The sequence below is a fragment of the Scophthalmus maximus genome, chromosome 12 (assembly GCF_022379125.1).
Source record: "Scophthalmus maximus strain ysfricsl-2021 chromosome 12, ASM2237912v1, whole genome shotgun sequence".
Taxonomy (NCBI): Eukaryota; Metazoa; Chordata; class Actinopteri; order Pleuronectiformes; family Scophthalmidae; genus Scophthalmus; species Scophthalmus maximus.
Window position 1 is genome coordinate 15,958,202 of NC_061526.1, and position 141,799 is coordinate 16,100,000.

Consider the following 141,799-nt stretch of genomic DNA (forward strand, 5'->3'; position numbering starts at 1 on the left):
TCAGGACCTGTAAGTAACGCCTCAGACCTGGTGTAGTGGGGCCAGTAAACACGGATGATTTGCTCCGAGAACACCTTGAAACCACCCCACCTCCTCCACGCGGCTGCAGAGGACAGCGCGTATGTGTGTGAGTGCGAGAGAGCAAGAGACAAACTGAGAAGCAAAGAAGAGGTGAGCAGAGGAGGGCAAGAAGCGCTGTTGGTGACTTCACTGAGAAATTTTAAGATAAGTACACATGAGTATGTTTTTAGATGGAGTCAAAAAGAGAAGACAAGGATGAGTGTGTGTGTGTGTGTGTGTGTGTGTGTGTTGTAAAAGGGCAGGAGAAAAAATAATACTGATTGCTCACCTGGTGTATGTTTCGAATGTGTGTGTGTGTGTGTGTGTGTGTGTGTGTGTGTGTGTGTGTGTGTGTGTGTGTGTGTCTGTCTGTCTGTCGTGTATGGTTTGATCACTCAGCCAGTGTAGTGGTGCTTAATCAAATAGTGAAGAGAGAAAAAACACCTGATCCCCTGCAATTGCATTAACTCCTGACTGGGCAAGGCAACCCGTACACACACACACACACACACACACACACACACACACACACACACACACACACACACGCTCGCACACACACACACACACGTTTGGGGTCTCCCACCCCGAAATGAAAACATGACATTTTTTGGCGTGACTCTTGACTGATCACAGCGATGGGAGAGCGTGAGCTCAGACTACATGCATCAGTGGTTACCGAGCGTTCCATGTCGGATGTGCCCCCGCAGCCCTGTCATGAAGATGATGAACCACAGTTTCCATTTACACCTCAGAGGGACGGTTTCGCAGAAATCAGACTTTTTCGACAATGTGCCCACGACTGCTGAACAACGTACACACACTAAGCAAACTATTTTCAACAATTTCTCAGCTCAGATTTAGCAATGTCCACATTTCAGCCATTAATTAGCTTGCTTATATTTTTTGGGTCATGTATTTCAGCTGTTTACCCTTTACTTATTAACTGTCTTCTCTGCTTGCATGCTCACTCGATACTTCTCACACACTCTCGAGTACCTATTGGGGTACAAGTGCCCACTGGTCAGGAGTCACTGACCTCCAGGGAAGGAGTACTTTAAAAGGTTTTAAAAAGCCGAACAGTGGCAAAAAAACACAGCAGACAATAAAGCAAGTCTGTATGAGCCAACAATAATAATAATAATAATAATAATAGTATAATCAGATGAGGAGAAAATAGGACAGTGGCCTTATAAACACACTGACCCAACTACAGTTGAATTACAGCCGTCGCTGTTAAGCTGGCCCTTGGGTCTCTCTTTTGTGTGTGTGTGTGTGTGTGTGTTTGTGTGTGTGTGTGTGTGTGTGTGTGTGTGTGTGTACACACTTCTGTCTCTGGAATTAGGACTTTTTAGGAAAGTGATAAGATTTTAACTTACTTTCTCACTTACCTTCAAATGGCTGTTAAAGGGTTAAGACTTGGTTTTAGAGTTCAGGTTAAGTCAATGAGTGTCCTCACTGAGACCAAAGTACAAGTGTGTGTGTGTGTGTGTGCGTGTGTGTGCACATGCGTGTCTGCTACAAAAGGAGCAGCCTGCCAATATTGCCATCAATATCTGTTCATCTAATAAATGCACAAACTTGCTAAATAAAATTGAGTCTCATTCACAGTGGCCAGCAAAGCCATATTGAAACCTATTGATCGCCTGCAGCGGTGGCAGCCAAGGACTCACTGGTTGTGGGATGAGATGTGATCAGTGCAGCTGCCAAATGAGTGCAGCGACAGCCGCGGCACCCGGCGCAACTCAGCAGAGTTTTTTCGGCAGCACACACGCGCTGGCACTTAACCTTGAGGCTGTGTTCAACTTAGCAATGAATAATGCCCTTGGGAGGGGGAGGGAGGGAGGGAGGCGGGCAGGACGGGAGGAGGTGTGGCGGAAAGAGAGGCAAGGTGAGCGAGAGAGAAATACGTCGAGAGACACCGGCAGGGTGTGCTTCCAGAGAGCTGCAGAGACTATGGGAAGGTTGTATAGGAGGAGTGTGTGTGGGGGGGGAGTAGAGGATGGAGAGGGGAGGAGGAGTGGGAGGAGTGGAGTGGGAGAGAGGATGCCAGAAAGGTCACTAGGCAAAAATGATGAAGTCATCTGTATTAGATTTTCTGTGGCTGCAGCCTGGATGAGAGCTGGCTGCCGGCCAGAGAGGTGAGCTGCCTGTGGCATCACTTTTTCTGGTTTCACACAGAATTTTAATCAATATCTAGGGTTCACTGAATTCATACTGCTTGGGCGACATACTTGCTGAGATAACATTAAATCCAGCGTGGCATTGTGATATACAAGTATTTTTATTACCTATGAAGACCTGATAAAGAACCGGGAAGTGATCGCATTATACATTTACAGCAAAAGCCACATCAGCTTGTTTGCAGTTAGTAATGATTTCTCTATATAGTCACTTTTATTAGTCGTGGCCTGGTCTCCCATTCCCGCACTGGAATCAGGTTGCCTCTACCTTCCGTATAAGCGCAAGGGATTGACAGGAAAACGAGGCTTTTATTTCATTGGTTACAACCACACTATTAACTGCTGTCATGTTTTACACTGGGTGTGAAAGCTGCATTCGGTTACTGGCGATGCAAATGGAACATCCCACTGCTTCACACTAAAAGCATGCAGCGGGTGGCTTTTAACGTGAGGCCGCCACAGGAAATGCACCAACTGCGACAAATGCATCAAGGTAATAGGACAGTCGTTGTCGTAGATGATTGTGTTTGTCTGCTCCACAAATGGGCCAGCGTCAATTCAACCAAGATTTAAATAATAAGGATTAAATTATTTGAATAATTTATTTGAATTGATCCCTTTCCTCAGAACTGCACGTGGTATCCGTCTGGACGGCCCTCTCGTCTCGTCTGGCCACGGAGCCACTTAAAGCCACGAAAATCCAATAATAATTGTTCCCAAAAAGTTTGGAGACGGTGGCTTCCCCTAAGGCCCCGCATCCGCTCACCCGGACCCCGCCTCTGCGACTGCTAAACTACTGATGCAACAAATGGGCAATCCCTCTCCCTGTGGCCTGGGACTGCTCAGACTCTGCAGCCTCCGCAGTGAAAAGGCCTTTACCCCGGCTCACAGAAACCTCCTCTGTCATAAAAAAAATGACAAGGTCAGAGATCCAACGTTCAACAGCAGACGGATATCAAAGTCGTTGAACTATTTCTGTTCTGTTCTGCAGATGGATCCAGACAACTGAAACACCCTTGTTCACCAAATCTAGAATCAACAGCCTTCCTCAGGAAAAAGAAAAAGAAAATCAATCTCGTAGCATTAACACTACTATCACTATGCACTGCAATGAATTCAAGGGCCTCGTTTGTTTAGTCGCATAGTTTTCTTTTATGCTCTGGCCAAATGTAGACAACATGACCTCTAGTCAGAACAATTACCCTGCAGCCGGGAGGAAAAAGTGGAAATATCCTCAGACAGCTGAAATGTCAACTTCACGCGTTTGGCCTTGGAGCCGAACAATTGAAATCGCAGTTTCGCAGACAAACTATTTGGTCTCTGACCCCTTAACAACCACACTGAGGGGGCAATTCATTGTTAACAAGAAAGAAAATGACAAAATGTCCCACATGGCAGAAAGAAACCTCAATAAACACAGTAATATGATATAGAAAGACGACATAATGTTTGCGGCGAGTGGCCCTCTGTGGCCGGGGGGAATATATAGAGTGTTGTCTGAGGCTGATGAGTAACATTGAGCAGATGGCAGCAGGTGACGACGCGTCAGGAGAAACACTGACAAACTGTTGCTACCAGACCCTCAATCATTTACTCCCCCCCCCCTTTATTTAATACAGTCATATATGGCCAGAATCAGCGGTGCGCCACCATAAAGTGTCCCCTGTCGGTCGCTCGGTCGGTTGCGGTTTGCAACTTTACCACGAGATCCCGCCAGAAAATTTAAAAAAATGACACACTGGGGCTTTAACCAAAACCCTTTGGTTGCTTAATTTCAGCCTCACATCAACTGATTTCATGGCGAGGACGGTGAGTGAAGTGCAGCGTAAGGGCCGTTTTGTCCCAATGATAAAATAGATGTTGATGAAAACGCTGTTATAGGAGCTGACACAGCAGATAGCTTCTCTCTACATATTTCAAAAAAGGAGAGGACAATCAGCTTCTGCTTAATCACCCATTTAACCACTCACCCTTAACTGAGGGGGGAACAAAAAAAGGCACTTGGACGGTGTGAGTGAGAACTGCAAGTGCATTGCTTTTCCGTCAGTGAGATCTTTTTTGGGAAAATCAGTTCAGTCAAGCCTCAAGTGTAGACTCCGAGGAAGACTATTACAACGTTTAAAAAGAAAAAGAGAAAAGGGATTCAACTGATGCAGAGCTGCCTCCCCTACAGTTACAGCTCTTCACATTTCCGAGAGCTCTTTGCATAATTCGCCGTGATTGGTCGTGATTTCTCAAGCGGAACCCGGAGCGACTGACAAGCCGGTGCGACACCGTTGAAAATGTCAAGGCGGGTCAATCAGCAGGCTGTCGAATGAAAGGTACCAATTACCTGGCAACCAATCACGAGGCATGCAGGTTTGCATGCAGATTATTCGGTGGATTTATATTTATTTATCTTTAATACCAAAAGTTTTCATCGCTTGCTGTCATTCGAGGGGGGCAAGAGGTTAATTTGTCTCGCTGACGCATCTAGACACAACTGTTTGGCTACTCAGATAGAAAAGGAGAGATAAATATTTTGCTATGTCATGTTGCTGCTCAAAATCAAAGCCCCATGTGGGAAGAAAAAAAAAAGAACCATGACAAGAGTGCATTATTCATCACATCAGAGCACTAATGAATTCAATCCTTTGTGTTTCTCAAAAGGAGAGAGTAAGAGAACAAGAAAGGTTAAATGTGAAAGAGGGGGAAATGGCGTTTCACACAGAGGCCACTCGATCATGCTGTCGTAAAAAACCCCACATATAAATCACTTGGCTAACATGACTGTAGCATGGTGGCTGACCACGGGCCCAAGCAACTAACTGCCATGAAAAAAAAAAGAAGAAACAGAAGATCACTTACATAGAAACAACCCACCCAACCCCCATACGTCCCCGTCCCACAGTCCAGTTGTACTGACCCAAAAGGCAGAAAGCAATTTCAGTCGAGGGTACAAGTATTATTACAGGTCCTGATGGAAATGAATTGTGGGGTGGAGAGCTCGACAGGGTAATGCCTCACATTCCATGTACTGCTTTCTGGGTCAGGCGTTTTCCCGTTCCCTACTGCTTGTGGCACGGATGGACACACACACACACACACACACACACACACACACACGCACACAATTTTTGGAGTTTGTATTCAGCGAGTGAGGCCATTCGGTTGGCATCATATGGGTCGTCTAAATTCATTATTGACTGATAATAAGGCTGCTGGCAAGGACGACTCGTTGGCAACATCTTTCCTTCTCATCATATCATACAGGAATATGATACAGCCTCTGAATTAATTAACCACCGCTGTGAGACAGCGGGGAATGTGTTTTACAGGCCTTTAAAGAATGCCACATGGAGATGCTTGTGAGAGATATTTTATATTTGCCGACTTTTGAACGCTGAAATCTGTTCAGTCATTTAGCAAAATCAGTCTCGCTGACAAAAGGACAATAAACACGGAGCCTGTGGTAGTATTGACTGGGAGTGAAATACATTTTTATTTTGTGCCGCTCAACATTAATTAATCACTTTTAAGAATAGTACCTTGGCTAAAACTGCGCGGGGTTGTTTTGACATTGGCCGTCCTCGGAACATCCTTGTGTCCAAAAAGCGTCCATTCAGAATTTAATTACAGTCTCGCCCTGGCTGCACCATCACTGAGTGCAAGCTGTTTTAATTAGCACAGTGAGCACTTAAGTTATTCAGTCAGTTAATTTTCTGTAATGCAGCACAAGCCAATAAATGTGAACACAGTTCACCGGAGTGAAGTGTATATACAGAGAAGTGCATATGCATACTGTACGTGCAAGCACATACACTGCATAAATGCGTGCACCTAGACAAGTGCACACACCTTCGATTTACTATATCCGCACAGTGTGCACAGCTGGAAGGGACAAGGCCAGACGCACAGAGGAGGGCGATGACAAAAACAAAAAGGAGGAAGAAAATGTTGATCATTAAAGCCATTTCCTGCTCTGTTAACGCCCCAGCTTTAAGAGGTTGAGGCAGTCCACAGAGATCGCTTGCACAGCCGTGTCTTTCCTGTGTCCGTGCATGTTCCCCAATCCCCCTTACCCTTGCTCGGAGACAATCAATAGAAAGATTTTTTTCGCAGTGGACGGCCAGGAATACAAAGGACCCCTGGGTAATAAAAGTCAGTGCCCGATGTTAAGGCTTCAATCTCTTAGCCTCTGGTAAACATCATAGATGAGTGAATAAAGAAAACATGCAGGGGCCCCTGGCAGCCACTTCTCTCTGCAGGTCAACTTTCATTCATCTTCTCCTGATTATAAAAAAACAAGAAAAAAAAGATGTCAGTATTCTGCTCAGCAGACATTAAATGCATGACATAGGTAACAAATGTGCACCTTATCGCTACAAGCGGAGGAAAGAGTGGAACAATTGCAACAATATTAGAAACATAAACTCTGGGTTTGTGTCATGTGAGGTAGATTATATTGTCAATTTTTCCCCCGGCAAGCTTCTCGCCCTTCACATTAAAAAGAAATACAGACTGCTGTACATTAAGAAAGGACTTCATTCCCCTCACGATGTGTACGTCTTTTTTTTTCACTTGTTCAGAGGACAGCGAGACATTTCTGGTCATCTCAGCTGGTGGTCTACATCATTTTGTCATATTCGTTCTCAGACTTTGCTTAATGATTAGCATTTCTATGGGATATATGACAATCAAACGCTCCTTCTGAAAACAAATATGCATGAAAAAAGCCTCCTTGGGACTCTATTTTACACATGATATTACATATCCCATTTAAATATGTGTATGGTGCAGATTTGAAGTATCTAGCGTCTTTACCTCTATCTCTAATACCATTCAGTTAAAAATATAGTATACTGTATGAAGTAGTCCTTAGCATACATAAAGATTTCCTGCCACTATTACACAATATCAATAGGACATCAGAAGGTCATCAATGCACAGATGAGTATGAATCATTGGGTGGCCATTTCCAAGTTTCGGTTCAATTTATTGAATATGCATCAGGTCATGATTTCTAATGCAGCTCCAGTCCACACAGAGGTAATTAAAATAAATATGATCAACGGTAGGGTGTTAAAAACAGCTCAACCTGAAACAGCAGCTTACTAACTGGGGGTGAAGCAGCAGCGATGGGAAAGAGGAGAGCCGGGGCTGGCAGCAGATTAATGGCAGAGGAAGGTCATCAAAGAGGCCGGTGAAGAGAAATAATAAATAACAACCTGTTCATACAACAGTTTAGACCAGACAACGATGTCCTTGAAAGGATTGTTAGAGCGCTGCGAACTGTGCTGCTGTGGAGAAGTTTTAATCCTACCGTTTGCTCGCAGGAAGAAATTATTCAATTATTAAGACTTTTGTAGTTTTATAGCACATTTCAGGTGATGAGACAGGTTGACTGGTCTCACGCCTCATTCCTGATGATCAGTGGGGTCGCTAATACAGAACATGCTCTTGTTGATTCCCCATCCTAGATATGACATGACTATAACGTTATTTGAGAACTTATTTAGTGACAATTAAAGCGTGATTTATAGATGGTACTAATGTGGGAAAGAAAAGTAACTGTTTTAACAGAAAGGGGTTTGATCCAAATGTGTTACAGTTGCCAGCTTCCCGAGTACAGAGTCTGCGTGATGTCGGTTTGAGTCCTTGAGTGAATACTGTAGAGCAGGTCATTGTCTGGAGAATTCACAGCGAGAGAGTGGGCGTGAAGATGACATTTCTCGCTTGCGTCCTGCACGCACTGCGCACGCAGCCCCTCGCCGAAAAACTTTCTCTCTCTAAGCCTTTGCACTTAAAACAGATGAGTCTGAAATGTTCCCACACTGCAACACAGCGATGGATGACAGCAGTCCTCAATGGGATTGTGTGTGTGTTTGTTTCCCCCCTCTCTCTATGAGAGTATTTTCTCATCTCTTTCATTCTCACTTCAGCAATTTATTTTTCTCCTTTTGTGCTATCACCTATACACACAAAAAAACAACAACTCAAGGTCTCCCTGTCTCTATTTTTTCCCTCTGTTCAGGGACATGAAGTCATCTGCCTCTAAATTAGGCTATTCCATGCCGTTGCCCAATTGCCCAGCAGCATGAGGCTCTGACCGCAGCAGTTAGACTGAATGAGAGCTTCAGCTTGCCTTTAAATCCAACAATAAACCCAACAATACCATCTGTGTGGCCAAACGCTCAGCCTTTTTTTCTTGCAGCATGCACGTTTCCTGTTGCAAAGATATATGTATCTTTCCTTCCCCTTTCTCATTCCTCTTTGCCCCCACAACCCCAGAGCCTGGCTGACTCACATTGGGTGCCAGCTGTGATGCAGCAATCAAACGAGCTCCTGCTAGACCACCCCAGGGGTTCTGCTGACATCATACACACACGCACGCACGCACGCACGCACGCACGCACGCACGCACGCACGCACGCACGCACGCACGCACGCACGCACGCACGCACGCACACACACACACACACACACACACACACACACACACACACACACACACACACACACACACACACACACACACACACACACACAGAAAGAGAGGGAAAAGTGTGCACATGCTTGCTCTCACATGCATGTAAACAATCACAAAACCAGCAGGTGAGGGATAATAATAATAATAATGATAATGAAGCCTTGGCCAAAATTGTGCATAATTTAGGTCCTGATTTGCCTTTGGCCCTTTTTTTTTTTTACAAAAAAAGGTATTCTTATTATTCAAGGTAGATATTCCACTGGAATCTCCTTCAGGATTCTCTCTTCCTCTGGGTAAAGGTTGAGGTATGAATTCTGAATGTCTGTCAAATGGATGTGACTGTGCAAAAGGTAGCATGCAAACGCACGCACGTACGCGCGCACGCACATACACACACACACACACACACACACATCCAAGGGTACACCTGTACAAGACAAGGAAATGCCTGGGAGCACAGGAGTAAACACAACCCCTGATAAACATGCAGCAGAGCAAAAGACCTCTTGTAAATCTATCATCTCGCGAAGCAGCCGTCCCTTAATCCACCGTCAACCCAACCTATCTCGATTCCTGAGCAACAATTAAAGCCAGACCGACTTCTTATTGCAGGCAGTAAACAGGTATGTCTCCAGTCAGTGCGTGCGTGTGTGTGTGTGTGTGTGTGTGTGTTTGGTGTGTGTTTGTGTGTTGTTACAGTATGTCATGGTTGAGAAGAGACCCCTAGTGTGGCTCCATAACCCACTTACCGACAGTCAGACACGCCGCAGTTTGGGGGGGTGGGGTCAGGGTTAGGTGAGTCATGCATCGGCACCGCATTAGGTGGAGGTAGAATATCAAGGCAGGATGGGAATCTATACAGAGAGACAGCACAGGGAGGAGAGAGAAGTCTGACTTCTAATTTTCATGTCAGGTTTAAACAGTCAAGGCTGAGGCTGGGTATAAATCTCCTGATACAGTTGGTACCAACTTCATTTCCCACATTGTTATCAATTTTATAAGCTTGAACAATTCAAAAAGGAATAGTTTGCATTTGCTCTCTTGCCGACCGCACTGTAACTTTTTTTGCACCTGTCTTATTCTACTTCAACATGTTTTTATTTTCTCTTTCTAGTTGTCGTGTTTTAATGTGATTTCATCTGTTTCTTCCGTGTTTTTATTTTCTCTTTTTAATTACTACATTTTAATGTGATTGTGTCCGTTTCTTCCCAATGCTTTTAAATGCTTTTATGTATAGCACGTTGAATTGCCTTGTTGTTGAAGTGTGCTATACAAATAAACTTGCCTCGCCTGGAGTTTTTGGAAAAAAGCTTAGCTTAGCACAAGGGGTGGAAATGTAGGGAGGAGCAATGGCAGCTCCGCACGGTGCTAAATCCACCTGCTAGCAACTCAAGCTAATAATAGCAGATATATATATATATATATATATATATATATATATATATATATATATATATATATATATATATATATATATTTATACACACACACACACACACACACACACACACAGACCATTCCTAAAGGAATATGCTTAATTGCTTTGTTGCCAACATTCAGATGAATACCACTGTTTGTACAGTGAATATGAAGCTACAGCTAAGCAACAAGTTAGCTTAGCAACAAGTTAGCTTAGCATAGCAAGACTTGCAATAAGGGGTCACCGCAACCCCTGGCTGTCAGAGTTAACCAAATTTGCCTAAAGCTTGAAAAAAAACAACCAACAACCTCAAAAACCTTTTGAAAAAAAGCTAGGCTAGTTGTTCCCCCCCTTTCCCTCAAACATTGTGCTAAGCTAAGCTAACCGGCCGCCTCCTGGCTACATGCTATGTTTTCCGTGAGGGGCTAACAGAGCTAACAAACCGATGCGTCTGCAACTTTCTCCAGGGGACTGTGGGTCTCATCTTCAAGCGAGGTGCCGATGTTCAAATTACCATTTTCACTCTCACGCAACATCTTCCGCCGTCCAAATGGAGCTCCCTCGGTGATGTGAGCACCAGAATGGGGAAGCTCATCTGTTTGGCCAGCCCGGCTCTGCCACATCCTGGCGCCGTCTCGGCCCGACTGTGACAACAGAGCTCATTACCGATCCTCCCGTCCCGCAGCTGTGACAGTCTTGTTAGCCTCCGATTTACACCTTTAATTGAATCAAGTGTATCGGCATCAGCTGGCTCATGCTAACTACATTTGGCCGCCAGAGAGTTCGATCGGGGCTGAGCTCAAAATTGGCAGATCCATACTGATAAAGCCACACCTGGAAAAAAGGCAATTTGCGCCTCATTTTTTATAGAATCTGATATTATGCTCCTTCAATTGCTTTTGCATTAGCAAGCCATTGTGCGATGCATGCTGTTTCAACTATCCTGACCGCCACGGGACTCTTATGTTTAAACGGGGCCCAGGTCACAATGGGACAAATGCCCACCCGCGCAATACTCTACAAAATCCATTCGTCCTTTCTCCTTTCCATAATATGGACCTTCACTTAATAATTGGGCACGCGTGCAATAACTAAGGCTGCATGGTCTGTTTCACGTCACCCCGTCTACTGCAGCTCATAAATCCTTGTCCCATGAATGGTCTCTTCACTTCTCTGCGTTTACATCTGAAAATCCATCTATCCCATCTCATATTCCCATAGGTCACTGTCAAAGAGGATCAAAACTTTCGCTGCACAGTTAAGACAGTCCTCTGCTCGTGCTCCACACAGAATCCTGTTTGACGTTTTTGGTAAAACCCCAGCTTTCTTGCCGACAGTGAGATGAGGTCAATACCACTTTTATGCCTGCACATTAAATACTCCATGTGACTATATAGTCATATTTGCCATTCAGACATGAGACTGGCATTTATTTTCTCATTCATTTTTACCCCCCAAAATGTCATACTATTCCTTACACTAAGCACAAACACTGCCTTCTCGGCAGGAATCTGATTATGCACAAGGTCATGCCAAATACTGTTGTGTCTGATGCAGACCACGAAGAAAGTGCACCGTTTACGGAGCAGCTTGAGAGCAGGGAGATTTTGGCAGCCACATCCAAATTATTGTCTGCACAGTGGGGAGTGTCGCACGGTTAAACAGCCACTAAATGCATCCTCAGCCCTTGTAATTTGAGATAATGGCTTTGACATTTCAATGCCGGACCGACTGCAAGACACAGCAAGCAGGCCCCTTAAAAAACAGGGCAAAACCAAAACAAATGTTGGAACAGTGTGATGCTGCTGAATCTGTGATCTCCTATCGCTTTTCTTTTCCCAGAGAAGAAACGGGGACAATCAGAATTGATGTACTGTACATGTATTGTTCTAGTACATTTATCTTAAAATGGATGACTGATGGATTTCACTGAGCTGTACAAGTGATGGAGGAAGCCTGGGTAGCAAACTTAAAAATCAAAGAAAAGCAAATCATTACAGACCGCGTCTTCCCTGCAGACGTCTAATGCCTGTAAGATACTAATGACTATCAAATGTTTAAACCACAACAAACTTCTTCTTTTTTCATTGAGGAAACTAAAATCATATTCAAGAAAAAATTGCCAGCCCCACTGTGCCTTCAGAGGGACTGGAATAAATAATATAAAAAAAACAGTTGTTGCATTTGCTTCTCCAGTCCTCTTATCCTAAGGTGCAACTCCCATTATAAAAGCATCATCTATTTCCCAAAATAAATTGCAGGCAAGCGTCGAGCACATCGCTGCCTGTGTTAGAAGGTAATGCCCCATGACAGGCCGTAATTACCCACAGACGAGAGACTCAGATGAAGAGAAACAGGAGCAGAGAAAGGCTGTGGAGGACTGGTGTGTGCGGTTGTATCAACCCATGTATCCGTGTGCACGGCAGGCTCCTCTGACTCAGCACATCTTTCTTGGACCTCAGAGGCGGCTGGCTCTTTTATTACCTAATCCAGTTTAGGAGATGAATCCGGACCATAATCTAATATACTCATTAATGATTCCCCTCCGTATACAGTACACGAATCCCTGACCTTAGCTATAACCGCAGCTTGGAAGCCGAAAAGAACGGCGTGTCTCCTTTTCACTAATTGCTACTGTGAATGCACGACTTATTGCGCCGCATCTGCCTAATGGCTTGGTATTCACGCAACCTTCGCACAGTGAGTTCAAAGTGGTGAAAAGGTTGCTCTGGTTCAACTCCACTTCTCTCCACATTGCAGATTATGGATGAAGGCTGACGAAATGTTGCTTCACTGGCAGCTTTCATCTTTCCAAGGTCTCCCCCGTACCAAGCCGTGTGTCTAATAGTGCCCTTCAGGTATGAGCCGGGCTACAGCCCTGCTCTCAGAGACCTGTCAAATAGCCAGGAGCGCCTCGGACACCAGCCAGGCACTGGGGGCTGAGAGAAGTGAATGATCGGTGAGCAAATCCCTCAGAGTTACTGTGTCGTGTATTGTTTCATTTATTCCCTTCACGCTCTCCTTTTTTCTCCAGCTCACAATCCAAATATTTACCAGGCAACGCTGGAGTTTCAACAGAGCAGAGTCTGTATTTACTCGGTGTCTGTAAAAAGCCAGCCTTTTTAAATGAGCCTCGACGATTGTCTAACATCATGTCTCACACTTTCTCCTCTACTCCATTCCCATCTGTTGGTTTCCTCTATTACTTCCACTTAATCAAACTATTATGCGTTTGTAGTCTGATCACACGTTTCTCACACAGCTACACGAGATGGCAAAGTGAAACCAGCTTTTCTATCCCAGTTTAATTCTGAAAAATGAAGACACACCTCAGGTGAGGTACACGGGAACTTACATATGGAAACCACTTGACCTCTTTGAAAAACATCAGTGTTTTAAGGCAGCAATCCACTCCAGACTTTGAGGGAGAAAGATGAAACAAACAAGAAAAGGAAATAAAGGTTTGCATCAATTTGAGTTCTTGAGGTCAGTGCACCAATATAGAGCATTTAGAAACTCTTGATTTGTTGCTGTGCAAGACAAGTCGCTGTTTCACAGCATGGGAAAGTGTACAGTGTTTGAAAAGAGCAAATGACTTTTTCAAGATTAACGAATTTGGGTAAATAAACAAGATGATGCACAATAGAGGGCAATTGTCTTGGTCATGATATATTATCATGCACGCGTGTTTGCTCAATGTTTGCTGAAATACATGGGGGTCTTACAGCTGGAATGTGAAAAGGGGAAGAGTGGCAGGTCGGCCTCGTGCTCAGACTTTCCTGTATCCAGCGGTGTCGCCGAGTTCAGCCTCACGACAGGCATTTTGTCCATCATGGAGAAAGGCTCTAGGAAGACACGAGGAGCTCCTCCCGCCTCACAGAGTTCAAGTTAAGACTGTCGACTAAATCCTCTGAATTTACATAAGAGGCAAGGCAAGGATGTATATACAAAGATTCAGTATTAAAAAAATTAGGCAACTTTAAGGCCCTTAGAAGGCACAATATTATTGAAAATAAGGGCACCAAGTAACAAAAAGAATGAGATTTCCAAACAAATTATTAGCAAATAGTACTCAAAAAACTATAACACACTGTCCTTAAATATAATAAATCTATAATATATGACAAAACCATAATAATGGTGAACAGTATGATTTTGCCAACTATAACTGGTATTCTCTGAGCTCACCATATGCAGCATGCAAGAATTTATTCTATTTGGCTTCCCTCTTCCTCCTTTGGGGGTTTCAATATAATATCAAATTGGTGCATCACATCATGTAAATATGATGCAAAAAATACATTTGCAATCTCTTTGACATGACCACCAAAATTTTATACATGTCAACACTTTGGGTAATATCTCGTGAGTATACACACCGATTCTTTTTCCTTTATGTAAACACCATTGTACCCAACACACTCCCAACTGTTAAAACAAAACTGTCAGAGTCCAATTGAACATTGCCAACTTCCCATGTTACCTATGAATGCACCAGCTTAATGCCATGTCCAGTGTCGAGGACCGAGGGCGGGAACCAAGCTAGTTTACACCTCCTGAAGCAGCGCAGACACACGCTACATAACCAGAACAGGTTGAGGCCACAGCACCAGTTGGACAGGTGCACCATGGGATATGTGGCCTTGGGAAAGTGGGTCTTCCAATGCTTAGCGACGTCACTGCCAGTGGGCAGGTGAAGTGTGTAGTCGCTCCAGCGCTTGGACACGCCGTAGGCGGCAGTCACGGTCCTCCCCTTTTCGGACCACTGGGTGTCGCAGTCCGGGTTGCAGTTGAACTCCACCCACTCTGAGGTGAAGTCCCCGAGCAAGGGGGTGTCTCCGGCCTCTGGGTCGACCCTGACGGCCGACAGCTCGGCGCCCTGCACGGCGACGTACATCCCGTCAACCCTGCGCACCTCCTTGACCCAGGGGAGCGAGTTTTCGGTGTCCAGGACGAGGATGAGCCGGGAGTAGTGGCCGGCGTTCTTCTCCTTCCACAACTCCAGCAGCTGGGCCAGGTGGAGACTCTCACCTCCTGCAGCAGAGGGAACACGATGTTGACGACAGAGGGACAGAAAGAGGGATAGAGAAAGAGCAGTGAGGAAGTTTGCATTTGACACATGGCATGTGACAGTTTCATTTACATTTTTCTGTATTTGCAGAGCCAGTACCCAACTCGATTACAGAGTCAGTGGTGGTTATAGAGCCACTGTTGGTTCAGTGAGATGTTCAAGGACATTTCAACAGGACACATGCCTGCTGATGGACAAAGTGGCTTTGAAGGGATCAAACTTGTCAACTCTTACTCGCATGTCTGTCTGTCTGCCTGTCAAACGGCTGTCATCACGAGCACACCTATCCACACGAGCTGCACAAAGATGCCATTTTAGACATGGCAGTTCCAAAGTACAAAGATCAGAGCTGTGCCATCTCGCCAACAGATGTACTGAATTATTTATGTCGCCTCAATATCGTCATTTATTTTAAGAGCAGTTTCAGGGAGTTAATTAGGGTTGGAGAAATAAAATAATAACTTGTGCTTCCGGACACACAAAAGCTCTGCCAAGGACTGGTTTATATTTGGATGGGGGCTTAAAACTATACAAGTGAATTTGGAGACAAAGCCGCAGCATTACTACAGCAATATTCGGGCATGTTTCCACTGTGATCATATGTCACGCAGATCCCTGTAATATTTAGCACTGGACAACATTGCCGCACAAAGGCTTTATATAACTGTCGGAATCAGCGGAAAGACATATGACTGGAAAACAGGGCCTGATTTCAATTTGGATTTCTGCCCAAACAGCCCCCGTCGTTTAAAAAACATGTCCCTTCAAGATGATGACACGGGAAAGTGATTATCTTTTCAATGGGGGGATTTTCCCCCCGCCTCCTGTTTGCAGCAACACGAAGAGATAATGTGTCAAGTCATAGCTGAGCAGGAGAGCTGGAGCCGACATGGTGTTAACCTGCTCTGATTCTCATTTCTGTTGAGGGACGGCTTCGTGTCACAGCACAGCCGTCTGCGACTTTCACACAATTGTCTCCGCTGGGTCAGATCTTCTGTCGTCGAGTCCTCCACTGCCATTTTAACTCTTTCGGCTTCACTTTCACATGTTTGAATCAAATCAGCCTCCGGCTGACTGAGGCAGCGGAGAATGAAAAGAATGAAAAATCTGACTGTAATGCAAATTGCAAGGAGAATACAGCGTACCCGGAAGCCAAACAGCTCTGCAGTAAATGCTACATTTGTTGTATCCATCTCTAGCTCAAGTCTTTGGTAATAACCCACTGATTATATGTGATAGCTGTGAGTCAGTTTGAAGATAAAGCTGGTGGCAAATTAACATTGTTTTGATGTTTACAAAATTTTACACCTGGAGTGAGAGAAACCAGCCGTTTCAGTCGTCATCCAACTAGTTTTCTTGTGCTCTCAAAGGCAGCACGTAATGATCAGTAGACTCAATATGTGGACGTACTGTATATGATAATCCAAATTTCTACTTTTAGACGAGCCACAGTCTTTCCACGCGCCTGCCGGCAACTGCAGAAATGCCTCCTATAACCCATGTCTGGGAATAACTAAAATAATAGGTCAATTTCACTGGTGGTAGAAATATCGTTATAAAAGAAGTTAAGAACAACATGATAAGCACATGTTGATATTGGAGACAGATGACAAATATGAGTGTTGGCTGAAATAAGCATGATAATTACTGGATTGCCTCCCTGATACAGCCACAGAAAAAAGAAAAAAAAAGAACGACTGAGCGTGGAGGGCATTTAAATTTGAGGACTGATCACTTTCCAAGACATTTAGGGAAGAAGCAAAAACATTACAGATTTAAATAATAATAATAATAATAATAATAATAATAATAATAATATCTGTGGAAATTCTCATTCCTCCAGGTCAGTTATTCAAGGGCGTTGACTTAATTGTAGATTCTTAAAAATTTTTCACTTCTCATCCAAGAGGCTTCTTCAGTTCTGAATCAACAACCAAGTCCAGATGCTCCTGATTCAAGGCCCTTGGAAAATAATAATAATAATAATAATAATAATAATAATAATAATAATAAGGTGGATGTGTGACGATCACCTGCCAAAGCCCATGCTCCAGTGCCCTTGTATGTGTGCCCACTGTAGAAAACCAGATAGGTGTCATGACGGGGGCCGTCCACGGTACGACGCTCCAGAAAGTCGCGCAGCTTAGTGTGCAAGGCTTCCAGGGTGACGCCGCTGGTGGAGTAGTCGCAGCCGAACGTCTGGATCATGTGGTGGGAGAAGAGGCGCTGCACGCTATTCAGCATTCCCGTAGAGCGCTGGTTCAACTCCTGTACCTGCTCAGGTGGTAAGAGAGTGGGCTGGCCATCAGCGCTGGACAGTAGAGAGAGGAAAAATAGAGTCAAGAGAAGAAAAAAATCTCTTTTTAATCTACTCTGAGGGAGATTCAAGTCAGGTGGCTTGTTAGAAGTGGGGGCACACAGGAGAGATGAGAACAAAAAAAGAAATGACAGTGAGAAGTTGATAGTTTGACATGCCGGGGTGGAGTAGCAGCCTGCATTGCCGGTAAGAAGAGAGGAGACCGAGAGAGAGGAGATTGGGAAAGGGAGATGGAAGGAACAGGAGCGGTGGATCACTGCTGCAGGAAATAACATGTGACAGGCGTCAAGAATGAAAGGAAAGTAAGAAAATGACAACAACAAAAAAAAGCAGTGGGTATAGAGAGAAGAAGTGAGAAGGGAGACACGAACTGAGAGCCGGAACTAAGGTTGAAGATAGTTGAGGGCAAAATTATGTTTTTTTTAAACCCTTATGGAGACATGTGGCACAAAGAGCCTTGTTTGATAATAATAAGTGGATGACACACACACACACACACACACACACACACACACACACACACACACACACACACACACACACACACACACACACACACACACACACACACACACACACACACACACACACACACACACACACACACACACACACACACACACACACACGCTAAAGTCAAGGCTAACAGCTATTCATTGCACCTATACATTTTCCTTCCATCTCTGGACTTTATTTATATTCATGGCCAAGCTGATGACAAAGTCATGCTTCACTCTTGCCGACATCTGCATAACTCAAGCCATCGTAATATCTTCTGCCCTGAGCCCCCGTCATCACCTTCAACCTCACCTTGGCAAGGACAGCTGGAAGTGTATCTGGAGTGGACGAGAGAGAATTGGTTTTCTGGCCAGTGGGCAGATAAGTAGTTGTTGACAGCCAAAGCGGATGTATTCCTCAGGCGTGTGTGAGACGTGACACTGTTATTGACGTCGACACTACCTGCGTTGAGCAGGCCTTTCATTTTTTAATATTCTTTCCTGTCCTTTTGTAGAATTATATTAACAAATCTCTTCTTATTTTTATTGTGTTATTCAAAAACAACAATTTTAGGAAATACAAGACACTGGTGAGAAAGTGACATCCTGCAGCCTCAGCATGGCTTGGCGAGCTCACTGTTCACCTAAACCCATCTAATCTTTTCAGATCTCACGGCGCCCAGGGGAGTGGATGCTTGTAGTTTGAGATTCAGACCACATCTCACCCTGTAACACTCTCTCTTTCATCCTTAGGAAAAAAAAAATCCTGTCCTTTTCTCCACAGATTTCTCAGCGCTCCACCCCTCCCTCTCCCATCCCTTCTTTTTTTTTTTTTTTTTGCTCTGTCTGTCCCTTTTGGCGTTTAACACCACCCTCGCTGTAATTCTGTTTACAACCTCAGTGCTTTCCGTGTTTTCCTCCCCTCGTGTCACCCTCCCTGTTTTACCTTGTGTGCCCCCCCTCTCAATCCCCACCCCTATCTCTCTAATCTCCCTGTGGGGCTCTTGTCATTGTGAAAACATGATCTGCTGCCATCAAACAGCCGATTACACACTGCTGCATTCTCATCGTGCCCCTCACTTCTCCCTGTGGACCCCGCACATGCAGCCTGGCATACAGAGCGTCCGCTGCTCCGACAGGACATAGACCTCGCGCCCAAAAATCACCTGGAGAGTTAAACACTAGTGAGCCTGACATCCCGCACTGAATGCCGAAGTCAACCATCAGCTAAACGGTTCAATATACAGAGAGATATATACATATACACCAGCCAAAAATCTTCAGAGGCTACATGTTTTGACAGTTGAGGGGCTCTTGAAAATAAAACAAGCAGCAATGTATAACTGATGGCCTGCTGCTGCTGTTCAGAAGCAGGGGGAGACGTCGGCATCATTAAAACTTACTAAGCTTTTTCGCAAATGCTTGGCCAACAGAGAGGGCACTGGGAGAGGCATCAGCAGCAGCAGCTAATGGCTAAGTGCTGCAGCTGAACATCTTTGTATGCTATGGAGGCCTGGGATGATCCCTTAAGGGGCCCAAACTTTAGCGGCATGTTTATGCATAGTTATTGGCCTATTTGCCCAGTTGGTTTTGTGTTAAATGAGGAGGCGGTTGGAATGGGTGATCAAGACAAAAGCCAAACTTTTGACTCAGATCTGCTTCTCAAATGTCAATTTTTGGTGTTCATTTTTTTTTTTGACCTCTTTCTATTGTTTTATTGACCCAAAAATGAATGAATTAGTCCAAAAAATGACCAACAGGTTCATCAACAATCAAAATAGTCACAGTATGCAAGCACCTTAAACTGAGATACTTGCTCTACCCATTTTAGTTTGACAACTCTGGGGCTGCATTTTAAGTATGGACTGGCAAACCTGAGACGTATGGAAACAATGATGCGATCACCTGATTCGTTCTTATCAGTCACTACTCAACTACAAGCGGTGAATGTAAAACCTTGAAAATACTTACTTAGTTCCAACTTATCGTTGGTCCAAGAAGATAAATACCTCCTCTTTCTTTTCATCATTGTTGTTTCTCATTCAAAAGTATTTTTTGTAACCAAGCAAACAGCTAGACAGAGTAGACACTTTGCTCCCCGTTAACACCGATACGCATATGCTCAGTGTACGTGAACGGTCACGTGATCCAGGTGTTTTTTTAAGGTGTGTTAGTATGGACAGAGATCAACACTGATCCGGAGCTAAAGCGGTTGTGTGGACAGCGATCGTTTTAGTTTCAAATCACATTTTGAAAATGAAAAAATTTATTAGTATGGATGTAGCCTGTACGTCTCCAGTACCTGCAGTAAGCAGTTGGTATGACCAGGGCGTAGCCGAGACAGGTTCCCCCCAGGCAGCTGCCTAGGTCGTGAAACAAGCCGTGGGCCAGAGACTCCAAAGGCAACACCACTAGCAGAGTGCTGAGAAAGAGACCGTTGGAGGGCTGGGGGAAAAAAAAAAAAAGGCAAAAGAAATGAAAGTCACTTTCTTTCACCAATTACGGCCTGTACAGAAGCAATCAGAGCCAGTAAATTGGCGGTGACACTTTGCAAGACAGTAATACAATAGGGGACTGACACAGGGATATCGCAGAACAGAACACAAGGAGACCAAAGTAAGTGGAGAGACACTGTTTGAAAGAAAACTAAACGTACATCACAAGCAGACATTAAAAGTGTATAAATCCTGCAGTGGAAAAAAACAGTTCTGTTTCTATATTTTAAATTTAATTAAAATACAAAACACCATTCTTGTACATAGACGGATACATAGGCAGACACATAGCACAATGTAGTAGCACTAAGTCAATCTTGTGCTAGAAAGCACTGTTTTTGGATTTAGCGTGAAAATAAAAATTGGGAAATCTATTTGGGTGGTTCTTCCCCGTATAAACTCATTGGAAAGCAATGAATCCAATAAAACAACACAGACTATGGCAAAGAGCTGAATCAACATATCTCAAAATGTTCTTGGTTTCACAAAGTTGCATTTATTGCTGAGGCTGCATTAGATTGTACTCATGTTGCTGTGGTTTTGTGTGTGTCTGCATGAGAGTTATATGGATTATGTACACATGATTGTTGACCATATATCAATTTACTTGGCTTTAACGCATCCAAAAACCACACACGTCACCAGCCGAATAGCAACTTCCTCAAATTCTGAGCTCCTTCTTTCTCAGGCACATTTGCAACAGACATGTAGAGATCTTAAAATTAGGACTCAGCCCCCTGTGACTTTGACAAGGTAAAAGTCGAGGCTAAATAAGTTATTGCTGCTCCTTATGCAAGGAGATAGGGATATTATGGTGCTAATTAAATTGGTTCCGCGTGAGAGCAGAAATGCCTGGGCTTAGGGAGCATCTCCTCACCACACCGCTGCCACCAGCATTTCTCTGCAGAGTTTATATCATGGGTTGTGTTATGGGTTTACAGAGGCCTATACGAAGACTTACAGCAGGAGCTGTATCATTGTGTGTGAACTCTTCTAGAACAGTCTTGAGGTTCTGAGCGGCTGAACGCAGCTTTGTTTCTCAGCAAAAGGACTATATGACATGACTATAATGATGCTTCAAATGTGACTATGTTTATTGCAAAAGAAAGAAAATATTGTACATAGAAATAAATAATTTTTATCTTTCGCAAACTTCACTATATAATCTTTTCTGATGGTGTCACTTTTTCTAAGTTAGAGTTAGAATAATACTATTCCCTTTGCCTGCTCTTACCTGCCAGGACACAGCCCCCAGTATCACCGTCGACAGCAGACAAAAGAACACCAGTCGCTCTGAAATGAGGCAGAAGTGTCGGATGCCCCTGGAGGCCATGACTTGGTCCAGACTGCGGCTGCTTGACCGCTGGGCCTGCCACGCCTTCTGACACTCGCTCAGCTTGGTGTGAAACCCCCAAATTGTGATCAGCAGAATTATGTGGCAGATGGACCAGAAAACGCCGAAGAGGCAAAAGCCTGGGATCACCAGGTACCACAGCTCCAAGTGGCCAAGCTATGAAAAGAAAAGACAAGCAGAATTTAACAGAGACTCAAAAGATGCGAGCAATATAAAATCCTGCACCCTTGTTTTTTTACTCTTTTTTTTTTTAATTACTGAATTTGATGAGCTCTTCATCCTTCTGTGTCACACAAACGCCTAATGACTCACGTAGTGGAAATTTCCATTTCCTGACACGACAAATTAGTGCAAAAAATGCAGACTGTACCTTTAAGGCAGCCAGGACAAAGAAGGCCAGCTCAATCGCACTCAGAGGGAGCAGGGACAGCCTCCTCCAAACCTTCCCCAGAGAGAGCACTGGCATCCAGCGGTCGCTGGGCCCCTGCGTGCTGAAGTACACGTCCAGCACGGGCTCACACAGGAGCCTGCCCAGGTAGCAGCCTAGGGCGAACGGGTTGGCTGTGATGCCGATGGCCTGGAAAAACACAAGAGACGTAACCAGGGCAAAACAGACCAGGTTGGGCAAGGCCAGGAGGGACATCATCCTCAGGTCCACAATGAGAGCCCCCAGGGCCACCACCAAGCCTATTATGGCCGCCGATTTGTGCAGAAGCATGGTGGTGCTGGCGATGGCAAATCCCAGGAGCTCCAGCAGCTCAGCCGATGTCAACAAAGTGGCTTTGTGATGGACGGAGCTGCATATTCGCTCGGTTATGGCCCACACCGTTTTCATGATTACACTGGCAAGGAGGAGATAGTTGGCGACCATTTCCTTGACGTCCGAATCCAGGGCGGCGCTGTTGAGGAAGCACAGCAGGCCGAGCAGAAAGCCGAACCACAGGTGGAAAAGGCTGAGGCTGGCTTTCTCCATGGCAAAGTAGTAATGCAGAATGCTGGCGATGCCCAGCACAAAGAGACCCAGGATGAAGATGACCAGAATCATCGGTTCGCCCGTCACCTCCCAGCGCACGTACATGCCCACGCACACCGCCACCAGGAGGTTGATGCTGGACAGGTAACCCAGGCAACGCACCGACGTGAACACGTCCACCTCCTTGGGTCCAGTGACCGTCAGCTCCGCTTCGTCTTCCCCCCGAGCCATGGCCGGCTTGAAACACACTTTATCCAAACGCAGGTGAAGTCTCCTCGGGCGGTCACTCTCCTCCCGTCACCTTCTCCTGGCGTGCACGGGTCTGCAAATGGAGGACCACGCCTCTTGATGTCATGGTTCCAAATCAACCCCTGTGGACAAATCAAACAGAGTCACACAGGTGAATAAAGAGTCAGTGCTGTGCCCCACCTGTAATCCAAACTAACACGAGTTAGTGTCGCACATCCTGTCCAGAGAAATGTTCAAATGCAATTCTCACGTCTTCCAGTTGTGATTTGTTTAATAGTCGACGTTATTGTCACGTCACTGACCACATACATGTTTCTTACAGGAGGACACGAGGACTGCAAACATGCCTCACCAGGATTTGCCAGACATGGTCATTCAAATATGAACGAGTCACGATGAAGCGAATTCGGGGAGGAAAAACGTCAACATGTCGGTACACGTCAACGTACCGATGAAAGAAATCCATGAGTGCGGCCCAGCTTCCTGTTCCTGACGATGTGGCACTGCAGCCGTAAAGTTCGCCAACTTCCACAGCCTCCCCGCCGACTTCGCCCCTCACGATTCGCCAACTCGTCTGGATGTCGTCACTTCAACCGTCTAAAGATCGAGCAGCAGTCCTTGTCCGAATGTCCCGGTGACCCGCAGCGACGACAATAACTACGGTTCATGTCTTTACAGTCAAAAAACATTGCTTACATGTCGTTTGTTTGGGTGACAGACGGCCGACACGCTTCCGGATTCCCCGACTACGGCATCTTGCAAGTGTCAAAAAGCATAAGGCTCCGCTTTTTTTCTCCGGGCATTTTTGACTGCGTCACCTCGGTCCTGAGGTAATGTGGTGCCAGTCGGATGTTTGGGCTTCACTGTGCAATTTGATGTTTTTGTGCAATTGATGTTTGGTTTTTTTCCCATACTATTTTTTTCCCTTACTACTTCCCATAGTATTTATATTCTCTCTTTCTTTCTTTCTCGACACATTGTATGTCAATCTTCCTGTTGTTCTCTGTTTTTAATGTGATTTAATTTGTGGAAATGTTTCTTTTCCTGCATTCGCTTTTTGTGTTGAATTTATTGAAAATAATCCTATAAGCGACATGATCGAAGAAAGGTTGCATTTTAGACATTTTTTAAATTTGGTTTAGCCATTAAATAAAATAAAAACAATACATCCGCATTGATCAGCTCAGTACACTCTCAGTGTCTCTTGTCATTTTCAGGAAAAGCACTGAGGGTTATAATCAATGTTATTAATCATGCCTGTGCTTTCTCCGTTATGACATTACCAGTTAACGTTGACAGTTCATGTTTATAGCAGAGACGCCTCAAGCTTGGGAATGATTGTGTGAGGTCCTGTCTCTCCATCCCTCCATCCCTCCATCCATTACCCATTTATCTGTACCGTTTATCCATGGAGGGTTTAGAATCATCTGTAAAATGTCTGGGGACTGTGACTTGCACATTTCCAACTATTCTAATGAAAAACTTGTCTCACTACCAAAGATAAACCCACTGGCCTCTCATATAAGAAGCCTATTTACTGCATAACTGAGGAGAAGCCTGTTAAAAGGTTTATTAAGGATTTTCTACTGATGCAATAAATGTTACGATCAGGGGAACATCAAGAGGCAGGCTTACTCAATACCCCGAGGGTGTACTAAGCAACCCAACGCATGCATATGTGTGAGCATTTTTTATGTATGTGTTTTTTTGAGTGTGTGTGTGTGTGTGTGTGTGAGTGTGCTGCTTTGATCAGATGTAGACATAGGGCACAACTGGGAACAAACAGTGCTTTAGCCCCCAACTCAACTGCTTGTGCACCCAGTCCTCTTTTGTACCATGTCTATGAAGTTTTGGGGAGTAACAGAACACATTGAACGCAGTACTTAAAACTCAAACTACGTGTAACTGTATTTAGCTGCAGTTACAATAAGCAATATCAGGTCTACCAAACAAACCACAGAGTGCTGACGAGGCAATTTACAACAAGGATGATGTGAACTATATTGTTGGTCACTTATTTATATACTTCACTAAATGTCTGCAGACTTTTAAACAACCATCTCCTACAACCTTTTGATATGTGAGCAAACTTCCTCGCTCTGTGCAGCATTGCAGCATTGCAGCTTTACAATATTGTTCTTTTTCACCCATTTGATGCTGTGGGAAAACAGAGGTTAAAAACTGGCTTTTCTGGTGTTGCTGTTTTTTTGTTTAAGAGGATTAGTTGCAAGGCAGCAGAATGAAAACAAAATGTTCTTTGGATCTGTAAAATCCCTTTTTTTTTTACATTTGATTCTTGTCTTGTTCGCTGTTTTTTCCACTCCAACGCGATGCTGTGGAAAATAAAAGGTCAAGGGAAGCCGGGCATCCTTCATCCTTTTTGTCAGACTAAACATCATCATCAAAGTGACTCCTGTGTTCAGTCTACTTTAGGCTGCAGTGTTGCGTGCCACATTCATTCACAGTGTTAAATACAATAATAATAATGAAAGATGTTGAAGTAATCCAAAGTATTTAAAATAAGTTGTTCCATTGACTAATTGAACTGAATATTAAAAAAAAAAAATCTGTTATCTGTATTGACATACATTTTAAAAGTGAGCCACCCAACACTGGGTTTATGTCTGAGAGTAAGATGTAAACACTGAAATATGCTATGATCTATCCTGAGTAATAATCCTCTAATTAATTGACCAGAACATGAACTGAATTCCACTTGAACTGAGGAACCTCAGTAAATAAAGCCAACACTACTATATATATATTTTTTGGACCATCAGCAAATGGTTTTCCATCATATACTAAGAGATTATGTAAAGCAGATGAAGACCATGGGCTGTTGTGCACAAGCAGGGCAGCGATTCTATTGTGTTGCATTTTTTTTTGTCTGTTGAGAAATGGTTTTTGCACATTTGCATGATCAAATCCCATTCGAATACTCGCCTGCTTCTTTTGGATAAGTTGCATGAAAAAACAAAAACTATAACAAAAACAAAAACACCTCCCACTTCAAATTATTGTGAGCAGTGAATGTTTAAACCCTGTGCTGGATGAGTTTGCCCCTCCTGCATAACAACATCAGTTTCATCTTTGGAAAGGTTTTGCTGTTGTGGCTGTGGTCTGAATGCCCGATAAAACAAGAAGAGGAGCAGACTGATTCATCTTAATCCAATCCCTTTTTTTTTAGAACTCTGCAGTAGAATTGCAGTGCTGTGAATGTTGATAGCCTGGGAATATACTGTAGTTCTTTGGTCCCAAGACTGCAGAAAAAATATCTATTTGCCCAGTAAGGATATACTTGTCTTTATTCACAAAAGGAAAGTGTGTGTGTGTGTGTGTGTGTGTGTGTGCGCGCATGTGTGTGTGTGCATGTCCACAGAAAAATAAAGAATAAAGCTTTCCTCATGAAGATGAGGCACTTATACTTACTGCGTCTAGGAGAAGGGAGGTGAGGAACAAGAAGTCATTAGAGCTTCTGTTAATTCCTTTGAACATTCAGTTATTTCTGGATGACGAAGAAGACAAATAATACCACGAAGGAGCCATCACATTTATTTAATTAAAGCCTTAAAGTTGCTTTCATGCATAATTGAAGAATCCGGTGATCAAATAATTTCCGAAAACTGTGGTGTGTGTGTGTGTGTGTGTGTGTGTGTGTGTGTGTGTACGCAGGATGGGCATATTGAGCCATCCTCTAAGATGAAGGGCGCTACCACTGCACACAACCTGATCAGAGCTCATGAATGGTGCAGATATGTTATGATCCCTTGAAGGTTGAAGCAAAAGATCTTCAACAACACAGATACAGATTGCAGACAGACACACACACACAGAGGGAGAGACAGAGAGAGAGAGAGAGAGAGAGTCACATTTAAAACTGGGAGGGTTATGTGAGGATAGGAGTGAGAGTGAGAGTGAGACGGAGAGAGAGGAGGGATACAGGAGACTAAAGGAGACAGGTTCATCTGAATTATGCAGAGGCTACCTTCATTCTAATGTCAGACACACCTCCACACCACCTGCATGTGCCTGACTGCACAAGCCACTGGTGCACACACACACACACACACAAACACACACACATACACACACACACACACAGATAGAGAGCTGGCCTGAAGTAATATAAACATTGACTGACATTATTCTGATGTCAAGTCAGTATTCAGGAGATGTTTGCTCCCACTATGTGAATAACATTGATGGTTTCAAAAAAACAACATGTTTGGTCTGGGCTTCGACCTAAATTTCGGGCTTTGGGCGTGAAGGTCAAATGTAGTCCATCATCCCAACCGCGACACCCTCAGATTTAGCTTCTACGTTGAAGACACACTGCTTCCTGCATTGGCTCTGAACTTTGGCTGCAGAATCCTTTCCCAAGCACAAAGAGTACCGGATGAAAACCTATGGCAGTGATTCTAAAAGTCCAAAAAGAAAAAAAAAACCCTACTTCCACTCTTTGGCTCACTGGGGATTTAATCCATCAGAATCTGTGAGCATCACTGTGCAAATGTCTGAGATGTACTTTGGCCATTTAATTACAGACTTACATTTCTGTAGCCTTCATCTTGACAGTGCAGAGTTTGGTTCAGAGGAATTGAGAGACAGAACTAATTTGAACTTAAATGCAGGTCACTTACGCGTGTACTGGGTGATCGGCCTCATGTCTGTTGCCAGTCAGGTAACATGGGGTGCGTCGACTTCCTCCTTCCCACGTTGTCACAGTGAAAGACACACGTCGGGGGCGAGAGGGCTGTTCAATCAGTGATCATCTTCAGAGAAACCCATGTGATGGAGTGCTGCACCCCAAATTGGATGTTGGGAGAGGCAGACAGAATCAGAGGCCAAAATCAAAAGTCGTCTGTGCCTAGTGTATCCATCAATGTCAAAATGAATTTTGAAGGGGAAAAAAAGGCCTGCAACTTGACTTAGAGGGAAAGAAATGGTAGGAGAGGTTGATGAGGGAGAGGCGGAGAGAATAGTGAAGTGCCAGTCGATAAGGCCCGAAGACTTGTTGACTTTTGCTTCTCCTTCAAGGGGAGAAAATGTCCTTTCCCTTTAAGCTGATTCAAAGATAGCGCCTCACTGGATGGCATTGTCAAAGACATACTGGATTAAGAAGGGACACAAGGAGAGAATAAGAAAGAGCAGACAATGGATAAAGCCCCCCCCCCTCAAAAAAAAATAAAAATCAGGGAATATTACAGTAATATTCTGTCCTCATTTCCTACCTTCCCAGCAGCAAACTTCATAAGAGCCTACGACTTTTATTTCCCTGGGAAGACGGGAGGTTCACTCAGTATTGCAGAGAGAGAGAGAGAGAGAGAGAGAGACAGAGAGAGGGAGGATATAAAAATAAATCCCCCTTCGCTGATTAATCCTGAAAGGAAGCGAAATCCACCACTCACAGTCACCCCCACTGCTCAAAAGGCAAACTGTCTTCACGGGACAACACCGATGCCTCATCTGCCAAGGCGTTCAGTGTCACGTCCTCTTTGGCGAGGATCAATCCAAACAGCTGGTTACACTGCTTCGTTTTCTGTTGCAGACGAGACACTATACTGACACCAGTCAGCACTAAAACTGTGACTGTGTCAATGTGCAGTATCGTTGCAGAAAAAAAAGACGGGACTGAAACGCAGTTTATAAAATATAAACGTTACCAGAATCTCTGTGGTGTCCTTGACGAAAAGGAGGAGTAAAACATGCTGCTTTTTTTTTTTTTAAACGCAGCAATTCAATATTCATATCAAGACCACACCAGCCGGCAACAAACAATGAGCACAGCATGGAGCACAGCGGGGCGCAGAATAACAGAGCAGCATTTCCTCATATCGGTGTCCAACATACCAGGATCCTACTGACAGACAGCAGCATCTGTCTGAGGGAAGTTACTATGGTCCACTCGAGTGTGGTGTGCAGCGATTGGTTGATGCCCCGATCAGAAAAGTTGCCCCCGTCGAACATTACGTTGCCCATACGTTGTAACAGCATGCAGACTCACTAAGACTAACTACGAAAATAGCTGACGAAATAAACCCTAATGGCAGCGCTGATTATGAAACACAGTGAAGATGTCCTTTGCAACAGATCATGAAATAGTTTGAGAGACAAATGGTTCTTCATTAAGAAGTTTCATTAGAGGGAACGTTTGTTATTAAAGAAAAAGAAAAAAAAGCACAGAGCTATTGACATTTCCCAGCTTGATATTGACTTTCACCTGAAAGGCACAGAGACATTCCACCTCTCCATTCACACGAACTTTGATTATAACTACCAGTTCAGGGCAATCATACATTACCAATCTAATTTAGTCCTTTGCCTGAGATCACCGAGTGCAGCGGCGATGACTTTTTAATAACCCGACCTGTTCAGTCCCACTGGGCTGCGACAATGAAAAGTCTGATTCATTAATTGCGCCGATGGGTGGAAGATTACAACTCAAATAATGAATCCGTTTGTGTCATTGTGAGAAATGCTGTACACTCCCTTGAATTCGACCACGCTCCGCCGCCGAGTGGATTCCCATTCTGTGATCAACGGTGCTGATGATGATGACATTGTTCATTAAACACACTCGGGTTCACAGCTGAGGGATTCGACTTCTATCTCTATTGCCGGGCTTTAATGTGCTTGTCTTGTAACTGGCCTGGGTTAGTCAGCGGTTTGTCAAGTGTGAACGCAGTCCAGTTGCGCTCGCCTCTCCGCGGCAGATGGACCTGAAACAAAGATTTAGTCACTTGATTTCCCTCCGCTCTGTTCTGCGGTACATCCACACCAGCACAAAGTGGGCTTGGTAGGGGGAAACGTGCCCGGGAACGGGGCAGCGCTCAGCAGTCTCGCTGTGCTTCCTCAGGTTTAACAAATCGGCATCTGTTGGCCGGTCTGCCAGCCAAAAAAGCCCACGGACTCCAACCTAGATAACAGACAGAGAGAGGAAGAGAGGGGGCCGAGGGCGGGGAAGACTGGAATCATCATAGTGCAGCGACGTTGAGAGCTGAAATGCGTCTTTTGCCCCAAAGGAGCTCTGTACCTTTGACCTATAATGGTGTCTACCTGGCCTGTCTTGATTTAGACACTATGGTGTCTGTGGACTGCAAAACTATTGGATGGATGGCCAGAGGATGATGCCTAATGACTTTGGTGATCATCTAAACTTTTCGGCCACCATGAGGTTGAAATCTTTTGATGTGCCCTATACCGTGGTTTATGACAAACTGGTGTACGTTGTGTTAACTGGGACTCAGAAATCCATCATTCCCAAGGTGCCAACTTCAGTCTGCTTGTTTTCTCTGAAAAATAGCCCAGAACGCCAACATCTTCAGCTCACTGTCACATAAGATGAAGACAAGCAGCAAATCCTCCCGAATGAGAAGCTAAGAAATGGTCATGTTTGGCATTTTTTTGCTTAAAATGGATCCTGCAAAAAAAAGGTTGCAGGTCAATGTTTTATTGATTGTCTCTTTGATTAATCGACAAATCACTTGAGCTCTGGAGCTAACTAGTAAAAACTAACTGACTAAAATGGTTAACATGGTAAATGTCATACCTGCTGGACGTCAAAATGTCATCACCGTGAGCATTTAAGCATGTTGCTGTTTAGATCAGAGCACTGATCTGACATCTGACATGGCTGTGGGGTCGCTGTTCTGCTGGAATATATAGGTAACCCTCAGAGGGAGTGCAGGGGAGCAGGTTTAGGCTGTCAGTGTCAAAGATTCTGTCAAGAATTACAGAAAGAAAAAAGTGCCACGTGACATCAACAGTGGTAGAACGTCCACAAGTTTCTTGTTACGCAAACGTTCACATCATCTGAGGTGCGATAACTTGTAGCACGAGCGACGACTCATGTCCAGAGACCGAGAACTGACTGAGTGTGTCCATTTTGGAGTGTGTCCATTCTGGACCGAGACATTTGTCTCGGTCCAGAGAAAGGTGGTGTCATTTCCCTCGTTGAACTACGTCACTGTATGCGTCTGGCAAGAATCCACACAGCTGGGCGGTGACAAAGGACCGCTGCCTCGCATGTGAGCGCACATGGAATGTTGTGAAAATGTTGTCGCTCCCATAATGTGTCGCCCGTGGCTGGTGGCGGCATTAGGGTGAGGACACCTTGTGTGCGCGAGCTGATGACTCACTGCTCACGGTGCAGCTTCACACAAAGATACTTGCAGTACGTCCTCATCTCTCTATCCGGCACACTCTCCCTCCCTCGATGTGTCACTCACGCCATTTTTCTTTGTCCTTTCCTCCTCTCACTTGCATCTTACTCTTTAAATCATTTGCCATCACACCATTTTACTGCGCACACTCACACACACACACACACACACACACACGCGCGCCCAGTGTTAAGGTGAGTGAGTTTAACACTTTCATGCATCGTTAGAGCAGTGATAACGGCGCAGACATAAAGAGAGAGATGCACGATTGACCTGAAAATTACATTTACCTCAATACTGTAGATTACTTCTGAGGAAATGTCATAGTGGTGTGTCTGTGTGTGTGTGTGTAGGTGTGTACATTATAAGCTTATTTGAGGTATGAGAAATAGTGAATGGGTGTGAGCAGGCCTGTGGGCGATGTCATTTGCTGTCATAAATTCACAGAGGCTTGACGACTGCAACATTTGAACATTTGACTAACACAAAGCTAGATATAAGATGAAATGTCAATGACAACATCAAATCCAATCAAACAAGTACCCTGTTCTTAGTCTCTATGAATGAGTCGACGCATGTTACGGAGGTTCAGAAATGTTCAAAAACGAACCTAGCCTCACTCACTGGTTTGTGTTCCATCTGTGATTTGCGCTGTACATTTCCCGTGTCACTTTCTCGCACGTGTTTTCACGATAAAAGCACAGTTTGAAGACCAGACGACCTCGCTGCAGATCTTATACTTTGCGACCCCTGTCGCTGATAAAACCCCCCAGAGTTCAAGAGTCATGATCACAAGATGCTGTAAGTTGTGTAGTGTGAACAGTAGAGCGATCGGATGACTCCATGTTGCGTTGACTTGTGTAGATAAACCTTCCCACCTGAATGAAGCTGAGCAATTGCACATTGGTTCCATGGGTGCTATCCCCATGCCCTTTCTGTTGCCCTGCTATCCACATATGTATAGGGATTTAGGTTAAACCCCTGCCACGGCGATATTTATGTAATGTGTCATTTTATCATTTTAGCAGGCCAATAAATGATAAATGATATTGTGGAAGTCAGCAGATTGTTGTGTATTTTTGTGTGTTTAAGATTTCACCTTAAGTTAACCGTTCAATGACCTTAAGTTAACCGTTCAATGACCTTAAGTTAACCGTTCAATTCAATGACCTTAAGTTAACCGTTCAATGACCTTAAGTTAACCGTTCAATGACCTTAAGTTAACCGTTCAAGCCGTTTTATGGCTTAAATTACCCAAACTACAGATAACGTACTTTTGTCACAGTCCGGCGCACACACACACACACACACACACAAGCAAGTACAGAAATAGTCTTCTGTACTATAGTCATCGTACATCACTACCACTGATGTATATCATTCAATTACCCTCTTACATTTTTGGAACCAATGCGGGCAACTGTATCCTTTTTGGGGTTTAGAGTTACTCTAGCGTTTACCGTATGTGTCATATCGAAGGTGGAATCGGTCTAGACAAAAGTATTGCCTTCATACTTTCAAAACCTATGTCGGATTAATAAGCCACATCAGCTTTTCCATCAGCAATCCTCTGATGTGAAAGTGCCACAAGGGCTCTGAATTCCAGACGTGCGCTTTGCTTGAACCGCGCAGCTGACATGCCAGCGAGCAGTTACTTTTAAAAACAGGATTAATGTCGGCCGACTTCCCTTGATGTAAGTCGACCGAGTCTAAATACTCCAACACGTTTGTGTAGAGCATATTTTCCCCACTTTTTTGGGGGGTGGAAACTCCGTATAAACATCAACACACCAGTGGTTGCTGGGACATGAAGATTCAGAGGGAATACTAAAATAAAGGGCAACAGAAGTGTAAAGGGAGAAGGCAAATTACTGGATTTGCGTGGTCTGATGCACGATAAGGTTTATCGTTTGCGATAAACGAGAGAGCGTGAGGGAGACATGTTGAACTGTCGCCACGGCAACCTTCTATCATGGAAACCTTCCGGGAGCAGCTGTTGTGATCTTTTGTGATTGAGCATGTGTTTTAGTCGTCGCGCAGCTCTCAGCCCTGATAACAAGACGTGAAGCAAATTTTTAAAAAAAACTGGAGGAGGATGAGGAGGATGGAGGAGGAGGATGGAGGGTTAGAGAGAGAGAGAGAGAGAGAAAGAGAGAACGAGTTTGAGAGAGAGAGATGGAGGGGGGCGTCTGGAAGAAATTAAAAGCAAAGAAATGAAAGAAAAATATATGAAACCCCCGCAGCAATATGTGGATTTATTACAAAGTCCAACCCCAGTGAGCAAATAAGAGGCCGCAGTTAAAATAGAGGGCTCAGTGTATTACCTCATACACCGAAAGGTATACTTTGAATATTACATTCTACTGTATTGCTGAGTCGGGGCATTCAGGAAAAGGGCACGGAGCAAACATGTGTCTGCATTGAATTTGTCATGGGGGGGGGGGGGGGGGGGGGGGAATCGAGCCTCACCCTTATCCAGCAGCGCTCCTCTCGCCTTTTATTTCCCTCTCTGTGTCTGGCGCGGTTCACCTCTCAGTCATATAAAGCATCACGGTGCTTACCCAGACTCGGCTTTCTCACTTTTTGATGTGGAGCCGGCGTTCCCTATAAGGAAAAGAAGATTCACACACTTTTGTACACACTTTTGCCTCACCCTCAGTCCACCAAATCGAGGACATGAGTGTCATCTCTAGGCTGCGTGCATCATTGGCAAGCCCCTGACGGTGGTGTGAACAGATTTAGAATTTACCACTGACACTTTTTTTAATTGGACACAAACATGGCCGAGGTTGCTGCCACTGCATCATATTCAAAATTGATTTTTTTTTCTTCTTTAGGAACGGGCGGAAATCATTAAAAAGTGTCAAAAAATGGAGGCATGGTGTTCACTCGTGTTTTCTGGTTAACAGGACGATTTGTCTCTGTGAGGGAATTCAGAATCACTTTGTGTGGACGTGTACTTCTGTTTTTATTTGGATTTCAAAAATCATTGGGGGAGTTTTGAATTGCAACTATTTGTTATCTTATTTCTTTAGACGTTTAATTTTTTATTTCCTTTTTTTTTTTTTTAACTCTGTGCAGTTTCTCTCTGTGTCTCTTGCTTGTTTTACTCCCCGTCTTTGTCATTGTGATTGTCCGCCCCGTCCTCATGTGTTTCCCCTGTGCACAATCCCTGCCTCCCTTGTGTATTTAGTCTCTGTGCTCCCTGTTCGTGTTCCCGGGTGTTGAACCAATGTCTCCGTTGAGTTATTTGTCCATTTTCCCCCGAGTTTTTCGGTGGTTTTCTCGCTGCCTGGATTTGGATTTCCTGTGTATTTCTCCTCTGCCTGCCTGAACTTTGTCTTTTCGACTGATCTGACTGAAAGCCTGTAAATATTCATCACTACACCTCTGCGTTTAGGTCCTGTAAAGTAACCATACATTTTAATGATGATGTGTCTTTGGGCAGCGTAAAGGATTACTACGCTAAATCCAGAAGTTAAAGTTTTGTCTCTGTGATTTCACTGGTCTGTTATGAATTATTAGCTTGTTGCTGACTAAGAGCTATCTTATTCATATGCAATTTTGGCTGGCTTGCTAACATAAGTCAGTGTTTGACCCATGCAGATTCATTGTAAGAAGAGGACTGCAGTTTTGGAGGACTGTGTTTACTCACTGGGGAGAAGCTAATGTATTTATATGAGCTGCTGAGAAAACGTCTTTGTATTATGACTCATGTATTGCATTGGCAAAGATAGTCAAACAATACCCAGCCTCAGTTGTCAGCATTTTGACAGAGATACTAGAGCCCAACCGATATATTGGTTGGCCAATTTCACAGACATATCCCTATCTGCATTTGCCAATATGCGGCAATATGAAAAGAGTTTTACAGAATGAACAATGCAGAAAAGATTCGCTTTTTATTCTTGCATTTTACAAAAGAAATATGTCTACTCTCATAGTTTAAGTTCTATACATTTGTTTGTATTTGGGTTTTTCTTTTTATCCAAAGTTATCTATGATGATGTTAATGGTTAAACTGTGAAATATCAAGACTTAATCATATTTCTCTTTCATCAGGGTTTGATAACAACATCTAAGGATCTCATTGCCAATTACTTTTTTGGGGGGATTGAGTATTCCCCCCCTCAGAAAATCCATATTGATCTGTCTCTAATTGATACCACAACTCTGACCCTGATCTCTTCCTGATTCCTCTCCTGTGGCTTTTCATCTTTCCCTCTGCCTTCACTCTCTCCATCATCCTTCATGCTAGTTTCTTCTCTCCTTCCTTGGCACCCCTCCGTCCATCCCTCTCTTCGTCTTATTCTTCTTCTTTGTATCCAGAAGGCCAATGTTTGATAACGTCAGATCATTCTGTAATGTACTCTGGCCATGACTCACCCACAGATGGCCTGGAGAAATACGCTTTTTTCTTCTTCGCCCGCGCTGCCCCAGTTATCAATAAAGGACTGTACGAAGCTGTCAGAGTGTACTCTTTCTTGTGGTGTGATATTGAAATTAGGTAATTTGGATGCTGTGGAGCACGTCCCTTGGTTTGCTGGCAACTCTCACTCATAATTTGGAAGTTGGGGCCTCTGATAGGTCATGATTAAATGCAGTGCCTGGGAAAACTTGCAGAGACGTGGAGGAAGTTGGGTTACTTGCTGGTGTGCATTAAAACGGGCATACATCACTCTGGAAGGATGGCACTTTAACTTTATATCTCTGGGAGTATGGTGTACGGTATATACTGAATAATCAGCCCATCAAGGGATTCCAAATGCTCTTGAGTAAAATGGGGAAAAAGTCTGACTTTGGCAGTGACAATGGCAGCAGAGAACTGTGATGCAGAGGAGTGTGAGAGGTCATCGAAGGGGAAACAGAGCATCAAGAGCTGAGAAGATATGGCGAAAGAGGGACCAAAGGACAAGACGGTATAAAAAGAGGAGGAGGCTGATTGAGGAAAAGACAACGATTGATACCAGTTGGGCACATTTCACCACAGTGGTGCAGTTATTTTATGTAAAACTTGACATTTTTTGTAGTGGTTACATACAAAGTGTTGGCTTACTCGACAGCTGTTGTGTTCCCTCTTACACGTTTGAGACGCTATAGAGAACTGTAAGAAGACAGGGCGGCATTGTTGAGACATCCTTCGAATCTCCCCTGCATTGGAATTGCCAACTGCTAATGGGTCTCTGCTCTCTGTCACTTCTGATGTCGCTGCTGCACTCCCAGTCTTATAATCACCGCGATGTCGTTTGAGGAAATTATATGTGCACCTCACCCATGGGCGAGGGGATCAGATTATCAGCTTATTCCCTCAGCAGACTGTGGGAAGGCAGCGCTGTGGCGCGCCTGGTGAGTGTGTTCGAGGAACGCAGGCTGATAACGGTTTGAACCTTTTGCTTCCCTGTGCGATGATACATCTTCATTTAGGGGGAGGACAGGAGGTCTTGGGTTGCTCATTAGGATGCGCACAAAGACTGTGTTAATGACGACGTTGCAAAGTGAGCCGTACAGGAGACACATGTATGGGAATTGTCATTAGCGCGCCATATCAAGCTCATTCATCAAATTTCAAAGTGTGATCCAAGCCACACTCTGCGTCAGTGTTTCGTCTGCACGTGCGGCGAAATGTTGGCTGACTCCCTTTTGTTGGATTTACCGGACTCAATTTGCGGATGATGTATATTAAGTGGTCTTCCTTAATCTAAAGGCTGGTGATGTATCCGAATTGAGTCCGGATACATCATCCGGACTCAATTTGCGGATGATGTATATTAAGTGGTCTTTATTAATCTAAAAGCTGTGTGTGTGTGTGTGTGTTTGTGTGTTTGTGTGTTTGCGCACGACGGACTGTGAAAGGCAGAAGGGGAGTAAACGACAAGGCTAGAGAGGAGCTGCACGCCTCAGACTGCAGAGGGCTGCATTAAGTTGGCCTCGGAGAAAAGCACTTTGCAGTGATGTAGCTGGACCAGACTGGAGCAGGCCAACTCACAAACGGCTCCCTGAGTGTGCAAGCCAGACCTCTTGGCTCTGATAGCCTGAAATCCTCCCATCATGGCTGGGAAGCTCTTGTTTAGCTGCACGAATGATGTGGGCCGCATCGCTGGAAGCTTTCCCTTGGCCGTTGCGCGATCACGGCGATGTTTTGAGCCGGGGCACTCGCACTGGGCACAGCTCGAGTTCGGCAGCCATTTCTTGTCGCATTTCTTTTTTCTTTTAAAAAAAAACAACAAAAAAAAACACTGATATGTTTTCTATCAAACGGAAAGGTTCACAGAGGTTGCAGGCTGGCAGCGTTAATTGGTGGGTGCGCCGTTTCGTTTTGTTCTGGGAGCGACCGCGCTAATAGAAGTGCATACAAAAGGTGGTAAATGGAAAGGGAGAGAGTGGTAGGAGTGGGCGGACGTGGATTGGGACAAAAGCAGTCTTTTCTGTCTGTCGGCCGCGATAAGCGCGTTTAGGTGGAAGACCTCAAGAGCCGGATGAAGACAGGCTGGACATAAAGGATTCAGCAATTCCTCTCCCCGTGTTTCCTTCTGCATGATAATATTTTGCCAAGGCGTCTTTCTTGAGTTCGACAAAAAATGTACACGTGTCATGTAATGTGTGTATCCCTGTTGGAAACATGGCTTCTGTGTATTTTCTCTACGCGTGCATTTGCCCTTGTACCGTGTTCAAAATGGGTACCGCCACCTCGGCCACCTCGTTTTGGACTTTCAATTTGTTTTAGTGCCGGCCAGTGCTCCCGGCGTTGAGGGGGAGGAAGTAAGTCGGCGCGCGCTCCGGCTGAGTTCAGCAACAAAACATGCAGGGGGAAAGTGACACAGTGAAATTCTGTTGGCTCTGCAGCGTTCTACCATCACCAGACTACAAAACTTAGCAGCTTGAAGGTCAGGGCGCATTTTTAAAGGGGAGGGAGGACATTTTTTTTTTCCGTAAAAGCTTTGAGTCAATTTCAGTTCTTCTCCCAAGGCAAAGGAGTTCATAGATGGTTCATTTCCAGAAAATCGGAATGATGGTTTTGGACAGCATCTATTGAGATTGCGCTGGAGGCCACGAGTCCACCAAACTCAATTACCAACTGTTCAGAAAATGTTCTTTATCAGTGACAGTGATAGTTGGGGACAGGGTGGAAATGGTGACGAATCACTTTTCTGGCTTTCTTTTCAATTATTTTCCAACATGCAGGACTGGCACTGTGCTAATCAGTGCTGCCATAAAATGCATAATATCCTGCCAGAGACTGGCAGTGAAATCAATTTCTCATAACTCATTTTGACAAAAAGACTCAGTTTGCAATGGCAAAGCAAATTGTTTTTAAGATTCTACACTATACGTGTTTTAAACATTGATATCGCAGCCAAATCGTTTCTATGTAAACTAATTGTGGAGCAGAAAATGATATTTGACTTTGTTTCCGTGGTTGGTACAGGTGCGTGTTCACGTTAGAGCATGTGACTGCGGAACCCCCCACACGCCCCACCAACTTTGAGAAAATTCTAACCTGACATCTACAATGAAAAAAAATGTCAGTAAGTCTGGTAAACTATAATTTGTCTGATCATTTCTCTCCAGAGCCCAAATGCAAACATTTTAAATGTGTTCAACAGCAAAGTCTGGCGTAGAATCCATGGACAAGTGTTTCCAGTCAATCAATTAGGTGGCCTATTAGTAGGCAGCGTTACGAATGAGGAAGTCGTTGGATCCTTTATTCTACCATTTGGGGCTTGAAAATATTTATCTCCTCTGGTTCGGGAGATTGCCAGGGTGATGTATTGGCAGAAATGAAATGCATATTATGTATTCATTAGTGCGTAATCACCTGAAAAGAAGAAACATTGTGTTTCGCTTATCTCAGAATTAGCCCTTAATATCTTTAATGGAGTCTGCCGTGTTTCTGCCCAAAGTGGACAAACCAAACGCTCGAGAGGGCCTCTCACATTTTCACATTACCCGAAGGCCACTGTAGATTCTCCTACACTCTTGGAAGGGGAAGTTGAGGTGAGGGATATTGTACGTTTTTGCAACTGCGCCCCTCGATGTCACTAAATCCTACACACCAGGTATCATAAAGAATCTTTGAGTTGAACATCTGAAGTTGCTGCTCTGACCTACTTTGAGGCTTTTTCTTCCCTGGCTGTTGATGTGACTGTGTGCAGATGTTCACCTTGATCGTATAGAGAATCACAGCGTTTACAGTAATTGGGGCTGGCGTTATTCAGAAACAGAAATGGTTCTGAACATAATTACGTTGTTGCTCTGTGCCTCACGGACGCAAACCCACGCGGAACAATCACAAACACACGTACATACACGTGAGATTCGATACCTGAGGGAGATGTGGGGAGGCACAAAGAACGCTTTGTGACAACTCATCCATGAATCACGGCACAGTCCGGCTCCACCTGTCACAGCATCGGAACAGCGCGGCATTACCTCCCACTGGACTCTGGGGAGAAGGACTTACAGCAGATGGATGGGCTGATACAGGAGGGATCTGGTTCATAGGATGGGTTTCTATATGCGGGCTGAGAATATGGGTCAGTAACACGTTTACACTCTTTTATAGTGTTGAGCTTTTTACACAAAGCGCTCCAAATTATGACTCCCACTCTCTCCCATCGCGATCACTTTGTTGCCAAGGTGACGGATCGGAGAAGGGAAAGGGAAAAACAGTTCTGGGAAAACGAGAAAAGCAAAACATTTCCATCTCAAGGAAAAGCACAGTCGATTGCCTTTGTATCGGACTTTTTCAAGACACAAGCAAGTGCGGCAAAAGATAAATTATGCAGCTTAGTGACCATAGAACCAAGACAACAGCCTTGTTTGTTTGCTTCTTCCTCCTCTCTAATTGCCATAGGAAAGGATTTATTGTTTTCATTTTTAATCATAATTTTCTTTCTTGTCAACATCTCCAAATGGTGTCACAATGAGTCTCACCCCCTCCGCATGCGTGCTGCAGGAGGAGGTTGTTTTGCCGGATACTCACAGTGACACTGGGGCCTCGTTTGTGTGGCACTGTGTTGTGCTGTGCTCAGAGATAGGAGGATAACGGAGGGGAGGGAGGAAAAGAGATGGAGAGACAGTGACAGAGATGAGAAGGGGGAATTAGAGGGACAGAGAGGGAGAAGGGAGGCACGGAGGGACAGCTCGCGGGATGCAGACGGAGGGAGCCGTGCTGCAGTGTTCTGGCCGCTTTCCAAGTGCAGTGTTGCTTCCAGTGAACAAACAAAATACTGGTCTCAGCTAAATATAACATTTCCCCTCCGTCTGCAAGCCCTTTTCGGTGAGGCGGTGGAGGCAGCGGGAGAGGAGAGGATTGTGTTCTGTCGCTGTGCAATGCCCCCCTGACCTGCGCGAGGCCACCTGAAGCATGAGTAGGGCTTTAATAACACGGAGGCCGGGGTTCTGCTCCCGTGTTTGATCACCTCTTGGGTTGTCTCCCAGCATCACACCTTTCGCTTGTCTCTCCCCTTCTCGCTTCCTCTGTCGCCCCTTCTGCTATTATCTCTGTATTGTGCTGAAATGAGCAGAAGTCCCCCCCCCCCCCCCTCGCCCGCCTCCTCTCCTGTCCCCTGTTAGTTTGTCATGCATGACAAACAGCGCAGATAACTCCCCTTTCCCTTAATCTCAAACCTCTTTTATTCTCTCCATTTTGCATTTGCTTCCTCTCTCTCTCTCTCCCCCAATCTCTCCACCCTTAGACCTTATCGTCTCACGTTGTTTCTCTTTTCATTCGACACAAATACAGAGCTTTGGAAATGAACTACCGCTGTCGCCGATGGACATTAATAATTTACAGGACAGCCAATGCGGCAGGAAAATGGAAATTAAACATAGGTTTTTCTGCGCAAGAGAGGCAGGAGGCCAGCCAAGCATGGCCTGACTGGTGTGTGTGTGTGTGCCGTCTGGGATGGTGCAAAAATTAACACCTTACACACACACACACACACACACACACACACACACACACACAGACACACACACAGACACACACACCAAATCTAAAATGATTTTTCATCACAGCAAAAGAGATTGCAATTCAACTCCCCCCAGGTATTTGTTAGAGCGGCTGCTTTCTCAATTGGTGATTATCTTCACTGAGGTGGTTGCGGTCTATAGAAAAATGCACTTGGAACATTTTACTTTTAACTTCCCTTGGAAAGCAAACAACTAGCACTTTACTCAGCCCGTGTGTGTGTGTGTGTGTGTGTGTGTGTGTGTGCTTGTGTGTATGAGCAAGCGTGCAGTCTTGCCCACGCATGTTTATGTTTCCTCTGCTGTCTCTTCTGTGAAGCAAATGCTTCTTAGTCCTTCAAAGGACACAACAGCGCGAGATGCTGAGGTTGGTGGGTAGGAGGCTTGAAGGCTTGTGACAAGCAGCAACCAGAACTCAACATCCCACTGCGCTGCACATCTCCGAAACCAGTCCGAGTCGTCTGGTACGGGGAAAATGGCCGTAGCACAAGCTGATGGATTCTCAGCGCCACGCCGACAAACACAACTCAAATACAAATTCCTCAAGGAGAAAAAGATCCAGAAACAACAAACTTATAACGCATCGCTGCCGGTCCGGTTTCACTTTGCCGTCAGCTCAGCAGCAAATCACGTCGATATCTCCCCGCCCCCCACCTCTTACACGATTTGAAAAACTGCCAAGGCAAAAGAAACATGCTGGTTTTCGAGGTGTTATCAAGTACAACAGGGGTAATTTGTCAGAATCGAATCACCAGATGGCGTTCACTGTAAATGTGTTGATCAGAGTTAAATTGGAGCCCTGGAAATGTTTGCGGCAGGCTGCTGCCACAGGAAGAGCTAAATTAATCACAAGTTCACACCTTCTGAGCATGTCAGCCACTTCCTGTCTTGAGACAAAAACGCAGGGAGACAGACAGACGCTTCGCCACCCTGCGGCCGCGCATGACAACCTATGCAAATTGACATTTCCGCATTTATGTAACAGCCTTAATGATGAAATACTCAAGGTACATTGAGCCGCCGTCTCTCCTTTTGATGTGTTCTGAGCAGACAGTGCAGAACCTGTGACCTCCAGGTGTGAACCATGATATTTAGTCGGACAACGCTAACCCCCCGGAGAGTCTAACATTCTCCTCTCCCGGGGTGAAATGGAGTGATTGTTAAAGATAAATTCCACCGATACATTTCAGTCTGTAGTAGTTCGTGACCCCCAGACACCCAGTGTGTCATTTTCCATCAAACATTCAACTCAAGTTATGACAGTAAATTGGCCCCAAGGTTGCTTGACAAGAGTTGTCTCTCCTGATGCTGTAGCTGAAGTATGAAACCTTTTAGCCGGGATGACTGCGGAGACAAATCACTTCCTCGGGGATCCATGTGTGATTTGTCTGCTTGGAGTGCCTTTCTTCTCAATGACAACCTCTTTCTAGAGAATTACCACTTCCCAAAACAGAAAATGACCAGTCATAGCTCAGAAACTGTAATTAGACACAGAAGTTTCTTAAGCGTTTTGCATGCGGTGACACCATAGACATGCACATAAAGATGGACAATATGACAGCTCCGCAAAAGTGAAGCCAAAACCTCTCAAACGCCGCCTGGTGGCTGGCTGCCGTAAAGGTCATAAGGTCAAAGGTCATGCTATAACAACAGGGTGGAAAGTCATTGATGGCTGACCCCTGATTGGTCGAGCGCATGTATCGGTGGGACCTCGATTCCTCGCCTGCACCCGATACTGTGGAAACTCTAGCTCCAAATGACATCCCATGGTGGTCGTCGGATTTTCATTTGCATTTGCGTATAGGCCGCGACAGCCGAACTAAAATGAAACTGCCTGGTCTGCAGCGGATTTCCTTTTTCCCGTCCCCAGCGAGTTCCGCCTTTACCGCTGTCTCCCGGCAACAGAGCTGCAGTTGGGAAAGGTTTAAAAGTTCGTCACTCGCGCGCAATGAATCACGGCATAGGTTACGCTTTGTTTGTTTGCATGTTTACAGTACTTTTACTGTATTATTATTATCCAGTCTCTTAAAAGCAAATAGGGGGCATGACATAGTTGAGTTCCTCTTTTAATAATTCTCCTTTACATTAAATCATTTAGGCAAATTCCTGGAAAAAAAAACAACAACCGAGAGAGCATTACGTCAACGCAGCGGCAGAAACGTTTCGCAGATCCTCAGAAAAAAGGTCCCAGCCGAATATGTGGCTACCTGCCTTCTGCAGCACAGAAGGTTTGCCACTTTGTAGTTTACCAGAGTCGCAGCTCGGAGCCTTGACACAACAGCCGGGTGGCGCTTGTGACATCGACGAGCACAGGTTAGTGCACGGGTGCAGCCGACAGCTGCCCACACACTGCAGTAAAAGCCAAATGCTCTCTCACTCTCTCACATTTGCTATTTCATGTCAGGAGCTGTGGTTCAGTTTTACATAAGGAGCTGCTGCCTGACAAGGTGAGAGATCTGTGAAAATGAGGAAATGTATGGTTCAGACTAGAACAAGTTTATTCGGCAAATAGAAGGGTGTATGAAAAGATGCATGAAAGAAGAATGGAAGAGTCGTCAACCTAACCAGAGCCAATTTACAGTTGTTGTGATGTTGTTATTCCCACACGATTGCTTATTCACAGATTGTGTTGCGCAGGAAGTCTTTTGTGTGTGTTCATGCTGAAGGTGGCTGTTGCGGAGAGGTGGGGGTTAAAACAGCTCTCCGCGTGGCATATATGACCACATGTCATATATGACTCGTGATATATTAAAATGACGGCTCTCTCTTAACATAATGTTTACTTCATGAGTCGTCTGAACATACACTAGACTGCCTATGAACAATGAATATTTCATTCGATTTTAAATGGCTTTCTGCAGCGATTTTAATTGAGTTGCATCAGTCACAAAGCAAAGCACGCAATACCAAAGTCTATTAGAATTCCATTCCACATTATGAGAGAGTCAATTAAAGTTAACAAGGACCCATAACCTTCATGCTTTCTTCCACTGGATGTCTTATTGTCGAGCACTCTCGCTGATGCCAGCCTCATTCTGTCTCTCCTCGGGTCTTTGGCCTTGGCCTCTGTTGTCATTGGTGAGGGGGGAAAAAAAACATGCACTACTTCGTTTCATAATTCATTTTGGGAAAAACAGGTGCCTGGCCTCATGTTCACCCTCCACAATGGGGTGGCTGCCGCCTCCAGGCAGGGTCAGCCGCCCTTCCATCATCTCACACACATACTAACACACACACACCAGCAGATGCGCACTCGCACAACTTGGGATCGATGCCAGCGCGCGCGCTCTTATGCAAACATGTAAACACATGCACGGGTGCACACATCTAAACAAGTACTCTCAAACACATTTCTCTGTCTGGCACTTGGCCATAATTTTTCTGGCAACAAAGGTTATTCGAACAGATAAACACATTTTAATTACCGGGGCTCCCGTCGCATAGGAAATAAATGTACGCAATTATATTAGAGGGAAGAGATATATTAGACCGTAATCAAGTTTTTCATAAATATTCAAATGTTCCCCCAGAACATATCTTCTCAGTTGATGTATTTTATGGCTTCAGAATAATCAATAACTGTACACAGCATACAATACCATACATGCTATGTAGTAAATTCCCCCTAGCCATGATGGGAAGCATATTTCTATGAGACTGTAAATAACATCCCCTGTAGAGAGACAGGGCCGACTACACGCATTTCATCTCCATCCATAATTCATCACCAGATGTTGGTTTATATTGGTTTTCCAGGTATCTGCAAGGACTCCGTGGAGATTGCAGCATCCCCGTGGTGTGTCGGTGTCACTTGCTCCGCTCCTCGGTGACGGCGCACGAGTGCTCGGGGCCACGACATCAATCAGCGGCCAGAATCGCCACCGAGAACATACTTGTTTGGACAATTTATGATTCCCCGCATCAGTCTTGCGACACTGGCGGTGTTTCTGTGACCCTCTCGATCTGCGTCTCTGTCCTCTCAGTGAAAAACAAAGCATAGGCTTGTGTGCGAGTGAAAGTGCTCAGGAGAAAGATCCTGACAAAATCGAAATGTCCCTCAATCAGTCAGACAATAAGATGTTGGCACGCCGCTGTCTTATTTTCGAAAGAGTTTTTGTCTTTGACGGAAGGGATTGGGTGAGGGACGGAGCCGGTTTGGAGGGTGACAGTGAACACGGGAGGGATCTGTGAAGACAAAGCTTGCGGTGACACTGTGTTATTCTAGGCGAGCTTCTCTGAATCCATTTGAACGCCCACTCAAGACACCTACGGGCTTGGCTCATCCATAGCCAGATCAGGTCCTTTCGCTCAATCCATTACCTGCTGCTTGGAATGGATGGCGGCAGATTCCTGCGCCGAGGCCTCCATTATTGAAGAGAGGTGGAGGGAGAGAGGGACACGGAGAGATGGAGGGAAAAACAAAAGAGCGGCTAGGGTGAAAGAGGGCGACGGCGAGGGAGACCAAGGGATGGAGGGCAGAAAAAAGGGGGGATAGGAGGAGAGAAAGATGGATTAGTACATACTGGAACACAGTGAAAGGCGAGTGGCAAAAGAAATGGAGCGAGTTCTCCTTTTTTTTTTATTGAAAAGCTAGGATTTCGGGTTAATTATGAACAATAAATATAACAAATTCAGCTACGTACCACAGAGTCACTGTGTCCCGTGCGCCGCATGACAGGCGGGCTACACGCGGAAATAGTGGAGCGGAGTAGAAAATAATGCTGCATGCGCTTATCCTAACCTCAAGCTGCCGTGGCTTCATCATCAAACTCCGCTGTCTGAACACACTGAGCCACTTTCCCAGACGTGATGAACCAAACTCCCACGCAGCCACTTTGACAGAGAGAGAGGAGCTCCGGCATTAGCTGTGTTCCCTCGCCGTGCTCCACTTTAATCCGCGTCGGGCCCACTGCCTCTGTACAAGATCAGGTAGTGGCTCTCCGCCGAACAAAGTTGATCGAATAAAAGGGGAATAAATCAAATGAATTTCGAGGAGTACCAAAACATGGTTAGTCGCAACTCCCCTTGACTCGGCGGCATGGGGTCGCCTGCGCATCTTTTTCAAGGTTTTTTCTTTTTTGTTTTTTTGAGGGCAATATAATTGGAGCATTAGCTTGACTCCATCACAAGCGTCTTTCTGCAAGGCAGGAGCAGGCAAACTCTCCCTTTCTCCCTTTCCCCCTTCCTCTCACTCTCGGAGTGGCCATCCTCTGTCTTTTTCTCAGAGCAATCCAATCCCTTCCCCTTGACTGCCCACAATGTCACATGGGATCATGGCCGCACACACCACTGGATGTTTGTTTTTTGCGTCGCAGAAAGACACTCGCAGTCGCTGGAGAAAACTCTGCCCATGCTCAACAAACCCCCCCCCCCCCCCCCCCCCCCAGCCCTGGTTTTTAAGTTGGGTAAGCAGTTTCTGTTGTTCCCGTTTCAGAGCTGTGTGACGGGGCGCTCCTGGAGAAATTATGTTTGCATGATGGGAATTTTCCACTCTGTGATTATAGCGGTGAGAAATGGGCCACCTGATCCACGCGTTTTGGGGTTTTAAACAACTCTAGGATTGCTATAAAAGTGCAATGAAATAAATGCGTGGACTGCTTTGATTCACTAATTTGTGTCCGAGGGGAAACGAATGGACTGAGAGGATTAAATGGATAAATGCTTTTGAGACATGCAGGTAAGAGCATATGATATCGGACAAAGGAACTAATGGCCACTTTGAAAGTGTGACAACAGTGATGAAAAGCAATACGGAGAGCTGGTCTACTTCCAGACAGAGGCCGCAGGAATCAGGCTAACAATGACAATATGAGGCTGCAATGCTGCTTGCGTGCACGCTAACAATTGTTCTCTAACAGATGCTGTCAAAAAAAAATGTGCTCGTTTTCCATCTGAGCTCCCTTCAACCCTTGCTCGGTGCAACTACAAGTACACAGACCTCATGTACAAGGGGGGAAATCCTTTTAAAAGACTGTTTGTTTGCCCCAAGCTCGCTCGTGCTCTAATGAAGCTTCTCTGTGTAAAAAATGTAGAGGACTATATTTAAACTGGGCCAAAATCTGCTTATTGCAGGCCCTGGAAAAACAAATATGGGAGCACATGGAGCAAATCGTTTGCTGCAGATATACCATGACGTAGTGGTACAGGCCATACGTGTTTGAAACCACCCGTGGCAAACTCACTGTGTCTCACAAACAGGGGTTTCAAGCCTGTACTGGTCCTGTATTTCTGTAATTGTGTGAATGTAACGAATGACAAAGTTTTGGCCTTCCAGCAACAGACAGAGAAGTTGTGAAATAATGAGGCTGGGGGGGGGGGGGGGTGCAGACAGGAGGATATTTTTGACATTCTCCTTATTAGCTTGTGCTTTGAATGCTTTATATTAGTTTATAACTATGTGAACTGAGAGGCACCAAAAAATTTCCTTCCCCCACCGCCTCACTCCTTCCTTTCGTCAAAATCTTTTTTTTTCTGTATTGCTTTCGCTCTATATTGGATGGGATGGATAATTATAGCTTACGGCTTATCATTGCCACAATTACTTATTTGCCCTTAAAATAAAAAGGCAGCCATGTCCAAAGTAAGCCTGGCAGCGCAGAGAGCTGGAGGTCTGTCATTTATTTGTCATATCAAAACGGGTTTTGGGTTTGTGAATGCTAAGCTTCATGCAACATCACGATGAGGCTGTTACGGTTTGGTTGAAGCAGGACCCAACAAGTGCAGGTTAGAGGGGGAAATGGTATTTTAATAAAGAGCCACAGAAACAGACCTGGTCTTGTAAGGGGAAAAAAGAAACAAAATCCAAAACTCCGAGAACTTCACACGTTATACGCGAACGTGGACACAAAGTGCAAAGCTGAAGCATGGCATGGCTTAACAGAGATACTCATGGCTACACAGAGCTAAACAGACGATCCAACAAGAAAGGGGAAAAAGGGAGGCACACAAGAGGGCACAGGTAATGACGCAAACAGACGAGACACCTTAGGAACACGTGCCGACGATCACGGGGGAACGAGAAACGTAGCGACACAGAAAACCAGGAAATGCAAAACTCAAGATTCACAAAACACAGGGGATCGCAGAAAAAATGAACTTTACGCAAACCAAGACACACAAGGAAGGGCAATCACAGACATCGTACACAATGAAGTCCACAAAGAACTGCGTTCTCAAAGTTCACAAGTCTCAAACAAGGTCCACAAGAAACGACTGTCTTGGTCCTACAGTATAGCGGACCATGACAGAGGCATCCTCGCAGATTGGGCGAGGAGACAGTGTGCAGGACTCTGACAACAAGCTACGGAGCGCGTGGTTGTAAGTGAAAGGGTCTTAACCTCTACACTATATCTAGACACATAGAAATACTAAAACATTGGCTCTAGGGTAGGGTGGGGTATAAGGTTATCAAACCTGAATATGTGCTGTCAAAGGCAAAAACAAAGTGAAGGCCAAGCCCTGAGCTTGTACAGGCCAATTTAATTACTGCGGCCTGTTGTCTAATGGAGAATGAACTAACCAGGCAAGGGGGTTACTTTGGGATGGCTCTGCTGACGACTGCCTCCTGTCTACATGATCTAATTTACTAAGACGCAGTGCTATTGATTGGCCCGCGCATGCCAACGGAGGAAAACCGTTTTAGATGCACTTTCGCACTTTGCCATCTGGCAGTGGCTGAATAATAAGCGAAGAGGCTAGCAGGCATGAACATTGAAAGACACATACGAGCACACATACAATTTCCTTATCGCTGTAAGCCATGGCGGCCAAATCGGCCCGGGGCTTCAACTACATGCGTCAATAAGCATAATCAGTGGCGTCCGCTGTGAGAAAGGTGAGCGGAACGCAGATTTGCGCATTTCTATAACCACAACTTCTCTTTATCTGTGGTTGAGCGAGAGGGTCAAAGGGCGAGCACACCATCAACGCCGTGCGTTCACCACAGACCTGTATTGCTTGCGCTCTCTCTCTCTTCTGCACGCCACCCCCTTTCCTCCCCTTCCGCACCTACCAATTCCTTGCTCAAAGCTGTGGACACCACAATCTTATCTGGCGCTGCCTCGCTGTCAGTGAGAGCGGTCTATTTTGAGCTTTATCTCGAGCAGGGGCCAGGCCGGAGCTGTGGGCCTGAAGCCGAGCCGGTGCTCCGGGAGATAAGGCAGACAGGGACACTGTAACCTGCATGTCCGCGGTCAGGGTGGGAATGGATGGAGCCCGCTCCACAATCAAACAGCTTCCTCTTCAGGGTCAATGGTCGGGATCAGGATCTCCCAGCTGTGGAGGCAGGCGAGGCCGAGTGTGTTGGAAAAAAGGCCAAGGGAAGGTCTTTTGGCGTCTGCAGGTGTTGTCTACCAGAACGCTGTTACACTGTGGAGAAGGGTTTAATACTGTACCGTCACACATCTGGATTCTGGTTTAATGCCATTAAGATGCAGGACCTCGGCTGTGTTATATTAAAGGTTGCGCCCATATTTACCTAATGCACAGGTTTCAGGCTTGCACTCGAAAGAGTAAGTCTGATTTCTATTTGAACGTATGTATTTTTGAAATCAGAAAATACTGTCATTTCCACTGAACAGTACTTCCTGCAACACTCGCTGAAACCTTTCACCGAGACAGCACTTGTCCAGTAGCTTAGCAACCGTATGCCCTTCATGTCCGTCAAGCTTGTGATTTATCTAAATGCTGAAGCGATGGGGGATTTTATTCTTAGCATTTCTAAAATCCAACAAGTTTCAGGAGGGAATTAAAGTGTGTTCCTTTGCTCGAGCATAAGTTGGAAATGAGAGCATGCCGAGCAAACTGGCTCAACGGCTTGTTTGGTGGCGCCGGGTTAAATGTTCAAAAGTCTCATTCAAGAATGAAGTGTAGTATTCCCCAGTCGGTCGCAGATGATACTTCATCAGAGGAGGAACGTCAGCTGTTCTGTCCTGCTATTAACTGGATCAGGGACATTTACAACAATGCTGATCCTCACAGACCATCAGCTGGTGGCAGAGACACAGTTTATTGCCTTTTTGGCATGATATCACGAATGTAGGTGCCTGTCTGCCCCTTTTGTGGCTAGATCTGGAAGTTCCATCTGTCTCCGTTCAACTGTAAGCCCTGATGCTTACAGTTTGCCTATTTATGAAGTGATGTGCTATGTTGGTTTGGTTAGATAAATGAATACCTCTTCTGCAACCTTTGTTAGTGTGTGGACTCTCCTTTTGTTGCAACCTTTGAGCCAGCTTACATCGGCCTTCGTGCAGCGAAAGCAAACTCTTCTTTTGGCTTCGGGAAAGGAATCAATCACCATTTTGATTCCAAGACATCAATGCAGGCAAATTTTGTAAAACTAAGGGAGCTGGGGTTTTGGCAAAGAGTCAGTTTCGGAGTCAACTAACCAGACACCAAAGGCCAACTGATACAAGACTATAGCAACATAGAGTATATGAGACCATGATCATTGGAAGCTAAGTCTTGCATGTATCACACGGCATTTACAAACCTTGGAGGTCCATGAGTTGCTTTGTGCTAATGAAGTGCAGGCCACCTTCTGGGCCCCTGTGTGCCGCTGAAGCAGCAGCTTAGCAAGAAAAGAGAGGCCGAGTCAAAAGATAAAAGTCCACAGAGGCACTCGGGCAGCCTCAGCTTACGGCTTTGCAAAACAGGATGCAGTGAGACTGCAGATGAGAATATGTCTGTCTGATGACGGGTGGCAGGAAGAGAGACAGAGAGGCAGAGCAACCAGATGAGACCAGTCAGAAACACTCAAGCTCCCTCCCCGCTGATCGACACACCACCTCAGCCCGACAGTTTCATTTTCAATGCCTTTTGTGTGCCAGTGTGCCAATACGCATTATCAGCCACTGCACTTTTAACGAACTTACGGTCTATGCGTGGGCTTTAATTTCAGCGTTTGCTCAGCGGGTTTTGCATGAGGACAGACGTTGTGCGATCAGAGAGCGTAGAATGAACTGACAGCAATGACGCCTCATTGAACCCCTTCACTGTTCCCAGGGAGAAGCACCAAGCAGAAGCAAGCAAGTGTAAAGTGTAAGTGGGAATGTTATTCCGACGTTTGGCCCTTTGGCTCGTTATCCGTGAAGTCAGTCCACAGTATACAGTAAACCACAACGCTACACACTTTCCTTCCAGCGACGTTATGGAGACACGACTGTGACCTATAGCTTTACAATGCAGCCGAGCTAAAATGGCTCCAGTTTAAAGCCAAGGGTATTGCAGATAATGAAAACAAAATGAAATATTATACCCAAAACTGCCATTATAATGAACCCTGACAGCACTCTTATAATTAAACTAGAAGGACCTGTGCTATTGCCTTCTTTCTTCTCTTGTCGTCCTAGATAAAACTATGGTCCCAAGACCTGCGCCGTGAAGCAGCTGCAGAGGAAACTTTCCCCAAAAGCTTTAAGTTTGAGTGACAGCAATGGCGGGAGAAAGGCAATTTTTGCCGTGGAAAAAACTGTCACTGTCTCTTTTGCCGCCGAGCGTGACAGTCAGTAGGTAATTGGATGTTTTCCTGTGAACTTCAACTCCTTCAAGCAAACTGACATGTAGAGGATGCAGGCCACAGCTTCCCAGGTTCAGATATAGGTCATAGCATTTAGAGTCCATCACTTTTCCCCTATTTCTTAAAAAAAGAATTTCAATTTTTTTTTTCTTAAGTAAAAAAGCAATCTAGCCAGATAGATTAACAACAAGCACCATGAAATGACACTTTGTACCAATAAGTGTTGCCTCCAGTTTAGGCTGCTTTGCCAAGTACATGATTAATCTCAGCAACGCCATAGGGCATGCTATTGCATATTTATATCTGGAAGGTTCCCGATTGAGCTGCAGCCACCTTTTATTAGCCACTGTGCAACACCACGGGGACAATTAGGTTACACATAAATGAGGAATCTGTCTTTATCGCTCTGACCGCCTTCTTTCGTGTGCTCTTCCAACTGTGCGTTGAAGATAACAATATTTCAAGTTTCAGCAACAAAAAAAAAGAAGAAAAAAAAAAGAGAGATTGCATGCTTCAAACTGGTTTTCAATTGTTGCTTAGCAACAACCTGAGCCAAGACCCAGCACTTCCCCTGTTTGGAGCGATTAGCTTCAAAACAGGTCAATCTTGTAATGTTGTGAATATTTAAGTATCTTCACTCCAACTGGCCAGTCGTCATCTGTTTTAGATCCACTGGCCACCGGATTCAGATGTTTGTGATCATCATATATCCACTGCGTCCACCGACCGAAGCTTTATCTGCAGGACGCTGCGACATTATTATTCATGTACTATCCAGTCACCTCCATGTCAGGGAACAATGAGATCAGAGCTCTGGATGAGTAGGTAATCATATCAGCGATACACCACAGCCCTCAGCCGCAAGCTGCTGATGGAACTGATTATATTAACACTACATTCCCTCCAGTATTTTGTGCAATGTTTTTTCAACTGATCTCATACTTAAAAGTTTCATTATCTCTATTGTCTAATTTTTTGTGCAAATTTTCACTCAAATCATCACATATTGCCGTCTCCCTGTGTATGAATATTTGCCGTTGTGTATTTCTATGAAAATAAACAAAACGATATTAATAAAATAACGCCCTGCTAGCAACCCCTCAAAGGCTGCTATATTCAATATACCCACTTTGCGAATGAATTAAGGGGGAATGAACAAAATGCTCACAGTTTATTTTTTTCGGGCGTCACTTTGCATTGCGTCATTTTAGGTTTAGAGTTCAGCAATGTTCAGTCTTCTGCAGGAACTCTCTCAACTCTTGATGATCTAAGTGTTGGCTAGAGAGATGCACCCGACCCGCTAACGTTGCCATCATCCAGCTCTGCAACACAACAGCCTGTCTACATGTAATGCAGATAGACATTTCATGTGAAACCTACGAATAACAAGAAAGCATCTCTTGTTCTCTTGAGATCAATCTTTTGCTGCCCCTGTGCTCTCACCTTTAACGTCATCCAAAGGAAATGAATGGCACACTGCCGGCTGCGAACTCTTATGTGACCCAGTGCTCACGGAAATAATTGGAGTGAATATTCAGAATTCCTGATGTAATTTAGCCACGGAGAGCTCTTGACCCCCGGAGATGAACTGAAGCTGCGGCACTGATTTACGGCCATGGAGAGATGGCTTAGTTAACCGGCTTGAGGGGGCAGAGACAATAAAAGGGGACTCTGGGAAGAAATTAAAACTGCACTCGGTTTTTGAAATAGTCCAGTCGTGAGCACGGAAAGAATCTTTAACTGTCTCTGAACCGACACAAAGGCATTTGATTTAATTAAGTTTTAAACATAGGGACAGAAAAAGAAATTTCTTTCATTTTACCTGTAGTTAGGGAGGAGTGCACAGATGAAGATAAAGTAAACCAAGGACATATTTAATGGCTAGAAATATGTACTGTATTAATGGGCTTGAGCAATTTCCCCCGGACAATGAAGACATCATGGTTCCGCTTTGGTCCTACCGTGAGAAGACTCTGCTGCCTGTGATTGGCAAAAATTTCCTGTGATCCATGATGTAAAATTGATGGACTCCAGTTGTTAACACAACGTTTTAAAAAAAAAAGGAAGGCAAGATCAAAAGGGGTTGACATCTATTCATTGTACGGACTCGAACATCCCTGACTTCATGGCTCTATTCAGTTGGCAGTATGTTGCAGATGAAATTGAATTGAATGTGCTTGCGCTGGAAAAACGTCAGGTTGACGACCGGAAGGAAACCAGAATGTTTTCACCTTATGTCATGAGACTTCTAGTTATTTCAGTATAATAAAGTAGCGTTGTTTATTTCTGAATAACCAAACATTTTAAAAAAAAATTCAGCCCATTATTATCATAAATTTCTACTTATGTTAACATTCTTAATAATACTCTTTCTCGCAATAGGGGCCGATTGCTTGTGATTAGTATTTCAGTCTACAGGCTTACAGCTCATTCAGACTGAAGCAACATCCAGTCCAACCTTGAATGAAGAAAAAGACTTTGAGATGAACAGCGGCAAATAAAACAGTCATTGAGGGGAAACATGGCATCATTACAACAGAACAGGCTTTTGAAAAAAGGACATTTTAAGACACAAACAAAAAAAAGTCCTTATCATTTCATGATGTATTTAATTAGTTTCCTTTGTTTTAATTTAAAGACTTTGACTCTCCATACAGCAGCTGTTGAGTTGGAAGTAAAGTTTCAAGTAACGGCCTCGCTGAATAAACACGAAACCTAATTTCACTGTGATTAACGCACACGAGTTAAAACCGTGATACATGCTGGAGACGAACGTCCTCGCTGACTTTATATCTGAGATAATGAAATTTTTTCTTCTCTTAACGGCGGCAATGTTTCGTAGTAACAGCCATTAGTGGATCCCCCTGTGAGAGGAGCGGAGCAATAAAGGCCCCACATATTAAAAAGCCAACATAACCAAATGGAACACATGGTGTCAGACAATAAAGTCGCTGAGCAACAGCGGGACTTTGTCAACTCTTGCTGCAAGCGTGACCTGGACTGTCACAAATGGAGCCGTGTATTTAAGCATGAAAATATTCCAAGAAAACGTACTCGATGGTCAGGCACATACGCCCATTCAATTACCAGCCATACCTTCACTGCCTGCTGTGTCCAGCGCCGTCTCCCCCGGCACAACAATGCGCTTTTGTGATGCCAAACCCGGCCAAGCATGCATAATCCGTAACACGGGTTATGTAATGCATAATTACAGACCTGCAATCTGATCGTTGAAAGATGCATTCCCCCTATGCTAAGTGGCTGCTATGCTGACTCATGTGGCAACGACGAGAAGAGCTGTTCACACGGTGGGCAGAGGGGCAGAGGAAAAGTCTGGCAAGAAAACCCTTTCAGGAGTTTGGTGCTAGAACATGGCGCAAGGTTCATTAACGTGACCGCACGAGAGGAAGAGGAGGAGGAGGAGGAGGACGCGGCCGGCGAGGACGCGGCGAGGGTCGAGCATTTGCTGCTTTCAGCTCCTGAGCTCGGAGGCAAAATTGTAAAGCACCATCTTCTAAGAACTAATCTTGGTGTAAAAGGAGCAAACAACCCAGAACAATGGGGGAGAGCTGAAGAGGGGGCCATTTCTTCAGCGGGTCTCCTAAAATGTTCATAATTCACAACTGTGTGCCTTTGTGGGAATTGCATACTTAAATAACCCCAGACAAAAAAATATTCTGACCACTTTCCTGTGTTTCCAGGGACATGCTCATGGGAAACAAAGTAAATTCGAATGATGATGGATCCGGTATAAAAACAAAACACAAGGGAGATGGCTTACAGCTGTACACTGTAACCTAAACCTTAACTATCATGTTGATGAATGGACGTTCATCCCAGGGGCTGTTCAGGTCAGAAAAGATGAGGGCTCATATCCGCCTTCATGGTGCACTGTGATTTTCAGCTTTCTTATGCACATTTACAATACAATTATGAAAAATGAAGAAGCTGGCAATGTGCAAGTAGAATAACAGGTAGAACAATATGCACTTCATACAGAAAGTACACGGCTTTGTGCCGTGCTTTTTTTTAAAAATTCCTTGTTTGTCAGCCTCTGTATTGCAGGCAGAGTCTAAGGGTAATCAATATCCGCTGAATATCAATACCGCCCTGAATTCCCGTTCACGCGTATGTCATGTAAACTGCCACGGCGGAATCCGATACCGCAGTGATTCATTCGAGTTGCGGGCTCTTTCCGTTGCATTGTACGAAGCGTCTGAAAAGCCTTTTGCCCGCAGAGACCCTGGGACCGGGTGATTCAGAAGGTAACTCTCGCAGCACTGTGCTCCGAGGGGCCGCGTGCTGTTGTCGATGACTAATGATGATGGCTCTGTGCTGCTTTGCCCGGGGCCCTTTTTTTTTTCTGTTTTCAAGAGCGTTTCCTTGCTCTTCTATAACCAAAATGTTGCAAAAGGCATCTCTGCATGTTCACTCCACAATGAGCAGTTATATGACTCTTAACATAAACAATGTGTGGACTGCAGCAGCGGAGATAAATCGCTTGTATGGAGCCAAATGAGGCATATGGATGTGAGTGTATGATGCAAATATAACATAGAATGTAAATACACAATTGACAATGCAACAAAACCTCCACGTATACAGCTCTGTGTCTGAGCCGGAGTATGATAGGCCTGTACGTCTCTGCAAATACCAACAGAGTGATTGGTATCTGAATAGGAGGTTGTTATATCTCTGTACCAAGTAATTCTTCAGGAGGAAAATTGAATCCCTTGAACGCTGAAGGTAGAAAATTACTTTCTCACTGTTGTGGCCGTGTTTACTGTAGAAAGGGAAAATAAAATGCCCCAGCCCCCCCAAAAGATGAGTGTAGCTCGGCTTTTACGATTGCTGATAAACTCAGAGTTGATGGCTGCCGATATGCATCGGCAGGGAGTCCAAATAGAGTCTCAAGATGCGTTCCCTTGCTTGAAAAAATTAACAAACTGAAATGTAACAAGGAAATAACCAAACTATTCAAATAATGGTTTGACGTTCGGCTATCGCCTAGAGTAAATCCTTATCCAACGCAACAAAAGTCCATCCGTATGATTATTTTTCGTGCAGTACAGAAGAATTTTTTGGGGGGGATTTGTCACAGCACGTTGTGTCTGTAATCAACAGAAAACAGATTAAGCATTGCGGAGATAACAGACAAGCTGTCTGATGTGCTCTTCTGCAGATGAAAAACAAGAAGAAGAAGAAGAAAGTCCATCTCCATGAGCCATTTAATCCTGGATTCAGAGTCCAGCCTCAGCCGGTAGGATGATGTAAGTGTTTGTTCTATAATTTAGCTGTTTCTGATGCAGCGTCACTTGATTGAGCCGACTTTCCTCGAAGTGATCGGTCTTATCGGCAGGAAAACTCGTCAAAAAATGTGACACTGCATCGGAAACGCTGTAATTGCCTTGTTCCCTTTGGTGCCACTGCTGTTAAAATGGTGCGTGTGCATATATATATATATATATATATATACGTATATTATGTGTATGCACTTTCCCCAGTTGTCATTCACTTGGTTGGGAAAGTGGTCTCAGACTTTTGTACCAACACATGTTATAAATATATACGAAATTCAGATAAAACAACAAACGGACAAGAAAAGTGGCGGCCAAGTCAGGTATCATTAATCAACGCTGCTCGACAAATTAAGATGGATGCCAAAATTGTGGTTGCATCATCACATTGATTTTTTGTGGAGCACAGATATGGCGAGTTTTAAATTTGCAGTCTCGGGGTTAGAAATTGCTGCCTGTCACCGTCTCAGGGTCCCCTCCCCCAGCCAGTTATTACACCAGTGGTCACAAACACACCCATCCATTACCTGTCAACTCCATAACGACGGCGAATTAAAAATTCACATGGCATTAATTCTTCCCTCTCCATCTCTGTCTGAGGGAGAGATGGAGAGTGTTTTTTTCCCCCCCTCTCCTACTCGTTTCTCCTCCGTCCTAATATCGCACACAGCACAGACACGGGCAGATAGTAGGGGGAGTAGGAGGACGGAAGAGGAGGAGGAGGAGGAAGAGGCAGCGAGGGCTCACTCGACTGAGGCTTTGTGAGTGTGACGGGCCTGACTCACGAGAATGAGATGTTTCCAAAAATAAAGGAGGGAGGGAGATGGAGGGACTGGGAGAGAGGGAGAGAGAGAATGTGCTGAACAGGCTGGAACACAAGAAAACTAATGGATTAAACCCCCCCCCCCTTTCCAAAAGCCCTTGGATTCATTACAAAACACGTAGAATTAGTGGGAACAAATCGGCTGCATAAACACCACTAAACACCGTCCCCACTTGCAATGATGCAAAAAATCCCCCCAACAAGATAAATAGATAACTGATGATGCCATCCTCAGAGGAGCATTATTTAAGGCTGAAAGGAGTAAATGATCCAAGCTCTAAAAAGAGAAATGTATGAACGCATATATAAAAGTGAAGGATATGTTCAGCTTCAATCTCTTTAACATTCATTATTTTCCCCTCTCCTCTGGGGGGCAGAAGTGCCCCCACTGGGAGGCGGATGTAAGCAGTTGGCTCGATGATGTGAACAGGCCGCGTAATGTACACGTTTGTCTGTCCTCAATCGTGACAGCTTGCCCCTCCGCAAATGGAAACCCTGTGAGAGCATGGGAGTCTCCTCCTCCTCCTCCTTGTGAATCATAATGCACCGAAAACCCCCCATAAGCCAGACAGCAGCCTCTGAATATTTCAGTTTGTTGGGAAAAGCCTGCTAGTTTGGTTCCGCTCCATGCTCGAAGCTCCAATCTGATTTGGGCAACAATGAGAGTGGGATGAAAGGACTTGCCTCTCGGTTGGTGGAGGAGCGAGCAAAGTTATTTCATTTTTTTAAGTGACTCAAATGGTTTTTTTTTCCCCTTTCTGCTGACTGTACGAGCGTGTGTGCGCGCGTGTGTGTGCGTGAGTGAGACACACAGTGTGAGACCAATTGGCTTGTGACTGGGCCTCCTCCTCACATCTGGAGCACTGCAGGATTCCCCGGCACAAAAGCCAGCCAAAATCACATTCATTATCAAGCAGACAGCGATAACAAACAATGACAGGGGCAACGGCGGCCGATAACTTGTCGTCAACAGCATTGATTCCCGATCGGGGCTGGGGGGGGGGGGGGGGGGGGGGGGGGGGGCAGGGTATCCTGGGACCCTTTTTAATCTAGCATTGAAAAAACAGGGGTAATCCTTGTCAGAGGATTACTTTCTCAACCAGCAACCCTCTCTTCGCATATACTCCAACTTTGGCATACATGTGATTAAGTGCTAACCCACCGGTCGCAATCTATCCGGGGCTCCGTCACTCATCCCGAGCCTTAGCGGCGGAAGGGGACATGTTTACTCTCGACTCCCGCTGCAGCCAAGGGGATTTAACAGTGAGGAAACGGAGCCTGTGTGAGCTTTACATCCTGACCTGTTGTCCGAGCAGACTGGAGCAGCCGTTTCCTTTTGCTTAAAAAACCATCCATTATGCGAAGACATCTGCAGCCCAGTCACAACACAATATGCATAATGCGCCCGCAGATAACGAAGCATGAAGCATTATGGGTTCTTTTTCTCCTCTTCTTCTCCCTGCAAACATAATAACAACCCCTTGCAGGATTAGCCACAAACACGTGCAGCATTTTCTAACACTGGTAAAGCAGTGTTAATCACACAGTGTCAAGCTATTCCTGTCAAGCAAAAAAACGTGTTATTTTTTTCCGTGTTATGTCAACAGCGACGCAGACAAACAATGTGAACTGATGAGCAACCTCCCTGCTGGGAATTCTACGGCATGGTGCTCTCCATCTAGCAGTTCTGCAAAACGTGGCATCGCTTTAATGGACGCATGAGCCGTTGCGTGTAATGTACAGAAATATGTGAAGAAAAAAACTCAGCATAGCCCAGATACACCTTCAAGCGCACGCCACTTTGGCGCCAAAGATAGAACTGAGACTAAGATAGAACTCCTTCGAAAAAAAAAAAAAAACACAAAAAATTGCTCCGAGCAAATTTCTAGAGAAGTTATCCATCCACCTAATCTCACATTACAGGAGAGACTGTTTAAATATGTAGGACGGAACCTTTGAAGCTCCATCCGCAATTAAATCAGTTAATATTTAAAGCAGGGATATTCTTTATATAAGGCATTCACAGGACGGGCTGCAGGAGTGGGGGGGGGGGGGGACTTACAGTAAAGACATCCACTTGCAATGGTTCATTGGTATAATAGCTTGTCTGACAATAAATGCCACACCAACCCCTCCCCTTTTGCTCGCCCCCACCTCCCCAAGGAACAGAAATCATCATTATGGTGTGTTTTATTTGGAACCTTCTCTCCCACTGCATCGTCACTTATTGTCATCTTATCATTCATCATCTCAGGAACTTGTCAGACAACAAAAGGCTACTGCTTTTCTTTTTTTAAAACACATATTTGATTTACACGAGCTGGAAAGGAGCTTAAGTGTACGTTGTTTCACATTCATTTCATTCAGTACACATGCCGTTTGTCCAAATTAAAGATCCCGTTCGGGGAGCCGCTTTGTTTGTAAAAACCATTTGCTGACACTGTCCCAGATGTCCTGTCTGACAGGCATTTATTCACAACAGAAACAATGGGCCGTGAATGGACAGAGAGCAGAACAGAAACGAAAACGCCGCGTTCCATTATACCTCAGAGCTCGGGGCTCTGAAGTCGGTATTACAGACCTCCGAGACCGAATTTCGACTCGGAGGGTAGGAGGAGCTTCACCAGACCCGACTTCTGCGCCCGGAGCTCGGAGCTCCCGAGGTGTAGTGTAACAGATATAATATAGTGTAATAGACATCGAACATCAGCAAAATGAAAAAGACTTTTGGCAACACCTACACGTGTGGACACACAGTGATTATCATCCATTTGACCATTACCAATTTGCTGTGGCACATTAGCCATAAGGCTGCAGAGCCATTAGAGGAAACTGCTGCAGCTCTGCGCTGTGATGACTGTTAGCCATGTACTCTCCTGCTGAACAGAGGCCTGCTTGGCACCACAGTCCAACGCATGAAAACCTGCGGTCACCACCTCCACACACTGTCATGCTGTCACTGAACCACACACACACACACACACACACACACACACACACACACACACACACACACACACACACACACACACACACAGAAATTGCGAGAAAAAAAAAACACTCCATGAAACACATACAACAAAATGAATGCCCGGGAGAACCCGCGCAGAGCACATTATATTTCCGGCTCCATTCTCAAGTGGACGCACAATCAAACAAATATGCAGAGCGGGGAGATGCCAAGACAGAAAGCAATTCTTTCCTCTTCCTGAGTATAGCTTGTCAGAAGATTGAGTCGGCCACTCCATTCCGTTCAAGGCCGCTTTCCATATTTGAGTGCTTCTCGGCACAGACTCTTACTGCACTTTAATTAAGGTTTGGCGTGCATTATACAAATAGAAAATGCTAAAGAGTGCAGCAAAGCTCACATTATAGGAGCCATACTTTTTTGTTTTGTTTTGCCAATGTTTCTCCGTCAGCAGATGGTATTTACTCAAATTATAGACAGTAAATGAGGGCTAGGGTGAGATGCTTTTTTTCCCGAGCCCATTGGCAGTTCATTAAAAAAAACTGAAATTGTAGGCGCAAATCCGCTGAGATACGGGGACTGACGCCGAATTATTGATGCTTGTGTTATTCATTGGCAGCCAAAAATCCAATAGATGTCTTCTAAATAGCTGAATGAAAAGTTTCTCTGGCGGAGCTTCTCGGAAAATGACCCGTTTGCTCTTTATTCCTTGATCTGAACGCAAGTACCTAAGATCCAATCTTAGTCAGATTGTTCAGTACACTACAGCATTCGTAATTGCTTTGATTATGAACAATATGTTTCTCGACGTTCCTCGGGAGGGATGGTGCCTCGGCGGTGGGGAAGGAAAAAGGAAAAAAGAAAGAGTTCAGCGTGAGAGCTCGTCTGCCAGGATGAACCGCTTTGAAGCCGACCACCTCTGCATGTCATCTCCTCTCAGACGTGGCGAGAGACAGAAGTACTGGGGCACGCAGGAATGAATATGTGAGGAAATGGGCCAGTGCTCAAATGTGACACGGTTTGTGATTTGCATGTGCTGAGTGAAGCTAAAATATACATAAGTGAGATGTTAATTCCTGCCCCGGTCTCCAGTAGCACAGTTTCAGCCCCAGTTTTTAAATTTCATCATCTGCAATAGCCTCATTTTGTCTTCTTCTCAATCTAAAAAAAAAAAAAAGCATTATACAGGATTCAAGAAAATAAAAATAAAAAAAAAGTCATAACAACAAAATGGACAGAAAGCAAGAAAAGTGCACAGTGTATAACGACACCAGAGCATTTTTCTCATATTTAGCCATTTGCCAGCCTCGTAATGAAAATTGATTCCTAATAGACATTTATCATCAGCAGTACCTGCAGCCCAGCGTGTAATTACCTCGAGTGTTTACAAGCCATTGCAGCATCATATTCTGTGTTTTCAGGCACAGGCGCCATTACTTAATGGAATTATTTTTTTAGGGAGGAGCTGGGACGGAGCGACACATTATTTGCTCAAAAGCAAAAAAGTGGACGAATTCTGAATCATAAAAATAAAAAAGGCATTTATGAACCTTGCACTATTCATTTTCAACCCCATCAACATACCGCAATAACAGTCGTTTACAGAGAAATACCACTCAAACTCAGAATAGAAATGTCCAGGTCTTGTTGAGCAACAAACGTCATTGCTTGACATTTTTACGAGTTATTTTAGGGGGGAAAATGTTTTTTGATTTATCTTTAAATAAACTGAGTCATTGGATGGAAGGTATGAGGAACTTTTAAAACCTTTTCCTTCAAATTTGGTCAGATTTAATTTCAATATTCTAAATGTTTATATTCATCTATTACTGAATGTTTTTTTTGGGGGGGGGGGGGTGTCAAAGTTCTTGCAAAATGGGAATGCACTTTTCCACATTTCTGTATATTTCACATTCCTAATTTCCCTGTTCATTTTCAGTGCACCCACACATCACTGTGACCTTAAGAAGGAGAGAATAGGACAAACCGCTATGTCATTCGTGGCTACGGGGCTGAGCACGAGGGGGCTTCATTAATCCAGAGTGGTTCGCTATTATTCCATACAGGAGTCGCATATATTATATCTGAAATTCAGTGGCATTCCCCTTTAACACAGAATGGGAAGAGAAAAAAACCCCCCTGTAACTGTGAATGTGCCCAGGGATATATGAGTCCCATTAAATGTCAAAACTCACATCACATTCAATGACATGGTTTAGCATATATGTGTCCCAAGTACTCAAAAGACAGAGAAGAATGTTTCAAAAGAGACATATATGGAAATGTAATAATTTTCTCTTGGCATGAACAGAAATTACATACAAAACCCTTGTAGAAATACCAACCACCATTAGTCATTTATATGCAACATGTGGACCTTATAACATTTCAGCAATGGCCTTACAATGTTTAGCCATCATAACGTAATAGTTTCACCCGAGTGTGGATTGTTTGGAGTGTTTTGTCACACTCTTGTTCATCACCTGATCAAGCACCATTTCAAAACACTTGGTTTTCTTTTGCAGATCAGTCCAGCTGTTGGCCATAGAGATTTCCACCCAATGAGAGGGATTAAGAACAAATTTTGCAAAATGGAAACTTTTTATTTTCAAAAAAGCAACAGATTACACGGGTAACTTTCAGCAAATGCAATCCTAACTGAAACTGTACTCACATTCGGGACTTCAAAAAATTAAAAGACTCACATACTTACACACAATCTATCTATAATATACAAAAAATAATACATAATAATAAATATTAAAATGGCCACAAGAGAAAAAAGTAAGTCATTGAAAACAATCAGTTGAGAGCAAATGTAGGGAAAGTAGAAACACGACGGTGTGCCTTTTTTTTTTTCCTTTTTGTTTTTCATTTTACATTTTTTACAAATTGTGCAAGATTTCATACTAAGGCTCTGGTCTTGAAGTGACTGTTGTCTGATCCACGCAGCACACACGCTCTGAAGTACACACACACACACACACACACACACACACACACACACTCCCTGTGCTCTGAGCACTCTGTGGGGTGTAGCAAACCACTGCAGAATAAAAATGGGCTGCTCAGTGTATGGCCTGTGATGCTCATGGGAGTGGACCAGCTTTTAAAAAAATGGACATGCACTTCACGTTGATGTGAAAAAGAAAAGTCCCTTCGCTTCAAAATCCCCCCCCCCCCCCCCCTCTCTTTAGGAATGAATGAAATAAAAAATAACCCAACAATCAAGAAACATGACAATATCATAACCATTAAGGCAAGAACACCCGGAGTGGCATCAGCAATACTGTAACAATATGATAGTGTTTAGGTACATGGATATGATGAAACATTTAACTACTTCTTCAATGTCTTTTTTAAGCACAAGGTTGTCGTCATTAAAAGCAACTTTTATTTTAATCCAAACATCATTTCATCTTTTTTTTTTTCCTCTTTTTTTTTGTAAAAGGTGTTAAGAAAAATAACAATGCCGGACACTAGGGACATATGGATCATAAAACTACAAGAAATCATTTCTAGTTTTTAAGTTGCAACTTCAAAAACCACACAATGTAAATCCCCACCATTAAGCCCCCGCCCCGTAAATGAAATCAAGATCATCACTTACATTAAAACCATTTTATCCTCTCGTGGTGGTGTATTCCAACAGTCACCAAGTTTTGCTGCTACTTACAGCGATTGTGTAGTCTGTTGCAAATTAAAGCATTCATTGTTTCGTTTGGGAGGAGAAAAAAAAAGAAAAAGTTGTCCTTGCAATGCAACTGTTGACCAAAAAAAAGCATCTTTACATCTTCTTTTTAGTGCAACTTTTTTTTCTTTTTCTTTTCATATTTACGTATTTCACACCTCACAGAATAATGCATCTTCAAATTATCCAAAGAAAGAGTTCTTGTTTTTTATTGTTCTGTCAAATCTTTCTCTTTTTTCTTTCCTTTTTCAGCTTTTTGCTTCTCTGCGTTGGCATGGCCTTCCACAATGTCTGTTTACTAGAACATAAACACAGGAGGGGATCCAGACCTCCTGCGCATTCCCATTCCCCTCAGCCTCCATGTTTGATACATTTCATATTCAATCATCCCAACAGAGCCTCGTGATTGGTAGTCGACCTTCCACCTCTGAAACAGGGGTTCGGAGAAGGAGGAACAGGAGGAAAACTGGAGGATGAAGAGAAGAGAGATAGAAAGAGAGTGCGCTGTACAGCGGGAACGAGCCCACATCAAGATCAATCAGGGAAATAGAGACAAAGATGAGAAAAAAAAACCCACAGCAAAACCTTCATATAACGCAGTAGGGTTCCCTTGGTAACCTGGATTTTCTGCAGTAGAGGAGTGTGGTGCTGAAGCAGCGCCGGAGCTCCCTGTTGGAGAAGATGCAGATGAAAGGATTGACCCCAGCCTGGGCAAAGCTCATCCACACGGCTGCCGTCAGGTAGCCCCCAGGGACCACGGGGCCCCTTGCAAACACCCGCCAGTAGCAGGCGACCAGATACGGCCCCCACAGAGCCAGGAAGAAAAACGTCATGATGTAGAACATCCTGCTAATCCTCTTCTCTGTTTTGAATTCATCCAATACCAGTAGACGCCTGCGGCCTGCTGCGTTGCTGTTCTGCCGGATGCCCAGCAAAGTAGGCGGGGTGGGGCCGCGGCCAAATCCGGCCAGCCAATTGGCCGCCGCCTGCCCACTGGCGCCCGGCCCGTGGAAGGTCCAGTTCTGGCTGACGGCAGGCACGAACTGGACGGGCTTCATCTTTCGACGGTCGTGGACAAAAAAGATGAGCTTGAGGTAAACCAGCTGTGTGGCGAGGAGGATGAGCGCCAGCAGGAGCATGAAGCCCAGCGAATCATTTGCCCTGAAGGAGCGGTGCTGGAATGTGCACTGGTCCTCCTCCCGGATAAAGGAGTACGTCCCCACGTCCAGCACCGGCGGGAACGCCATGGCCACTGACAACGTCCACACCATGCAGATGACAGCCAGACAGGTCCAGAAGGTCAGCCTCTTGGTGTAAAAGCGGTGGTGAGCGATGGCCAGGTAACGAGTGACGCTGACACAGAACAGCATGAACGCCGTGTGGAAACAGGAGAGCACACCGAGGAAGGCGATCACTTTGCAAGTCAGCGTGCCGTACGTCCAGGTGGACCCATTCTTGACCGAGGTGAAGACAAAGGGGAAGCAGATGGCGGAGCGCAGGATGTCAGAGGCGCACAGGTCCAGCAGGAAATAGTAGGGCGCTCGGTGCAGGCTCTTGTCTTTGACCAGCAGGATGGAGATCAGGAGGTTTCCAACCACACCGACGCCAATGATGAAACCCAGAGAGGTCAATTTGAGGAACGTGGCGAGAGGAGAGACATTCTGCAAGACGGTGTGGTCCCCTGCATGGCTATAGTTCGCCATAGATGGAGGAGGGATCATAAAGATAGCGGAATAGCTTTAGCCAAGTATCATGATCTGGAGGTGGCGGGGGGAGGCGTTACATCCATTCGGTGGTGTGCTTTGAAGAGGTTTCCAGGCTTATAGGCAACCTCTCCCCTAAGGCATCCTTTGTTCCTTTGTCTCATCACACCTAAAAAAAATATATAAAAATAAATAAATAAAAATCCCTGAAAAATATTATCCACCCATCAGCATTCAGTCTTACACAACAGCTGCATTGTTTTCAACTGCACTTACACAAGCTCGAATATAACGAGTAAGGAGCTTCCCTCCGCCTGTCATTTATCTATATAATTATTTATCTCCTTTACATTTTAATATTTAGAGTGGCACAGTGCAGAGCTGCTCCTCAGCCTGGATACGTGGTGGCAGACACACACACACACACAGACAGACAGACAGACAGACAGTGATGGAGCTCGATTAGACCGAACAATCGTTGCATTTTCTTTCATGTCTTTTTCGTGGCTTCTTGGATAAAACCACCATGGTGGTAAGTGGGGGGGGAGAAACAAGAAGAAGAAGCCTTCATTAGGTTAAAAAAAAGACGCATTCTACATGTTCCAACGACCCCACCACCACCACCACCCCCCCTCCGACAAAAAGCCAAAAGCAAGGACTGGGGTTACACATTTTTGGACAAGGTTTTTTTTCCAGCGCATTAAGAGAAATGCAGCCCCCCCCCCAGAAAGAAGGGGAAATAATCTTCTTGTTCACACCCTACACCCTGCAGGACAGAGGAAGGCTCTCTCCAGCCGCGGACGCCTCGAATAAACTCGCCCTGGCTTCATGCGTTGTGGAACAGCGACGGCGGCTGCATGCGTAATAGAGCATCCGCGTTTCAGTCCGACGAACGGTTAACGGGATTACGGCTCTTATATGCGTTAATAAGCAGCCTCCTCGTTGAGCGAGCCTCCATTTTCCCCCCCAACCATCTCTCATACCACAATCGGGCGGCAGAGACTGAAGAGAATACACTGTACTGAGCCCACCACACCGCATTTCGACAAAGATGCGGCCAAACGCGCGGGTGTGACTGTCAGTCGGGGTGGACCCGAAATGGATGGCAGAAGTGACAATAACAACCCTGCTGGCAGAAATATCACACACTCTTCTATTCACTATCCGTTGTCATCGTTGAGAACATGCACTCGGCCAATGCGTCCCGTGGTGATGCCCGATGTCGTTCGTGTGTACTTACGCGTCTTTGGTAATGCGTCCCTCCGATTGTCAAGTCGAGTGGCGTTTTTTTTTGGGGGGGGGGGGGGGTGTTTGTTTTTTTTGTTTTTTTTTTACGCGCGTTTGGATCCGATGGATTTCGGTAGAAAAAAATCACAGGATGAGACCATCGTCCTTGAACCCCGGTCGGCTGGACAGCGCATAACAGTGCCGCGGATCCGCGCGTCCATTAGACTCGAATCATTTCCACGTCCCCGATGTGAGTTGCCCAGAATCGCAGCCACCACACCAAGACAAGGCCGGGGAAAAAAGAAAAAAAAAAAAAAAGGAGCGAGCGAGCGAGAGAGCGAGAGAGAGAGCGAGAGGCGTGAGGGAGAGAGGGAGAGAGAGAGGTTGGGAGGGAGGAGGGGATGCAGCCGATCACAACATCAATTAAAATCCTACCTGTTGATAATCCTTTATTCGTGTCCCTTCCTAGAAGTTATTCACATTGCACTGGTCGGGGGTTTTGCAGTTTAAAAAAAAAATTAGCCTGGTTTGATGCCTGCCCCCCCCCCCCCCCCCCCACGGTGAATATCCTACAGTAAACGGAGCCCAGTGCGCATGCGCCCTGCATCCCTATTTGTGATCCAAGACGCGTCTCGTCTCTTGTTGCAGCAGCAGCAGCTCCGTCTCTCTCACGGTAACATCTGTTCAGTTTGGCCGTTGGGAGTTTTTTAATTTTCTTTTTTACTGTCAGTCACAGTGTAGATAAAGTAAAGCTTCATAATCCTCCAGTCTGATTTAGATTGTATGAGACCTATTTCTTTCTGTTTTTCGTTAACAGTAAAATCTCACAGAAGCTCAGCGGGTGTGTGGGGTTTTTTTTTTTTCTTCCCCCTTTGCAAACAGTAGTGTCCTCATCAGATTTATTAAAAGCTCCATATCACCATGCTCCTGCTGTACATGTTTCACTCCTCAGAGATGTCAACCATTATGTACAAAGGGAAAGGGGTTAAGTCAGGCAGCACAGTTCACCCCAAGCTAAAACGACTTCCCCTGTACTGTATATATGCATAATTGACAAGCACTTTGTGCACTGTTGTTCGTTCTGCCCGGGCAGCATGATAAATTCATAGGACTTGATTTCTCAGCCATGTATGGAGAGCCGTGATGTCGTGAGCAATGTAACAAGTGAACGACGATTTCAATCAGCCACACACGCACACGTTAAACGCTGCACACATACATGAAGTACAGCGGCGGGAGAGAAGGGTGGCTTCTCATCTACCTGGGCTTATGATACATGAATTAATTATCATCATACATGAAGGGAATTTGTGCTGTGACGTGCGATGGACACAACTTTCACTAAGCGGGGAAGCTTTGTGAAACGTGCGGATTTCTACTTTTTTATTGATAACACGACAGCGGTGCTGCAGTCAGCTCCTTTTCCATCAGAGCTCACCAAACATGACCCACCCACTGATGAAGATAATAAAAATAATATTAAATTGCATTTATAGAGCACTCTTCATTGCTAAAAGCAATCTCAAAGTGCTAAAATTCTTTAAGAAGAGCGTCCCATAGGTTAACGTTGGAAACAGAAGGCTTCATTTTACACCAGAAGAAACTAAGCGTTCCAATATTTGCTAATGATCAGTCTTTTTAGCATAGACCATATAAATGTTTTTGATGTACCATCATCCCAAGGTAAGATATTGAAATATTTAATCATCAGTTAAAGTAATTAAGTTATACACTTATTGTTTAATATGAGGAGTAAATTAAAGAGTAGTGAGAAAGATCATTTTGGTTAGATTAAAAAGTCTAAGCCTATTGTATTTGCTCCAATGTAGGTTCCCAAGTACTGGACTTGAAGGGGAAGTGAGCAAGTAAGCGATTCTAAAGCAATACACGTTTCGTAAAAATCAGCGAATATTTACTCACGGGCGGCGAGCTGTTGGAAATCCGGGGGTTTTTTTCGGCTCAGCCCCGGCTCTGGAAATCGAAAAAACAAACAAAAAGTGGCGGGGACCGCACCACACAACACAGCGTGTGCAGTTTGTAAACCTCACTCCCCGACACCTTAGGAGACATGCTAGTGAATGATGCTACGACTCAGGGGTTTTAACCTCGTGGTCAGCACGTCGGTCTCACATATCCCAGGCTGTGGGTTCGCCGTCCGGCCAGTTCAGTATGATTTCACAACAACATCGACGAGAGAGACAATCCTCCTCTAAAATCGCTTACTGCCCCTTTAAGGTGTCTGTGGAGATTCTCCTTCATCCAGGTCATAACCACAAGGGTGTCGAATCAGGAGCAACTGGACTTGGTTAGATTCTTGGAAGATCTTTCAGGCATTTAACCTCCGTGGAGCGCGGGCAGACACTCCGCGGGGGTTGGAACTGGAGAAGTCTCTTGGATGAGACGTGAAATGTCTTCAAAAATCGACAACCAGGTCCAGTTGCTCGTGATTCACCGCCCTCTTGGATACGGGCCTGAAGTTCCATTTTCGGAGACCATATTTGTGGTCTACTTACAGTATTTACATTTAACACTACCTAGCTTTACACTATATGTTTATGATACTTCCCACTTCACCACATTTATCTGGCAGCTTTGCAGAGCCACTGGACTATAAAGCAACGACAACACTATTTATAATTCAACGTTGTCACACTCCATAAAACATCAGTCACAGCAGGAGGGTTTCATCTTGCGGGACAAGTACTTTAAATTTTGATACTGCTGTATATGTTTTTTGCTTTTTTTTAAATTGTAACTTGTAATACACCTTATGGATGAAACTACAGAGGAAAAAAAAGATGTGACTGCAGCAATATATTACCCACATCCGGCCATGAAAAAAACACACTTTGCACATGTTCTCAAGAAGATACGGCGAATGATTGAAATTTCACGACCATGGGAGTTGTTGTGAAGAGCATCAGGCGAATCAGTTTATTCTTCACAAAGCGTTTCATTAGCACAGAATGCAACAGCAAGCTCCACTGATGTCATTTCACCGCGCGCGCGCGCGTGATGTTGTGCTTCAGAACTATGGTGATCACTTCACGCGTGGGACAAATATGCTCTAGGCTCTATGCAATGCGAGCATCCTTCGGAGGATACACAGTAAATGCGGCAGTCTTTATTTCATAAAGAAGGCGACAGTGATGGTCCTTAATCTCAGCAGTGCGACAAACAACAGTTCCTGGTTTTTGGACTTCCTGGATGTCTGCCCCCCCTCCCCCCTCCTCCTCCTCCATCATGAGTCCACGTGCCTCCCGTTGAGCTCGACGCATTAACTCCAAAAAGGCACGTTTCTTATTATGAAAGCGGGTGGATGGTAACAGGGGCAGACGGGGCGCACGAACCGGTGGAGCCCCTCTCGTCACAGCCGTCCATTTCGCCTCCGTGCGTACCAGCCGAGTCCGGCGCAGACGCCCACCACGGCCACGATGGCGCCCAGCAGCAGGGCTAGAGCGTCGCCGGCGTCGTACGCCTCCGCCGGGGGGATGAGGGAGAGGAAGAGCAGCCAGACGACCGCTGCGGCGCCTGGAAGTCGACGTCCGGGATCCATGTCGTGAGATTTCTTTTCCGCCGTTGCTGTTTACATGCGCGGAAGCTGGAGCGCCTGCGTCAAAGTCAGGTGACGGCTGGCGGAGCTGCTGCACTTCCTGGTGCGCTCGGCCAATCGCTGAGCAGCGTACCTACCGACCTTTTTTTTTTCTTTTTTTTTGTTTTCATATACAGAATATTTGGCATTAAGATCTTAATATTAACCCTTACAAAACATTCAAGGCACATAAGGATGCATTAAACAAGAGTGTCAAAAAAATAACATCAAATAAATAATATGCGAAATAAATAATGATAAAATAATTTAATAATAACATGAATAATAATGAAAAGTAGATTCCCGCAGCGCATAAGAGGTCATGGAGGTCAGTCTTCAAATATTGTCAAAGAATCATAAGCTCTGAGGAGCGATTTGGCTGTCTCCTTCTCATGAGCTTTAAGGAACTCGGGTCATTTTCAACAAGGAGTGGACAGAAGAATCTTACATATCCTCCCAAAATGTTGAAGAGCACAGACAGCTTAGCTACCTGTTTCTTCTGGATGTTGATTCCCCCTCCCCCTCCTCTCTCTCTTCATTTTATAGTTCAGCAGGCCTTTGTCCTGTGGCACAGAACTAATTGCACGATTCTGCTCTGCTGTTAACTGCTTTGGCTTTTTTAAACTGATCAAATAAAAAATGCAAACTGATCCTTCGGCTCCCAAGTTGCGATTATTCTATGAGGTGATTTGCAGCATCGCTCCACTTACCAGCGATGATCCGGCTGACGTGCCGTCAGCGCTGCCCCCCCTGTTTACACTAAAAAGAGCTCATATCTCCAGCTTTTTAAAACGGCTGATTCCGAGGGCTAAACATGCCAACATATGCTACAAATTGTTTGGCCTGCAGAGCTCGTGTTGTCGGTGGCGGTGGTAGGGGGTTGTTAGGGTTTACATCTCTCTGTGTGCTCTCCTCTGGCAGTTTGTCTGTAATTTAATTAGAGCGTACAAGCCAAAGTAAAATATTGACCTTGTAAGGCTGCCATACCCCTGTACCTGCCTGCTCCGACCGAGGAGATGAATAGGCGCACATTTCCTCTGCTCACCCGTCTCGCTGTCTCATCATACACACACTCTCTCTCTTATGCCCCTGCTGTCTGTTTGGCAATTTGTCTCACATGCACACATACACACACACACGAAAGTTTCTGTGAGTCCTGTCTGATCTCCGTGGCTGCATTCAGCAGACCACGACACAATTACAAGCTCCCCGAAGAGCCTCCTGTTCACGACATGAATCACGAAGCAGTTGAATATGCTCTTATCTGTTCATTCCTTGATCAGCCACTACATTGAAACAGGTGACTGGTTGTAATGTCATGTCAGATTGATAAGTCACATACAAAGGCGTATTTTAAATCTTGATAACAACATGAAAGCCACACATTTGAGAGATGTTTTAATGTGTTAAGACATCAGATGTATCAACCAGATTCACTTTTTGGTAGCTGCACACAGTAGCCGCAGCAGCAGCACTTGCCCTGGATCTCAGCGGTGTTGGTAATTGATCAGAGGAAGGATGAGAGAATATCCAGAAAAGAGAGTGTTTGTCTTTCCGGGCCAGGACAGTGACATTAATCTTCCCTACTTATGTGATCTGCATCGTAATGTGCTGCTCAGCACACGAAGGCCCCCATCCATAAATCCGTACACTAAAGTGAATGAAAAGGACTGACTGTGCACAGTGAGAATGCAGGTGCACTGCCGATAAAGATGTATCTTCAAGACTCAATCAGTTTAAGTAAATTATTAATTCTTCTCACTTTCCGTGTAAGGGAATGACAGCGCAGCTGCAGTGCAGATTTATTCCGTTTTTCCAAAGGGGATAAAACATGTCTTGGACGTATGCTGCGTGTGGAAATGGCCAGTATTGCTCATTGCAGTCTCTGAATGCAATTTTTATTTGTCTTTCCGATAAAAAGGAGCGTATTCCTTGGCTATACTTTCCATATTGTTTTAGTCAAACGAGCACAAAGGGAAAAACTACAGATCCCAAGGGAAAGTGCTACGATGTTCTTACATATGGTGTGTTCCATTTGAAGTGGGACGTTGGAAAATTGGTCCCAGTTGGAAATTGCAACTGGAACGTCCCCCGTTGCCAGGTTTGCCATAACTGTAGTCCATTGCTGGGCAACTGCTGCTATGCAGTGCTAAAATTAAGGGATAATGAGAAATTTCCAGTGCCTGCCCACACGGATATATCACACCAGTCAATTTACCTGCACCAAAATTGTCATTCTGAACCAATAGACACTGGTGAACACAATCATAAAATGCCAATCTTATATATATATATTTTTAAAGTCAAAACATAGCACACAACAAAAATGATATATATATATATATATGTATATACTTTTTTTTTTTTTGGGGGGGGGGATCTTCTGTCTGAATATCTGTGATGTGTATTTCCAGTTACCCAACTCTTTATTTATCCCTTCTGACTTTAAGAGATGTTTCTTCCCCTCAGTCGAGTTACAGTTCCAACGGCTGCCAGGAAACTGGCGCCTATACCTGGCAAAGGAAGCGCCCCATAAAGATGTCCATCTTGAGCCCCGTTTCAATTTAATACAAGGATGTAAACACTTTAATACATCCCTGTAATTATATATCATATCAGCATATTTGACCTTTCTTTTGATACATTTTGAGCATGTGTTCAATCCAATACAACTGTCAAATCACAACATGCATTATCTTGAGGCACTTTACACGGGCACTTACAATTTTATAGAGAAATCCGACAGTTGAATGAAATGCTTTCAAAACCATTAATATTCAGCCTCTATATTCATAAATTTCCATGTTGCTTCAGTAATGACTTGTTCCCTTATTTATACTTGGCCGAGTGCACCGTGCTGAAGTTGTCTGTCCTCAAATGTTTTTTTAAGGTAAGAAAAGGCCACTTTTCCCCCTTGGTTTTGTAAACATCATCCGTTCTGAATTACTTCCTACAACAATGAAGACAGAGTTCCACCTTCAACCAAACAGCACAAAACATCTCTCCCTGAAGATTAATTATGTTCTGAAATTGGTTTCTCAGAAAACACTGAAATGCTGACCCTTTGAAGCAATCGCTGCTTTTGTGGTGGTTCAGTGCACCATCCATAATGAATTGTACTGTGAGGGACATGACAAATGGATTTTTCTCTGTCTTTTGTGGCAGTGTTCGAGATGTTAAAATACTTAAGAGGACCTGAATCTACACCATAGGAAAAGAGAGAGAGAGAGAGAGAGAGAGAGAGAGAGAGAAAAAAAGGTAGGGGACCGCTCGCTTCTGTGTTGGACTGGACTGACTCACACACTGTTTGGGATGTGGGATGAGCTAAAAACACATCACAAACCTGCAAACAGACAAATGACGCAGTGTAATTATCTATTCATATCGGAAGATGAGAGGGAGTCTGAGGGTGGATGCTTAAAAAATCACGCATCTGACTGTTATGCTGACAGTTGTATAATGCTTTAAAGGGTAATCAATTCATCCTCGCATTGTCGCATTGTTTTAGCAGAGACTCGAAATTTGCTTGAGACAATTTGATACAGTGAATATTCAGTCATCATCACGTGGCACAGAGTTGCAACGTTGCTTCTTCAAGATATATTTACATATTTATAATAGATTTGTCACTCTTTCGAGAGCACAAGAGTCAACGTCATGCAGCTGTGAGTACCATCGTCATCATGAACATCATCATCTGACGTCAGACACGTCGCACAAGAGAAGCAGTTCCAGCCAGAGGTTAGTGTGATGGTAGGTAAATCAAGTAGCCGGAGGTCGAAGCACCCACCTTCTGGTTAGCGGATGACCAGCTCCCCCTGCCGAACCACAGCCGTTCAGTAATTTTGTATGGCCCGCAAAGGAAGTTATGAAAATTTAAATGGCCCTTGATAGTAAAAAAAAAAAAAATCTCTAAAAGCCCCTGTTGTTCGCCAGCTGGTCACTAACTTTGTGTGTCTGTCGTTTGGTGCAGGCAAGGTAGAAGCCAGTGAGTTTACTGGAACACACAGCCGCCTGCTGCGAATGGATATGAAGAGAGAATAGTGAGCGGGATCGAAAACACTAAAGTTGCGAGACATAAAAGCAGAACAATAGGACATTAAAAAGCTCCGTAGAGCTGAACTAAACTGAGTCGAGTAATAACTCTCTTTGGGTTTGTCAGTGCAAGCGTGTCCTTTTACATTATAAATTGATTTTATTCCCTTTGTTCATATCAAGATAATGATTAATGCAGCTTTAAATATTCACTTTTTAAAATTTAAAATTCAAGAAGCCCTACACGACCTATATTTCTGCCAGGTTTCCTCTCTGATTTGTTTTTTTATCAATCCAACACATGGTTCATTTACTGTGGCTTATTAGTAAAATGCAATCAAATAAGGCTCAAAGCAATTTCATATTCCTACAGAGCTTGAATAGATCTTCTTAATGGTAAGTCATATTAGCACAGCCACTATTTCCCTTCTCCCTCCATCTCCCTTTCTCACGGAAATGAGTAGACGCAGAATTGGTCCCTAAAGGTTGTTATTAAGCATAACACAGAGACATGACGATACATTTTTTAAAAACAAAATATCCCAAAATAATGACGATTCGTCTGCCAGGCGTAATTTATTACACAGCATTTAAAACTAATCATGGAAACAAATCATCCCAGTTGTAGTTTACAAGCTGAAAGGTTGGGTATTTTATATTTTTCACATATCAGGTGATGAATCTCCAGTAATATATATATATATATATATATTTTTTTTTTTTTCCTGCAATGGATTTATAGTGTTTTGTAGAACTATTCAACTGGTTTCATTTCATTAGCCTCTGCTTTTCTGATGAAACGAAATAGATGTACGCTCATGGAAAAAGATGGAAGACGGTGCAGCGCTGATTTACTCAAGGTGATCAAGTTTTTTCCCCAGCTTCACACTAATGTGTGGCCTGCGTCAAATATTGCTGACGGCCGAGTACATCACATTTATTCATAGCATGTGTATGTGTGCACATGTAGATGCATGCGAGATTGATAGCTCATCACATTTCCTGTCATGGTGTAAATGTCACCTCTGTAGCGCGCAATGATGAACGCAATCATGAGGTTGGTTCATCATCTGCTGTGTTCATTTCCATGGAAATGTTTGCCCAAGCACACGCACGCACGCACGCACCCACGCACACACACGCAGAGAATATTCTCCACGAACATGAAAATAGGAACAGGTTACAGAAGAGCAAGGTCTAGAGTCATAATGACAGAGCACATTCAGTGTGGGTCCAAGATTAGTGTGAATGCTGGGGAATGTCCAAAGTGAAATAGTTGGCGGGTCTTGTTTTGTGGTTACTGGTTTTAACAGAAATGAGTGATGTAAGATAATCTGGTAGTTGTAACAGCAAAGCTTTATATATAAATATATATAGTCACCTCATTTAATCCTTCATCTTGTCCCACTTCCTGTTTTATTTTGACACTCGCGTCTTCCTGTCTCGTTGTCGGTCACTTCACTTCCCACTCCTTGATTACCTGCACCTGCCCTAATGGGTCACACCTGTGTCCAATTGTCTCCCCCGCCCTGTCTGATTGGCAGTTGGTCTGCTGAGGCCTCCTGTTCACCTCTGTTAGCTTCACCCGCTCTGCTCATGCTCCCTGTTTTCTCCCTTGACCTGTGTTCCTGCTTCTTCTTTTTCTTTTTTTTGCCACTTGGTGTTTGGATTATTCAGTTGCCCGCCTGCCTGCCCGCCCTGACGGATGGACTGCCTGGATGGACTGCCTGGACTGTGAGCCTTCATATTGTTTATTTAAATGTTCTCCTACCTGCCTTTTGGCCCGTGTCTGCATTTGGGCCCTGCCATTTACTAAACCTAAAAGTTAGTTATATTTTTCTTTGGTCAATCTACTCAATAAATCCCAATATAAACATTTCTGGGTGTATGCACTTTGCTTGATTTTACCCTCATGGCTGTGACATAACAACATTACTCTGAACTATACATGAAGTTTATATGGAAAATGTAACTTTAACTTTAAATCTAAATTTATTGTTTTACGCTATTATTTTACATATATTTCTGGCAACTATTCCAGAGAGAGCATGTCAAAATATTGGTCCCGTTATTAGCCATGCTAGCACTGTGGCTCTGGCAATAGCAGGTCTCTCCATTCATTCTGACTTTTGTCTAGACTGGAATATCTCAACAATCATAAAGTGGATTTTTTATGAAACTTTGTAGATATACATTCATAGATCCCTGAGAATGAATGATACTAACCTGAGTGATCCCTTTTAATCATGAGGTCAACATTTTGATGTTGTCAATTTTTTATTCTTGCAAATGTTACCATGCTATCCCTGAAACTAAAATGGAGAACATGCCTCACAATAAACCTGCACAACTTCAGCATGTTAGCGTGGTAAGTGTGAGTGCGTTAGCATGCAGACATTAACTTTGCATGCATCAATGTGCATGGTGATTCATCGTCACAGAAGTGCGAGAGTGGCTGTGGACTCTAAGCCTCTCCAATAACGGCGTCATCAATACGATTTATATAAAGTGTCTCAACACAAAGAGATACTGAGGCTGTCGTTACGACACGGAAACATTTCTAACATTCAGTACAGCGCGGTTCAGCTGTGCCTTGTTTATAGGTGCCTTGTATTTTTTTCTCTCATTTTCTGTTTTTGTGTTTTGCACCTGTGCCACACTGGCTTGAGCTGGATCCCTTCACCGCCTGCTCTTGCATGCATCATGTCAAATTGCCGCCGTCAACAACCTATTAAGTGACCTCTTCATCTGGGCCAATTCTGCTGGCTCACTTACCCCAATTACTTTGCCGGTGGAACGTCCATCCTGGACTGCTTCACATTGCCTTGCGCTTAAATCAATACCTCTGCAGACGCGGAAGACGCGTCCGTGTGCTAGCCCTCTCAGCAGCACCTCTCATGGCACCTTAAACATGTTGCATGCAACAAGGGCTTTGTACGGAGACGATGCAGCTGTGCAGCATATGCATTTGCCGTAATAAAGACGCAGGCAGAGGAATTCACATTGCTTATTCTATCCGTTTCTTCTTCTGCTTAGTTTTTTCAATGAGGTATGTCTATAGCTGCCAAACAGAGCATAATCTTGTCTTTTTTTAGCTGCATGTCTTTATGTGCTGGTGACAGTAAAGTGCACTTTTCCAAGCGCAGTCTGCCAGGCTGAAAGCTGTTACAGGACGTCAGTTCCATTTACTTATGAAGCTGTACCAGTGCATTTTCTGCAACTGAGCCGTAACTGGCTGTCAGTCAGGGGAAATTAACAAGTCTGCTGATTGCACTGCTGGTAATTACAGAGTGCAGCTGGAACAGTGCTGTGTCAAGCCCGGGAGATTCTTTAAGCTTACGTCTGTCCTTTCTCGGAACAGCCAGGTCGAGTAATGCTCTGCAGAGGATCAGGCAAGGGGCCCTGAAGTGACCACAAACAATATCTGTGACCGACAGGAGTGGCCAGGGTTTAGAGTTATGGGGCCGCAACCAGAGAGAGGCCATAAGCACATGTTCATTTCCGAAGAATCAAATGAGTCCGTCGGCGCTGAACCCCTATCTGCGTCCCTAAGTCGTCCTGGATCACTGTTGGTGTAATGCTTATAATTATGCAAAGCTAATAATGGTGCTATAATGTACTGTGCGGTTTATTGTTTCCTCTGCCCATGAAGTTCAGAACAAAGGGGTCTGCTGGAGAACAATGCACCCTGTGCTTCATGTCATGTTCATGAATAGGATAGATTGTAATTTTCCAAGGTGGAGCATCAGTCAGTTGATCTTCTCTTTGTGAAAACATGGCTCTCTGCCGGCTTAAGTGTTGTATTTGCAATCTTCCTAGTTACTCAGGGAGAATTGTTTTAAGACTGGGCAGTATCACGGTCAGTCCATGATACAATCAGTGTTTACAGACTTGTAAAGGTTTTTATTTATGATTTATTTATTGGCATTTGGCACAAAACAGCACAGTATGTATCTTACAACAAAACCTTCTGTTAAGTGAAGAAAGAATTATCCATCCATCCATCAAGAAAACAGGACTACACTCGATGTTTTAAATACAATGTGTTTAGCTGATAATGTTGCTAGAATAAGCAACACTTTTATTCATATGAGAAGCGTAGAGGTTTCAGAATTTCCTCCATCTCTATCCGGCACCCACTTGTGCTCACCGACACAACACAGCGCCAGGGAACAAGGCATGTTTTGACACTATCCGAGCCCGTCAGCCTGACTCAGAAAAGGCGGGGCCTACTACAGTAGCATTGCAGGAAAGCAACAGAGTACCCCACTCCCCTTCACAAAACACACACACACATGCATAGATTTATCTCTGCGCTTAGTACTCTCCGCCTCAGGCGGCTCTGCACTTGAGTTTGTCCTATAGCAGTGTCTTCACATTTACAGGAGTGAATCATCCCATTCAAACCGCAAGTCCGTACAACATTTGTGTCTACTTAGTCTCTTTAGAAAGCTTCTGTCCCCTTTTTATATGCTGCTCAAATGGCACAATCATCCCACCCACGCACCATCCAAAAGGAGAACAAAGAATTTGTAATGACATTTCATGCAAACAGGCGTCGTGACAGGTTATCAAATCCATAGGGTAAAGATGCAACATCCAAACTGTGTCACTGCTTCTTCACCAGGTTTGAACCAACAGCAATTTTTGGCCATTTAATTGCGGTGATTCAGCTGTCTGTGCATCAGTCACATCTCATACGAGCCATGAGACACTGTCTGGTCAAGGCTTTGTAGTCAACATTATGAAGAAACAAGTAATATTTTGTAATTTCTCAGGGGGGAAAGTTTAATTTCAGTGCACTGAACTTTGGCATACAACGCTTTCATCCAACAATATTGGTCATTGGGCCAAAGGGAAAACATTTCCAGTAGTGTCATTTTTGCAACCCATTTCACACCAGAGTTATAAACCACACTGGGAGAACCAGTCGGCTGAAGGTCACCGCTTCAGATGAACTCAAACCTTTCTTCCAGCGGCAAAGTCTTACATAATGAATTCCTCCTCTCTCTGCTTCACATTGGACAGGACAGGGTTGCCCAGCTGTCTGCACTTTGTGCGTGCTTGCATACTTGTTTGGGTATGCGTGCATGCTCGTGTGGCCGACAAGCTACACGCGGTTTCCTAAGATGGTTCCAGGAGCACACAGAGAAACAATGTGAGGGATTAAATAACATAGTACAACAGCACAGGAGATGTCTTTGGAGTTTCATTAAAAAACAAAATAAAAATGAAGTCACACTGTCCTTCCCCCCACTTTCTTCTGTAAATTAATTTTTCTTTCTGCTGTGCATTCATTTGTATGGTGTCGCCATCTCTGCCCGGAAGAAATATTTACAATGCGAAGAAATAATGGCTCTTACTTTGCTTTGTCTGATTTCTTTGTAAGCTCTTTCTCCAATCTATAAAAACATGATTTTGAACACAAGGCTCACATAGATTTAGAAGAGTCCTGGCATTGATTGGAGATGCAAATTCGCCAGCCCGTGAAATCCTTCGGGCCAATTTTCCAAGTACTTCTTGCTCGAATAACAAATAATAAAAACAACAAGCGGGGTGGTGGAATAATATATTTTAACAATGCTGAGCAGGAGAGAACAAGTCTGTGGACAGAATGAAATCCACTGCTTTAACCTCTTAAATTAAGTTATAAGAAAGATGCTGCAGTTTCACTCTCCCCCCGCGGAGTTTTATGACTGAACAACAGTGTTACCATTTGTCTGCAGCATCTTGTGAGGTTTAAAAATGGAATGCTACGATTTAAAAGTGAAAGCTGACGTTGTCAAACGTGAGTGAATCATGCGTTCCTGCACGCTTTCTGATGGAAAGAGTTTGTGCTGCGTACCTTGAAAACCGCAAAGCAGGAATGCATTCAATGAGCAATTTTCCTTCAAAGGGTTATTATCCATTTTGCACAAAACAATGCAGTAGCCTCTTTTGAAAAGTGATCCTATTACATTCCCATTAAGAAGACCCCATATTATGATGGCTTTGCTCGTTTACAGTGAACCAAAGGTGGAAAAATGCTGCCCCAGTGTGATATATTCTTTTCTTTTAGATGGCATGCTGGTGTTCTGGAACCAGAAGCGTCTGTCCGACCAGCTCTGTGACTACTTCTGGGCCTTGCTGGAACAACAATGCGGTGAGGTGAAATAAAGGATAATATTTCCGCCTTTCCAACGGGTCCGTAAAAGAGGCTACTGTCATGCATTTCAGTCTCCTCACATGTCTGGGATGTGCTCACGTGCCAGGCAAAATGAACACAGAGAACGTTCTTAGCCAACAGCTGTTGACCCTCCTTCTGACCTGGGAGACTTGTTGGAACCTCTGGCACTTAGTCGAGCACAATCTCATACACATACACACACATCCATGGTTTGTACTTTTTTTTATTTTGTATCTATGTGGGGAGAAATATCAGCCTGTCTGAACGTTATTGAGACCCAGAGGACTGCATGCACTCACCGCCTCACACACACACACACACACACACACACACTGAGGTAGCTAGTAGAGCGGGATGCAACCTTGAAAAAGCTCCGCTCCCCAGGGTATCTCCCTGAATGGCCTGTTTGCAAGAGCAGAACAATGCTCATTCACTCCATCTTTTCATCGCTTCCTCCTCCCTTGCATCTGTCCAGGGAAAAGTACGAATAAAACCTTGATACACGAGCCATGAGCTCTGTGACGGATGTTTTCCTGGGACACTTCCCTGGGACACGCATTGACAAACTAAAAAGTCAGGAAGCCAAGGAGGGAAATCATTTTACAGCTGAGATCAATCTTCTGCACAGGATTAGATAAATATAATTGCAAAAATGTAATATTGTTTTTGAGCATGAACTCAAACTTCCAGTTTGTTATGGTGTACACTGGCTCTCCCATGAGCTCTACCAGATCTCTGATCTAGTTCAAAAACTAGATCAGAGATGTTTTATGTAGGGTAAAAGATTTTAGTATCATTATGAAACTTCGGCAGACAAATAATAGCCTATATGCGACGTGCACATGGTCTGCATAACCCCTCCACTGTTTTTCATGTCATACTTTATATTGCAGGTTGAACAACCAGATTGCATGAGACACTGACTCTCACTCAATCACTTTCACTTCCATTTTATACGTCGCCTAAGTGACGACAAAGCCTTGCGAGTGGAAGGCGTGTGAGGCGGCTTTTATCGGGCGTCCGTTACATGCCGATATCGATGCTGGTGGGAGGGAGGGAGGGATGGATGGATGTCGATGCCCACCAGCATCGATATAATCGACTATTCACTCTCCTAAGCTCCTTTTTGTAAAAGGTTCATCTCAAAAAAGTCATGCATGGTTATCTCCACCAAGGTACAATCCCAGCCATAATGAGGCTCAAGCACTGAGCAGAATAATAAGGGGTGGAATACTAAGCCGTGCCCTCAGTTGGCAGCAAATCAGCTCGTACTCCTACATTTGCCACATTAAGTGATGTCTTGCTTAAGACGCTTGTCTGACAATCCTCATATCAGGCAGTAAGACATTGGAGGGAGATAATGTAGCTGCCGCTATGAGATCCAATCAGTGAAATGTGTCTGTGATTCCATATCGTAGCGTATAGTAATACATCTCCTCTAAGCCTTTAAAGCAATGAAGGGTCCTATTCTGTTAGCTTTGTTAGCTTTTGAATTTCCTGTGTGATTTTTCCTATTTTACCCTTTCTCCACTGTCATGTTGATTTAGAACCTATTCATGCACTGGACCACCACAGCACAATGACTACCCACACTTGTGATATGTGATATGTTCTCTCCTTCGCTCTCTCCATTCTCCCTCTCTGTTGCTGGCTAGGTTTCTGTCCTTGGCTCAACCTGCCCCCAAAACGAGTATACATTTGCATGCATTAGCGTTCTCCTGTGGCTCGCCCGCTACCCACTGTGCCGTCGAGTCTGATTAATGATCCAAGCGTGCCACTTCTCACAGCAGCCGAGCAGGCCGCCTGCCTGCGCTCACATCAAACATCCAAATGCGGCCAGAAGTTTAGACTTTTTATTTCCTAGAATAAAAACCAAAGCGCATGCAAACACTAACACATGCCACATATAAAAGTATGGATGCATTTAGTCTGATCACATGCATTTACATCTGGACAAACTCTTAGGCATAATTATTAATGCTCACACACTGCTGGATGTCATGCGAGTACCTGTTCTTTCCGTACGAATGAACACACACTCACCAATACAGAGTGGGTAAGGGTCACTAATATTTTCATGTTGTGACATGATGTTCGCAAATAATTAATCACCTTTTGTGTGCATGTAAAAAAGATTGCATGTGCACAAATGTGACTGAATGTGTGAATATCTAATAATAAATGTGAACTGCAGGCTGTAAAATTATTTGTGAACAACATTCCAAAGGCTCAAATACCCTTACTGTATTTGATTCCATATGCCTCAAGTCATCACATTTCAAATCTGATAGCATAACTTTTTCAAGCCTACCATTGCACAGTAGTTGCGGTCACATTCTACCTCGTAGCTCACGTTACCTTTTAAAATTGGCCCAATGACCAAAGTGACAAGGACACACTGCACTCGCAGATCACTTTCAAAAAAACATTGTTGAAACAGGACAAGAGTTTATTCAATGTGTACAATAGTTGGACAGTGCTTGAGTAGTGAAGTAAAGTTGTAAACTCTAAATAAATAATATTAAATGCTCTGCATAGGGAAAAGTTTTGCACATGTATAGAAGCCTGTAGGCAATATCTAATTTAATAAAAATGATGGGCATTAAATCATTTCTGGTTGATTGACATACAGTAGAGCGTGGATGCAGCCAGACAGCCATGTCTTTGTGCATGTGTGTCTGGCATAGCTGCGTGCGTGAAGCCAGACAAAGTGACTAACTATGGCTCTGTCCCCGGGAACAGCCATGCACACTACTGTGTTTATGAGCCATTTGACTTTTATTCCGAGGCAGAGGAGAGGGGGATGGAAGGGAGGAGAGAAGGAGAGGGAGAAGGTAAGGGCTGATGGGATGGAAGGATGGGGGTAGCTGTGGAAACCCTCCATGCGTCGCGCCAAGCGCGAGCTGCCATTGGCGGACAAACCGCCGTGTTCATGTTTAAGACGCATCGTCTGCTGCATGGAAGACACCTCTCACGTCCCCCCCCCCCCCCCCCTTTTGGGTTCTTTTACCCAGGCTGTCTCCCACCAGCGACGCAGAGGCTCGCTTGTACAAACGGAATCCCCATCCCCCTCGTTTTCAAAATGAGGGCAAGGAAAGAGAACGGAGAGCGGGAGGAAGACCGACTTGAGAACAGAAGTCATATGAATACATTTATTCTTGACTCTCTCACTCGCCAGCCATGAATCTCCGTTTGCTGTGGGCCCAGTCATGGTGGTGAATGAGTGTTCTGTCATTGTCACCGCCACAATGGTCACATATCATTTCCCCTCTGTGTGCATACAGTGCACGCAGCCTGCCAGTCTTGCGATCACTCTCCCCAAATCTTAAGTGTCACAGTGGCCGCCTGGTAAGCTTGGACTGAAATGAACCCTTTATGGTGGCAGTGAAGCTCCTGCAGGGGCTTAGCTACTTAGTCAACAAATATTGTGTATGTGTCTAAATCTTTCATGTGTTTCTACCATTAGGATTTCTAGACGAAACAATCTGCTGTTGCTTCCTCCCATCCTGCAAATATGTATTTTTTTACTATTTCAGTCACTGTATTAAAGGGCTTGGAGCTGATGATGGAGTTTTAAAAATGATTGCGGGAACTAAAATTGTCCCTTAGCTGGCACTCTCTAGTTGGTGACTGTAGACTGTTACACAACGTTGTCATGGAAATAGGCATGGGTACAGTCCATGAGACTGATCGGTTACCATGGCGAAGGCTTCATTTTTCTGAGCATTCCAGTCATGGTTGTGTTAATCATGAAGTGCTCTGAAATGTAGGCGCTATCTATATATTGTGCCATTCACACATTAAACAAACTCATTCCCACTGATCAAGCATCCGCCACAGAATAATCATGATCCTGCAATGAGGATTCCTTTCTATCAATTCTGACTATGATATGGACCTACTAATTTTCCACATGCTGTCTTACTGTATTTTGAATCAAAGAACTGTTTGATCATAGGATAATTGGAATGACACATCATACAAGACCTTACACTTTTATCATTATCTACTCATCAAGAGAAGATGAAGAAAAACGGAGGTGTCTGTAGTCCAGTGAAAGAAAGAGAACCTGAGGTCTTTGAGGATGAGCAGGTGGCGTCTCAAGCCTTGCATCAGAACCCGCAAAGACGACCTCAAGCTGTGTCAAAGGTTGCTGCCACCTTGACATTCCTGCATCCGCACTTTGTCTATATCAGCTGTATTACTCTACAATAAGGAAAACTGGACAGAGAAAAGAGTGGTGTGTGTGTGTGTGTGTGTGTGTGTGTGTGTGTGTGTGTGTGTGTGTGTGTGTGTGTGTGTGTGTGTGTGTGTGTGTGTGTGTGTGTGTGTGTGTGTGTGTGTGTTCATATCGCAGTCAGCAAGACAGAAAGAAAGAAAGCAACAAAACCAGCAGGAGGAGGGAAATAAAGTAGGACTCCTTTTCTATCAATTCAATGCAAAGATAGTCGCCATGGCAACACAGCAGTCCCATTGTGAGTGGCTTTTGCCTTCCACCCCCACTTGCTCTGCTCACCGACAAAAGGTATACAGGCAGCCGCCGACGCCAACCGATTATGATATGTAACAGAGCTTGATGGGCTGGTGACGGACGGGCGCCGCATCTATTCCGTTCATCATATCTAACTTTGTCTGCATTATCACAGAGCTCTTGATGCTGTTTCTCTTTCCAGGCCTGTCTTGTTCTTTGAGTGTCCTCTTACCCAACCTGATGTCCGTCGGGGCAGGAGAAACGGTTCACAAAATACAACGTGGAAGTGAAGTAAGGGACAGGAAAAGAAAGTGTGGGTGGGGGGGGGGTGCATGTCAGAAAGGGAAAGAATAGAGGGAGAGAGTGGAGAGGAGTTATTCACATAAGCTGACAACAGCAGGCTGAGGTACTGTTTCCTCTCGCTTATCTCTCAAGCTATAATCAATTGGTGTAAAAAGCAATGAAGGAAACTGGACTATAGCTCTCTCTGCCTTTCTCTCGCTAACATACACACACACACACACACACACAAAGATGACTCTCTCTCCATTCTTTTACTGTACACACACACACACACACATGTACAGCGTATACTACAGTACACACACCCATCCTCTCACATTTCACCAGCCTTGTACTGTAGCTAGTGAACCATAACAGGCCGGTCCTCACTTAAGCTCTCCTTGTTAGCAGTGAAAGAGAGAGAGGGAGAGGGTTAAAGAGAAAGAAGTGAGAGAGAAATAACTGTACATTTTCAAAAGAGGAAGACGAGTCCTGAGAGCGAGTTAATGCACTTCAGTAGGGATTTATAGCTGCATCCCTGAGATGTGATTTCAGCTCAGTGAAGAGACGCAATGCATATAGTGATATTATGATAAAATAAATAAAAAAGACTGAAATAATTCCTTCCCTTTTTCATAAAGACCTGGTAGGTGATCTGTCACTGTCTCATCTTCTTTTTCTGCTCCTGAATTATAACCTCACAACCCTTCAACATTGGTTTTAAAGATCAGACACTCATGAAGTAAGTTGCCATGGTAACAATAGGGTTACTATCGTGAAACTACTGTACTTCTCCACTAAATACTTGCAGAACTGTGACTGCCACTACGTCTCCTCCTCGAATTTTCATAAATGGCTAAAAATCTATTTATTGCTCAGTCAATTTATCAAATTATTATTAAAATGCATCCTATCATATGATCTGGTTATCTGGTAAAGATGATGACCACGCAACTAGATTACAAAAGAACCACTACCAATATTTCCTTATAATTAAAAGGAAGGAAAAATTAAGTTTCTTTCTGAATGAGTAATTCTGTTTATTTGTCTGATGAGGAACAAACTATTAGGAACATGGGATGCAGATTAAAACAAAGTTAAGTAAAGTCAAATTGTAAAAGGTAGGCTGATGTGGTCAATCTGACTGAAATGTTCATAAATGATCATGGGATACAATCATTTGAAATATTGTCTACAGCCAGCCTCTCACAACAAGAGATGAATCAACCAATAACCTTGCCTGACCCACAGCTCTGGGATGACGCATAGTCGACGCTTCATTAGCTTCTCTTATGGTCCGCACACTTGGGCCAAAATGTCAACGACAAGCTATCCCACAAGATTGTCATGACATTTGTTGAGCAAATTGCATCCTACGCTGACAATATTTTAATGATAATGGCCGCGACCTTTCCTCTACAGCAGCACAAACTTTATTCTTTATTCTTTTCAATCTTTTTCTATCTAGTCCACGTTAGTATCGGAAAATAGTGATTATAGGGTGTATGTATATATGTGAATATATATATATATATACATATATGATATTATTGTAATAATACCAGATATTTTGAAATGCCAGATAAGCAAATATTTTCCTTTGAGGAAAAAGCTATTTTTCATTACAGTGCATTTTCAGCATCCAGGCAAATTGCTTGGTTTAAAAAGTAGCGCTGAACACCCTTCATTATCCTGACACACAGAGAATTACATTTTGACTGGAATTGTTCCTGGGTGAGATGAAAGTCCATCACTTTGTGAGATGAATCATTCATAGATTAGCTTAAAAATGGAACGGGATGATGAGGTTACCAGAATTTGGCATTTCATGAAGCACTTTAGAAAACATGTTTTGTATCCCGAGTGCCTGTGTGCAGTTGTTCATGAAATCATTTTCACTTAACTGAAACGCATTTGCTTTCCATGTCTCTAGTTATAGCAATAGGAGAGAAATTGCTTTTTGTGGAAAAAAACTGTAACTTTATTGTCTATTGGTGTGACAGCCTATTATTTTTATATGTTAAGAAAGTGGGGTTCGATCTCTCTCACTCGTTTTCTGAAACACACAAACTGATGTGATAACACATTTCTATATCGAGAATGTCCTCTCGCCTAGTTAGAACTGGGGGCAAGTATATTGTTGGCAGCTCCCATGCTTTACTGTGTGTGTGTGTGTGTGTGCGTGAGTGCGTGCATGTGCGCGCTCTCACATTGGGAGTCCTGCTGAGAGAGCATTAATCAGACCCAGGGGACCCCAGGGTCCAGACAGGGCCTATTACAACCTTGTGTCTTTGCTTGTGTGTTTGATGCGAGGCGGGGGGGGGGGGTCAGTGTTCAAATGACTTTTGACAGAAAGGCAGCGAGAGGGAGACACACAAGCAAAGCAGGAACAGTATGTGTGTAAACTTGACACCAATACATGAATGAATGTTGTTGTTTTTTATACTCATGGTACATGTGAACGGTTCATATAAAAATGTGACAGGTCATATAAGAGGTGGTTTGATGTCATTTGATTCATTAATGAGATTGCTATTGAAAACGCAAACCTTCAAATATGCATATTAAGGCAAATCGCTCACTATTATGGATGCTTTGGAATTTCTTTTGGCTATTTTCACAAATGAACAGCTGTGAAAGATGTGACAGGATGTAACAGACATATAAGAGGTGGTTTGATGTAAATAAGTTCATAAATGAGTGAGCTATTGAAAATGCAAACTTTGAAATATGCATATTATGGCAAATCGCTCACTATTATGGATGCTTTGGAATTTCTTTTTGCTTTTTTCAGAAACTAACAGCTGTGAAAGATGTCACAGGATGTAACAGACATATGAGAGGTGGTTTGATGTCAATAAGTTCATAAATGAGTGAGCTATTGAAAATGTAAACCTTGAAATATGCATATTAAGGCCTATCGCTCACTGATATGGATGCTTTGGAATTTCTTTTGGCTTTTTTCACAAACTAACAGCTGTGAAAGATGTGACAGGATGTAACAGACATATAAGAGGTGGTTTGATGTCAATAAGTGCATAAATTGAAAATGCAAACCTTCAAATATGCATATTAATGCAACGTGCTCAGTGATATGGATGGTATGGATTTTCCTGTGGCCTTTTTCTACATATAGACAGCTGTGAAAGCTGTGAGAGGGTCTCACTTCCGTTCATACCGTCTGTTCAACTCTCCACATCTCATTGGTTTTCTTCTTTTTCATTCTTCTTTCCTTCATGTGTTTTTCAATTGCTGTCTTTTCTTCACTTTTCCAAGAGGCTTGTAGCTCATACATGTTTTTCCTTTTTTTTGTTGCTTCCTTTTGTCCTAATCCTCTATCTCCTGCCCCCTTAATCTTTCTCCTCAACCCCTGGTCGTCTGCTCCATCTGTGTCGTATGTTGTTACCCTCACATTGCATGTGTTGGTGTGCGTGTATCATTACAGTGGGTGTAGTAGTCTTGTGTGCAAGTCAAGGGGATTACTCCTCAGCATAGGAAGAGGATAGGATTGCAGGGAGAAATAGTGCAGTTGAGGGGAGAGAGGCAAAGCAAGGTGAGGTAAGGACACGGACGGGATGAAAATGGGAGGAAGTGGTTGGCAACAGGCGTATTAACAAAAGGGCGGTTGTTAGGAAAATAAATGGGAGCAGATAACATATTGCCCCTCATTTCTACATGCTTTACACTGAGTAAGAGAAATGCTGAATGCTTTTATTATGTCAATGTGTGATTCAAGTATATAGTTTGTTGCAGGGTGAAGTGCGAGGGTAAAACTGGGTAAAAGCGTTAGCAACAGAGAGGGCAAAAACACCACGAGGTGAAGTGAGGAAAAAGATCAAAGCCGAATCAAAACAGAAAGACCGATCCTTCACTGTGTATGACCTTTTCTTCAAAAAGAGAGACGCGGAGTGAGAGGGGAAGAAGACTCCATGATTTGTGTGAGTCTGGCTGCCAACAATATGTTGGCCCTCAATATGGTGCACTCTTTGTGCAATCCCAACTGCCCACGCATGGCAGTGTAACGCAGCACACAAGCACTCATGCCGAGGCATCTTAGGGACACTTTCTACACATTGTGCAGCATTTCACGCGCCGCGCCCTCGCACACCTACACATGTAATGCCATCGTTATGTGAAAAGCAAACACAGCGACGCACAGGGAAAACACATGCATACGGTGCACGGGCACGAAACATGACACGATTTACCTTGGCCCCAGACTCACCGAATGAATCATCCAGAAATGTGTCCCCTTCTGTTCTAAACCGTTGGCCTCAAAATACCATTCGACTGTAAATAGCAGGCAACGAAATCAGGGGATAATGTCGCTTTATATCTCGATGATACAAACAATATTATGCAACAAACAAGAGGGAGAAAACAAATCTTGCATTGTGCCATTTGAGCCATCAGATTTTTACAGTGAAATATGAACCCCCAATAATGTTCTTATTGTTGTTTTGACCCTCCACGGCAAGGCTCAGCAACATACAAAGGACTATTAATACCTTTGCAGGCACTTTCCCCGTTCAATTCCCATTTTTCTAGTCTTGTGGGAGCCTTGGAGCTATCAAAATGGACAGACACCGTGAGCTGTGTCTCAGAGATTTAACCCCTTTGTACGACCGACATCGCACAGGGAACGGAGAAGGATTCAGGGAGGGAGAGAGGAGGAGAGTGCAGAGAGAGTTTTATGGGTCTGTCAAATGTTGCTCTGACATTTAGGTCAGGCCAGCACTCTAAATGGCATGCAGATAGATTTACGGAGGGCTCTCGGAGGCCAACTGCTTGTCTTCTGACTATCACACACTCAGGGCCTGCCAGGTCGTCACCAAAGACTTCCTTAACCCCTCCTTGCCTGAATGTCTGTCATCCGTAGAGATGACGATGCACAAGGTTTATCTGAATGCACCATGAGCCGTATACTTCCTGAATTCAACTTTTAGTTATGCTCTGTACACATTTACTTTACATTATTTAATGAAGTGTTTTTGTCGCTCAGACAATAATTGGCCCTTTCTCGCAGCTCAAGAGCAGCAGACTCTTTGAACGTGCTGGTTTTGCAGTCAAGTTGCAGGGTTCTCCTGGAGGCTCAGATCATTCACTGACTAATTTGCACAGTTGCTTTTAAATTCTTAACCGCAAGAGATAATGACAGCAAACCCAAGCCCAACTAAATGGTTTACTAGCTGGAGCCCAATAACCCATATCATCAATATAGCTGAATAGGGACTCACTTGAAGCTTCAAGGTTGCTGGTGCCGTTAATCGAGTACAAGGAACATTTCCGGACAACAGTTCAGGCATTTGTCCTTTGGCTTTTGCTGTTTATTTGAATGAGCTTTCGCCCTAGTTCATCAGACACACATACATGCAGTACGTTTTAAGTAATCAGTCATAATGCTAGTGACTGCAGACCTTTTTATTGGACAAATGTATTGTTATGGCAACAGCTGTGGTATAATGTACTTGCCGCCATCCGCACACTGCGACGGGAAAATAAGCTTTGACTCATTTATAATGCGTCAGTTAGAATCTGTGGTCTGTGGGAGCTTGTACTGCTTTGTGACTGTTTGTGCCTGAACACTTCCGCTGAGTCAAGATGCTTGAGCAATAATAATGTCATCTACATTCAATGCAACAACATCTCACATTTCCTCAAAAATGAAGGCATCATTGTGAACCTTTACCATCAAAACATTGGGGTAGACACCGCCATCACCAAAAAGTACATCATTTGGTCATGGCAAAAAGTAAAATTGCCACCATGGCGATATATAAGCCCCCCCCCAAAAGAACGGTGTACCAGTGTGTCATGCTCGTGTCAAAGACTGAACAGATCACCTCAAATTTGGCACGTCACCTAAAGCAAGTATTAATTGAATTATGAGTCGCTTGTAGACTAGAATTGCTAAATTTAACGTTCTCCCAAGTCCTGCAAAGCCTTCAAATGAGCATCATTGTTACAACCTGCAATATCTGAGTTTTGCTGGCCACTTGGGGGCAGCAGAAACAAGTTGTGAACACAACATTGACATACACTATCATCACCTGGTGACATTGAAGCAAAAGAACCCTCTCATGACTGATCACAGAGTTCATCACCATGAGCAAAGCCAATCATGGAGTGATAATAGCCACATTGAAAAAAAAGGAATGTGCCTTACTGTAGTAGGCCACAGCTTACAGAGCCCTCCTTTATCGCCATACTAAATCCACACAACTTCAGAAATAGCAAATTAACAATAAGCTGCGACTGTCTCTTTTGTCAAAATGAATTAAGATGTCAGTCATGAATGACTTTAATGGAGGCATTAATGAGTAAGCTGAATAATCTGGTGTGTACATACTGTATGTAAAGGATGGATGTCTGGGTTGCTGACCCGCGTTTTTCCATATTATTTGCTTTTGAGAAAAAGAAAACATAAAGTGGATTTCTGGCCTTGAGAATCTTACTGAACAATGACTAGCGGCGGGGATGCTTGCTCTCCGCAGAGAACAAAGGACTGCTCCATGGTTTTTTCCGCGCTAAGGTTCAGAAAGGGTCGCCAAAGGGACATTTTCTCAGGAATGGAATGTCTCCTCGCATTAGTTGGCTTGAGTTGCAGGAGTGCACGGAGAGAGAAAAGAGCTCGCTCATCGTGATTCACCCTGCCCTGCAAACAATGTCCATCCAACAAGCCACTTCATCTCGCACTTGTGCTATCTATCAAGTAAAATGGGGTGAGATAATTTTGGCAAAAAACAACAACAACAACAACAACAAAACAATTAACCCAGAGTATTTGTCATCCACTGCTGCCATCCGGAACCTCGGGCACACAGTTTTCAGATCTGTTTTCTTTGAAACATGCCATTACGTAGTTCGGTGCAAAAAGAAAGACATGACAAGTCTAAGGCTCGTGTGAATACCTTATATGAGTGAAATATGTCCGCCCCTCCTCCCCCTCCCCTGCTCATCTCTCTCCTCGTTCTTCCCTCACACCTCCTTGTTGTGATGAAAGAAACCCAGCCGACAGCGCTAAAGATGACAAACAACGCTGTCATCTCACGGTAATGGTGCAAATGAAGGCACAGGAAGTAGGAGCATTGTAATGAGCACTATGAAACCCCGAGATATATTCTGCAATGTGTTCTCGCGAAGAGATATGTGTGTTTAAAATGCAAAAAAAAACCAACCTGACAATGATTTTGAAAATTAGATGACAATATTTTGAGAAAAGTTGCGGTGTACCTCCTTTCACAGGGAGACATATTTATTACATTTACGAATATGGAGTGTGGGAAATCCAGTGAAACAAAATAGACGCTACATTGTCGGCGAGTTGCATCTCAAAAACCCGCAGGCTTGTGGTACAGTACCACTCCACTGCTTTTCATCTCGGAGGAATCCTCTGCGCCGCAATTAGCGCTGAATGGGAGGCGACTGTGTCCCAATGCACGCGCCGCTTTCAAATGCCGAGTGGCAATAGCGGAAAGCCTGGCTGTCTCAGTGATGCCGGAGCCAGTGGACATCTGGGAATGTCGAGTCACTGCGGGTAGTCACAGAAGGAGGCCAGGGGGGAAGGGCGGGCACCGGGGGAAGAGAGAGGCCGAGATGGCAACGGGAGAGTGGGGCCAAGGGGAGACGAGGCTGGCAAGGCTATAGGTTGAAGGAGACGGAGCACAGGGTGTCGACAGGGAGCCTGCGGAGGCGGACTGGAGAGAGGGATGAATAAAAAGCGGTCCCGTAGACTGAGACTGTGTGGACGATGCATTCTGTCAGGTCTCCAATGTGTCAGCAGAGTGCCTCGGTTCCCCTCAGGCCACATAACGCGGCCCGGTCTCATTTTGCGCCCTCATCCACTCACATAGCGTGTCCTCGTGCACCCTCTTGTCCCCAGCGGTGCACTTCACTGCACAGTGATTTTGCCACAGGGGTAAAATAAATAGATAAATAAATAATGGGTTGTTTTGTTTTTTTTTAGCCGTCTGGGTCGGACTACTTATCATGCAAAAATTACACCTTTGGTTAAGGATTGTGCCGATGGTGCGAACAAAATGTTTGCTTGAGGTGGTTACATGATTCCTATATTATTTAGATTGAACCAGAACCCATGATTTTTGGTTTGAGACCCACTGTGTAGGTTTTTTAAGTAGAGCTGCATTGCCATCTGCTGGGAAATTGTGGAATTGCATCTACGTCTGTGGAACTGTTTTTTTTTTCACTTAAATCTGTTTGTATATACTTAAATCCAAAGGTTGTAGTAGTATCAAGACAAAACATTTTGTATTCATAGCCTTAACAGTAGTAATGGTATTTTCTGTACCTTTAAGCTGTTATGTATCCCTTCTTCATCGTTTGCTCTTTATTTCATAAATAAATCCCCCATATTATCAAAAGGTAAATGTAGGAATAGTTTGGATGTGTGTTATTGGAGAACAGGAAGCTGTATTATATCTCCCACATCAGGGCGTGACCATTAAAAGTTGGCCTCCCTGTCCTCAATTGGGCACATAGACAGAAACGCAAACCGATGCATAAAATCCTCCATACCAGTTCAATGTGAGAGGGCATCTGAGTGGAGCGTCGACGTGGTGTATGAAGAAAGTCTCTCATTTTAGTCGCGGCACAAGCTTCAGGGTGTGAGCCAGAGAGTCAGTACACTCGTCCTCCTCTGCCCCCCGCAGTGATCCGCAGCAACCTCATATATAAACCAGGCGAAAAGCTATGCCAGCCATGCCTCCACCCACTTTTAAGGTGAGACACCGGAGGCAGGAACATTGTTTTTTCATGCACTGGTCAACTTTCAGATTTGGGCCTCGGTTACATGTCTCCATTTCAGCCAAAAATCACTACTGCACTTTGCTTTGCGTCTGTAGTTTTCAATTACACTGACACACACCAATCTGTCCAGTTTTATTCCCATCGATGTTCCGAAGGATCATCACAGAGGAGTTTGTTCATATATCATTCATAGCCTGATTTATATAACATTTTATTCCGGAAGAAAATTGAAATTCATTTTATATGACTGCTGACAGCTTTATGGAGTGATTAACAGAGAGATCCAAACTCCCCTCTGTAAGAACCTTTGGCGCTAATACACTCTAACATACTCAAATGATAATTTGCAACTGGCCCCATCCAGTATCCTCCATATATGCAAATTAATACATATTTGATTTGATGGTGCCTCATTTGCATATTCCAACATAACATTTTCGGAAAATCAATAATAATTTGTCACATTCGCCTTTAATTCACCTTCCGTTCAAATCAAGCTTTGAGTCTGAGCACAATTTAAATGTCTGAAAGAACAACTTTCACTGATTTGAAGTACAATTTAATATTATATCTCATGAAGTGAAATCTAATTCTGGACTAGGAAAACCAACATTGTGCTACAGATAAAGCGCAGTATTTTAATACTGATCAGTTTTTATGTCAACATTTTTACTTTTGCCAATCAGGGGAAAGGGCATATTAGATGGAATACTAATATGACCACATGATTTTTGGATGATTACGTGTCCCAACTGCTCCCAGGTCGCACGTTATATACTGTAGACTCATACAGTATGAAAAGTGTAACCCCCACCCCCCTTCCTGATGGCATGTGAGTGCCTTCCGCCACAGGATGACCTCAGCGCGTCAAGACGCTGTCCTCGTGTCTTACTTTCTTCCCGTCACTGCTACTTTTTGTCTGCACACTGCACAGTGGCTGTGCCAGGTTTGTGCTGTGTCGTCCTCAGAGCCATGGCTGCCCAGCGGAGAGTAGCTTTCTGCTGTGACAACACTGGCTCCCGGCCAGTTATCTGGAAGTGTCAGGGAACCAGCTTGAAAAAGGTCAACGTACCCCCAAACGGGATCAAGTGACTTTTACTGAACTGCAGTGTCACTGACGCCGCCGCCGCCGCCGCCGCGTCAGTGACAGTCAGGCCTTTTCTGCTTGCGGTGGTGCAGCAGATAATGTATAGGGTGATGGAACGGACTCAACAACACCGGGACATCAGTGTAAAGATAACACATCAGAATATCAAAATATATTTTGTGTGTTTTTAATGTATCACTTCAGGTTTGTGCATGGCTACATCGGAAAAATTGCCCCGCATCAATTGCTTTGCCGAACGTCTACATGGCGATTGAGTCCTAGTACGCACGACTGACAGAAATAGGCACGACTGAGAGAAAGACTCTTAAAAAAATCCGTGTTGTTTCTCACAAAAGAGTTCATCTCAGTAGTGAAATATAGTAGACTACAATTACCGGCTTCGGAAGGAATAAAAACCATATATACTGCAGCGATAGCTAAAGGGTTTTTCCGGCCACGAATCCTCGCAATTGGAAGGCTTCGTGCGTTTGTAAATGATTGTGGAACATTTAGATAACCGCTACATCCCAATGCCCTTAAATAGTGTGCGAACGAACCACTTTTCCTTGTGCACACTTGTTGAACTTGCGTGACACAATACGTCTGCTCATTTGTGTGTTCACTGGAGTTATGCCGCCGTGTCCTTGAGCAAGACATTTGACCCTAAATTGCCCGTTACGGCTCTTCCGACAGTGTATGAATGTGTCAGGAAAAGCGCTGTAAACGGCAACGCTGTATGAATGTGTGTGGACGGGGGCAATGTGACTTGTCCTGTAGGTTAAAGCGCTTTGAGGGGTCAATAAGACTAGAAAAGCGCTGTATAAATATAACAGTATTTACCGTCCATCTATCACAAAAGGTTTCCCAAATGGTGTGTTTCCATTTCAGAAACGCATCTGTTAAGAGCAGTGAAGTGGACATTGACCTGTTGTGATATTAACCTTGTAATAATGTAGTAAGTCACAGGAGCAGTAGTGATTAAATGGACTATTATATGATATTTGACCGGACTCCAACTCCCGTCAAGCAGGCACTAAAAACTGAAATGATAAATGACTCCTGAGGGGCACAGGCAGGCAAGGGTGCAGGTTCCCTTTAAAGACCTCCCGCGGAGGCTCAAAGGATTTATTCATCTGGTCATCAACATGTAATTCTGCCATTAAGAAATACTACAGCGCAGACATGTTTGATTTTCGCTTCAGAAGATCATCAGATTTGAACATGGCCATAGTTCTAAAGTTACAAGTTCCTCTAAATGTCTAAATTATGTTTTGAGCAATCTTCAAATCCAAGAACAAAAAAGTGCTGACTGTTCCTCTGGTCAGTGACGAGCAACCTCACAGACTCACTGGAAATAATGGACGACCTAAATGTGCGTAACCTATAGACGGACACTGACCCTCCATACGAGGTAGGAAATCTGCATTGTGAAGCAGTGAGCGTGTAACGTCACAAACTCCCCCTTTGTCTTTAATCATCTGAATTTCTTTTATTGAAGAAACACTAGGTACGGTACACTGTAAAGTAACATTGGGCCCATAAAACACAGCAAATATACACACATCATACACATTAACTTGCATTAACTGAGACAACGCGTGAGTTTTCATTTGAGCTAAAAGAAAAAACGTGAAGTTGTACTTTACATTTCGTTTGATGTTTAATTGACTAAAGATCATTTAAAAGTTGTTTGTTGATTTTTGAAGAAGAGACACATGTAAAGGGCCACAGGACATAACAGGCGATGATTTAAGTGGGAAAAAAACCCCATATTTCTGCTGCACCAAATGATGTTTATTTTTCATATCATCCTTCATTCCTCAACCTCAATTACACCCCTTCGCTGAAGAAGAAAACAGATGACGTCAAACGATGGGCCGAGCTCCCTCTTATTCCCATTCAGCAAATGAGTTTTCAGTGCTTCCAACCACAGTAACCAACACATGGGTTAAAGCACATTACTCATTAACTTTACTACACTGGAAAACCAAAAGCCCAGAATCTAAAATGGAAAATCAAAGGTGGCCGGCTCGAGGCACCAAGCCTTCCTTCCACTACCTCTTCGCAAATCAACGATAATGTTGACTCAAATTAACAACTACAATAACCCATGGCTACAATTGGAACGGACTCCATGAAGAGAGACCAACAGTTTAAAACCCCCAAATTAACATAACCTACATCACACAACAACCTTGTAAGTTAAGTGACGAGATCGTGAAAATTACGATCACATAGTGTTATAAATTTCTCAATAACACTCCCAACTGCAAAATGTGAGTCCAGACGCACACGCAACAAACATAATCCCTTTCCTCCTCCTTATTTTCCCCATTGCTGTCCGCCATATTTGACTGTTCCAATTTTTTTAAATTATATAATACATAATATTTCATTTATGACATACTTTAACAGACTCCCAGTTATATAAATATAACATTTATATCAGTGATGTTTACATGTATCTCGTTGTGAGGTTGCACCAGTGGCCTGAGCCACCTCTGCCTTCACGATCATGTTTGGTTTCATTTTTATTTTTCAATTTGTCATAAGGTAGTTACTTTGATCTGTATTCACCGGCATCGTGTATTAGTGTGTGTGTGTGTGTCTTTGCACTTGTGTATGTGAATGTGCTTATGTGTTTATTTGTATGCGTGTGTCTGGGGTGATGGGGTTGGTCCATCTGTAAATGTATTATCGTTTCAAAGAGAGAGGAGGAGGATGAGAAAAAAAGCATACACCTCATTTTTTGATAATTTAATATGTTTTTAGTGGCAGGTCATCCTCTTCCATCACGGGGCTCGGGTGCGTGGCTACAAGGGAGCTGGAAGAAATTTACTGGCAAAAAACGAACAAAAAAGGAACACCTCCCATCTCCCCAGTGTTGCTCACTCTGTCCCCCTTGTGGACGGTGACCACCCCCACCCCTCACCCACAACTTTACTCCACCTGCTTTCTCTCCCACTTTAAAGAAAAAATAATATCTGCCAAACATCCCACTACTTTTCTCTGCCTTTGTTCTGTCTTTTGGGCATGCACCATCATACCAGTCCATACCTCACCCTTATGCCCCATTGTCTCTGTTCAATGTAATGCTGCAATGTTGCGTCACAAATGAAATTAATAGAACAAAAAAAGCAACAAAAAAATATATAAATAAATCACACTTTGCTTGAACAGGTTATAACAGGTGGACAAATACAATGGGTGACAAATGGACTTTGCTTTGCTTTTTAAAGGGGTCACAAGTCGACAGTGGTCTCGCCCTTCTGAATACACATTATGAAAGTATGAAGATATGGAAGACATTATGACATAATGACACGTTGTTGGTTAAATGCTAAACACTGCACTCCTTAACACCGTCTCTTTTCCCTGCAAACTCCCGGCCCGCCCCCTTGTTCATCGTCGCCCGATAGCTCCTCCACTTATAAAACCACCAGCACACTGAAAACATGTAGAGTGCAAAGAACGCCGGGAAGTCATAGAGGTAAACGACGACAAAGAATCCAGCAACTAAAAGGGTGCATGTTAGAAGTCTGATGACATGAGTGAGCATGTATATGCTCCACCACCCGAGACCGTGAGACTCTTTCAATTCCTCAGCGGAGGAAAGCGGGTGTTTGCGAAATGGTGGGCTCGATCGATTTAAATTCTCTTTGTAGGCGGCGACGCAGTCTTCTATTTGTCTACCTGTCTCCTGACGGGTCGCTGATCTTTTTCGTATCTGAGTGTAGTTTCCCTCATCCCTTGGAGAGCTGATGGTTTGGGCCGATTCAGTCGACGACTTCCTACTCAGAGCAGCCAAAGTGGCAGTGAGATCTTGGCTGAGATGAGCACTTGGATTCAAATCGGCCTGTAATTCGGAGAGAGGGTGACTCTGATCTGTTGTGTCGAGCGACTGACCGGCCCCTTTGGGGGAGTGTTCCTTGCCATTAGTCACTGTGGTTTGCTCCGGGCCTTGATAGAATCTTGGATCCGCCAGGGAAAACGTACCTGAATTATCGGCTTTCTCAAAAAGAAGGTGGCAGTCCCGCGTGACACCAGTCACATCCGCCGCGCCGCACCTCATTCCGCCAACAACATCTCTGTCAATGTCCTGCACTTTCCGACCGAACACCTCTTCCCAAATCCCCCTTACCAAATCCTCGCCGAATCTCTCCGTGAGCGCCTCCGCCACTCTCGACCGCGTCGCCCCAAGTGCCGCGGCATTTTCCGGGGCAGTGCGACCTTTTGTTCCCCCTGACAATTTTCTACATTCAACGCGTCGAGAGCCATCAACTCCCGCCGACAACTCTCGTTCTTTCAATTCCGCTGACGAATCCTCGCCCTCCGCCCGAGGGTCCTCCACCGGCCCCATCAACTCCCCCGCTGCTTCTGTTTTCAGCCTCCCGATACTCGGGCTCTCATCTTTGTCTCTCCGACTCAAATCCGCCTCTATTCTTCCTATTGTCTCAGTAGTGTCTCTTCTTGTAACGCTCTCCTCCACCGTAACTTCGCCTGGGCTTATTTCGCCGCCCGCGCCCTCTTTCTGACCCTTCACGACGTCCTGTGATGATTCCAATCTCGCTTCGACCACCTCCATTGGGTTCGGGTTGCATTTATCTGCTGGAAAAGGTCTCAAAGTATCATGGTGGCTGTGAAAGAGCTCTGTCTTTTCCCTTAATTCCATAGTGCGTGCGCTCTGCGGTGACGGGTCTATTTCCTGTTGCGCCACGATTATTCCACTACAACTCAAGCTTTCTCCTCCTTCTGTCTGATTTGAGTCAAAAACATATTCCCCCGTTTCATACTTCAGTACATTTTCCTCTATTTGTGTAAATGTCGAGGCCTCCTCCTCATTCTTAACGTGTGCTTGGACTGGCCTTGACTGTTTATTATGTACTTCTGAAACGATTGATGTGTCTCCCCTCAGACAGACTGAGGAATTCAGTCGTACAGGTTTGTCATTACAATCTTCCTCCTCTGATATTATCATTTCAGATTCCGCACTAATTAGTCTCTTTGTATCCTTGGTTTCTTTGCAAGAGGAATTTTCCACCTGCGTCCGCCTGAATCCCTCCAAGTCTTTGTCACTCGACGCCATATCTTTTTCTGATTCATCCGTTTTGAATTCACTTTCCATTACTGGGCTCGGTGTGATATTTCCCTCACATGTTTGGTTTGGATTGGATCCGTGTGCATGTGACTGTGCAGGTCTTATTTCATTTTCATCTCTCTCACTCTCCAGTAATGGATTTTCACTCTTTCGGTTCAGCCTGACTTCCTCGCAGTGCTTTTCATCTGCACGCCTCTGGGAGATTTCACACTCCTCTGTTTTATGTGGCCTAAATATCTCCTCTTCTGTGGATGCTTTATTTTCCGTAGAGTTTGTCATGATCCTTCCCTCTGCTCTTTGTCTGGCTGTGGAAAAGGCAGACCTCTGCCCATCCTTTGTCCCCCGTCTGATTGTCTCCCTAAATGCCAGCGTGTCATCCATCGCATTGTGTGTAGTACCTGTAACCTCCCCTTCCCCACTAGAAGAAAGACCCTCGTCCTGCCGTGCTCCCTGTGAGATCCTATCAACAGTGCTGGCATTCTGAGATTCTGGCATTGCTGTCATGTCTGTTGCCTTCGACTCCCCCGAGCTTGTTACCAAGTCAGCTGTGTGCAGTGCGGCGCGTTGGTCTCCTCCTGTTCCCTTGGCTTCTCCTACTATTCCTTCTCGCCCCCAGATTGCAGCCTCGTGACACTCAGCTGCACTGTCAACAGAGCCCCCGGCCACGGGCGTTGCCCCCTTGAGGCTGAATTCCTGAGAAGTGTCTGTTGCAGAGTTCGTCTGTGACCTTTGGGATGCATCATGTGTCGCCGTGTTCTCACCACTTGGACCGCTGACACATGCCTCTGCCGGCTGGTGGTCGCCGGCGCTCAGGGCTCCATTTGACAGCAGTGCTCCGCATTCGTCGGACAGCAGCTGACGTGCGCGTGAGGTGTGCGCGTGCAAGGTGGTGGGCGCACTTGTGCCCGCCTGACGTCCCTGAAACGCAGGACTGCTCGCCATGTACCGGGTTTGGGGCCCGCTGTGGTTTGAGGGCGACACCGACGCTGCTGTTTGCAGCCATTCAGACTCCGGGAGTCCAGAATGATCCTTACTGCTCGGCTCTTTCAGAAACTTCTGCCACACGTCGCACACTGACGTTTCTTTGTCAACTGTATCGTCTGTGCCATTAGGAAAGGTCTCCCACAAATCATTAACAGAGGGTGAGTGTGTATTCTCCTCGGATGCTTCAGACCCGGAAGGTTTAGCGCTTCCAATCCAAATGTCGTCCACATCAGCAGCCCCCCGCGGCCGCGGTTTCTCATTTTGCCAGTCCAGCGTCAGCAGAGGAATCTGATGGTAGGTGAGGACCTGCGGACTGTCGCTTGGTTTCTTTCGCCAGTTGTAGCGATCGCTGTGTGTCCGCGGAGCTGGCATAGGCCGAGAAGCCTTCTGGCCAGTGGCTGAGACATGTGAATAAGCCCCCGGTGCTTGTCTAACCCGGGAGGCGAAGTCCTGCACACGTGCCACACGTGTTCCTCTGGGCCAGCTTCTTACGCCATCCACCTGTCGGGAAAGGGCAAAGGTCAGGCCAAATGTTTATGCTTGAACTACTTGAAGTGTAACCAGAGGCCTGCAGCGCAGCGTTTTGTTTGTCTTTAAGGTCACCTACCAGCTTAAATCCTCAAACTAGCTTGATGACAAAAAAAAATGTGTGCAACGGCCCATTCAATTCAAGTTTTTTTTCACATAAAAATGACTGTGATGATGCAACGGACAGCAACGCTGCTGCAATCTTGGCACAGAGGACTGTTTTGTTTACATCATCAACTTCCCCGCATGTTTACAGAGCAGTTTGCACATGAGTGATTTCAGACATGTTGTCAAGCGTCGGGTTAGCTGAGGTCCCATATTCTTGTGCGACTCTCTCAGCACACTCTCTCAGTGACATGCAGCTCTGGCGCCGTCGCCATTCATCCCTTTTGAAAGGGCGCGCTTTGTTTTCACGGTTCACGTCACACGGTTGGAGACGGACAACGGGGGCGCTTGTGCGAGTGACGAGGACAACAAGAGGAGCGCGTGACTCCCAAAGATGACGCCTCACCAAAGGTTGGTGTCCTTCATGGAGTAACAATAACGACTCCATCTCTCTGCTGTCCAATGTCTTTCTGTCAGCCTGCTCTGCTTCATGAGTGGCCTGTGCTCCTGCAAAACAAACGACAAACCGCAACAGTCAAAGGTTGCCCCATGTGCACACTTAAATGCACACACAGTCACGCACACGAACACCGAAACATTAGGTACACACACCTGCAGAAACTGTTGATGTATGAATGGTCTCCGTGGTCTTTTCCTCTGCACTTACCCTCCTGTGGTTAACAGAAAAAAAAAAAAAAAAAGGTGTCACAGACAATACACAACTATTGCATTATATTACGTGTCAGTAATTCTTTCAACAACTGTAGCATTTTACAGTTAGCTTTTTCTTCTTCTTCATGTTTGGGTGTATTTTTTGTTAGGCGGATATATAAATGTCAATGATACTGTTAATGGTGAACACAAACCAGTTCTTGTTCTCGTTTCAGTGCGGTCAGCACGTGTCTGTGGCAGCAGGCGTTTTTCAAAATATGTTTTTTCTGACAAACGATCACATTAGACCGTGCATCAATGCACAAAAGGGACCTATTATTCCTTGAGCTGAAAAACAGATAGACCGGTGTCACAGAGGACAAAATATGTCTCTCCTTGCCACACTGAACTGAGACGTCATGGAAACCTGGAAAGACACTTGACCTTAAATGGGCAATACAGTGCAAACTCCCGTTACTGAAAAGTTACATAACTGCTTACTGTAAACACACAAAGGCCCAGCGAGCAGGCAGTATTAGCTTGTGCTTTAAAGAGAGTCTCGCACTGTGGTGAATTTCAGATTGTCCCACTTGGGCAAATGGGAATTAGTCATTTGAGTCTTGTTCTGTTTCTGATTGATGTCCGCTAGGCTGTGACGGTAAGATGTAGTAAAATGGCTTTACTTGTTTACCCCGGTTAAATCCGAATCGCCTTCATTTCATCGGATTCGCTCACCTGTTCGCCTTGAGGCAGCTCCTCTTGCCCCTGTACGTGGTACTCTCCTCGAGCACTTGAGGCCCCGGCCCTTTCACTTGTCCTTTCTGGTGGCAGAACAGCACATAGTTCATTTCCTTGTTGTTCGCCCAGAAGGTGCCCGCCAACGTTTCATAGCGCAGGCAGAAATCCACTCTGGTCCCCTCTCTCCCGAAGGGGGGAATCAGAGCGTACTTGAAAGTAAACCGGTCTGTTTTCCTGTCACTGGACCCGGGCACATACTCCGCCAACAGGTCAAAGTAGCTGCTCCAGCCATCCAGGCTGATCCGGGCATAAACGGCCTTCCCGTAGCAGAGGTTGAGCACCCGGACCGTGCCCCGCAGCGTGGTGGTTCCTGGGAGGAGCTCGATGCTCTCCAGCTCCACCTTCTGCACCTGCAGCCTCTGGTCCAGCTCCTCTGGGGACGAGGGGATCGTGAACAGACAGCACATGTAGTATTCGTGAGAGGGAGAGGGAAGCAGCGGATAGGCTGCTTCCCTCTCGGGAGGCTGGCTGACCTCTGACTCTGTCACCTCGACGTTGTCGAACTCCTTGACTGACACCAGGTTGAGGCCAAATGCGTCGGCGAATGACACCTTCCTGCGAACAACCGGTGGGGGCTCCGGTTCTGAGTCCTCATCTGTGTCCTCGTCCGTGGTGCAGCCCGCGGGAAACGTGGCCTCCATTTCTCCCTCTTCCCCACTTTTTCCCTGCTCCTCTTCCTCCGTCATAACCCCATCCTCCTTCACGGGTTGGACGCACAGAGCCTCCATAATGTGCGATGGTCTGCGAGGCAGCTGTCTGCCCGTCCTGCCGTCTGTATGGCTCGGAGGGTGGCACAGACCAGAGTGCCCCTAGCCTGGCTGCAGTGATACTGTAGAAGGGAGAGCACAGAGGGGACGTGACTTGACAGATGGAGTTTGGTTACAGCCGAACATTGTGAGCCTGAGCCAGGTCTATTAATAGGACACATAAAACTAGACCATGGCAGGCCGGTTATCCTCTCGGTGATCCGCTCAAAATATGTTTGCTAGTCACAGGAATAAATACATGAAAATATAGCTTTTACGAGGCACTTTACAGTAAAACCAATGTACAAAAAGGTTTCCATTTTGGAAGCACAGCGCCTAGTGGTCTCAATGTTGCTACTGCAAATGTGAAAATATTCCAAGATCCAAACTAACAAACTGAATCTTAACAGTTGTGGCCGGGATTTGAATATTTACGAGTGTAATTGTACAGTAGAGTGTATTCCGGTCGCCATGGTGGCACAGCGATAACAGGGACTGTCCGCAATCCGCACGATGTTTATATATCTAAGCAGAAGTTTAATCTGCTTACTGACAAATCACATCTCTGCTCTAACTGTAACACCGTGTTCCGTCCTGATTTGATATGATGTAATAGATTGTGATCTATCCTGTGCATGATCACATGGAGCTGGAAAGTGGATATTTTAGTGGATATTGAATGAATTGCAGCAATCATTCTAATCTGACAAAGGACGTTGGTCGTCCATGTCCTCTATTCATTAACAACACCCTGCATGATTCATCGCTCTGATTTAATGAAGCACTTCACTTTGTTGATTAAGTGTTATATAGGAACCTGTGCTCATGTATATTTCTAGCATATAAATAAGCATTTTAAATATTTTTTTTAACTTATTTTGTGAAAGACGTACACATTTTATTCAATAAGCTAAAGTAATGCACACTTATGAGTGCAGCTGATCAGATGTTATGTGATATCAGTTATTATGTGAGAAAAGACAACATTAAGCTTTCAGTTTCCTGATCCGTCCAACCATTATCTATACCGCTTTATCCATTAAAGGTCGCAGGGGGGGGGGGGGACTTTAGCCAATCCCAGCTGACATTGGGCGAGAGGCAGCGTTTACCCTGGACAGGTCGCAAGCCTATCCCACGGCCAACATACAGAGACAAACAACCATTCACTCTCACATTCACACCTACGGCCAATTTAGAGTCTCCAATTAACCTAACCCCAATCTGCAGAAAGGCCCTGGTTGGTGCGGGGGTGCGAACCCAGGACCTTCTTTCTGTGAGGCGACAGCGCCAACCACGACACCGCCGTGCAGCCCCTTTTCTGATCCAGAGAGCATTTTTCCCCCCTTCAAAGTCGTGCCGTGTGATGCTGTAGTGAATAGATCTGCCACTGGAAGTGGACTGAAGTCCAACATTGTGTCAACACGCCTGCTGATGCTGACCACTGACCTCCGTTCGGAGAGTGCAAGAACAGAGAGAACTTCCCCACTGAGATCAATAGTACAGCAAATGAATGTGTGTTGGCATTTGATATCTACGGATCCTTTCATACTGCTGCCTTAATTTTTTTGGGTTCACTGCATCTTGGAACAGAAGACGGAACATTATTTTGTTCTTCTCTGCAGAATAGGCTCTCTCTCTCCCTCCGAGTGTGTGTGTGTGTGTGTGTGTGTGTGTGTGCGTGCGTGTCTCAGATAGGAAGTTTAATTTAACTAATCCTTGATACGCAGTGTAACCATACCCCCCAAAATCCAGTATATCTTGTAAACAGACATTATTGCTGGTTATCGGAGCCTTCACGGGTTGCTGAGCGGCTTTATGTCCACAAAAGACCCTTTGTTTTGACATTTTCAAGCCAATTAGTTTCTCTTTTTGACTTTTAATTGCAGCTTTGGTTCTAAAAATAGCATCAGAAGCTCTCACTTTTAACTTTTTGTGAAGAAAACCAATGTTACGATGACTTTTTTGATTGCAGATACCATTCCAACAAAATATCTTTTAGTTTCTCTTGCCTTTTTAGGGGGTACTTTTTGTCACATTTAGAAATTAAGTGGACAAAATATCAGCAACAACTAGGACAACAAACTGTTGCTCAAATGAGCCAAAACAACATTTAACATTTAGCACACTTTTGTCGACCTATTGAAGAGGCCGACTCGTATGTCTGCTGCCTATCAGTAGATGGCACTATGTGATCAGAGTAAAATTCTAGGTGCCCACATCTCAAGCAAATGAATTTGCATTTTTCAATTTGCACTTTTGGTATGATAATGATTTCCAAGTGTGCAGATACTGTCAGAGAAACCACAGTTCAATGCCACGGAAGAGGGTTCGGAAGAAAACTTCTTAAATTGTTATTTACAGTCCTTTGTCTCAACTGTTGGACAGACAACCTTGGGACAGACGCCATTGCCAGTGTTGATCAGTAGGTGGCAGCAAACGACCACAATTCCCTTACACCAGTTTTCATTTCCCAATCATCTTTTCCCAGTTGCTGTTTCTATTTGATGACATATACAAAAATAAAAATTATGATTTGTGACACAAACTAACACAAAGTCAAACACACCACCTACACTGGACACGAGGCAGTCTGATAGACCTGCTCTTCCAATATTTTCCAATAGGTCAATGCTTATTTCACCACATCTAAGAAGAAATTGACTGACATTTTTTTTTTTCTTCCTACAAAGCTGGGCCAATTTTAAAACATTTTGGAAATGAGATCATGGTTCAGAATATCCAGCCTGTCCAATATAAGGAAATAGATTTACAGGCAGTATGGAATAACCTATAATATAATCAATGATCATAACTAATAAGGAGACATAGAGTATTTTAGGCTTTTAGTGAGTCTAAAGTTTAATTTTTAGTGGCATACGGAGTAATACACACCGGCTGCAAAATGTTTTTAATTTATTTAAAGAATATAAGGCTCTAATCAATGCATACATCACACTTCTCACTGTTAATAATCCATAAAATAAATAACACATACATTTAAATATAACATTCAAAATGTTGAGAGCAGAGAGAAGGAGACAAGATACACTTCTCATGATTCTTACATGTTTAAAAAAAAACTCGCTCCACCCTTTCTTTTCTTCAGCTGATGATAATCTGGTCATTCATTTCTTGACCGTGAACGTCTCAGCGGTTCAGGAGAAAAAAGAGAGCAGACAAAAATAAAGACGAGATAGAAGACAGTGTGTGTGTGTGATCATGAATAATAGACTTTACCCTGTGATGGTTTGACATAAATGGGTAAGAAAAAAACAATTATTTAATTAAAAACAGTGCATCTTGTTATTTCTAGTTTTTTTTTTTATCTAACAAAGTCTTTATTTAGCTGTGATTTCTATCTGACGAAATCTTTTAGAAAAAAAAACATTCTAAGATAGTCAAAACTTATATTTTTTTTTACATTTAAATGCGTAATGGTGCGATTTAATAACATTGCACGCAAACCATATTAATATGTATAGCTATAAAGATATTCACACTTATAAATTAACCATCGTTTTCAGTATATGCACACGTTTCTAGTCTGCCATTAGTAGGCATCGATTTCTCTGCACACCTATATGAATAAATAAGATGCATGTATTTAAAACATAAGGCTACGTTAAAAACGTGTCACCCAGAAAACGCCAAGTGCTGCCACAGTTGACACAGTTGAGACTTGAGGGATGCTGAAGCTTTACGGTCCGTTTTGTTTTTCCGCAACCGGAATTTTACACAGGTAAAAACATTTAATCTGAATTCTGCATCGATGTCATTCGTCTACTTTCACTTCCCGCAACCATTATCGTCGCCTATTTATCATATATTCGTCATGCAGGGTTATATATAGTAGAGTCTTGGAATATGTCTCGCGCAGAAATATCACAAGGAAAGCGCACAACTTCCCCTCCCAGGAATATCTTATGAGAATATTAAAAAATGGAAAATATAACCGTATGTGTGCGTGTGTGTGTGTGTGTGGTCGCCGACACAGAAGAATTAGTTTCCCGGTGAAATATCACAGGCTCATCGGTATTTTAATTTCCACATAGTCCGCGTGTGCGGATGTTTTTTGCGGGTGAAGCGGCTCGGAGCACCCGAAGTTTGGGTCCGCCGTCCCGGTACTGGGCGGTTACAGGTTCCGCGCTTTTTCTTTGAGTGTGTGTGTGTGTGTGTGTGTGTGTGTGTGTTTGGGCGGGGGGGGGGGGGCGAAACAAACTTTTTGAAAATACTTTAGTGTGTCTGTGTGTTTACATAGCAGGTGGCCCCTGACGTCACACGGGGTCGCAGTACGACGAAGAAACAACAAGACACACACACACACACACACACACACACACCTCCGCGCACAAGCAAGTGCCTCCCCCGGCGGGGGGGGGGGGTCTATAGTCCCAAATATACTGGCTTAGCTCGCGATGCGTCTCGACACACACACACACACACAAAAAAAGAAAAAGAGAAAGCAACACAAGCCGCCTCTTCTCCTTCTCCTTCTCCTTCTCCTTCCTCCTCGCATTGCGCGTCATTCAATCGGCTCCCGGTGCAACCGCTTTCCCCTCTGTTGCATTAGTAATAACAGCGGCGTTGACGGGAGACAGCAGGAGAGAGAGAGACAGAGAGAGAGAGAGAGACACAGAGAGAGAGAGACAGTGTGTGTATGTGAGTGAGTGAGTGAGTGAGTGTGTGTGTGTGTGTGTGTGTCTCAGCCCAGCGGAGGAATATTTCAGCTTCTTTTCTTTTCTTTTTTTTCCCTTCCTCTTTTTATTTACTCTGCAGCTTGTTGTGTTCGCCCCCCCCCCCCCCCCCCCCCCCCCCCCCCCGGGCCCCCCCGCCCCCCCTCGGTCTGCGTTATGGTGAACTGGGGCAGTCACGTGTGAACATCTCTCCGGCGAAGTGTGCGAGCGAGCGAGCGAGCGGACGGCGACTTCTCACCTGGCGACTCTTCCCCTTCGACTTCTTCTTCTTCTGCTTCTTTTTTTTTTTTTTTTTTTTTTTTTTTCGTTGGGTTGAAAACCGTGAGGGAAATATATACCTGCCGTGGTTTTTTTTTTTTTTCTTTCCCTCTCCTCCCCACCGCCCTCTCCTCCTCTGTGGTAAGTTTCTCTTCCTCCGAGCCCGACAGCCTGTAGTGTTTCTCTGTGTCTCGTTCGCTGCCCGTGGGTCAGGAAGTGGACCGAGCCGGCCGCCAGTTTTGTCCCGTGTTATTCCGCCAAACTTTCCCTTGCAACAATATTTTTTTTCGACGCGTCGCCTGTGGGTCTTTCCGTTTGCTTCTGACACATTTTTTTATTTTTCTGGAAAAACAAACAAACAAACAAAACAAACAAAACTCCACCGAGCAGCTGTTGACTAATTTCACCTCCTGCTAAAAAACAAAGTTGTATTTTCTTACCTCCACGTCAGGACCCTGAACTCAGCACTGTCCAGGCTTTGCCTGTTTGACTTTTTATTTGTTAAAACGAGTCCCAATTATTGTTTCCCGTTTAAAAATGCGGCTTGGTCAATTCTAGCCCACGAACAAGTATTTATTATTCACCAACAAAGTGCTAAAAATGATTCAGAAGTGTGTTGAAATTAGGCTCCTGTTATTGATAATTAGCCTTTAAAAAAAATGAAATAACGCGCGTTTGACAACATACAGTATGTCAGATTGTGTCTGTGTTAATGTCATTGAAACAACTTTTGCTTTAATCACTATATATATAATGTGTAAATCACTGAATTTATACAACACCTTGCTGGTATTTCTATAAAGATATTTAGATGTACAGAGGGAGGGTAGATATTAAATCTAGATGCCATTATTAATTTATAATTCATCAAATAGGAGAGGGTTACTGCGGTTGGTTTTTCCTTTAATTCTCCCTAAGTGCTGTATCCTCGGCATCTTCACCCTTGACACACCAGGCGTTGAATATACTTCTTCTGTCACTGCTTGTGTGTTTAAAAAAACTAATAAACCATTGCCTCAGTTTCTTAACTAAAACTGATGCACTAGAACTGAAAATGCAAGGAGATTTTAATGTACAGTAGAAAAATCTGGGTCTCAACATCTGCATAATGAGTATATCTATGATCCTCAGCAGTCGACACCTTACCGTGCTCGCTCGCTCCATTTTTTTTTTCACATCCCATCTTTTTTCCTCGTCCAGAAACAGAGTTGCTGGTAGAATATGGCTTTTCATGATGATCAACCTTAAAAAATAATGACGTTTAACACTCGAGGCCAGTGAAAGAGTTTCCTCTCTGTCACTGTCTGTGTCCTGTCACTGTGGCCACAAAAAAAAAAAAAATCAATAGGTGTATCTGTTTTTTTTGTTTTGTTGTTGTTGTAAAGATAGGCTCACAAGGTCGTGGGCGCTGCTGAACTCTCCGGGCCTGTCCTCTGATCAGCTTTCACCCCTGGATTGGCTGGAATCGGCCCTCCTTGTTCAAGCCCCAGGGTGCACAGGTGTTCCCTCCACAGTTATGCAGGTGTGGGCCAGTCAACCCCCCCCCCCCCCCACACTCAGTAGCTCTTACTCTTCGAAGGCCAGGCGTCAAATAAATGCCCCTGGTGACAATATGTCAGCGACAATGCACAATCGTCCCCTTTTGTCGAGTGTGGTCCAGTAGTCGTGTTCAAAAACAGCCCATGCTCTCTTGTTTACTTGTTGTCGGGTCGTTGCGTGTGTGTGTGTGTGTGTGTGTGTGTGTGTGTGTGTGTGTGTGTGTGTGTGCTAAGTGAGGTCATTTGATTTTGTGAAACAGGATGAGACCCGCCATTAGTCTCCCTCTACCAGACTGACCGTTGTCGGGAGCGGTGCACTTATTACCCCCCCCCCCCCCCCCCCCCCCCGACTCTCCCCGCTCTGCATCCATTTTTTGATTGCTGCATTTATCATCGGGCGGTCGTGCTCCACATTATGGTAATAGGAAAATGAATGTCCTCCACGGGATTAATGTGTATACCCTGTCATAGGTTTCAATCATTTATCAAAATTAAGATTTCGGCTTTTTCGGGGCTCAATGAACACCGGTCGACGCATGGTTTTTTGTCCGAGATGTGGAAATGCTTGCTCCCAGCAGATGTGGAAAAGTGGGGAAAAAACCCGTTGTTGCGCTCGTGTGCAAACTTTGTGTTGCATGGCTGTGAATGCAGAAACCGCTCGACGCCAGGCTGTGTGCGAAATGACGGAGTGCAGGATGTCCGGAGAGTGGATTTTTTTCATGCACAGATCACATCAATCCTGTTTTTCTTTTCTTTCTTTTTCTTTTGAGTCATGCTACTTCTAAGGCAATGAAACACTTGCTCACTTTTGGATTAGCTTTTGAATTGCACCATCCCCCAACACCTCTGTAATGAAACAGACTTGCTCGCCCCAGCCCCCTTGAAGTGTTGCTGCGTTTGGGGGTAAGACGTGTAAGGAAAAAAATCCGGGGAGCGGTGCACCGGCATCTCACCGAGTCCCTAACCTTAACAATGTGTTTTCATATATGGCTAACTTGGCCCTGTTATTAAGCTCAAGGCAATTAGATGGCAAATGTCCAGGTTTTATCCCCGTCAACTTCATAGAAAATGTTTCCATGACAACCTCCATGCAAGTTAAAGCAACCCCCCCCCCCCCCACCCACCCACCCACCCCCCCTGTAAGAATGGAATTTGTGTTGACAGTTTTGGCCTTTAATGTCACTCTTGTGCCGCGCAAAAGTATTTGTTTACCAGGATCATATGCTGCAAGCTGTCAGCCTCGGAAAGATTGACTCCTCGAGATAAAAGAGTGTATTACATGCTTAAGAGGCCACCCCCTTTTTGCACTGTAATTATCCACATCACGGTAATGATGTTTTGGTGTGCCCCAGTTACTAAGAGTCTTGAGACAGCTCAGACTTTTTTAGTTACGCTCCGGGTCACTTCTTAAGCCCGACTCGACGCTGTTGTCAGCGAGAAACATTGTGACCGCTTGGCCGGAGAAAGCTGTGCAGGGTGGGGTCAGGGGACGGGGATTAGGAGGGAGATTGCGGGGCTGCCCACATAAGGGTGATTTAAGACCCATCTGAGGAAAGAGTCACTTGCTTTTTCACACCGGCCATTTCTTTTTCGCAGATTTCAGTCCAACTTCATCTTTATGGGGTTTCGTGTTTGCTTGGCCGAGTTAAAAACAAGACGGCGTGGTCGCATGTTTACCTAGACCGGGACAGTCAAGTGCCAAAAATATATCGCAAAGATTGTTTTTTCAAGTATTACATCATCACCATACCTCCCTCTAATGATTCTAAAGCCACAAACAAATGACCCAACTCTTGACAAAGCCAAGGAAGCGAGCGTAGCTTTTTGGCCGGTGCTCATAACCTCAGAGTGTGTCCGATTCTGAAATGGAGAGGGGAGGGATTGGTGCAATGTTATACAAAACAAACTTTTGGTTTGTGTACACAATATTTCTTAAAATGTTATGTGAAATAATACATTCCTTTGCATACTCTTGGCACCATAGTCTTGTCCATGACCTTGTACTTAAATAGTCTCCCACTGAGCTGACACTCCAAACTTGCCATTAGCCTGGCCCGTAACACCAGCTGACCTATCGGTCTGTTTGTCCACACAAACTACAGAATGCACTCATCTGAATCGCAGCAACCACAGAACACGCATCCTCATTTTTTTTTTTTTTGCTTGCCGAGTTAACAATTGCATGTTTACCCAATGGTCAGCCTGGTGTGAAGGCACGGCGGCGTGGATTCAAGTCACGGTCATATGGATGGTGTCCTGGTGTGAAAAAAACCCAACGTGTCGGTTTCGGGGGCCGTGAATTAAAGATGCAGGGGTCGCTCGTGGTAAAAGGCAAGGTCACCGCTCGCGCTGCATCCAGCCGTCGGCCTGTCAACTCGCAAACAGTCAAACATTGTCGTGAGACAAGCATGGACGCTGAGCCAGCTCAACCGTTGTATAGTTGTCAATTGGGACATCTTTGAGTGTAATGATCTAGAAAATGTATGTACTTTTAGTGTATATGTGGATATGACAGCCGCACGTCAGCCGCAGACTGTATATCGATGAGTTGTGTCCTGGTTGGATACAACAGCCGAACTGCGTTCACCATCACATCTCCAGGGACCTTTCCTCTTTACCCAGGGAGACACGGAGAGAAATAGGAAGAACAAAAAAATTGTTTATTTCAAACATGTTGCAAGACGGGGGAAAAAAAAAAACACATGGAGGGGGGGGGGCGCATGACAGTAACAGTTTTTGACAGGCACATTAGGCTGCAGAAAGAGCATCCAGCTCGGGGCTGAGGGCATATGGTGCTGCCTTCTGCCGGCGTAGCTCCAGACCAAGTTACAACACTCACGCAGGGTCACGACTGTCTCAGGTTTGTTCCTTCTGTCTCAACTCACCTAAATAACAACAGGAGGGGAAGAAAAAAAATATGGAAATGGGGGAGGGGGAGGGGGGAGAGTTGGGTGGTGGTGGCGGTGGTGTTTGAGGGGGCTTTGTGGGCAGGGGTGTTGTGCAGTTGCTTTGTCTTTCAGTAAAGGACAAAAGCGATGTCTCTCTAGTCAAACCCTTTGGGTCGGGACATCATTTGGCCAGAATGTGGAGGGGGAGACGTTTGACATTTTCAGAGAGCGCATCACTTTATATTTGGGTTGGCAACACACGCCCCACAACAATGGTTGTCTCGTATTGGAAGTAAGGCAGTTATCTGGTTACACGTGCAGCGTAGTGATTTTATCTCCTTTTCACCCTCTGCACGGCGAGCTCGTGCTCTCGGATGTCGAACCCTAATCCTACTGTAAACAATGGCCGTGTTTTCACCACATCGGCTTTCTCCCCTGTAATGTGGAGAGGATGGACTTGGATAATGTTTGGGATGACGCAGGGCTCCGGTCTGAAGACAGCGGATCGGTGGGAGGGTAATTACAGGCTACTGTGCGGCTCTTTGGATTTTCCCTGGATCGCAGCTATGGGGCCTCGCAGTCCTCTGATGCTACTTTGCTGAGGAAAAAAAAACAAAACGCAAAATGGCCCCAACATATGGACGCGGCAAAACAATGGTTTATTTTTATGATATTTGACGAGTGGTTTTTGATTTAGATTGTCACTCCTGGCGGGCAGCAGGGCAGATGGTGCAGTCTCGCAGCTCATCCGAGCCTAAATACCTCCAGGCAGCTGTTGGTCATAAACTTTTTCTTCTCCAGTTTTTTTCCTCTCTCTCTCTGTCTGCGTCGTCTCTCTCTAACGCGTTCCCGGGTCAGAAGCAGTCAAACCTGTTACAACACCTGTTTCTGCATATGCAAATATGTTGTTTTGTCATTTCATTAGGCAAGGCAAAAAGACACGGGTCCCTCGTGGTTGCAAATGCGACTGGCACCGCGCCCAGTTGGCACGCTACAAAGCAGCGAGACGCTCCAGGCGGGTTGAGGGGAGGGACGAGAAGTGTCTGTAGCCAGGCGACTCAGCCACCGGGATGCCTTCACATTACAGCTCAATCTGGATGGGCTCCGAAAATTCCGAGTCAAAGTTGTCTCGGGTTTGAGTAGGCGTAGACGCCTTCAATTATCCTTCTTTATCTTCTCTGGAAAGAGTATCTGTAAGTGAATCACAAAGGGCATGCCCCCCCCCCCCCCCCCCCCCCCCCCAAAAAAAACCCAACAACTAACTGGCACGCGTGTCAGGCACGTGCCGCGCACCTCCTTCCTTCGGTGTCCTCTCCTCCCTGCCCCCTCCTCCTTCCTCCTCCCATCCTCATCCCTTCATCATCTGGCGCCCTCCCGCAGCGCACGCCTCTTAACCACATGTGCCAGTGCCGGGCGTTGCTCTTGCTCCAGGGCTAATTGTTCGCTGGTAAACTGCATGCTTGTTGGTGGGGGTCTCCCCTTCATCCAGACACACCGCTACGAAGTAGGATGGTGGCGGTGATGATAGCGGCGGTGGGTGGGTGGGTGGGTGGCTGGGTGGATGGGGATGTGGATGGGTGTGTGTGTGTGTGTGTGGGGGGGGTACAGATCATGATCTCTCCATGCAGTTTATTTTCCCCCGTACAAGTCTAAAGATTGTCAGTTGTAATCCGGCCTGTGCGCCGAATGCAACAAATACACCATGAAATTAAAGGTTATTGCAGGAGCGTAATGCAAACGCTCTGTTTGCGATTAACCAAAGCTGTTTCCAGACCTGGGGTAAATTAGAATCGGAGACAGCAGAATGTGTTTTTTTCTTTTTCCAGCATTGGTCCAAGTATCTCCCTCTCCGCCTGATTACCGGAGGTACTGTATTTGTCATTCCCAACGGATATCTATTGATAATCCTTTGATTTTCTCGCAGTACAGTTTAAATTTGAAAGGCTTTCACTTAAAAGTTACAATTAAATGTGCTATTATTTGCTTGAATATTATTTCGCTCCGTTTTCTTTTCTGATTTTTCAGTATAACTAACCTGTGGCCAAATCCAGTTTAATCCATTGTTACTTGTTCTAATCTAGTGCTATTGTAGTCTTTTTATGAGTGCCTTCCTCAGCCTAGACTTAGGAGATAGGTGGATGAATGGAAAGATGGAGGACTAGTCCCAGTGCTGAGCTAATCTCAACTGATAACTGAGGCCCTCCTCCTCCTCCTCCTGACTCTCCTTTCTTGTCTTCCCCTCTATGTCCTGCTCCTCACTTCTCTGCCGTGGCTTGGTGGGTCTGATTTGTGGTTCTGCTCCTCGCTCCCTCACCACACAGGCGGCATTAAAGGCAGGCCCCACAAGCCCCCTCTGATATAGGAGAGTTCATTAGAGATGTGCCTTTGATGGGCAGCCTTTTCATGTGACTACCGGTTTTCCAAATACCTTGATGTAGAAGCTTAAGAAGGCATTGTGCAGTAAGCCCCCCTTTTGATGCGACTTATTTAGATCTGCATAGTAAATCAGGGGGGGGAGTAAATAACCAGCCAGCAGATGGAAGCAAGGAGATAAGGCGCCCGGCGAACAATCGCATTTGTATTTTGTTATGATGTTGACAGCAGCTAAAATTCACTAATCTAGAGCCACTGATCTGCATTTCAAAGAAATCTCATTTAGCAGCGGGAAGGATAAAGTTCCTCTCATTGTGTCTATTTTATTGCATTCTTCACTAATTTATCTGCCCACAGATTTAACGTGCGGGGCCTGGCGGTAGGAGACGGTGTCCGCGCGTTGCATAGGGGGTCTTAAATACTGTGAAAGCGGTTGCGTCTAGACTGTGAGCTGAGGGTAATTACACGTCTGACCATGAATAGAATGAGTTTGAAGACTCATCTTTCTTCGGGCGGGCCTGAATTGCTCGACTAACACTGATAAGGAGCATTTGGTCCCTACAGAAATATTGCCAGTGACTTTCCATAATGCCCCCCCCCCCCCCCCCTTCCAACACCAAGGATGGTATTTACTTTTAAGATAAAGTTATTGTGTACAGTAATCTGACTTGTTAGCATAATGTCCGCTTTCATCGCAGTACCCTCCTTTTTCTGCAGTGTGGTGGTATTTGTGGTCCGGGTCTTAAATAGTTTATCTTGACTTAGTGCGCGAGCGCTTTATGTAAATATCAGCCTATAGCATTATTAGGCCTTCATGAATACTTGAATGCGTTTTGCCGTATTTATAAGTCGATAGAATTTACCGATGGTTTAATATTTGGAATAGAGGTATATGTGGTATTTGTAAATCCCCACGAATTGGAGGTCATACAGACTAATGGCATTCTCCTAATGCTTCTCCCAGTGAATAAAACATGACATCTTCACAGCCCAGAGGTGTTGTGATAGTGAAGTCTGCTCGGCAGCAAATGATTTCAACTAAAGTGTCATTAACTTGAAATCATGTTTCATATCTAAGTTGTATTTAAAAATAGTTTTTCGCCATCCCAAGCAGTCAGACCTTTTGCAAATCCTCATTCCATTTATCTTTAGACTTTTGTCCGTCTCATTTCTTCCCTGATGTTCACAATGCAAACAAGTCAAATACTTGTATGAATCCCAGTTTGATTTCTAAACTTGTCAAAGCTTTTCCTGTCTGTTTTCCCAGCATACAGTTTGTTGGCTGGTGCCCCCCCCCCCCCCCCACCCTGTCTCAAAGCCCCCTCCCACTGCTCTCCGAGCAGCAATCTGTGCAACATTTTCCGCAAACTCAAAACAGGGAAAAATTATAGCAGTTGGCATGTTTTGTTTTCAGCTGTGCTCCTTTGAGCTGAGGGCTTTTTGTACAGTTCAGAGAGCACATTCCTCAGGATTCAGCAGTCGCTGGTTGCCTGTAGGGGTCATTGGGATTCTGGGAGAATAAAGGGGAAGAGAGAAAAAAAAGAGAGAGAGAGAGGAATATCCAGGCCATTTTGTGCCCCCCCATGCCCCCGGTAGGAGAAATGTACCTCCTCAATGTACACTCCTCAATGAGGCAAAAGCCCCCCCCCCCCCCCTCCCACACTCTTCCCCTAATGCTCCAAATGTGATGTATGTGCAGTAAAAATGTCCGGAGCAATCTGGGGCCGCGTTTGTGGTATTGTGCACTCTCGCCGCAGTCGTGTGATTAACTGAAAAAATCATCAATACCAATGGTCTCTAAATTGTATGGATGCCTCGGCAGAGCACGTGTTCTTAGACGTCGGCGAGCACATGAGAAATCCGTTGTGTCAGGTTAACAGTGTGATTTACTTGGCGTTGATAGCTTGAGCCTCCCAGGCACTGCACCTTTTTCAACTTGAGAGAGTGAGGCGTACGTGTGGAGGAGGGGGGGGGGACTACAGCTTGTACTGTACTGTACAGTACAGTGCCTGTTTGTGCATGCACACACACACACACACACACACACACACGCTTCACAAGCGAAATCCAGGTGCACTTTGTTGTTCTAAAGTTTATTGCTTTCACCTACAAGCCATACAGAAAGTAGTTATGCAAGACAGAGTCTAGCCCACACATGTCCACGCCAGCACTTGAATGTGCCTGGGAAACATTAGAGAGAAGAAAGAAAAAAAAAAGTATCAGCGTGTCATGAAATGGATTTGGACTAATGGTACCCTCCCCTGCTCTGTGTCGTCTCAGTTATAGCCGACGTCGCTGGACTCCATCCATTCCCGTGACGGACAACGGCAGCAAGTTCTCTCCCTCGGGGTGAGTATTTGAACATGGTTCCTTCACGTCCGCCTGTCAAAGAGTCCCCTAACCTTGAGGACGATTAGAGCAGTATTAGCTGTGTCTGTCCGAGGATCCGTGTTCAAATCAACGGCGACCGCCAGTGTAGCCGCGCGCTCGTCCCTCTTCCAAAGCAAAACTGTTACAAGAAATGTCACGAGTGAAATGATGAACTAATTTAGTTTTTTTTCTTTTTTTTTTTCTTCTCTTATCAAGACACCAACTGTATCTTCGGTGGTGTTATCACAGTGTTGTTAGCCCCTCTGTGTTTTGGTGATTGTAGTAGCAAGTGGAGGTCAAAGGGGCTCCATTCCCCCTGAAATGTAACAAATCTTCATCTTGTCCACCTTGATAGAATTCCCCCTCCACTGGGCAACCTCTCAGTTGTGCCTGTTTGGTTTTCACACCCCAAGGATTTTCAATCTAGCCCAGCTTAGAAGTTATGATATGCATTATGGCCGACAAATGTGGGCAAGCTTAGATAACTTTTTTTTCCCCCCATTTATTTTGTTGATGTCTTGATTGAGATTTGCAGCAGAACAGAGCAGGATAACGTGAACAGGGTTTATATTGGGATTAAACTGATATGTGTGGACCTTGCAGCCTTTCTTCATTGTTCTGCTGTTGCGTTTCGTCCAAACGTCCATTTTTTTTCTTTCCATCTTTCCTCTCAGGATGAAATATGCACATGCACGCTCTGCGACCGTAGAAGAAGGCAGACGTCACACACATTAAAGTCCAACGTGGTAAGTGAAGGTGTTTTTTTCATTGTCCTTGCATGCCCTGGTGTTGTGTTTTCTCTCAGATTATTGTGTCGACTGTAACGAGCCGCATCAGTCATAACTGTTGGCCGGGCTTGGTTTTGGAGCAACTCAGTCCTGCGTGCTGAAATGAAGAAAGAATTCTTTGAGACGACAACCAGAAGATGTTCCATTTTCAAATTTTTAACAACTATCAAATTTAAATTGGTAGATGTAGTGTTGTTGCCTAACCTTTTACCTTATTTGGAGCCGTTATGATTAAAACACCATAGTTTGAATAGTTGTCAGGATGTAAAAGCTTGTACATTTCCAGTAGCAACTGATTTCAGATTCCAAACGTATATATTTATGCATTTCTTAAGCACAATGTCTTAACCGAATATTAAATACTGACAAATGGTTGATCTTGTACTTATTTGTAGTCCCGCAAAACCTGGACACGATCAAAGACGCTTCCCGTTTAAACAAAAACGAATGACTCAAGATGGCGTTTGCCACCAGGTCAATCCGCAAAGGAGTGTGAAGAATGTCGGGTCACGTAATGAGAGCCACCAATTGTGTCGCCAACATGACTAATGTGGCCTTTCTATTGATTAGATCTCTCATATAGACTCATGCGTCCGCGCTGCACACACATTTTCCAAACACTTTCAGTCAGCGATGGTGAAACAACAAGTAAAACTTTAGTATCTATTAGTATTTTGTTTCTAAATATGGCAGTGGAGAATCATGTTCTGGGTGAAAAGAATGGTGTGTGTGTGTGTGTGTGTGTGTGTGATGGTATGTTTGAATGGAATGATTTACTACAGGTGTATACCTCGTCTTTAAAGCAAGAACTATTTAGAAAGGTCCGAAGAATCGTAAAGTAACTTTATCCAAACGGCCTATTTTGGGGATTGAAGCTGAAAGTTGCTGTTTGCTTTCGAACCCATCAGTTTATTGAGATAATCTGCCTAAAACCTAAAGGAGAAAATCTATTTGTGCTACTACCCATCACCAAGTCGTGCCTTTGAGGTGCAGATATGATTAAAGCGTGTGGGCAGGAGCAAAGATGCTGAGTAGCTTGGCTGGTAGAACCAGGTCCACTTCCCCTAGAGCCCCATCTTTACAGAGAGAAGCCAGAGTCCAGATTTCCTCTTCCACCTAAAAGAGATTTAAATATTAGTCCTTAATTTCTCTAGTATTCAGTTAAATCTTCAAAGATGAACTCTTACTGCATATCTGCTGGCCTTAAAGAAGTCCTTCTAATCATGATAAAAAAAAAAAAGTGTAATTGCCCCTACACTGCAAGCTGCACTTCCAGTGTAGACATACATAGAAATCTACAGTAATTAAAGTGTGTCTCTGGCCGCTTTAAAGAAGCTGCAGTTCAGACTGAACGGCCCTCTGCTCACATTTCCAGTTTGGAATTGATTTCTTCTCATAGATCAGAGACCTCTTGTCATTCCATTTCCAATCCTCAAATGGTTCCTCTGAGCCCGCTAACTGCCGTCCCTGTGAGCGGGCAAACAGGGGAGAACCTCAACGGGGTCTTTACCCTGGGCACTCGGAGCAGTCGCGGGGATAGAGGCAGAAATCAAAGGGACTTGGATCATTCCCCATTGGTAGCCCCCATTGTCTGGCTGATTTGGGATTGGTGGAGAAGGTGAAAACTGCGGGGTGGGGATGCGGGGGTTTTCTCCCCCTAATCTTTATCCACCATTAACCCCAGTGCCCCAGTGTGTGGCTGAGATCAGGGCCATTGGTCAATCCCCCATTCACTGCCACCCAGAATATTTTAAAGTTAAGCCCCTTCGCTTAACAAAAAAAGTCTTACTCATCAAAGGTTTACTTTTCCCTCCATTCCCTCTCTTCCTTCCTCTTGCTCTCAGTCCCAAGGATCTGGTGCCACTCTCCGTGCACCCCTCTCTCTATGGTCCACTGTTTTGTCTTCGCACTTAGGCAAGGGGGGTGGGAGGGGAGATGTTGGAAGTTTTTGGAAGTTCCCCAAGTTTCCATATTTCAGTTTAATGAGGTTTGGTTTGGGGTCTGATAGTGTCATGCTGTGAGCAAACTGAAGCAAAAGTGGATGGACCAATGACGTCCTGCCCTTTTGCTGATCTCTCGGATTAGGAGCTGGCCCGTTTTTAAATAGACTCCGGAATTGTACTTACATTATTTCCGCTGAGGATTTTTTTTTTTCCATACCTGATAGCTTTAAAAAACAACAACTTTTCTTTCTTTGTTGGTGAGAAAACCCCATATGAAACCCATCTCCCCTCCAAAATAAAAGCATAACTGGGCTGAATCCAGTCCAGATCTCCTTCCAATGGACTTTGCAGATTCTCTCCGTTTCTATCTTTGCTGAGCAGCTGTCAGGTGTTTATCTCGCACAAAGTTTGACGTGGAAGGCAAAGGACTGAGGGATGGAAAAGAAAAAAACAAGAGTGTTATGTGGAGATGCAGGGTAGATGGCGCGGAGTGAAGAAAAGAGATTGCATGAAGAGTGTTTGTCCAGAGTGCACTGTTGCCATGAGAATGGAGGCGAGGAGTATCGTCATCATTCCTTAAGGAGAATATAAAGAGGCTCAATGAGTCTATTGATCTGTCTGTCTCTGCCAAGATTATTCATCTTTCTTTTTTTTTTAGTCTTTCCTTCTCTTTACTCGACTTTATATTTCATCCAGTTCTTTCTGAAAGAGCTGGAGCCAGAGCTTCACGCAATTTTGCAGAAGAATGTGGGATTTTGGAAAATATCATTGGAAAATGGGGTTAATTTGTCCAAAGCAGAGGTGGCCTCGGCATACTTTGGGGCCCCCTCAGGTATTTTCTGTATACGTACGCCTCATATTAGAGATGGCTCATACACTGGAAATGACTGATTGCAAATACTGCATGCGCAGGCTTAATTTCTTTTAAACGAGCCGGGATCTAGTGTTTCACGTGTTATTCTTTCCCTCGCAATTTAATTGGAGAAATCTCGGGTGCAGGAGCCGGACGCGATTGGCGTCCCTCCAAGAGCCTGAGATTATTGTGAAACCCAAGCCGCGGCAGGCATGACATCAGAGCCGCCTGACACCGGTTTGAACTCCTTACTTTCAGGTGGGAAGAATTATGAGCGGCTTCGTTTGCAGGTGATCGTGTCCAATGAATCAGTCGCACACAGTCGAGTCGACGCAGTCGTCTCCCGAAGGTCCAAATGCTGGTCGTCTTGACAGATTGAACTTGTGTGTTATCGCCAAACTGTCACGCGGTCCAATTTTTCAGCCGGCGCTCGCAGCGCCGTGTTTATGTTAGCCCTTCACAGTCCAGTGTTTTATTGGGATATTGTCATTATGAACTAAATCCACCCGGGCTCAACCTGCTGTAGGAGTCTTGTTTATCCCAGGGACTGCGTATTACGTTTCAGTGTATATCTATTTTAAATTGCAGACAAAGCAGATATTGTCACACACTGTCAGCCATCCATAAAAAAAATACGTTTCTTGGAAGCAAATCGCTGATGTTTTTACTGATATCAGCCCGGACGGTCTCGAATACCATTTTAATTGCTCTGAAGCTTCAGTGAGAATTACCTGCGAATATTCAAAGCTTTTTTCTGGGGAGTTCAAAAAACTGCTCTTGCTTATTGTTACTTGCGATTTGCCAGTCTGGCACTCGACTTCTTGGCGGTCGTCTTCGCAAATTTGGGATTCAGTTTCAGAGGCGCGACTTTTTCCACATCTCGCTTGCGCAGTTTTAACGCACAAAAACTATCAATGAGATTAAACGTCTTTGTTTGACAAGAACTAATAATTAAAAAAAAAAAAGTTGTGGATCAGGTTGGATTCCCATTTCTTATTCCTTTGGCTATTTGGAATTATTGTACCAATGCATATTTGATAACAACAATGAAATAATAATAATGAACTCAAAGCATTCAAATTCCAATTTGATTACCATGTTTTTGGGTCAGCCCTAATCAACCTCAGAAGAAACCGCGCTGTGGGTAGAATAAGATTGACATTGTTCAACTCATCAAATACAAAGACGGTGTGTTTAAATGTAAATGAGATTGCTCCATGTTAGGTATGTAATGAGATTGTGTTGCACGTGTATTTAAATGGAACGACACTGGCATTCAAAGTGGGTATTAACTAAACTTATTCATTCGATATTTTTTACTGCTACAACACATTTTAATTCTTTTTTGACAAGACACTCTTCCTCAAAGGGCGCCCTCTTCTCGCTCTCGCACACTCTCTCACCGTCTCTTCCTCACCTTCTTTCTTTTTTTGTTTTGTTTAGTTTTTTGTTTTGCGAGTGAAAGTTTAAAATCAAGCCGCACGGTCACAGCCACTGGAAAAGCTTTTACTCCAGAGGCAAAGAGCCAAGTCCTTTGTTAGTAATGATCATTTGATCGCGGCTTGAAAAGGGATACAGGCGGCGGCGAAGCCCTACAAGAGCCTGGAATCTGACTTCCTCATCACAAAACCACAAGCCTAGACAGTGCAACTGTTACTACCTGGTTGGAGGCGAAATGGGGAGAAAGCATCCGTGTGTGTGGAAAAGCACACACACATACACACACACACACACACACACACACACACACACACACACACACACACACACACACACACACACGCGCACACACACACACACACATAGCATGCTCGATTTGGGTCATAGAGCTGACAGACAGTGGAATGTGAATGTGTGTATGTTGACAAACTCCACTGCACTCTGAATGGGGTTTGTGATTACACCTCATCATGCGTGCCGCATCGGTCCTGTTCCCGAGCACTGACACCCCCCCTTCCCCTCCCCTCCCCTCTCTCCCATCTCTCTCTCTCTCTCTCTCTCTCTCTGCCATTCTCTTCCCTCGCTCTCCCCATTTCTCCCTCTCTCACCGCAGTGCCTCTTGGGCAATCATGTGGTCACACTACCTGACTCCTTGCTGCTCAAGAGTGCAGTTGACAAAAACAGCCCGAGGCCCGTCATGTGGAAAAGATTCAGTCGGCACACAGCATACATTCAAAACCCCAACCACCCATCCGCCCACCCACCCACCACGCTACAACTCCTCACTTTCTCCCACTAAGTAACTGAAGCACCGGGGTGTTTCCTTCTCCTGCTCACCTGTGAAGGGAGATGGCATATGTGTGTGTGTGTGTGTGTGTGTGTGTGTGTGTGTGTGTGTGTGTGTGTGTCTGGGTGACAGTGGATATTTTTGTGTTTGCAACTTTGTGGCCACAGAGCATGGATGACGCTTTAAACAGCCGTGTGTGTGTGTGTGTGTGTGTGTGTGTGTGTGTGTGTGTGTGTGTGTGTGTTTGTGTGTGTGTGTGTGTGTGTGTGTGTGCGCGCGCGCCTTCGCCCGCCCCTCTCCCTCCCACACTCTTTGAGAGGTGCAGCCAGCCTCTCTCTGTCAGTTGAGTTGCACTCCTCATGTCATGTAACATAAAGCTGGAGGTCAGTGAGCGCTCTCAGCTGTCAGTCAGCCCGGTGGTCCTGGCCTGTCGAGCTGCTCACCTGTGTTTATTGGACAAGACCGATTCTGCACTACCCGGGGAGAACACCTCATCTGCCTCCCTTTTCCCCTTTCTCAATCTCTTTCTCTTTCTCTCTCTCCCGTCCCATGCTTTCTCTTTCACCTCTTGTGCCTGTCTTTCTCACTCCTCCTCCCCGTCTCTCAGCACAATATCGCTTTTTTATTTAGCTTTTCTCTTTTATATATCAAATCCACCAATCCCCCCCCCCCTCCTCCCCGAATTCTTCTCCCTGCTGTCCTGTATAGATTATATTTTCTCCGACTTTCTTCCCTTCTTCTCTTTCGCTACTACTCTTTTATTTCCCTTCTCCCTCTTCTCCTGCTGTCCATTTTTATTTTGTATTATTTTGGGACCTCTTTGTCAGTCCTCGGGTTTGCAGCCGCTCCGTCTCTCCGGCGGCGGTGTTCTCATCTCTTCTCTGCACCTGGCTGAGCACACACACGAGCGCGCACACACGGCAGATAGACTGCTGATTGAAACTTGTGTCTCAAAGTCGCTAATGTTCACTGAAGCATTATATTGTAGATAAAGTAAATAAACTAGGTTACCATGGGAGCGATCTCTGGAATAGACTGCAGTGATTGGGCCGACGACGCGCTGAGGCATTCTCTCTTTCACGTACACACACATAAACAGACACACACACACACACACACACACACACACACACACACACGTATCAAGCGAATGGCTGAAAAGGTGTCAGTGATGTTGAAGTGTGAGCCGAGCACAGGATGGGGAGATACTCTTTTTTTACGGCTCGGGAAAAAATCACAAGTTTAATGTTTTTTTTGAGGGGGAAAAGTAACACTTGGAGTCAAGAGCTTGCCGTCAAATGGCCGCATGTATATTCAGTTCATAGTATACAGTCTGTATATAGTGCAAGTGACAAAATGCAAAGGACCTTTAAGTTTTTGCTTGGCAAATTTCCCAGAATCTATACTCAAACAGATAGCTTTCACAAAAGTTATTAGACATTGCCACAGCCAAAACGTATTTCATTCACACGCTCTTTATTCTGCAACTCTGTAATTATACTTTTCTTTTGATATGTTCTTTCAAACCATTTTTGCAGGTGAGCCTTATTAGTTGGCTAGTTAGCATATTGCTGAAATGCGAAGGCCCGGCTCTTTGAGTTTTAACCCAGTGTCCGCTGAATGGCCCCTCGGTCTACAGTTCGAGCGAGGCGGCAGAGCCACACGTCGAAAAGGACCCCGCATTCATATTTCCACCTGGTGTTATATAAAACTCCCTTGTATTGGCCGTGCCTCCATTCTGTGCCGTAAAGTGGTATGGATGACATGGTAATACATTTGCATTGTGCCCGGTGATAAATACTCTACCAGGTCTTACTCACTCCACTGCCTCCGAATGTGTCCGGACAGCGCCTGCATTGTCAAAGGCACCGGGGGTCATTCAGAACTCAGTCGCCCCCCCCTTCCGCCCTTTGTCGAACGTTTCTGCGCGGGTGATAGTTTTCTCATTTATTTAGTGAATAGTCGGCGGGTGAAGAGAGAGTTTTACACTATGGAAATGATGGAATGGGTTATAATCTCCCACATATTCATCAGGGCAGACATTGGACGCTTGTGATACCAGTCCTCCATTTGGCTATTGTTCCCGTTCTCTTTGCCCATACTGTTCCCCTCAATGGGCACGGCCGGCTTTAATCCCGTCTCTCTTTTGGAATGACAATGTTTACCAGCTATCTTTCAATAAGGAGCCAGGAGCGTGACACACATCCCTCTGTCAGTAAATGCTGTGCCAATGTGCGAGATCCGGCTACAAAGGTATGGTATTGTTGGCCGTCTGCGTACGGCATGGGGAGGAGAGGATAGTTCGACCCCTAAAACCTTTTAGAACTTCTTCACCTCACTTCCACGTCCCATCCAAATACTTACTGTGTACAGCACATTATAGATAAATAAAATAATCCCCGCGACAGGCCTGTCCATTAAACATAACCCTGACATGGCAATGTTGGGTAATTATTGTACGTAAGTAGGGATTAGAGTTGTGGATGTTGACAGTAAAGTGGCTCTCAGAGCGTGTGTTTAACACACCTTTTTTTGTGGATCAGACACATTACTGCAAAGACGGAAGATGCCTGTACATACCCCCCCCCACCCGCCCCCCTCCTTCTTTCACAATACCCATGTCACAAGCTTATTTTTCCTCATTTATTTCTTATTTTTGAAAGGATGCATATGGGAAAGTGGTCCCAGACTTTGGCATATCACTTTGTATGTATATTCTGTATATGTACGAAACAAATCCCCGCTTTATTTTCCTCCATTTCATTAGCCCCCCTGCAAACCTCCCGTCACGTCTTGACAGCGTTAGGTATTAGTGCCATGGCTGCTAACAGGCATTAGTGTGTTTTCATCATTGTGTCATGCGCTGTTTTCCTCCCAGCCGTACCTCCCGTGCGTGCGTCTCCCGCTTTTGTGCCGAGGGAGAAAATGAAAAACAACCGTTGTGACCCCCAGCGACCCCTCCTGACGCGCAGTCAGTTAAATGGTTTGTAAGACGTTTAATTACCAAATGGTATAATCGTTATTCATCTCATCATTAGATGTATGATATTAAGTGAATTGCCTCCCCTGGGTCCCCGTGTTTCACAGATCAATAGATTTAGATGGCGCTTGAAGGGGGGGCCGGGGGGCGGGGGGCCGGGGATGGGCAGTTAAAACACTTCTGAGGCCCCCAATATGAACACATTGCATTGTTTCTGCGTGGCACAGTGGCGACATTCACTCATTTATTTATGCAATTAGCTTTTATATAGGTTTAATTATGCTAATGTCTACGGCTGCAACCAGGAATGGCTGTATGTGATTTTCTTTCTTTTTTTTTAATGGATCTACGGCTCCTGGGTTTATTTTGATGGTGAAAGGACATGAAACAATGGACAAGGTTACGGCACCGCGAGACTTCCCATCGGCTGAGTGCTTGCGTTTGCACTTTGGGACACTTTGTTGGTATCGGGCATTGTTTGAAGGCATTGTGGAGATTGCTAATGCAACGTGTAAACCCTCGGCGGCCCAGTAGCCTGCAGCTTGATATCGCCTCTATTCCCAGTGTGAATATGACTGAGTGGTGATCGGGGACTTGCTGCACCTCAAGCTGCTATTCACTGCAGCCAGCACTACTAGCCCGAGTTAATTGTCCATTATCTACTATTATCTAAGCCCCCCCCCCCTTTTATTCTCCCTCACTCATGATTCCAGCCGTCACCGCCAGTTTCACTCGCTCAATATGCTGTATCTTTTTTTTTTTGCCTACTTGAGCAGCCTTATACCACTTTTGTAGCCAAGTCTGGGCAACTGAGTTCAAACAGTAATAATGATTCCCTTTGTTCCCGAGGTACCGCGAACAGGATTCTGAGGGATGGAGTCGGCGACGCACCATGTTCATTTCTTGTCTTCTCATCTGACTACTTCGGTGGGCGGTGCTCTTGTGTCTTAATATTCCCACACAGAGTCGAGATTTAAGATTATTTATTTGGTGGGGGGGGAAAAAATAGTAGATGTGCAGAATGAAATTTCATTACGACTTTCAAAAAGTGTTGGACATCAGTGATGAGGTACAAAAATAATAACCTCTTATTTTGAATAGATAAATACTACAAATCGAAGTTGACGGAAGACGACCCTCTCTGCCGCGTGCCATCAGTGTGATAAGGTGATACGTCGATCTGCCGAGGAATCCTTAGAAATTTCACTTGATGGCACTGTTTTCCTTTTTGCTCCACGCTGAAGCAACAGGGCATGTTTTATGCATGCTGGGCACAATGTGAGAAAAAGCCTGGCTTTGCCACAGATACGCGTGTTCCTCTCTCTCCCTGTCCCCGGGCACCGAGGAACCGGGCAGGAACACTGGCAAACAATAAAACCGTGCACTTTGCTACTTAAAGAAAAAAAAACATTTGAAAAAATCGCTGCGCTTCGGATTGAATTGTTGAAACACATTGGCGTGTACTGGACTGTACATTAATTGTCTCTGTGTTTTGGAGTATTTTTTAAAATGTTTTGCTCGATGTGTCATTTCTTTGAACAACGTCGGGGGGTTTCTCATATTATGTATACTGTAAATATATATATAATGTCACCATTCAGCCATTTAAATTGATTAAATTACATTCCTCCTGTGCTGCCGGGCATTAGTTCAATAATTGCATCAACATGATGATACCTACTAGAAGGCCTGGAGTGTTTCTGCAGTTGATTTAAATCCACACCTTCCTCTGAACTACTACTTGATAAAGTTACACCCCCCCCCCCCTCCCCAACACACACACACACTCACACACAGTCATGCATTTATTAAGGGGATTAATTTCTTTATAGTTTAGAAATAAATAAAAAGTATGAAAGCATAAAATTCATTTGAAAGGGACAAACGACTGCCCTCTGCCCATTGCTCTCCCCGCTGCCTATACAGGAGGGGGGGGGGGGGGGGGGGGGATTAAACTGAGTTTAAATAGGGGCTGGATAGATGGATTGTGGGTGTGTATGGGTGGCGGGGGTCAAGATCAAGATTAAGTGCTCACAAAGCGACCGGTTCAGCGTGTTGTTCTGCCGGGCCCTGCCTCGTGAGCCCCCTGAAAAGACGCGATACATCACGGCGGAAAAAAACCCCCAGCGCCTGTGTTTTTCGGCGCCGCGCGCATCATAAATAAAGGTGTGCCTTTTTCATAATTGAGGCTCGTGCATGGGGAACGCGGCTGGAGATGAGAAATGGAAATCTGTGTACTGGTAAATAGATAATCACACAAAAGTAATTGAGGTTTTCAAACCCCAATCTAGTCTGCCAGCGTGAGCTCGTTTGCATGTTAATCACGTCGGTGATTTCCCTTCATCACAGGGAAGTCCGTGCGCACTTCCATAACCAGCTTTTAATTGCATTTAAAATGTCACAGAGGTGGAACACATGTAATTTAGCCAGAACTGTGTCCAAATTAATGGGCACTACTGAGACGCTCCATTGGACAGGGTTGGGAATGAGAGAGGCTGTCCATTGTTTGGGTCTTTATTAGAGATGCCTCGGTGTTACAGTCTCTCCACGATAACACCCCAACAGTGCCGTTTTTTCGAAGCGTACATCAAGACTTCGGGATGAAATCTGAAGGGCAGCCTGTGAACGACTTGACGCCATAAGTGGATGCCAACGTCCTGCGAAAAATAAGCCAAGTGGAAACGGCGAAAAAATGGAAGCATCAAAGGCGGGGAGCACAAAGTCCAAAGTGTTGGGTTTTTAAAAAAGCCAACAAGAAAGGGACCAATGGTTCATTTTCTTTCATCACCAGCGTATGAATTACCGAGATGATGTTTCCATAGCACAGCTTAAGGCACTCCAGAGAGGGGAAACCTGCAAAACAGACCTCTTTAATTTTTCATAGAGGTGGACCATCAGGAGCAATAAGCCAATACTCCTCTTCCTCTTTTCCAGATGCCTTCCTCACCACTGTATCTTACCAACACCCAAGCCCCTCTGACTTGTTTTTTTTTTTATTTTCCAAAAAAGAAAAAAGTTCTGCCGAGACCTACATGAAAGGAAGGAACTGTTGAAATGTTAATTTTACCATCTGCTGTCGAGGCCTGCTACCTTCTTTCTTTGTGTGTGTGTGTGTGTGTGTGTGTGTGTTTTCTCCCCCCCCCCCCCCCCCCCCCCCCCCCCCCCCCCCCCCGCCTACTTTAATTCCCAGTAGTTCTGTTCTGTTTCATGAATGTGCTGCTATTTTGGCCGTTTGAAGTCACGGGGTCCCTGTGAGCGTGACTTTGACTGGCTGGAAAATACAATGCCACATGGTTGGACGGTGGAGACTGTCCCATTAGTTTCCTGTTGAGAGCCCGGTCCCTCCTGGTAACCCTGTTTTCGTGTACCAGTCCCAAGGTTCCAGTTCCGCTCCCATGCCCACCCCCAGTACACAGTCTGTCTCCCTGAGCTGGGCTTGTTCCATCTCCCTCCACAGTCTGCAAGTCTTCGGGGACCCATCGAGTCTGTTTATCTTAATGCCGAGGATTGTAATCGCTCGTTTACAAGACCCCTAGCACCTTTCATCCAATAAAAGTTTTTTTCTCGGCGCACATTATTGCGAGTTTTTCCCGTAAGCTCAATAAACCCCCAGCAAATCCAAGGTAGAAATGAAATCCCAGACAGTTGTGTGTGTGTGTGTGTGTGTGTGTGTGTGTCCCCCCATCTTTTTTATTTTTTATTTTTTTTTTGTCCTTTTCTTCTCATCACAAAAGTTGACACTTTTTTTTTTTTTTTTTTAAAGCAAAAGTGTATTGCCAGGTTTGCTGTGAAGATTCTGCCAAATGGATAGATTCCATTGTGAGATTTGATAGTTGGCAATTAGGGTGAAACATCCTGTGTGCGGAGTTGCTTAGCATTTTCCTTGGCCGGGACCCGATTGTTTAGTCTGCTCTCATTGTGAGCTGTTTCTGAGCCGCAGTTGACGGTTGTTTGCAGAGCGCTGGGGGAAAATGTGAGAGGGGCCAGTGCCTTTCTCTGTTTATTTATTTTCCCCGTCCTTGGAGCTGGAATCTGATTTGTGTTCATGTTTCTCTATTCTCTCTGAGCGGTTTTTAAGTGTGGCTGCTGAAATCTAGACTCTGTATGACCTCACTGTGCAGCCTGTGTTTCATTAATGACCAGCCCTGTGGTTTTGGGGAGAGGAATATTTTTCATATGACACCGCCTTGCATTAGCGTGGAGCGGCAGCTGCGCAACCACAAAACCATCCAATTTTGTGGCTTTGAAAGGTGTGAAAAGTTCAGCTCCCTATAGCAAGCCTCGCATTCATAATTATATTCAGCGTATGCAAGAGTGCGCGCATATGTGTGTCAAGGAGCGGAACTACCGAGGACTTGTAAAAAGAAACCAACAAAAAAAAAAAAGAAAGGAGAAAAAAAAAAAGAGTCACCTGCTAATGAAACATTTGTCTTTCGTTCTCCTTGGCAACTTGTAAAGTAAATAGTGGAGATATATTTCAGAGTAAGACATTTACACACTTACAGATTCGACACCGTACGCCTTCGAGAAGCCACCTAAAATAATAAGCAGGGTAGCATTTTGACAGCTTGATTCGTTTTTAATAAATATTTCATTTCAACATGGTTTCATGCTTGTTTGGACCCTCGGCGTCCCTAATACAAGCAAGTCTTTTTAAGTCCTTTTTTTTTTTCTTCTTTTTTTTTAAGTGCCACATCTGGCAGAAGAAGCATTTCTTCGCAGATTGATTGATTTCCCAGGCTTTGTTGGTAAGGGGACTCACGCGAGCCGCGCAGCAATTGACTTAAGGGGCGTGCGACGATTCAGACACACGTAGCAAGCCTCTGAGCCCCTCCCCTCCTAAACCTGCCCAGACACTAGACTACTGTAAGTCCGTTTGTTACCCTGCAGGATATTGAATATCCAAAAAGGAAACCTCCGATTTGTCCCGGCCCAAAAAAACAAAGAGACCTTGTGCTGCCGCCCACTCGTCTTCACTTCTCCCCCTCACTTCAAAACCCAACGCTGGTGCGGTCGTCGCAGCGCAACAAATAAGATATCTCGTGTACGTTTCCATATAAATCCCGGCCATTCATCGCGGTTTTCTCCCGGCGCTCCTGGCAGCGCTACGTGCTGTGTTGTCCGCTGGGAGGCTGCGGCGGTGGAACAGGGGAGAGGTTGAGGTTAGTCGCCGGGGCTCAGGGAGAGTGAACAAAGGGGAACGATTACCTAATAGTCCCGCTATGTATCTGAAGTGGAACCCGCTGTTTGTTTGGGAAGGTTTCGGGGGCCGGATGCGCCGGGTGGACGTCTCGCAGGCGGCCGGCGGGTTCTCCCGAGCCGTCGGAAACATCCCCCCCCCGAAGAGACAGGCAACAGGCGCACGGCGAGGGAGTTAATGATGTTTCCCCAAGTTCGCAAAAGTGTTGACGACGTTGCCTCCCAAGTATAATTAGGTGCCTTGCTGTTAAATCAAGAGTCGGCCGCGATGACGGCTTGACAGGCGTTCTGCGAGAACCCACAGAAGCGGCGGCCCCGCGCACTATTTTTGGTGGCCTGGTGTCACGAGATCTTTGATGAGTCCGCTCTCGACTTGTGTCTGTTTGTACACAACTGTCTCGCAGGTTGTCACCGAGATGAGCGTTTCGCATATCGCAGCTCGCGCCAGAAGCGAATTCCTGGTCGGAGCACAAACATCATCAGCCTGGTGTAAACCACATAATTACATGCCAAGGCTGCGTGAAAACAAACGGAAACGGGGGGGGGGGCAGACACTCGTGTGCATCCGCAGGTAATTTATTTGATCTGTTGTGTAATTCTCTTAGATTAACCTCATTAAGAGAACACGTCAAGTGTCGCGAAGGTAGACCAATTTCTTGATACAACAGTGCGATTCCGTGCACCACGCTGCGAAAATACGTATATCACAAGATGAATCACTTCTCTTATTTCAATTTCTTGAAATGCAATTTTTTTGGGGGGGACAGTATCGCCCAAACCACTCTATTGATAACTTTTTTTAAATGGTGTTTTGCTGAATATCTTTTTTCTTAATTCTCTGAATAGCAGTCTTCCTTCCTCCTGCGATTTTTGAACAAACAGTTTTCAACCCCTTGATTCCCCGAAAAAATCCCTTCCAGCCGTGTCTGTTTTGGTAAATTGTACATCTCGTTCTATTTTCAAAGTCATCAGCGATTGCTTTTTTGCCACTCAGAGCACCGAACATGGACGGCTTTTAAAGGTAGTGAGTACGTCTGATAAGTGGCTCGATCCTTGCGCTAAACCATTTTTACTGAAGGTTTAATAGCTACTGTATAATGAATTATAATGTATTCTCTCCCATTCCAAATCCCCTCTAATATTGTCCTTCTGCTTTAGCAAAAAAAAAAAGTCCATCTGAATATTATTGTGACCAGCTCTTTGAGAATACAAATCAATTGCATGATTTTAAGTAGTCGGATTCATACTTTTTTTTTCGTAAATTCCCCCCCAATGCCAAATGGAATGGTGCTTGTATAACTGCAATTGCTAACCAATTTCAAAGTAGTGACAATTTTTTTCTTTCATGCCAAAGATGATTCACTGTGTTTGTGGTACACCATGGTCATTTCCAAGTCAACTGCGCGTGTGTTCGCATAAAATACAACTGTTCATTCGAACATTTCCGCCCAGTTTGAACTCATTGAAAAAGCAATAGGCTTATGAATCATCCTGCTGTTCCAATTTAATGGAACATACCTTTCAGTGACAGCGTGTGCCGGCACATCATCAAAGTGAAACTTCCCAGAGTTCCGCTTAACTTGTTGCTGAAATAGTTTCTCGTTTTCAAGAAAATTGCGGCGCGCCAAGTCGCAAGAAGTGTATCGGGGAATCTTCCCTGAAGGGGAAAAAATTGCCACTTGCGTACTTGTCTTTGACCAAAGTGAAGCCCCTCAACCACTCCAGGGGAACATCTGCTGTTTAGGGAGATGTAAAGGAGTAATTTTATTACTCGGTACATCTCCCCCTCAGAAGCCATTTCATTTCTCCTTTCAGCCTCCACAGAAGCCTTTATTTGATCTCATATTCCGGGGTAGGCCTGCCTCAGACTGGCTGGACTCCGTTTATTTTCATTTGGAAAACACATTAAGTGTCGGAGGGGTGGCACGGGATGGAGGTGGCGGCGAGCAGGGCCTCGTGGTGCGGAGGGGGACCCGAAGCGAGTTTCCCTTATCGCATGTAAATGTCCCCCCTGCGGGGATTTATCACCGTACCCGGTTGTTGGGCGCCAAACTTTACGTCTCGCCCCCTCCACTTCTCGCGGCTTAATCAAGATAAGTCGCTCAAAATCCGTCCGCGTACGGTCTCCTCTCCCGCCTCGCTATTAACTGCCGCGCTTGCGTCCATACGTTGAAACTGATACAGCTGGATACCCTTTCCCTCGGTGCTTTGAAAGTGCAGATCATTGGGGAAACTGTGCCATTTATTAGGTAGCCCACTTAGGCAGCCCAGATGTCGCTGGTCACTTGAGAGGGAGACGTCCCCATAAACCCTTGAGTCTTCGAGTGGGCGCAACACCTAACTAGAGTCAAAATTACCCCTGAACCCCCCCCGCCCCCCGCCCTTACACACACCCACACACTTCCTTAACTTCCACGTCTTGGGCTCAATGGTAAATCCTGAACCGGTGCAGCTGTCTGGTTGAGCCCAAAACTCATAAGAAGGTCCCACATTTCCTGGAAATCTCTCTCCCCTCCCCGCTCTCTCTTATTTATCAGTCCCCGCGTCTGTCCCTCTGCTTGTGCCTGCAGCGCCTTTATCCTCTCCAGCCCACGTCTGGTGACAGCGCAATGAAAACATTTTCGGGAAAAGTGTTGTTTCAGTGCTCCGGAAGTCCCACTCACCTAAGTAGTTCCTTCTCCATGTCTTGTCTGTCTCATTTTCTTTCTTTTTTTTTTTAAAGCGGGGGATGGAGGGGATTCATAGCCTCTACTGGGCTCAGTTCCACCCAATGAATTACCTCCAGATGTAATTCCTATCCCCCCGCCCTTCGCCCTCAAATTAGTGGCTAGTAAAAATTAGGTCTGAATTAGCCGCGGTGTGGCGAGTAGAAGTTTGAAATTTCCACATAATGAGTTTATTATTCTTTGCTGGAATGCCATTTTCCCGAAATTAATTTGATCGAGGGCTTTTTTTTCAGGTGTAATTGGTGTCTAGCTGAACGGTGTTTTAGTCATGAATGGATAGCCACTGTGTCAGCAGTAAGTAAGAAGGCCAAGGTAATCAGAGGCCTCCGAGGGCCGCGCTCTCCGGCACTGAGAACAGAACGCTCCACGTCTCAGTTGCTTCTGGAGACGATCGCCCCAAAAATGTCCCCCCCCCCCGACATCCAACTCCTGGTCAGTGGTTTAATATTCCTCTCATACCGGTTGAAAGTATTTTTCATTGCTACTTGCAAATGCATCGGCGGGATTCCTTGGACCTTAGATAGTGGCTGTTGCAGCGCATACACAGGTGCTGTGCTCTTTTGACTGTCAGTGGAGCTTGTCCTGCTTCCATTCAACTGTGTAGCCACGGTTCTGGGAATGATAATCTCTTTGGCAGTGCTGGGGATGTGGGATCCTCTGGACGCCGCAGATCACTGTCATAAGTGGGTTTCGGATTCGTCCCTAACAGGAAATATGAATGTTGTTTCGCACATTTCTCTCCGTGGCCAGGAACATTAATAAAAAAAAAAAAAAGACAAAAGGGAAAATAAACCCACCACAGCTGAGTCGCATGTCGCTTTCCTCTGAGTAGGAATCTAATGTTAAGTGCAGCCGTCTTTACTATATGATAGTATCTACTGCTGTGAAAAAAAAGGGGGAAGTTGTCTGGCGCGCTCGACTCTTTCATCTAATTCCAATCTGCTGCATAACAGGTAAACTGCTGGGAGCCGCACTTGCTTGTTTAAATTCACCCGGCTCAGCCGAGCCTTTGATTTCAGCAACTCGTTTAATTCAAATGCGCTCTTGAAGAAAAGCTATTTTTCTTTCTTTCCGTTTTTTTTTTTTCTTTTAAGGAAGAGGGGGGTGGGGTCGGGCATTGGCGGCAGTGGGGAAAAATAGGAGGCGGCATAGGAGAGCCAATTTAACCTGGAGTGTCTGTCGCTATGTCTACAAGCTCCTTCGTTTCAAGAGGCCCGGTCAGCTTGAACCGTCTGACTCCTGTCGTTTCGATCTCTTTTTTTGTGTTTTTCTCCTGTAATGTATACTTTAATTCCCGCCCGCCCGCTGTCTGCGTGGAGCAGCAGCGTCGGGCAGAAGCAGCTGGAGGAGAGGCGCAGGTATCATTATGCCCTCGGAGAAGCACCAGCGGAACACTGCTGAGTGCTGGACGTGGCTCCTCGCAGTGTGTGTTGATACTCCTGGGGCCCAGTGAACGCACAGCCGAGTTTATTTTTCAATAGGAACCCGAGGCCTGGGCCGGGCCGGGGAGGGCTGCAGAGCCCACCCTCCTCCTCCTCCCCGCTGCTTACTGGGGCTGTTGATATTGAGTCGAGCAAACACTCTCTCAGGGATGTCCTGTTGGGCTCCCAGCCAAAGTCGCAAATGGAAGTCACATGTGGCGACTCCCAGAGGAGAGGCGGTGAGGCCCTAATTCACACCCATCGCGACTACCTCTTTTCCTTGTATAAGTTTTTTATTAAAAAACAATAAACCAACACGTAATGGTCATTTTGCAGACCAAATCTAGGCTTTTAATTTCCGTCTTATTCACTGATTCAGAAATTGAATATTTCTTAAGAACAGTTTTATAAGCAACAACAAAACAAAACAAAAAACATATTTATTATTATGATTGCTGTATTCAACCCCCCTCCCCTCCCTCCACCTTCATTCACTGTTCTATTATTTTTTTCTGGCAGTGGAATACATATGCAAATATATTTGGACTCTGTCATTATCAACCACTTAATAGGCATTTCATTAGGGATTTTTTTTTTGTTGAATGCACGGTGCAAAGGCAAGTTGCCATGGATACCCCGGCGCTTAAGTCCAGTATATTAAAACGGTGCTGCCTTCCAACCACTTATATAATCACCGGTCCGTAATGGTCTCTGCTCTCTGGCCATGAGCAACTTATCGTGTGATCAGCGTTGCCCGGGACTAAAAACGAGCCTCACCCCCTCATTAAACCTTGTTTGGCTCTTTTATTTATTTTCTTTTATATATTTATTTGCAGGCAGGACTAAGTGGCCCATGAATTGTGCTTGTGGAACATCTGTGTGACAACTAATGAATGGTGCTGATGTGCGTGTGTGCTCCGTTTCATATGCGTGGCGCTTGGCTCTTTGGAAACACTAGTTATCACTGTATGGGAGTTGTTGGGGGCAGTCGAGCATATTTTTGTAGAAGGCGAAATCACTTAATTTGTTGTTTTTTTTCTGTCTGACTGGCACTTAGATGTGAGAATGGAGGAAAGGGAGTGAAGTCGAATGGATAACCTCCCAGTGCAAAGTGAACATCATTCATATACTCTATTCATACGCTCCAATAAATTCTATGCTCCCATTGGCATGAGAAGCCACAGTCTTTTTCCTCTGGGCACCTTTCGCCTTCTCTTTTGTTCTGATGTCACTTAAAACAAGCACAACAAGTCCTCCAGCTTAGCGGCGAACTATGTCGTATGCGTAGACCGCTTCCTAAATTAGCACCCCTACTGGCGACAGGAGGTACGCCACAAAAACTACTTCAGCGCATTGTGGGGTTTTATTTGATGGACCCGCGCGAGGTTAATGAGCTCGTAAGGGGGATGATGAGGGCTACATGGCAGAGAATAAGTACCATTACTCTACAGAATATAAGCAGATTCATTGAAATACACAGCGGCCGCGTGCACAGCGGCCACTAGAGGTCTGCGGCCTTTAAAACGACCACACAGGGTCGTAACAAGCCGCTTGAAAAACAACCTATGTGGTCGTGTTTTGGGTGGAGGACAGTCTCGGTTAAAATATAATGTTTCTTTAAAACAACGATTTGTTCATTTATGTGACGAGGATGCAATTTTCAGCCGATGGTCGGTGAAGGGTTGGTGTAGTGTCGCCTCACGTGGCTGAGGGGCAGGGCGGCCACTGGCTGACGAAAACCCCATCGCGGTGCTCGTACTTTGCGGCGGCACTGGCGCTGCTGAAGTGACGGTGGCAGGGATGACGGGGGAAACGGCTGTGATGGTCTCTTGACTTTGTCTAATGATCCAGAGGCAATGCACTTCATGGGGGTTTTAATTGAAAATTAATAGTAAGTGGTATAGTGTGCGCGCGTGCGTGCGTGCGTGCCAGGAGAATGGAAGCAACATCCGTCGCCGTCATTGTGACGACGTCGTGCTGCTCCTACCAGCTGCTGCCACCATCATCCCCCTCCCCGCTGTACCCGCTACACATGTCTATCCAACCCACCAGCTGCCCCACCACCACCCCCCATTCTCTCTCTCTCTCTCTCTCTCTCTCTCTCCTCTCACTGTTCTGCTGCCACCACATCGAGACGCTGGTGGGCCTGTTTGTCTCCGTTGACCTTGGCGGCGGCAACGCACTGGAAGAAGAGACAGGGGGAATAAAATACCTGAAGGGAGGAGGCACACAATTGTCACAGATGTGCAGAAAAGGAGGGGGGGGGTAGCTTTCGCCCTAGTAAAGCGAACGTTACCCAGGCCAGAGGCCTCTTGTTTGTCTTTTCCAGCGAGGCACTCTGAGTAGTTTATTAAAGGGGCTGAAGGAGCTTTTGGAGCCCGGAGCCCTCAGAGCTGAAAGAGAAATGAGAGAAATTACTGGCATAATGTGGATGCTTAGAGCAATTAACAGCAGTTGTATTATGTTAGCCCTCTTTGCCGCTCTCTGTCGCTTTTTTTTTTTCGCCCTCCACTCTCGCTTGCTTTTGTGCTCTTGCCCCCCCCCCCCTCCCTCCCTCCCTCCCTCCCTCCCTCCCTCCCCCTCCCTCTCTCTCTCTCTCTCTCTCTCTTTCTCCCACTTGCCTTGGCTCCCACTGTCTCTCTCGCTGTGCCGTGATTGTTTAGTGTTTACCCTCTCCGCCTCAGAGCTCAGACAGTTGACAGTAATAAGAATGCTACATCTTTGGGTCCGTGTTGTTCTCTCAATAATGATATCACAGGGCTGAAATATGCTCCAGCGGAGCCGCGGAGATAATGCACTATTCAGAGCCTGTTAAATCATGCCGGTGCGCCAGTCGGAGCTGTGAGTTCAAGTGGTCTTTACCCCGCGCTGGGGGCTACATCTTTTTCCTAAATAAATCTGTCATAGTTGCCCTGGGTGCCTCTCCTTAAAACATAATGGTTCTCTTGCACTCCCCCTAACCTCACGCTGTGCATCCCTGCACAGGCCGTGTTCGTCTGTCGGGGGTGAATCTAATTTTGGAGTTGCAATTCTGCCAGATTTAGGTGTCCTTTTCTTTGCGTTTGATATTTGTGTATACGGCACAAATGTGTATGTAGGCAAAAAAAAAATAATTAAATAAATAAAAAAAACTCTTCTTGTACTAAATCTCTCAGGCCCATGTGGCACAGCGAGTTGGTGGCAGATGGACTGGCTCTCTGCATCTGCTGTGTGCAGACTGGGGGCTTTGTACTCCTCTCTCCTGGGGAAGACCGAGCCTTTCTTCTTGCCAGTAGATTCCTGTCTGTTGGAGCGACTAAGAAAAACATCTGTGGCATGCAAGGGAGAGGTCGAGAGAGAGGCGGGGGGGGGGGAGTAATAGGGAGGGAATTAAAATGGGAAAAATGTCTAAAGCCCAGTCCAGTAGCCCTATAATATTTGATCTCATTGCCGTGTTGTGCATTGTTTACAGCTGGGTAAACACGTCCCTACCTCACGTTCAGCACATGCGAGCCCACCCCAGCGTTCATCCGGCTCGCTCCGGCTTTCGTCGGCTTCTTTAGCAGGCGGCGGCGGGGAGGGAGGGAGGGAGGGAGGGAGGGAGTGGGGGGGGTGTGGGCGGCTGGCGGTGTCTTGCGGTTCCTGTTAAATATATTGAAATAATTCATTAGGAGAGACAAATATCTCAATCTCCATTCGTGACATCTGCACAGACGCGTTTGCCTTTTTGAAAACTGTGGCTTTTAAAAACTGTGGCTTTTAAAACCTGTGGCAATGAAACGTTTGTCAGTGTTTGTTTTTCGACTTCAATTTGTATTTATTTATTATCATTTGTTTCATGCTTAAAAAGGCTAGTGGGAGTGTGGACAGTGGCAGTCGCCAAACGAGTCTCAGAAAGCATCCTCTTGGCGTTTTCCTCCGAGAAAAAGTGAGGGAGCATTCGACATGTGGAGGTCTCCCCACTTCTGAACCTCTGTGGTCCTCCTCCCCTCTCGGATTCCTCTACGAAAAGCCTCCCCCCCCCCCCCCCCAACACACACACACACACACACACACACACACACACAGTTCCTTCGCCATCTCTCGCCACCCTCCGCCCCCTCCTCCCTCCGCTCCCCACGACCAGCCCCCCCCTACCCCACCGATCAAGCGGCTGGTTTTTGTGTACTATTGGTCCTCGGGCGTCAAAACAATCCGGCGGGGCTGCCTGACTTGTTTTAATTAGGCAGCACTGAAACGGCAACTGTCTCTCAGACGTGACCAGGCAGAGGTGCTCTCTCCTCTCACTACTGTAAATACCGCTGTAAATATTTCTCTGGTGATGTCGTTGACACTCGGCGTCAGCTAGTTTTTTCTCTACTTTCCCCCCCCCCCCCTTCCATCCCCCCCCCCACACACACACTTTTGATGCTCTTTTTCTACCCGCTGGCATTTCCCCCCTCTCCTCATTTTTGATACACGCTTACGCTTCCAGTCTTCTGAGAATATTTCTTCAAATGCTTCTTACCGGAGAGCGTGGATTTTTCTGCCGTTGTTTAAAAGGTAGGTCCTTTTCATCTGCGGCTCTCTCCCCTCTGCTCTTTTGCAGTCGCGGACTGTTTAGGACTTTGGTTTGGATATGGACTTGTGGTGTGGTAGCAGTGCTTTTGTGATAGATTGTATTTGGGTAATGCATGGATGTGATGTGGCCGATTGTTTTTAAGAGTCCTAAACACTCTCTGCCGGAGCGCGGTGTGGAGGCTCCCGACTGCCGCTTAGCCCTTTACTAATCCCATTCAGACTCTTTACGTCTACGCACACGCGCGC

The 141,799-nt window shown here is 44.9% G+C and overlaps 5 protein-coding genes and 1 long non-coding RNA gene across 17 annotated transcripts in view; 1 reads left to right on the top strand and 5 right to left on the bottom strand.

The window, feature by feature from the left end:
• Positions 1–13,422: 13,422 nt before the first annotated feature.
• Positions 13,423–23,889, bottom strand: tmem168a (transmembrane protein 168a). 3 transcript variants are annotated; one of them, XM_035620100.2, is made up of 6 exons: positions 23,785–23,889; positions 22,237–23,210; positions 21,747–22,022; positions 20,320–20,462; positions 17,237–17,514; positions 13,423–15,166 (listed from the first exon to the last, which is right to left on the bottom strand). In XM_035620100.2, exons 2-6 carry the CDS (start codon positions 23,068–23,070, stop codon positions 14,616–14,618), a joined length of 2,082 nt encoding a protein of 693 aa, XP_035475993.1. In that variant the 5' UTR covers positions 23,071–23,210; positions 23,785–23,889; the 3' UTR covers positions 13,423–14,615. The 3 variants fall into 3 exon arrangements, with proteins under 3 accessions (XP_035475993.1, XP_035475991.1, XP_035475992.1); XM_035620098.2 differs by having other exon boundaries at positions 23,538–23,848; XM_035620099.2 differs by having other exon boundaries at positions 23,441–23,848.
• A 39,519-nt stretch (positions 23,890–63,408) lies between these two features.
• Positions 63,409–70,202, bottom strand: gpr85 (G protein-coupled receptor 85). 3 transcript variants are annotated; one of them, XM_035617668.2, is made up of 2 exons: positions 69,368–70,202; positions 63,409–66,389 (listed from the first exon to the last, which is right to left on the bottom strand). In XM_035617668.2, exon 2 carries the CDS (start codon positions 66,236–66,238, stop codon positions 65,105–65,107), a length of 1,134 nt encoding a protein of 377 aa, XP_035473561.1. In that variant the 5' UTR covers positions 66,239–66,389; positions 69,368–70,202; the 3' UTR covers positions 63,409–65,104. The 3 variants fall into 3 exon arrangements, with proteins under 3 accessions (XP_035473561.1, XP_035473546.1, XP_035473553.1); XM_035617653.2 differs by lacking the exon at positions 69,368–70,202 and adding an exon at positions 67,883–67,961; XM_035617660.2 differs by lacking the exon at positions 69,368–70,202 and adding an exon at positions 67,461–67,804.
• Positions 70,203–70,352: 150 nt separating this feature from the next.
• On the bottom strand, positions 70,353–71,093 carry LOC118290201 (small integral membrane protein 30). The gene has a single exon (XM_035617691.2). The coding sequence runs from the start codon at positions 71,001–71,003 to the stop codon at positions 70,815–70,817; it is 189 nt and encodes a 62-aa protein (XP_035473584.1). The 5' UTR covers positions 71,004–71,093; the 3' UTR covers positions 70,353–70,814.
• Positions 71,094–97,320: 26,227 nt separating this feature from the next.
• ppp1r3aa (protein phosphatase 1, regulatory subunit 3Aa) lies at positions 97,321–109,828 on the bottom strand. The gene is made up of 5 exons (XM_035613629.2): positions 109,689–109,828; positions 103,948–104,839; positions 103,174–103,232; positions 102,968–103,068; positions 97,321–102,429 (listed from the first exon to the last, which is right to left on the bottom strand). Exons 2-5 carry the CDS (start codon positions 104,736–104,738, stop codon positions 99,187–99,189), a joined length of 4,194 nt encoding a protein of 1,397 aa, XP_035469522.2. The 5' UTR covers positions 104,739–104,839; positions 109,689–109,828; the 3' UTR covers positions 97,321–99,186.
• Positions 109,589–141,799, top strand: part of foxp2 (forkhead box P2) — a 104,043-nt gene continuing 71,832 nt past the window's right edge. For 5 of the 7 annotated variants that reach the window (XM_047336327.1, XM_047336330.1, XM_035613645.2 and 2 more), the window contains exons 1-3: positions 109,589–109,849; positions 118,788–118,856; positions 119,552–119,623. The gene's annotated coding sequence lies outside the window, so the exon portion shown is untranslated. Of the gene's footprint in view, positions 109,850–118,751; positions 118,857–119,551; positions 119,624–141,437; positions 141,536–141,799 lie in introns of those variants that run through there. The other 2 variants (XM_047336328.1, XM_047336331.1) reach the window with 2 other exon arrangements.
• On the bottom strand, positions 137,548–140,612 carry LOC118287960. 2 transcript variants are annotated; one of them, XR_007031917.1, is made up of 4 exons: positions 140,486–140,612; positions 140,158–140,322; positions 139,311–139,407; positions 137,548–139,196 (listed from the first exon to the last, which is right to left on the bottom strand). It is a non-coding gene; the product is annotated as an uncharacterized LOC118287960 (long non-coding RNA). The 2 variants fall into 2 exon arrangements; XR_007031916.1 differs by having other exon boundaries at positions 137,548–139,407.

What these genes read in the sequence shown, in the direction of transcription:
- tmem168a (XM_035620100.2), bottom strand. Translation starts at nt 23,070, where the DNA reads ATGGCTCGGGGGGAAGACGAAGCGGAGCTGACGGTCACTGGACCCAAG. An exon ending in TTGTCCTGGCTGCCTTAAAG is followed by an intron (nt 22,023 to 22,236) that starts GTACAGTCTGCA and finishes TTCTTTTCATAG; the next exon opens with CTTGGCCACTTGGAGCTGTG. An exon ending in TGGAGCATGGGCTTTGGCAG is followed by an intron (nt 15,167 to 17,236) that starts GTGATCGTCACA and finishes CCTCTGCTGCAG; the next exon opens with GAGGTGAGAGTCTCCACCTG.
- gpr85 (XM_035617668.2), bottom strand. Translation starts at nt 66,238, where the DNA reads ATGATCCCTCCTCCATCTATGGCGAACTATAGCCATGCAGGGGACCAC.
- LOC118290201 (XM_035617691.2), bottom strand. Translation starts at nt 71,003, where the DNA reads ATGGATCCCGGACGTCGACTTCCAGGCGCCGCAGCGGTCGTCTGGCTG.
- ppp1r3aa (XM_035613629.2), bottom strand. Translation starts at nt 104,738, where the DNA reads ATGGAGGCTCTGTGCGTCCAACCCGTGAAGGAGGATGGGGTTATGACG. An exon ending in TACATCAACAGTTTCTGCAG is followed by an intron (nt 103,069 to 103,173) that starts GTGTGTGTACCT and finishes TTTGTTTTGCAG; the next exon opens with GAGCACAGGCCACTCATGAA. An exon ending in ATGAAGGACACCAACCTTTG is followed by an intron (nt 102,430 to 102,967) that starts GTGAGGCGTCAT and finishes CTTTCCCGACAG; the next exon opens with GTGGATGGCGTAAGAAGCTG.